At 47.9% G+C, this 121,594-nt stretch overlaps 2 protein-coding genes across 2 annotated transcripts; one reads left to right on the top strand and one right to left on the bottom strand.

The window, feature by feature from the left end:
* The first annotated feature begins 22,230 nt into the window (after positions 1-22,230).
* On the top strand, positions 22,231-51,746 carry FRRS1 (ferric chelate reductase 1). Its single transcript, XM_024570454.3, has 16 exons — positions 22,231-22,334; positions 23,720-23,917; positions 24,817-24,953; positions 26,034-26,128; positions 27,078-27,225; positions 30,277-30,459; positions 34,828-34,926; positions 36,191-36,338; positions 40,732-40,845; positions 42,157-42,269; positions 43,224-43,310; positions 45,209-45,306; positions 45,782-45,840; positions 46,655-46,798; positions 47,838-47,899; positions 47,979-51,746. The coding sequence occupies exons 2-16, from the start codon at positions 23,722-23,724 to the stop codon at positions 48,069-48,071; spliced, it is 1,776 nt and encodes a 591-aa protein (XP_024426222.2). The 5' UTR covers positions 22,231-22,334; positions 23,720-23,721; the 3' UTR covers positions 48,072-51,746.
* Positions 51,747-52,661: 915 nt separating this feature from the next.
* On the bottom strand, positions 52,662-98,850 carry PALMD (palmdelphin). Its single transcript, XM_024569985.3, has 8 exons — positions 98,225-98,850; positions 77,912-77,992; positions 74,728-74,852; positions 59,443-59,557; positions 59,273-59,306; positions 59,039-59,152; positions 57,093-58,190; positions 52,662-53,028 (listed from the first exon to the last, which is right to left on the bottom strand). Exons 1-8 carry the CDS (start codon positions 98,267-98,269, stop codon positions 52,985-52,987), a joined length of 1,656 nt encoding a protein of 551 aa, XP_024425753.2. The 5' UTR covers positions 98,270-98,850; the 3' UTR covers positions 52,662-52,984.
* Between the last annotated feature and the right edge of the window lie 22,744 nt (positions 98,851-121,594).

Genomic DNA, 121,594 nt, shown 5'->3' with positions numbered 1-121,594 from the left:
TGGCTTTTAATAAATGATAGCCTCTAAAAGAAGAGGCGATAGTTGTCTTTGCTGGGTCAGGCATGACGGTCAGACAGACCAGGGCGTGGTGGACACAAAGACAGAATCAAAAGGTCTCCTACTCTGGGAGGAGAGAGCAGAAAGCTGGATCCAGAGAGCAAAGTCCGAGCCCAAGATTTCAGCCTAAATTATGGAAAAGAGAGGAAGGGCAGAACCTAAGAACAGAGTAAGAGTTAGTTGGTGTGCAATAAGTATTTGTTAGTGAGTTTATCGAGATGTACACACATAGAGGAAATTTAGCTGTGGTTGTATTCCTACAAAAAACAGAAAACAAACCTTGGGCTCTTAGAGCTTGCATTCATCTGTAAAATGCAGAGAACCCCTCACTTGATGGTCCATGTGAAATTAGATAAGATGCAGAAAGCAATGAAAGTGGTGCTTAAAAATCCCTAAGCATCGCTAATAACAGATTAGCGGATGAGAAAAGTGTATGGAATGCTTGGGGACCATGACTGGAGGAAAGCTGAGACGTCTTTTTAGTGGTGATCTTTTCTTTGTTCTTAGGATAGATCTTTGAAAAGTTCTTTGGTCCCTGATCTGAAGCTAAATCATTCTACCCTTGCAAACAAATTTAACTTCCTGTTAAAATCTCGGCACCAGTGTTTCACATGGAAGGCTTGAGAGCTGGCAGTCTGGTTGGGCAGAAAGGGCCAGGCAAGCGGGGCTTGGAGCGGACACTCTGTACTTGTCAAGGGCTATCAGGGCTGCTATGACAGTCAGCACAGCAACAGAGTGCACCTCAATCAGGAGGTACGCGTATTTCTCGCTCACCTGTAAGCCTCCAGGTTAGTGATGCAAGGCCGGCAAGGCCGCTCTGTGAGGTCATCAGGAAGCCAGCTCTCCCTAGCTCACAGCTTTCTGTCTCTCATCGTCTGGACCTCATCCAGGGCAAGAGCCTGCCAGAGCTCCAGCTGCCATATCCAAGTTTGGGCAACAGAATGGAGGAAGAAGAAAAGAAGGGCGAACCTCCTCCCTTTCAGAATTCCTGGAAAAACCACCCAACGCTTCCGCTTGTATCTCAGCCAGAACTTAGTCCCGAGGCACGAATAACCTTTATCTAGGCAGCAATAAAGCTAACCCAAACTCAGCCTTTGTTGTTTCGGGAACAGAGAATAGCTTTTAGCAGATAACTAGCAGTCTCTGCCACTGCCTGCACGGTACTTTATTCTTTATTTTAATTGTTCTCAAAGCGAAACATTTCGGCGCAGGAGATGGCAGGCTCTAGGAAGAGTGTGTGCAGGGGAATGGGTCTGATTACTTAGCGTGCTCCACCGCACTGAGAGACGTCCAATTAAATGATGAGGAAACCGAGACCTCAGGGTTACGTAGCTTGTTTAAGGTCACGTAGCAACCACATGCAGGAATGTGGGTTCACATCCATTCTCAGAGATGTTGTTCAGTCAGCTCTAAGTCCGGGACACGGACGTTATCCCACGGCCGGGTAATCAATAAAGTTTCTATAAATGGGCATTCGATGCTGCTAAACTCGTATGTGGCTGTGTCAACAGACTTGGCACTCTTATTTCTAGGGATGTTCTAAGGCTCAGTCACCTCAGAACGGTTCCTTTGGGAACTCTGTCCCTGCCTGGCCCTCCTCCCACCAGTCCGGGCTAGGGCCTCCTCCTCCATGCTCCTTTGTTGTCTGAGGTGTGCTATCATGCATGACATGTGGTACCATGTATGATGACACATGGTGCCACATGGTGTGATAACTCCTGTTTGCTTTTCTCCTTTCCCCATTTGGGTCCTTGAGGCAGGGACCATGCTGTCGGTTCCTGGGGTGCAGAGCTGTAAAATTATACTCTTTTTAGATACACTAAGAAAACTGTTTTATTCATTTTTTAAAATTTAAGTGAACTTTTACTCTTAGAATAGCATTAGAATTAAGAAAGTAGTCGGAGAGAGGGAACAGAGTTCCTACGCCCTGACACCCGGATTCCCCGGCTGCTAACGTCTGACCACAGTGTGATGTGTTTGTTATAGTTGGTTATTGACCACGGTCGGTAGTTCACTCCCTTAGCCTTTACCGAACGTCCTTCTGTTCTAGGCCCCCGGTGGGCTACCCCAGTATATTTAGTTGTCACATCTCCTGAGCCTCTGCGAGGCTGTGACAGCTTCTCAGACTTTCCTTGTGTTTTTTAAAGTTCATTTTTATGGAGATATAATTGACATGTAGCATTGCTAAGTTTCAGGTGTGTAAGTGTTGATTTGGTACATTTATATGTTGCAATATAATTACCGTTGTAGAGCTGGCTAACACCTCTATCACGTCACATGATTACCACTTCTTTTTCATGGTGGAAACAGTTAAGATCTAGTCTCCTAGTGCCTTGGGAGTTTGTAATATAGGACCGTTGGCCATAAGCACTGTGCTGTGCGTTAGATCTCCAGGACTTACCGATCTACCAGTTGGAAGTCTGTACCTTTAAGCAACATCTCCCCAGTTCCCCCTCCCCAAACTCCCTAACAACCCCCTTTCCACTCTCTGTTTTTATGAGTTCAGCTTTTTAATATTCTATGTATAAATGATATCATGCAGTATTTGACTTTCTCTGACTTATGTCACTTAGCACAATGCCCTGAAGATCCACCCGTGATGTTGCAAAAGGCAAGATCTCCTTCCGTCTCATGGCTGACTGATATTCCATCGTATATACATTTTGCTTATCCATTAATCTGTGGACCCCTGGGTTGCTTCTGTGTTTTAGTGACTGTGACTAATGCTGCTGTGACTGTGGGTGTACAAATACCTCTTCCAGACCCTGCTTGCAGTTCCTGCAGGCATATACAAGAAGTAGACTTGCTGGACCATGCGGCGACCCTGTTTTTAGCTTTGGGAGGACTGCCACACTGTTCTCCATACCAGCTGTGCCATTTTTCATTCCCATCAGCGGGGCACAGGGCTCAGGTTTCCCCATGTGCTTGCCAACACTTATGTTCTGGGTTTGTTTTTCTTTTCTTTTTTGAAAGTTATCCATCCTAATGGGTGTGAAGTGGTACCTCACTGTGGTTTTGAGCTGCATTTCTCTAATGATTAGTGATTTTGAATGTCTTCTCCTGTGTTTATCGACCATACGTGTATTTTCTTTGGAGAATTGTCTACTCAAGTCCTGTTCCAATTTTTGAATCAAGTTGTTTGTGTTTTTATTATTCAGTTGTCTATATATGCAGGCTGTCAATCCCTTATTAGACATATGAATATGCAAATATTTTCTTCCATTCTGTAGGTGGCCTTTTCACTGTTAATTGTACCCTTTGATGCACAGGAGCTTTAAATATTCATGAAGTCCAAGTTGTCTATTTTTTCTTGTATTTTCTGTGCCTTTTGTATCATATCCAATAAGTCATTGCTAAATCCAATATCATTGAACATTGTAGTAAGATTTGAAGTCCGGAATTGTGAGTTCTCTAATTTTGTTCTCCTTTTTCAAGATTGTTTTTGGCTATTTGGGGTCCCTTGATATTCCGTATACATTTGAGGATGGATTTTTCTATTTCTGTAAAAACAGTCATGGGGGTTTCGATAGGGATTGCATTAATCTGTAGGTCACTTTGGTTGGTATGGACATTTAACCATCCTAAGTCTTCCCATCCTTGAATATGGAATGTCTTGCCATTTATTTATGTTTTCTTTAATTTATTTTAGCAATGTTTTATTGTTTCTATTGTACAAGTCGTCTATATTTTTAGTTAATTCCTAAGTATTTATTCTTTGTAGTGGTATTGTAAATGGAATTTTTTGTAATTTCCTTTTAAGATTGTTTGTTGTTAGAAATTGTATAGAAATATAATTTATTTTTGTGTGTTGACTTTGTCTCCTGTTGAATTTATTAGTTTTAACAGTTTTTTTGTGTGTGGAATCTTTAGGGTTTTCTACTGTATGATCATATCCTGTGTGAACAGGGATAATTTACTTTCTCCTTTTCAGTTTGGATTCTCTCTCTCTCTCTCGTCTCACTGGGATCTAGTGTTGAGTTGAATAAAAGCAGTGGAAGTGGCCTTGTTCTTGACTTTAGAGGAAAAGCTTTCACCAATCTTTAGTATGATGTTTGCTGTGGGTTTTTTCACATCTGGCTTTTGTTTGTTGAAGTAGTTTCCTTCTATTCCTAGTTTGCTGAGGGATTTTTTTTCATGAGTGTTGAACTTTGTCAAGTGCTTTTTTTCTACACCAATCGAAATGATCCTTTATTTCTCTTGGAGAACGTGCATTTCTTTTTCCCCTTCGAAATTTCACAGGCAAGGCTAAGCATGGTGCTAACAACGCTGCATTTCTTGTCTTTTCAAAAGTAGGTCATGTCTTATCATTAACTATGGTTAGGTTTTTAATTTTCTCAGTTATGAATAGGAGTCGATTTGATAGCTGATTTTGAGGGCATGTTCCCCAGCTCAAAGTGGTGGAAAGCAAACAAATCTCTCAAAACAGAAGAACGTGTAAGCTGTGCTCACAAGAGCGGTCACGGTCTGTCTCTCCTACGAGACGGTGAGCTCCCTTAGGGGAAACGTATCTTCTCCCCTTACTGCCCAGTCCCTAGCACTGGATAGAGACCTTAGCCTGTTGTGTAGCACCCTCTTCATAAACCGCCCTGGGAGATGGTCCAAGGACAACGATATACCCCTTGCCCTTCCTCCCCTCCCGTCTCCCCAAGAGAGGTGACATCAAGCTCGGTGACTTTCTTGTAGTTCCTCTACTGTGGAGTGTAACTATGGGAGTACTCTGAAAATAGTGCAAAAGTGAGCAGCTGCGCCACTTGATTTACTTATTTAAATGTTGGCATTCAGAGAGGGCTGCACTCTTATTCGCCGTGTCTTCGGTTGCTTTCTTGTTTCAAAGCTATATTGACTCGCGCATTATTCAGTTCTCAAAAGGTAAGTTGATAGCCCCTCTGAGAGTAGAGGGCCAAACAGCAACACAGCCAGAATCGAAAATGCAGATGCTTTGACTCGTCCCTCCAAGCAGGTGGCAGTTTACAGAGCATCACGGAGTGCACTGCGAAAACCGAATTAGGCGGCGTGTCATCTGGGGGTGAAACCTGCTGTGTCAATTCTGTTTCACGACCAGCACAGCCTAACTTACTGCGACACTTGACGCATTTCGAGGCCGATCGCGTAAACGCAGAGGAAAGGTCAAGTGTATAACTACAAAGGCCAATCTATTTTAATTGCCTACGGTTTAAAAAAAGCCCCCCTCTCAATTTACAGTGGCTGTGGGATCGTTTTCCTGCTTACACAGGGACACAGGGCTTGTATATTATGAACACCGCACAGTGGATAATACGCAAAACCTGAAGGTTAGGTTAAATTAATCCGCACTCCGGAAAGTTTATCCCGTGGACAGAGGTTACATGTCCTGTCGAGGCAAACCACTGCTTCTTTAGTTACACAGAAAAATACTGATAAGCTTTCATTTAAAAAAAAGTAAAGTTTTACTGGAAAGAATTTCTGTAGAGATTCGAACATGGAAAAGTTACGTTTTAGGAATATACGAGGCCCGTGCTCGCTTTGCTGGCACAAATGCTGAAATTGGACGACACAGAGAAGATCGGCGTGGCCCCAACCAGTGCAAGGGTGGCGTGCGAATTCACGAGGCATCCCATTAAAAAGACACGTGGCTTAAATTTGACAGTCGTGACATTTTTCAAGTAAAATCTGTGAAAATGCATGCCAAATGCAGAGCGGATTTTATATTTAGCTGTAGAACTAATTTCGTAAATGATGCTGGGTTCCTTTAACGTATTCCTGAGGGCCTCACCTCACTTCTCTGTCCTTCCCAAGGCTTATTGCTTCTTTGCTATTGTAAAATACGTTTGAGAAGGTGATGTTCGCTTGGCGTGCTTCCTGAGGGAAAACCTGCGTGAGGAACAGAATCCACAGTGAGGTGCTATCCACAGTGCAGAGACCAAAGGGGTCCGTGCTGAACACACGCGATGAGACTGCATTCCGGGACGACTGGGGCGGGGCGACGGCGGGGTTTGTGAGCAACCGAACCCACAAGACAGCTGCTTTCTGGGGGTGAATGGAGGAGGCCCCTTCGTGGCCGCCCTGACATGCCCTCACTCGGGGAGGAAGGAGGCAAGGACAGTGCAGGGAGGAGGGACTCAGGATGTTGGGACTCCCAGCGGGTCCCTTCCCCCCAGAACTCACAGGGATCCTGGGAGACGTGTGCAGGCCCAGGAACTCCGGAGCGAGCCCGATCCCCAGGGCACGCTCACTGCACCGTCTGCCACACAGCCCCTCTGTGAGGGACAGGTCGTCCACGCGCGTGAGCAGTGTTCCTGGTGAGCCTCTCGAGGCGCTTCGCAGCTCTGCTCCCGCGGCCTGGAGGCGCAGCCCAGACGCCATCGCCAGCCCTCCCCAAGCTGGGCCACTTAGCGTCTTGGCTCCCAGGTGTCCTGTGCCCCATGTTGTTCTAAATGGGTACAAGATGCTATGAGTTTGACCGGAATTGAATCTCTCGGCCACACTAAGAAATGTTCAGTGAATAATGTGATGTGTCTGTATATGAATATCATGAACCAAGTCATACTTTTTATATGTATTTTCCCAATTTTCTTACTGGAAAATGAATATAGGCTGTATGAATAATTCATATGGTCAGATATGCCAAAGGTTGCATCAGCTCGGTGCTGACAAAGTTCTTTGACTCTTAAATTACTTAGTATAACACAGGGTGGGGCAAGCGTAGGTTTACAGTTATTCATATGAAAAATAATAAAATAATAATATAAGAATAAACTGTGTTTCGCACACTCACAGTTGTAAAACCACTTTTGCCCCATCCTGTATTTGTTGGAAACCTACACAGTGCAAGACAACCTAATTGTCTTAACAATATTTTGTAATAATCTCATTGGCAAATTATATAAAAAATGAAAATAATCAAAATTCTGAAAGTGCAGAACTAATTTTCCTGCAAAGCATAAGTGTGACACCACGAGCTCAGTGGGCGTGTCCCCTCGGCTGGTCCCCAGAGGAACGCTCACACCTGGGCAGGTGGCCGCATTTTACTTGGCAGCCCAGGCAGGGACCAACCGTCCCCTAGTCCTTGGTGTTCGAGAGGCCGCACGTGATGCTAGCTCTCACGTCGTTACTCCAGGCTTAGAGAAGTTGCTTATAAAAGTGGCCTATTCATCTGCTAAATTAAACTTGCAATATCAGTGATAATATTTGATACTTGCATAGTACTTTACAGATATTCAAAGTATTGCAATAGTCATGATTCCATTTAAACATCATAATTTTGTGAAGACAAGGTGGTTACTGACTCCAGGTTATAGATAAGAAGAGTGAGGTCCTGAAATGTAACTGGATTTGGTTAACACGGTCCAGCAAGTCAGTGGTAGGGTTAGTCCATCTCTAGGTGTGGCTGGCAGGCATTATGGGTTATACAGAGACGAAGAGAACAGACTAGGCCGTATGCCTAATTTTCTGTAGATCAAAACAGAACAGTTTCAGAGATGGCAAGGGATTGTGTTCAGTCAGCATAAAATAGATAAGGACTTGATCTGATTGGGCGAAAGATGGTAACAGTAGCCTAAACGACAATACTTTTGGTTCAGTGTCAGCATCCTGATTCCCGGGGTCTGGGCTGGACCACAGGGAGTAGGTACAGACAGCCGCTGTTGTTGAAGTCTGTCAGAAAGGCGAGTAGCCATTAATTTCAGCGTTGTGTGTTTTAGGTAGCTTTGGAGCTCACTTACAAATAAAACCACTAAAGGACTACTTGGTAGCTTTCTCTGCCACGTTCAATGTCTTGCTTCTCCCGACGTCGCAGGAACCTGGGCCCGCCTCTCCCAGCAGCAGTGGTATTTTCTGTGTCTCAGCCGTCAGTCTTCTGTTTTCTTACTCTAGAACGCGAAACCAGTGAAGGGAAAAGTCTGTATCAGACATTTGCTCCTCTCCATTCTCTTTGTCTTCTGTTTTTTCCCATCTTTGTAATAAAAGGAAAAAACCCTCATGGAACATGTTGCCATTTTCAAAGTTCAGGTATTTATGTATATGCTATTTTTGCCTATGTATCAGAAGTCATATGTAGAAATAGTCTCTGTAAGTTGCACTTAAACCTTTGTAGCTGATGAGTGCCAACACGTTATGGTTTGTGTCATAAAACTGCTCTTCACTTTGAAACCACATCCTCTAATTCTTCCTTTTCTCTTGAAGCCACACAGGATAATGAAGAAATAAAGTGAGGGAAGGCTGTTGAAATACACTTACAACAAGCTATTCTACAGGTTATTAATTGAACAATATACAGACTTCCATGATACAAGAAGCGAGATTGTCTGAACGTGACCCCAAGAGCTCATTCTTGGTTACCTGAGCCAGAGGGCCACGGGGAGCCAGGGATTCCCCTTCAGTCGCGGGAGAAGCCACACCTGAACTCAGCTTCCCAAGACCGATGGCACTGTTTCACCCTCCTGCAGGAGCTTTGACTCTCGCCGGTCTCTGCTGTCCTCGGGTGCTGGTCGTCTAGCTCTCTCGGGCGCTTCCCCTAAAGGAGCAGCACGCAACCAGACTGCCGGAACCGTCAAGTCGTCTGCTTGTCTCGTCTAACGGGCTTGCTCTTGGGCTTGCCCTGTAGGAAAGGGGAGCCGCTGTGGGCTGGCCCAGGCTCCTGCGCTCTTCTCCATGGGAAAGTGGGCAAGCCAAAGGACTGTGATTGTTCTGGCTGCTCACCCCCTGAGCTTCCTCAATAAAGCCTTTTCTTTTAAACCCTTACGATATGATATCGTCAAATTCACCCTGAGCTCTGGGAGCCTCAGATGGCCACCACCAAGGGATCCATGTTACACCACGCATTTATTGATGACGGAACTTTGTTCTGCATACCCTGCTTTGCACTGTTCATATCTTAGTTTGCATACTTGTAACAGATTGAAGTCACTGGCCATACTCATATTTTGCCTTGGGTACGATCTTTTCCTATATGCGTTTGTTAACTCACACCTCTTCTCCCCACGCATCTGTCTCCCTTATTCACGTCCCTCCTTGCCCAGCTAAGAGTCCACCGTGTGTTGCGGTAGCTCAACTCCCTTCCCCTCCGGTCTCCTCTGTGGCATCTGCTAGGCACTGCAGCGAGCCGTGACAACCAGGCATGTCTGCAGACGTTGCCAAATGGCTGCTGTGCGGCCACGCTGACTCCCGTCGGGAATCATTGCTCTGTCCCCGTGGCTCCTGTTAAGGTTCCCAACGACTTTGGGGACGCTAAATCTCATTCATCTTGCCGGATTGCTCAGTGGCATCTGACACCGTCCACCTCTCCCTTTTGGAAACGTTTTCCTTTTGCTTCCAATGACTTAGCCTTCCCATGATTTTCTTCTTATCTCTCAGATCGTTCCCTGACTCCCTACTTCCCTCCCCTCCGTTCCTGAAGTCCCCTTTGCAGGCCCAATCGACAGGTAAGTGCTGGTATTCCCGTCTGACTCGGCTCTTTCTGGGGAACCTCACCTACATCCAGAGGTGTCATTTCCATCTCTATGCTTCGCTTCCCGCGGCCGGGAGCCAGCTCCAGTCCACTGCACAGGCTGACCCGCGCATCCCGGGACCAAAACGCTGGATACAGCGCAGCACCTTCCCCACAGCTGGTGAGTACGTGTCTCTGCGGAGGGCCTTCGTGTGCACAGGGGCAGCCTGCTTCTGGCTCCACCTTCCCAGGGGGAAACCAGTGTTTAATCCGAAGAGTGCAGATGAAGATGAAGAGGATATTCCTCAAACTGGCCCACAAGGGCCTGAACGATCCACCTTTCACCCCTCTGTTCTCCCAAGGTCACCTGCGTCCTCAGCCCTCTTGTACCCCTGGGCGAGGCAACTAGCAGGTGCAGTCCCGCGTCCTCACCACGCTCCAGCGCAGGGCCTTTTCCCTCCGGCCCTTTGCCCAGAACGCCTCTCCCCGGCCTCTGCCTCCTCCGCGCCTCCTTCAGGACTCAGCCCCAGCACACTGCCGGCTGGGGCCTTCCTGCCTCCGGACCAGCTCCCTGCCCTCTCCCTGCAGTCTTTCCAGGCCCGTGCGGGGTGCGGCTCCTGCATGCAGCCCTGCGCAGCACGGTTTACGGCTCCTTGAACGATCAGCGAGGCAGCAGAGGACAGCTGAGGGTGGAGAGCAGGGGTTTGGGAGCCGAAACTTAGAACCCTGCCTCTTAAATTCCCGATGCCTCAGTTTTCTCATCTCTCGAATGGGGGTCGTAATAGAGCCTACTTTATGGGTTGTTGAGTCTTAATGGTTTAATGTATCTAAAGTGCTTGGAATGGTATCTGGAGCTAGTGAGCACTACATATAAAAATCCCGGCTGTAATTTTTAAAGGTTTTCACCTGCAGCTCCCACGATTCTTGCTCATCAGTTCCCCTCAGTGCCAATTCTCATGACAGGCATAGCAATAACTGTCAGGCTGTGTAAATGTATAAATGTACACATCTATACAAAGTATGTGTAAATGAATGTGCTTGGAAAAGTGCTTTACAAATGCAACGCATGTTCAAAAGGTCGACGTACCGTTTATGTAGATGAAAACAAAGAGATTTTACATTGTGCTGCTAAGATGGTTCTACTCATGGTTCTCACTCGTGCAGCCTGTGCTAGGAGAAGAATGGCGATTTTCGAATTCTAGGGACCTTCAAACAGTATCTTGTGCTGGTTGAATTAATTGTGACAGAAGTAGTGATGTCAGCGTTTTTGACTCAAAATACTAAAAATTTGAAGAAAGTATTCAAATTCCTGCGTTAAATACGTGAGAAGTAGATACAATTTTTCATATCGGATAATGAAAACAAACATCTTACTCTTCGAGAGTGTTGCATGACAATAAACCATTTTAGATGTAAAATATCACAGATCTTGTAGACAAACTTGCAAGGACTGACGTTTTTGGTGGCAAGGGAAGAAACAAATGGAAATCTGACAAGCAAGCTCAGCTCTGCAGGCGTCACAGGCGAGGACTGATCCGACACTGAGGTCTCCGGGGGCTTTGATCGGGGTGAATTATTGGACATTAGGAATTTGAGAGGTAACCCTGCCACAGGAGCAGCGCTAGTGCAAGATATCGGAGGCCTTGAAGAGATTCTGATAAAGGAGTGCACCACAGTTTGTGTTAGTCAGCTCGGGCCGCCATGGCAGAGCGCCACGGCAGAGCACCACAGCCAGGCTGGCTTAAACAGCAGAGTGCGTTCTTCACAGTTCTGGGGTCTGGGAGTCTGAGCTCAAGGCACCGACTGATTTTGTTCTTGGTGAGAGCGCTGTCCTGGTTTGCAGACAGGTGTCCTCTCACTGTGTCATCAAAAAGTGGAGGGAGGGGGAGAGAAAGAGAGAGAGAAAGAGAGAGATTGAGTGAGCTCTGTGGTCTCTTCCTCTTTTTATAAGGGCTCGGACCCTGGAGGGTTAGGGCCCCACCCATATGACCTCATTTAACCTTTATCACCTCATTACTGATTGAAAAGCAGGACCTCTACTAATATGTAGGGGATGTAGAATAAATGTTCTAAAAATCACACATCATATAGTGGTATAAATTTCAGAAAACCGGCTTTATTAAGATGAATCCCCCCTGAGATGTTCATAAGTTTAGTTCAGTTATCAGATGCACAATATATGCTTAATATATTTAAGTTTTGCTACCAAAACTTTTGTTGTCATTACTTATGGACAAGAACAAAGTATTTTGGTGTTATAAATGTAAATGAAAACCAGGAATAGCTAATCCTGACTCATTCCAGCACTAACGTAATATTAACCCATGGATACAGAATCTTTAAAACATATTAAGAAATGTTAGGTTTAACTTAACGTAACATTTTCTGATGTCAGATCAACTTAAAAAATTCGTGAAGGACACGTAGTTTTTAGATCTCTCAGCAGGGTTCCCAGGCGAAAGCAGGTGGAGACAAGCGCTCCGCACAGGGAAGGCTGGGGGAACCACGCGGCTCCGCTAAGGGTGTCCCCATCGATTTCAACGGTCCTGTCGGGAGGTCCCAGCGGACGGCCGGGTCCATTGGTGGGGGCTGCCTGAGGGTGTGGAGGAGCCCCGCGTTGGCCCGCTTACTCACACACGTGGGGGCTTCTTTTCCAACCCTGTGTTTAAAAGACACAATGCAAGCCAGCTCTTGTGGTTTGGGGAGGACCCAGTGCCCTGGAGTGCCGTGGGACGGAGACAGGGACAGGCCTCTGCTGGCAGCTGTCCTGGTCTGCTTCCCCCAAGCCTCCTTTGATGTGTCCCCTTTTCGGGACAAAGTCCTCAGGCAGGGGCACGCCGGCTGTGTGTGAGCGGCCGGTGTGGTCAGAGCTGGAGAGAAGGACAGAGACGGAGCGAGAACAGAGAGCTGTGTAGACAGTTGGTAGGACGTGGCTTTTCCTCTGAGTGCAGTGAAGCACCACTGGGGGCTTCCGGACAAAGTAAGTGACCTGATCTGATTCCCTTAAAACCATGTGATTGTGGCTGCTTGGATGGCAGCAGCCTGGGGGAGGGCAAAGGTGTAAGTGGGGGCCTCGCTGGGGGCCTCTCCAGGGGAGGTGGTCACGCATTTGCCAGTGGTCAGCAGGGTCCAACTTGGGTCAGAGCTCAAAGGCAGAGTCAGTAGGGCTCCCTCCCTAGTGGGTTGGATGAGAGAGAGAGGAAGCAGCAGGACTTCAGATTTTTAAACCAAGAACAGGAAGTATGGAGTCACCATTAAATAAGGTGAGGAAAATCAGAGATGGGGCAGGTCCGGGGCCGCTCGGGAGTTCAGTTTTGGATGTGTTAGGTGTGAAGTATATGTTGGAAATGCACGTGGGGGTGCCGTGGTGTAGTTGGATATTGGAATCTCGGTTCAGTGCGGAAGCCCGGGACCCTGATATGAACTCAGGACCCCAAAAGTGGTATGACAACCCCTGGGACTGGGTGAGAGCCCCATTTGGAGCCTGCAGCAACTATGGGGGAGCCATGCCGGCAAGTGATTTTAAAGTAGTTGGCGTTCTGCTTCACAGCCCAGAGGAAGTTGTGACCACTTCTTGAAAGGAGAAAATGACTCGCCAGCTGTAACCCTTGTCGTTCCTGTAAAACCAAACACAGCTGCTCAGGTTTGCGAAGGCACTTCGCCCACTTGTTAACAAAAGAGAACGTCCTGTGACCCAGAGGAAGAACATAAGGCCGTGACGCATTTTCACGTCTGCAAACCAGACTGCCTCTGTAGGACGTCCCGCTGTTGCCGGGCCCCCCGTCCCTGGGGGTGGGTTATTGAGAGGATGTGATCAGAGGAGCCTTATTACTACTTCTGAGTTTATACCTAAACGCAGGTAATAAAGCTTCTCGGGTGATAACACTTTCCCTGGAGCTTTCTAACCTACAGGGTTTTTTGCTGTCTCATTGGTGTCAGATCCACCCACTCCCACTGGGTCCTGCTAGCTGTGAATCTCTACAGCAGGTGTGTGGATATGCATGCGTGTGTGTGTGTGTGTGTGTGTGTGGACACACGCAGGTTTCGTGCACAGGATGCTAAGCCTTTCTCCTTCATATCTCGTTTGTAGAAATAATATTCCCCCTTGTATCTGATACTTCTTACACATCACCCCCTCCCCCTGGATTTCCCCAGGCGAGTCAACTCTGAGCCAGGCTGGCTTCACCCCAGACCAAGTATGGCATTGTTTGACTGTGACGTAGCTCCGAAACATTTGGCTGCTGGTACTTGGTAGGAGACGTCTTCCTAAGTGTCTGTTTCGGGAGGCCTCCCTCCCTCTCCCTGAAGCCCTTCCTACCGTCCTAGGAATCGCGGGAGTGGGTTGCAAGGTAGGAATTAAAATGAGCTCTTCTGGAGCCTGAGTGGGTCACCCTTGGTATCCTGGCAGCTACTGCCACCATGTGGATGTCAGCAATTACTGAACGCATACATGAGAGGCTGGTTCTAAGCCGAAATGCACAGAATTCTTCAGCCCCCAGCTCTCTCCCGAGTCCTCTGTGGTTCCCTGTGTTTTCGGGCTCAGGGCGAGGTTCCGCCAGGAACTGCTTTTTTCTGTGGTGTTGCTCTGTGTTGAAGTAGGACGAGAGCTGCACTGCCCCCCGGGACTCAGTTTTTGATAAATCGGGGTGAGTCAGAGAGGCTCAAACACGGTCCGCAGTGATCTGTTTCCTAGTAGTCATGCCCGTGTGACCCCTGCACTCTGAGTGTGGGGGGACCTGTGACTAGCTTGTGACCAGTGGAGGATGGCAGAAGTGACGAGACCAGACGCATCTTCTGGGGGCCCTGGGGAGCCTTAGGGAGTGGATGGCATTGGCTGCATTTCACGCGTGAGGAGGCCTGCCCTGCCGAGCCAGCCCAGTGCTACCCAAAGGGTTTCCGGTGCATCTGACTCGCCCTCTCATTCCACTACCGGTGGTCTCAGTGCAGCTCACATTTCCTACTCATTTCAGCAAGACCCAGTTTGGGTTTTCCTGTTGTTGCCTCGCGGGGTCTCACCTTTGGTATTTGCCTTCAGGTTTCATGCACCCGAAGGCTTTTGCTCCTGTCTTCAGCTTCAGGGCACTACGGGGTGGACACGTCTGTGTCCTCAGGTGGGGGTGAAGGGCGGGGCCCCTGTTCCCCTGCATCTACCCATTCCGGGAGTACTTTCCATGCTTAGAGCACTTGGGGCTGCTTCACACGTGTGCGAAACAAGTGGTGTTTCGCCCCACTTTCTATTTTCTCTGTCCAGGATGCGTGCTCCTCCCCATCATCTGCGGGGAGACACCCCTCCGTGTCCCCTCCTCCGTGTCCCCTCCTCCGTGCAGACTCAGGCAGGCAGCTCCCGCAGCACCTGGCGAACCATGCACACTGGTTATTTCACTCGCTTTCTCTCCACCCCACTAAGCCAGGAGCTCCTGAGGGCTGGGTAGTCACTGCTCTATGTTCTTGAAGTTCAAATCCCACATCTTCAAAGGTTTACCCAACAGAGAAAAAGGATTCTTGCAGAAAAGCTTAGGTGAGCTGCCAGTGTTTATTGTAACTGTTACCAGTGATTTTTTAAATTCAATCAATAAATCTATTATTTCTCATTCTGACCATGGAGAATATAGGGCTTTTTTAGTATTAAGACTACTTTACATTTCTATATATGAAAGGCTCTTACTTAACAGGAGGGTACCCACGTCAACTTGTAAATAAATGACATTTTAAAAAGTCACATAGCCCAAGAGCTACTAAAGCAAAATTCTACAGTAAATCATACTATTCTTTCATTGTTAAAATTTAGTAAATAAAAAACAGGTTATTACTGAACAGATGCTATTTTCTTCCTTTCCCTGATTTTTTTTTTAGTTCCTTCTTTTTGTTTTCTTTTATTGATTTAATAACAGTATGGTGGAAATTTAAATGTAGTGGAACCTAATGGAGAGGGGACAGCAGAAGCCACTGGTTGAGATTCCCGAGACTGGACACTCTGCCCTCTCTAGCGACCGATGGAGAGGTTGTTAAGCATGGGGCAGGGCTGAGACAGCCTTGAAACAGCTCACTTTGGTCCGTGATGCCCTCTCTGCGGCACGTAATTGCAAAGCATTAATATCGTCTTGCACGAAATGAAGACACCACGAAAGAAAAGAGTGTCATTAAAGAGGACATGGAACGTCAGCCGTGTTTTCATTGTGGTCAGTAATCGAGCCTTAACGCAGACGGAAATTCAAATGTAGTTGGAGGGGGGCAAGGCAAAACAAGACCTTCCTGGGTACCCATCCCCCCACCACTTACATGAAGGTGAGACTCTCATGTAACCTCTACCTTTCGAGTTCCCAGGAGGAGGACAGAGCATAATGGCACAGTCCCTACTGCGGAGTGCCCGCACTGAGCGGGAACCTTCAACCATCAGTGCTGACGACCTGGAGTGAGGCACTGGTGTGGCCGCCTGGTGTGACAAGGTCTGAGGCCAGATCTGGGTTTAGCATTTCAGGCGATTACGTCATAATTGAGTGTGGGAAAGGCAGCTTACATTACCTGTATTTTCCTCCTCACAGAAGGCATTAAAGGCATCAAAGGTGCCCATGTGATAACATCTCATGAAAACATCACGGTAACCCCATTCACATTCCATCATCCCCTTTACACACAGACAGAAACGGAGATTAAGACGAGGACAGAAAGCACCTTGCCTGAGGTCGCCCAGCTTTTACGGCCTGAGCTGGGCTTTCAGCCTAAGTAGGTCGGACGTCAGAGAACATGGTCTCTCTACTTGTCCAGAGGAACCACCATTAGTTCCCACCGTCAGAAAAGTTCACAGACGCCTGGGGGCTTTGCTAAACCTTGGAGCACGTCTGGTACTTAACAGGTAGAGAGAGGGCAGACGAGGAAAGAGCACGAGCAGGCGGAAGCATCGACGAGTGTTTGTGTTCAGTGGATCCACGTGGCCCAGGTGGGGTGCAGGGGAAGGCTGGGGGCGCGGCCGGGTGATGGAGAGCTTCCGGCCTCAGGGGGAGAATGACTTCCCTCGGTCTGGTTCACACTGGGGAGGCAGGTCAGTCACTGCGGGGGGCAGCGCTGCAGGAAGGCTGAGCTGACGGTGGGCTGCTGTTGGCCCGAACAGGGAGGTCACGAGAGGGGAAGTTAGGAGGCTGCTGCTGTGTCCGGCGAACCCCAGCGTGGACAGTCGTAGCGCGTGCCTTTTACTGGAGACTGTTTACATGTGGGCACGGGAGTAACCATGTTATATATGTTACATATATGTTACACATGTGCGGTCAATCTGCACAACACGTTATGTGGAAAGCGTTGTGTTCTTTTTAAAAAATTATAGTTTATTGGTTATGCTACGGCAGTTGTGCCAATGCATTGCATTCTTCATTTCATGGGGGGACACATGTTTGGAGAGGTCCAGGTTACTGCATTAGAGTTGGGGGGGTCTTTCCGAGCCAGGGCGATCTGACTCCAAAGCACCACGTTCCCTCGCTTAGAATATGCAAGTGGGAAGAAAGCCCGGGTTTGAGTATTGAAAGGGAGGGACCGACTGGGTGAGATATAGAAATAGTTGGTTTTAACATTTTGAAGTGTTGCCCAGAGTGAGAAATACATTTTAGCATACAAACCAGTACAGGTTTGCTCCCAGGTACAACCAGAATAGACTCACGAGCCGGCACTTACTACCCTTGTCATAGGTGATGCTCTCGGCTGCTTTCTTCTCTATTTTATTTCACTAGTTTTTTTTCTGATCGTGACCCACTGAAGATTTTACAATCCACTAATTAATCGGTTGTGGCTGTGAGTCGAAAAACTCTGAGCTGTCAGATATGAAATGGATAAAATGTTGAAAGGTGTAGCTCTGGTGTCCAAGAGAACGAAGGGAGTGGTAAAAATGAAGGAGAAATTGAGAAGGGGTGTGCGTCCGTTTCCTGTGGCTGCTAGAACAAAGCGCTATTAGCTCAGTGGCTAAAACAGCAGTAACTTACTTTCTTACGGTTCTGGAGGCCGAAAGCCCAAAATCGGTATCACCACGCCAAAGTCAAGGGGTTGGCAGAGGCCTCTCCTGCAGCTCCCCCTGGTGGCTGCTGGCATTCATTGGGTCGTGGCCATATCACTCCGACTTCTACCTGGGGGTAGGGTCCCGCTGTCTTCTCTTTTGTGAAGTCTCCCTCTGCCTCCCTCTGTTTAAGAAACTTGTGGTTGTGGTTGGGGCCCACCCGGATAACCCTGGGTCATTTCTCTATCTCAAGATCCCTCAGTTAAAGATGGAAGACCCCCTCCCCCCAGCCCTTTGCCATGAGAGGTAACCTTCATAGGTGCCGGGGATTTGGATGTGGATGTCTTTTGGGGGGAGAGCATTGCTCAGCCTACTGCAAGTGTGACAGAGGAGAAAATACAGCGAATCCGGTTTTTGAATGGTGAGATGTTCAATTACCTTGGAAGCAGTTAGGAACACAGGACTTGCATTTACTAACATGTACAAGGTGAGGGTTGTAACTATGTACAGGTGTTTATGAACATCAAGGAGACAGTTGAAGCCATGAGAGTGGATGTGTTCATTCAAGCACAAAGCAAACTTGTCTTCATAAAACATACGGGGCCGGGTATCGGACAGAGGGCAAGGCGTCCAGGCAAGGTGTCTGGAAAGCACGGAGAACTGTGCGTCTGCAGGCCTGAGTTTATCAGGTAACGAAGCTCCTATCCCGTCTGTCTGTCTCTCTACTGTCTGTCTATCAATCTGTCTTCCACCTTAGATGCTACAATATAGAGAGTAGCTATAGTGCCACCTTTCACAAATATAAGTCAGTGCCTAGCACAGTATTCGCCGTATGGTAGGTGCTTGACAGAATATTCGTAGATTAACTGTGATAATTCTTTTCTTAAAAAGTGACCTCTGATTCTTAAAGCCTAGGGGTTTTCTGGCCCGTTTTGTGTTCTTCTTGCCCGTCAGAAACCTGCACTCAGAATTTGGCCCGAGGCCTTGGAGAATCTGCCGTTCTGGCTGTAGCCTCTCACCGTCCCCCTCGAGGTCACAGAGACAGGGGGACAGCGGTTTGTCCAGGCTGATGCGGTGCTGTTCTTGCTGTGCTCCGCTGCCTTTCACAGCCCCTTTAAGCCAAGCGCCTGCTGAGTTCCTCTGTCAGCTCGAAGACGCAGTGCTAGTCTCTACCAGCAAGGGGCAGCGAGCCAGCTCTTGGCCCTCTTGGAATTTTCTAGAAAGCAAAGCCCTTTATCCCAACCGAACCCAGAATCATTTCTCTAATCACAGCCGGACACAGCGGGTGGAGGCGTTATTTCTGCTTCCTGCCACATCTTTGGAAACGTGTGGTGGCGGTGTTTGATTATCACCACGAACGGGGAGGGGGCCCTGGTATCTAACGCAGCAGTCAGGAGTGGGTGTGCATTCTGCAGTGAGCAGGATGGCGTGTCACAGCGAAGCCACAGCTCACTCGGAAGTTAACAGAAGGCAGTGTCCTGTTCCCGCAAAGGGCCACCCGCTGTGCATTTGCAGGGGAGTGAATGACTTCAAAGAAGCCCCACATGCTTTTATAGCGCACAGAAATGATAGTGAAACTATAAAACACTTTCGAAGAGATTAACTTTATCTCCGTGAGTCAAAACTGGGTCTCAGTCATGATGCCATTGGCCTTTTTGAAGACACGGGTGGCTGTCGCTGGGGGCGTGAATAATGTGTCAACGTCCGCGGGACCCGGCATCATGGGGAAATCACATTGCGTTGAGTAATTTAAGGAACAGGCTGTGTTCCAAGTGCCCGTGAACTGGTGGGGGAGAGAAATGTGGAGCACGTCGCTGCCACTGAACTGATGCTGCGGACGGCGCCGTCAGAGGAGGCGTAGAGCATGGACTTCATGAACACAAGTCTGTGGGCGATTCTGGAACGATTGATTATTTACAGCCCTGGGGGGATGCGGCCTTTAATCGACAAAGAGACCCTTAGAGTTCTTTTTCCCCTTTTAACTACTATTTGTTAAATACGTAACTCTGTGCCAGGTATCGCGTTTTATAGCTATTTTTTCACTTGACCCTCGGAGTCTGGACATTCATTCATTCAGCAGCAAGCAGAAAGTGAGGATTCTCTGAGCAGGAGAATTGCATGCTGTGACTTACACTGTAGGAAGATTAACATGAGAGCTAGTTAGGTTGATGGGCCGCTGGAGGCCCTGAGGGGACGGTGACTATGGCCCAGGGAAGACGAGATGGGGACCCCAGCCGAGGATGGCAGTGGAGCTGGTGGGGGGGTGCATTTGGATGTTCGGGTGACAGGGACACAATCACAGGCCCAGGGAGGACAAGACCGTTGTAGGTGGTGGGTTTGGACTTCCTGAGCTGGAGCAGGGGCTCCTCAGTTTGAGGTACGCTTCTCCTTTAACGTAATCTTTTGTGAAATGCTGAGTGTGGTGGGAAAGGAACGGTTGTGGGTTGGCCCATGAGACCTCCTTCAGACTTGGCAGTGAGGTTCAATAGAGGGGCTGGCAGACCTGGCTTAGAACCCTGTCTGCCCCTCTCCTCTGCCTGCCTTCAGGCAGCGCACTGAGCCACTCGCCCCTCAGCATCCTCAGCTGTAGGACGTCCATAGTAACGCCTTTCGCTTGGACTCATTGTGCGACTCAGCCTGATACACGTGCCTTGGTCAAGGTGCTTCACAGACGGGAATCATTGTTCTTGCTGTATTTTCTTTGCCTTATTCATTTTCAGTCTCTCGTGAGTGTACAGTGGAGTTTTTCCAGTGGCCACATGGGTTCTCTGACATCATAAGAGCAGATTGAATAAGGAAGCAGATATGGAAGTTCAGCTGCCTTACAGTAAGCCGGGCCATAAAGAGATATACAAAAATTTAAACAATGCTACGGCTTCTCACTAAGTTCTTATTTTCGAAAACAATCACAAAAGCCAGTTAAAAATGTTATGTTAATGAGTTTGTTTTTCATTTAAAAATGAGTTTGTGAATGAGAATTCAAATATTTGTTTTAATTTTTAATATAATAGATATTGCTCTATGTTACCACACAAACAAAAGTCTCTTGGGGTTTACACTAGTTTTTGAGAGCTGTAAAGGGGCCCTGAGGTCAACATGTTTGAGAAGAGCCAACTCAGAGGCTGGAGAGAGCCGTATCTGCCCTGTCCAAGGGCAGGGATGGCACCCCCGCACCCCCTTTTTTTAATTCAGAGGAAAAAGAAAATTTCTGAATGGAAATGTTTAGCTTTGCAAGGAAACGCTCCTGATCACTTGCCCCCAGGGTAGCAGGACAAGGTGCAAAAAATTAAGGGCGGAGGCTCTGGGAAAATCTAAAGGCATACCAGGTGCAAGCTAAAATTTCTACCTTGAAAGACACTTTAAAAACCAGGTAAGGCTCCAGGTAACCTTCGTACAGGTAATTATGTCAGTCTGTGTAAATATAAGAGAGAGTTCCCATGGTCCAGGAGGGTCAGCTTCTCAGAGTCCAGCTGCACTGACCGTGCTAATGAGTTTGGTTGCCTTCCTGACAGCTGACATACAGTAGCAGAGGTGAGCTTGGGGAGGGAGGGGTGAGGCGACCTCAGGGAAAGGCTGAGCCTGGGTGGGGGGTGGGGGGAGGGCTTGGGAAGCGCTAACTGCCACAGTTCAGTCCCTAAAGGGCCCTGCTTCGTCCTATGGGCCCTTTAGGATGAAAGGTTATGATCACCTATTCTGAGAGTTACTTGTTTTATGGACCTTTTTTTTAATTTATTTTTTTATGGTGCTTTTGGCTCACAGTGACCACTCCTTGGGGACTCTTCCTGGAAAGGGTCTAATTATAGCTGCAGAAGCTCTGTCACCACCGGAGGCTCTGCAAGGCTCTGCAAGGCTCTGCATTCGGGACTGAGGGTCAGCTGAGTTCCTTTACTCTGTTCGGGGTCCAAATAGCTGTAGGGGGAAATCGGCTCTGCGTCACTATTCTTTGAAGTCTCTCGAAACTCCTGTAGAGGGACTTCTGTTAATTTGGACTAGTTCTTAAGGAGAAAGATTAAAGTGATGGTGTTTTCCCCCTCTCTTATCTCCTCAATAAAATATACTGAAAAAAAGGAAAGAGTGGTTGAGAGTGTTGACTACTGCTGGTTGCCAGGCTGGGACGCAGGTGTGTGTGAGGGTCCGCTTGCCAGGCTGCACGTGTTACTCATCGTCTGAAGCCGAGTGTTTAATATTTTCAGGTACATTGCCCTTTCCTAGGGCTATTTTAGTTTTATTTTTGCAAAAGCGTCTTGTGAAAATCAAGATTTAAAGGTTTAAAAAGAAACAAAAAAAACTTGTAAATTTCAGCATAAAGTTTCCAAAATAAAATAATTCTTTTGCTCTGGGATATTTGCACTTTCAAAGACTTCAGCTCTATGCAATCTGATCCTCTTGTGTCTTTTGCAGTTAATTAAAATAGTTTGCTATTGTATTCACTCTGATGTACTTACAGAGGGTTGCCAGATAAAATACAGGACACCCAGGGAAACTTTGAATCACTTTTTAGTATAAATATGCACCAATTCAAATTTCATCAGGTACCTTGTATTTTCATTTGCTAAGTCTGGACACCCTACCTAATTGCAAATAGGTTCTTTTGTTTGTCTTAGCATTCTATAGCATATTTTCAAATACTTTTGTAGTTAAAGACAAAAGCACAGTTGTCTCGGGAAAACAAATTACCAGTTGGCAAAAATGGGTCCTTTGCGTAAAACAGAACACTCAGTTCTCAGAAATGGAGCCCTAAAACAGTACCCGGTACTGGCCTTGCCAATCAAGTTTGGCTGCTTCGCTTGGGAGAAGTTCCTTCTGGTGGCGGGATAAACTGGCTCCACCCAGCTGCTGAAATGTGATACAAGTTGTAACAAAACCGGAAGTTGGCCGGCTGTCTTGCTTCTCAAGGTAAGTGTTTCTTTACGTTTTGGTGTCAGAGCGCTTTGCAAAGCAAAATGTTTAAAAATTGAATCTAGCTAAGTAACAGTAGGGGGCTGACGGGGTTGGGGGGCAGTTGGGGACACAGGACGGAAGCTTGATTAACAAACTGCTCCGCAGCATGTGCTGAGCTCACCAACGCTCTCTAAGGAGTGCGGTCAGACCTTGTCCCTGTGACTTTGACTGAGTAAGGAGCTTTGATCCCAGCGAGAGGGTGATTCTGAGTAGAGCCGCGCTGGGGATCCCGAAGGGCAGTGACTTTATTGAGGCATAGCTGTGGTGGGGTTTTTTTTGGTTTGTTGTTTTTTCTTTTTAAAATTTTAAACTATGGGAACTCTCTTTTATTTTTACACCAAATGACATAATTACCTGTATGAAGCTTACTTGGAGGCTTACTTGGTCTTTGAAGTGTCTTTCAAGGTAGAACTTTTAGCTTCCACCACCCCCCACCCCTGGTGTGCCTTTAGATTTCCCAGAGCCTCCGCCCTTAATTTTTTGCATGCTGCCCTGGGGGGAAGGGGGATTTTTCCATTTGTAAATGAGTTTATCGGGAGCATTTCTTTGCAAAGCTAAATGATTCCGCTCAGAAATTTTCTTTTTCCTCTGAATTAAAAAAAGAAGGAGGAGGTGGTAACCTGCACTCAGACCGTGCAAGGACAGGAGACTAAAATCTGGCCCCGTGGTTTATGGGCAACAATGAGCCAGACTTTTAAAGGATGGTTTTGTTTAAAGGGATGAGCCCTGACAAGTCGCACCCGCGCTGTTTTCAGCGTGGTCTGCGCGCACTATTGCGAAAGAGCATCAAACTGGGGCACATTCGCTGCCTCCAGGAATTTGCCAAAGGGCAGGTCGCCCATTGTGCAAGAAAACTGGGACACGCCCAGGCCGGGCGGCTCGCTTGGTTGCAGCGCGGTCCCCACACACCAAAGGGTCTCAGCTTCGGTCCACGTTGGGGGCACATAAAGGAGGCCACTGATAGATGTTTCTCTCTCACATTGATATTTTTCTCTCGTTCCCTCAACTCCTTTCTCTCTCCCTAAAATGAATAATAATAATAATAAAAAATCCTCCAGTGAGGATTACAAAAGTAACTTTGAAACGATGGTCTGCGTCTTCTCGCTGTCCATGTAAGGAAGTGGAGGCTTTAAGCAGATTTGCGTGAGGGCTCACTGTGGGTAATGGGCAGAGCAGAGACCCGAACCTGGGTCAGACTTTACCCGCCCTGTGCCTCTTATCACACGTGCGGGAGCACCTGGTAGCTGTTTGCTGGCAGCAGTTGCTGCCCTGTGGCATGAAGGCTTACCTGTTTTATTTTAGGGACACCTGACGATGATGCACTTTTCCTCTTCTTTCAGAGATGGCGGTGCCCGGACTTGCCGTTGGCGCCGCCGTCCTCCTGCTGCACGTCGGCGTTGTGGCTCCTTATCCCGGGGGAAAAGTCACCGAGTCCTGCCAGGATATGGTTCCTCGGCACGGCCACACCCCACACCCCGAGCCTGTGCACAGCATCGCCGTGAGTCAGGCGACGTTCGAGCCGGGGGACCGCCTGGAAGGTACCGACTGGGCTCGCTGTTTCTCTTTTCAGTTTCATTCTTTCCCTGTGAACTGAATTTTCCTCACTGTTGGTGTCACACAGTTCCAGTTGAATCCCGTTGCCTGCTCTGGTAAGACGCCCATCAGCCATGTCACACTTAGCGTTTTTGTGTCGCACCGCCTCCGAGGACCGCATTTCTTCAGTAGTGCATCCGCTCCCGATTCAGGACAGGTTTTAAAATACGTTTTTATTGTATGTAATATGTTTTCGTTAGCAATACTTTTAACTCAATAGGAAAGGAAATAAAGTTTATTTTGTCTGGTTCAAGATATAATAAGCCCTTGTCTTTCTGTTTTCCTCCCTTTGTATTGAACTCTTGTCTTTCTTCACGTAGTGCAATCTCTTATGTCATCCTGATTCCTTTGGCAGAATGCAGGCTGGCTGTTAAAGGCGTATCTATAATAATGTTTTGAAAACTCCATTTTCTGCAACTCTAGAAATGCGAACTATTAACAGGTACTCTCTAACCAAAGGAGGATACGCAAGGTGCACTTGGCGTTACATATATTACACCTCCTAGAGTTTCGCACTGCACGGTAAGGCTGTAAAAGACCTACGGATTGGCAGTGAAGAAACAAATACTTTCATCCAGCACTTTCCCAACTAATCTGGCCTCAGGGGCCGGCCCCGGACCACCACCTGCCTCGTGTCCCCTGCAGACTGGCTGTTAACGTCTCAGGGAGCCGTGTCCTGGGTGGAATCGAGCTCATAACTTTGTGTAGAGCCCGCTCTCTCCTGTTTCCTGTCCTGGGGCAGCTTTGGGTTTGAACACCCGGTTCTAACTGTCGTGCCTCCTCTAAACAGTTTCCTTTTGGGAAGTTCCTAACCGCTCACCCTGCCCTCTTGTCTGTGCCTCAGTTACGCTGTCGGGGCCCGAGTTCAGAGGCTTTCTCTTGGAGGCGAGGAACGCGGAGGATTTGAACGGCCCTCCTATTGGCTCCTTCACCTTGATTGACAGTGAAGCGTCGCAGCTCCTGACGTGTGCAGATAGACAGGTTTGTGTTCAGTCTGAGACTGGTTTCTGTCGGTTTCCACGGGTCCCTTCGCAGCAGGGTGGCGTTTGCCAGGAAAACGGCGACATCACCCACGTACAGCAGACATCTGAGGAGATTCACAGCGGCCCCACTTGCCCCTCCTGCTGCTGCTGCCAATGTATTTGTACACATCAGCATCTTAAGAAAGGTAGGGCAGTGGCTTGAAGAGTGTATAGCTCTTGATATTTTATATAATATTGACCCGTATTATTATTGATTTTTGAAGGGTGTTTAAGTGTTGGTGATAGAGTTCTAGAGAGGGACAGAAATGTAATTTTTGTCATTCATTCATTCGTTTCATAAACGTTTATTATGCCAGAAACTGTCCTGGCTGCAAGGGATAGGGTGATGAACAAGACTTACTCTTGGTTCTTGAAGAGCTCACAGCCCTTCACATAAGCAAAGCATGTGGACATGTGACCTGTGGCTCACGGGGAGAACATGTTACGAGGGCAGACACTTGAGTGGAACAGTGTGATGACTTCATTAGAAGCACCTGCAGGACGGGGAAGCATGGCTGGGGTGCCCCACACATGCCCCAGGGAATGGAAGGCGAGCTTCTTGGAGGAGAGGACCCCCAAAGCTGGGCCACACCGAAGGAGCAGGAACCGGCCAGGTGATTGAACGTGGGCGATAAGATTGTTCACGAGAAAGCAGTTACTGACGTACAATTACTGCGTCTTTGGAGGCAACAACTGTTTCTTTGGGTGAATGTCCTGTGTACTATCTGTATTAGTGGAGGAAATACAAGTTTGTCGCATAAGTGAAATAACAGGGAAGTCTGCATAGCATGAACACGCCCAGCATGCATAACTCTCTTCAGCGCTCGAATTTCTGCTGACTCTAATCTAGTCACAGAGCCAGCTGCTAATCTGGTCTTAACCAGTCGACGTGAGAACGTGGGTCCCAGTTCTAAATAAAATACTCTTTGCCAGAATGTCAAGGTCGTGCAGAAATAAATTCCTGTACCAAACGGCAGTCGTTCCAGCCCTGCTGAGCTATCACGTGACTGATTGATAGTCCTTTTCCATTTCATTTCAGGGATCGGCGGTGAGCCACACAAACCCCCACAAAAAAACAGAAATTAAGGTCCACTGGAACGCTCCACAGAGTGCCCCGAATCACATACAGTTTCTGTGAGTGGAAAGCAGACTTGACAGCTTTGGAACTGGTAGAGCTGGTGCGATGATAATGGTCTGAATTATGTCTTTGTACCTGTCGGACATTCACCTGGACAGGAGAGGTTCAGGATAGCTCTCACCGCCCCTCAGCAATGCACGCAGGTGTCGTGCTCGTTCTGCTTTTCCACCAGTGGAAAGCATCTGGCACAGGCCCCTCCTAGCAGGCTCTTCAGAGACATTTGTTGAGCGAAGGAAGCATCCCCTTGCTGTCACATAAAGGGAGCCATTGATAATCCCTGAGTCTGTAGGCTGCTGGGCTAGAACTTTTGTTGATTTGCTCTCGTCTTGGTGTGAGAATATGAGGAAAAAGAAAACCGTCGTCCTGAAATCCGGGTGACTTTTATGCAGCATTGTACATTGCAGGTTAGATTGTCAGGGTACCTGTCCCTGAACCCTGACAGAGTGCATTCCTGTCCCATGAGGAATGGCCCCTGAGGGGTGCCATGCAGTTACCCTCCCGGCATGGCTCCCTTTCCTCTTTGTGCACAAGGTCCCAGCGCTCAGTGACATGGCTGCGCCCCTGTGGGTCATGTGACCTGCGAAGAAGGGGGTGTCACCCATGCACAGCTGACGGTGGCTTCTGCAGCCTCTGTGGAGCCTCTTGCTCTGGCGGTCTGCTGCCTGTGCCCTCTGAACAGAGCGTGGCGAGATGAATGAGCAGCGGTAGACTTTACACATCGGGGGGACTCTGTGAGGTTCAGTCTTTGGGTCTGGCATCGGGAGCATGCCCTCAAAACAAGACAGAGAGGAGAGGAGGGGGGAGGGGAGGAGTCACCAGGGATTTGTTAAGCACTACTAAGTCGTGTGTCCCTATTTCATTCCCTTTTTCCCCTTTAAAGTTTTGCTTCCACTGTGATGGGCCATGGTCAGGGCTCTCTCTAACCTGCCTGGTACTGCCTTTCAGAGCCACGGTTGTTGAGAAGTATAAAACCTACTGGGTGAAGATTCCTAGTCCTGTGATTTCACAACCAAACGCACTTCCCTTTTCAACACCTGAAGCTACAGCCGCACCTCTGTCCACCTTACCTCCAGCCTCCCATCTAACCAAATCAGTAAGTAACCTTGAGGGTGCAATCTGGAACAGCAGCCTCCCCGGAAATCGTGTTCTGGGCTTGGTGAGGTGTGCACTAGCTGTAGCAGACCCAACTGTACAGCACTGGGTGGCAGCATTTCGGGTTCTCTGTGGGAACTCTGAAGGGAGCTGTCATTGCCACATGGCGACTTACAGGTCAGAGTAAAGGGGTGCAAGACCCTGCATGTTCAAGGCACGGTCATGGCATTGACACCCAGTCTCTGTCAGCAGTGGGCATGTTTTCCTCTGAAAATGAACCTGATGAAGCAGCAGCAGCAAGAACTCCCTCCCTCCCTCCTGCGTGCTCTCTCTCTCTCTCTCTCTCTCTCTCTCTCTCCTTTCTAACACCAAATATCAAACATGGAGAGGGACCTTGAAGCTTAAGCTACACTTAGGCAAGATTTGGAGTACAGTCTTAGTTCAGGAAGGCCCGCGAGTCCCGGGGAATTCTCCGGGCTGGAGCGCAGGAACCCCTGCAGGCTCGTCCTCGGCCACTCCACGTAGGCCCCTGGGTCAGAAGAGTAATGATCGAGGAAACAGCTCCTGCAAAGGGGGGTGAATATTAGAAACAGAAAGGTTTATCGAAGGCAGTTCTGATAAATTAGACTTACTACTTCTGAAGTTCATATGCTGAAAAATGCCTCAAGGCAGGTTTTTACGGCCAAAAGAACAAACTTGGGCCTGAATCCTGACTGACTTACTTTGTGTGTGACTTTGGACAAATTACTTAATTCTCAAGGTCCCAGTTTCTTCGCCTATAAAATGAGAATAATATCTAACTCTTAGCTAGTATTACTATGAGAATTAAACAACATAGTGAAGTAGAAGGCTTCTAACTGCTCTGCACTAAATGATTATTCGGTAAATATTAGTTCCTTTTTTCTTTTCCTTCCCTTATCTTTTTATAACTCTCTGTTCTTTCAGGGAAGACCAAGTAAAACACTTGCACTTCTTTGTAATACCTCTTCTTGCACACTTTACGATGGACGAGAATTAGCGTCGATTATGCTGTCCTTACGTATGACTGTGCACTTAGACCTATCCCTTGCCCTACTTCTTAGTTGATTCACTCTTCACGTCGATTTGCCTTGAAGCTGTGTTAGGGGGAGAAACGGTCAGTTGGGACCTGATCCCCCTCGTGGGACTCTGGTGACGAGACCGTGATTTTTCCACATACTCACATACAAGGCATCCGCTCTCGGAGCTCTTATTGCATCTCTGTGCTGAGTGTCCAGTCCTCAGTGTGGGGGTCACTTGGAGCCAGAGGATGAGGGCGCCTGTGGGGCAGGAAGAGCCCGCAGGTCTGTGCTGCTCAGTCCCTGCTGAAGGTATGGGCGTGATGGAGCCAAGGAGGGGGCAGAGGCCCAAGCCCCAGCTCCCTGCGTCCTAGCGGCTCGTCCTCCGCCCTGCCCCGGTTTCTTAGCGTGTTTCTGGGAAGTAGTGGGAAGTGTGAGCAGGCATTGGTCTCTGTCAGTCGTTGACCCTAGTTCCCGCACAGAGCTCCTGGCCCCTTAAATTGTGGAGTGACGGGAGTGTCGGACGCGGAGTGCCTATGTCCCCCGGAATTTCTGGGGTGATAGGAACATGATTTGTTCTAACAAGGGGACTCTGCGTGTCTCCTAGATGGGGCCGGTCACCAGAAAGACCAAGCGAGAAATAGAAGCTTGGAGCTTTCAGGTGCACCCCCCGTGCCCCAGATAGGTGAGAGGGGCTGAATATCGAGTTCTAATCCATCATGCCAATGTGATAAAACCTCTGTAAAAGTCCGAACAGTGCGGGTTTCAGAGCGCTCCTGGGTCACTGAACTAACCCCTGGAGGTGCCAGCAGGGGGGACCCTGAGCAGGCGTGGCGCTCGGCACCCCTTCCTGTACGCCTTGCCCTCCGCGCCGCTTCCACCCGGCTGGTCCTGGGGTTGTGCCCTTTCATAGCAAACTGTAATCCAGTAAGTCAGCCGTTTGCTTGACGTCTGTGAGCCATCTGAGTAAATTGTCAAACCAGGGAGGGGATTGAGGAACCTCCGATTTGTGGCTGACCAGTCTGAAGCACAGGGGGACAGCCCGGGACTTGTGAGCGGCCTCTGAAGTGGGGCAGACTTGTGGGACGAGCCTGTCACCTGTGCGTCTGACACTAACTTCAGGTCGATACTGTCCGAGTGGAAGCGAATTGCAGGACACCCAGTCGGTGACCACAGGGATCTGCAGAATCGCTTACTGTGGGAAAAGCCCCCGACCCCCGACGTTTGGTGGCCAGAAGTGTCGGTAGAATAGAAGGAGAAATGAATGTTTTCTACACGGTTCCTGTGAAGTCTGGTTACATGAAGGAATGTAACCAGAAGTAACGTTTAGCTGTCTACTGAAGGGTACCATTGCGGCGCGCTCCGGCGAGATGCCTGCTCCTTTGCTCTGCCAGACTGTAGAGCCAACACTTTTGGTTCTCCTTCCCTTACCTGCCAGACCGAGAGGCCCTAAACTACGTCTTTATAGGTGGTTCTTGTTTCTTCCCACTAAGCTGCTCTTCCTGTTGGGAGCAGTCATGTATGTAGGAGTTGTACAGGATGGTCCCTTTTCTCTTACATTATTTTAATGTCGAATTTGAACCGAATTCTAGAAGCAGAACCCAGGATTTAAATGTAAAATTTTGCAAAGGTTTTACAAAATTCCACCTCTGAAAACTAGAGGGTACCCTCTCGACAAGAATGCCAATGGGGACTTAAATATTCCCTAAGAACAAGTTTCTCGGAATTTACCAGAAGCTTTGCTTGGGACCATAATTAAAGTGAAATATTTTGTGTATTAAAGGAACCTTAATACTTGTGCATAATTACAGCCCAACTACTGTGCCTTCCACATTTTAATTAAAATTAATGAAGTTTGAAAGTTCACGACCTCACGCCTGCCCCGGTCATTTCTAATCCGGGCTGTGTCTTTTGTTCTCTTACTTGAACCCTGTTATGAAGATGTCTCGTTAAAACCTGTCATTGGAAACAAACTGCCTGTTTGATAACAAAGATTCCCCCTGTCGTTTTTCTAGTTCAGTGCCTCCGACTGTGGGAGCAAGAAGTTCTGTGTCCGGAGCCCTTCGGCCTGCGACCCGGACAAGGACAGTGCCTGCGTCTTCCTGTCCTTCACACGAGACGGCCAGTCCGTGATGGTTGAGCTGAGCGGTCCCAGCAAAGGCTATTTGTCCTTCGCGTTTTCTCACGACAGATGGATGGTTTGTACCTCTCACCTACACACGTGGCAATGAACTTAGAGTCACTGCAGCCGACGGTGGTTTAGCTCTTTGTTCCAGAGTCAAAGGATTGCACATGAGGGGGAATGGGAAGGGCAGGGCAGGGTCACTGAGGACAGATTCTAGTTGAGGACAGATTCTAAGTCCAACAGCTTCGGCTGTTCCCTGCCTGCAACAGCTGGGCGATTGCCTGCGTCAGAGAACAGGCTGGCCTCAGGAGAGTAGTCATTTGATTTCCAGTGGACTTGCCACTTTCTCCTTCTGTCCATCTCTGTCTGTCTGTCTGTCTGTAATGAAGCAGGCAGTATAGTTAAGAAAAAGTTGCTGTGTAAGAAGTCTCCAGTCGTCCATGACACTTTCCATCCCCTCGTGGTTTTCTCACAGGGTGCCCCGCAGCCACGGGCTGAGCTCTGGTCTTCGTTCTGGTGGTCACGGGTGCGTTTCCCAAGCAGGGACTTCGGCCGGGGTGTCAGGCAAAACTGCCCTCGTCCCGGTCAGCGCCTTTGTGTGAGCTATAGGAGGTGGCACTGTGTGTGGCTGATGCCCCTCTCACTGGGCAGTGGGTGCTGCAGGCTCCCACAGTTTTCTGCCAGCGGCAGCCTTGTGCTGTGAGTGCTGCGGCGTCCCGATTTCCATGGGATAGCCACCAAGAGCATGGGGCCCAGGACCTGTTCAGAGTTGGCACTGAGGGGTGGGGAGGCACTCAGGTGGAGGAAGCCTCTCGCCTGCATGTCAGCAAAGGCGCGGGGTCTGTTCTCGAGGGTTGCCGTCCCGTCGGGTTTTACGCCTACCACCACATTTCTGAAGAGAAAACGGGGGCTCTCTGATTGTGGGGTAGCAGAACTAACGTGTTCCCTCAAGGTGCATGCTGATCGCATTCCTCTCTGTGCACTGCTGATGAGTATTCCAGGAAGCCAGGTGTGACTTCTTTTTGGGGGCCCAGTGCCGTCTCTGCACGTGATGACCTCTATATTTTATTACGTAGTTCTAGGGTGCACTCAACTTCCTTCATTAAACAAGTGATACACTTAAACCCACCAGATATACATCACAGGCTTTTAAAAATATGTAAGAAATTATGACTCTTTCCCTTTCAAAGTCGCTTCCATGGGAACTATCGCACTTGCTCAGGTGATGATGCCGTTGTTCAAACGTGTCCCACATTTCCCCGTGGCACCTGCCAGCAGAACTGCGGCCTGGCAAAAAAGCCACATCTGGTGCACCAGGTGGACGATGAGGCTGGGTTCAAAAAAAATGGGGTGGGAGGTAGCTGTTGCACAAGAAGGAGAGATGGTGAATGGGGTGGAGCTGGCCATGGGGGAAGGTGTGCTGATGAGTCCAACGGGTTTAACAGTGGTGAACACCTGTGCAGTTTCACTGGGGATCGTCTCTGCTGCATAGTCCTCACCTAGGTGCAGGCCCCAGTCACTCACATAAAAAACTCTCCAGCCACTTCCTCGCTAAGCTTGCTGCAGTAGTGTCCTGAGTCTGCCAGCAGGAGGGAGAGACCTAGCGTTGCTTCGTGTGCGGCGATGAGGAGCCTGCGGGTAGACCAGTTAGCTGTGTTCCAAGTTGTAGGCATAAAAGCATTTATCTCTAATTCAGGGTGGATTTGTCTTACTTATGTTTCTGGTGTAGTACTCATCAAAAGTGTTTAGGAAAAAGACTTAATTATACAGGTGCCGTTGATTTACAGAGCCATCCTATTTAATGATTCAAATCATCTGTACACCTGTTAGCCTAAATAAATCATCCTCAAAAATATTTTTACAGTGGTTATTTCTATTTTTGGCTATTTAAAAATTTTAGGATATTTTTGTGACCTGCTGTGTCTTCTCGGGATGTGATGTAAATTTAAATGCTGAAGATATGCCATGAATACTGATTAAATAACCTAAATTATACCTTTTTTTCAAATTGGCTTGTAAATTAACGATAGCAATTGTTTTGATAGCAGACCTCATCATTAAAATTGATGACAAGTATAATTTCTCATATTTTTCCTAGTAATGACTTACTAACGTCTGAATTTTAACTGACTTTCAAAGAATATACATCTTCCTCATCTCAGATATTTTTAAAAACAATATAAAGTATACAAGTATACATACATCATAACTTCTGTTCTCTTCCCTTCTGTGCCCAGTATCATCTTGTTCTAGAAACAGTTTCTCAACATTCAAATTCTAGAATGTTCCCAGGCCTGACCTCTCTGCATTCCAGACTGGGATGTCTGGCTGCTTTGTCTAAATGAGTGTGTTCCTGGGCGCCACAAACCACCTTCTCAAGCACTGAACGTGCTCTCGCCCTCTCTGATGCCCTCTGTGCCCCTAGTTCTCGGTCATCGACAATAATAAAAAAAGCAGCTACCCTCGCTGATGGCTTCTGTTCAGATACTGCCCCAGGCAATTATAGTCTGTCGCATTCACCGCCTCCACCCCCTTCTCTGGCGTCCAGGGAAGCTTGGGCGGCGATGTAGACTTCTCCTGTCTGTGCACCTCTCAGGTGCACCTTCTTCCTTGGACGCACCCCAACTTTTTGTTTTGAGGAGTTTTAAAGTGCATGAAGGTTGAAAGAATACTACAGCAAACCCCAGTAAGCCCTTCATCTGCAGTTGCCACTTTATCCTTCTCTCTCTCTTTCTCTCTCTCTCTCTCTCCATGTCTGTGTGTGTGTGCGTGCATAGATTGATTTATGGTGCATATATAAAGAATTCTTATGGTTCATTGATGATGGACATTCTAGAAAACACACACTGTTGGTTTAAATTAGAGCTCAGCAGGCTTTTTCTGTACAGGCCAGATACCAACTTTGAAATCCGTGAGCCGCGCAGCTTGGGTTGCACCGACCCCACTCTCTGTTGCAGTGCCAAAGCAGCCAGACGGCCCGTAAATTAATAGGCATGTTGCGTTCCAATAAAACTTTATTTACGGACACTGAAATTTGGATTTCATCTATTTTTACCTTTCACGAGACCATATTATTCTTCCTTTAATTAAAAGAAAAACATTTGGGTATGTAACACTATTCTCAGCCCGTGGCCTGTGCAAAAGCAGACTCTGGGTTCAATTTGGTCGGTGTGCCCTCGTTTCTGAAATCCTGGTTTAATTCGTGGCGACGCCAAATTTCTGATCTTGAGTTGGGCTGATTCTGAGTTGAAGATAAGATGCGTAACAGTGAAGAATTGCTTTGCTAAGGTTATGTACTTGAGAGCTCTCGAGAGGGGAACTTTTAAAAATCCAATTAAAACATGTTCGAATCGCGACATTGATTTTAATGGTTGTTCTTGGATCTTGTTTAAGGGGCTTAGTGACTAAAGCACATAAAATACCTTGTTAGATAGTTTATGGAGAACGATTTAGAATAGGTGAAAGAACCAAAACCATGTGCAATAATTTAAAATCTAGGGTATTCATTTCTACCTTAAAGGGATACCATGCCCTTGGAAATGCAGTCTGCCCTTGGGGAGTCAGCTCAAAGAAGAGGTAGCTTTTAGAGCTAAGGGATATTCGAGATGGAAGGGTGCATGGGAATTGACCTGGCAAAGAACTTCCCCTTGAGCGCTGACAATGGGGTCTCTGTCTGTCATACCGGACCTCTGGACTGTGTGCACCTTCTAGGCAATATTTGTCTTCCGTCTTGAAGGTTACCCCCCAAACCCAGTGTAATGCGGTGCACCTACATTCATGGAATTTGTAAGGCATAGATATTTATTTACAGATTCCCAGAACAATGTTCATGATAAGTTAAATTAAAAAAGGTAGCAAAACTCTGTATTTTATTATTTGGAGAGAAAAAATAGGCACAAATATAAATAGATTTGGACAAATGTATATGAAAGCATTAACAGTGTGTTCACTTGGTGGTAGGTTTATGGGGACATGTGTTGTATGCCTATTTTAGCCTGATTTTAATACTGAAATTATTTTGCTTTCGTATGATGACAAAATCATTTTTTTATTTTTTAAGATTTTATTTAGTTATTTGTTTATTTTTAGAGAGAGGGGAAGGAAAGGAGAAAGAGGGAAACATCAAATGTGGTTGCCTCTCAAGCGCCCCCTACCGGGGACCTGGCCAGCAACTCAGGCATGTGGCCTGACTGGGAACTGAACTGGCAACCCTTTGGTTTGCAGGCCTACCCTCGATCCACTGAGCCACATCAGGCAGGACAACAAAATCATTGTGATTCATAAGTTGGACAGCCAATTCTCTAGAATTCAGAGTATCACGTAAGACTGTCAGTAAATAATGTTTTAAAAATATCAGATACCATTTGATTTTATCAAGGACTTAAAAGAAATAAAATGTTGAAACTCCTGTCAACTTTTCCCATCTGCAACTGTTTTCCAGGGGGACGATGACGCTTACCTGTGTGTTCGGGAAGATCAGACTGTGCGTATCCAACCCTCCCACCTGACGGGACGGAGCCACCCTGTCATGGACTCCTGGGTAGGTGTGCCAGTTCAAGCAGCCTCCACCTCGCCTGCCCCCTGCTGGCCATGTGGCTAGCAGTGGCACGTGTCTGTGGGGGCAAGGTAGACTCCAACCCACCATAAGTGGCAGAGCCCGAGCAGCCCATGGCTGCCGGGCCCTCACTTATAATACTCTGGGAAAAATCTTCTCTGCACTTTGTTTTATTTTGTATATAAATATGTGTGTGTATATATATATCTTTATATATAAAATTTATATATTTTTAAGGAGTGCAACATGTTTCGATATACATATACATAACGAAATAACTACTGCAGTCAAGCTAATGAACATATCCATCTTCTCATGAGGTTACCATTTTTTTGTAGTGAGAGCTCCTGGAATCTACTCCCTGACCAAATTTCCAGTGTGCAGTGCAGTATTCTAACCACAGTCAGCGCGCTGTACCTGAGCTCTCTAGGCGCATCCGTCCTACATAACTGCAACTCGGTCCCCTTTTCTGCGCTTCAGGAAGCACAGACCAAGTTTCTCTTGTAGGGAGAGATGACCGCTTGCTTGTGCCACTTACACCTCCGTCACTGCATTGTACAGAAAGTAATTTACGGTTTGCCCGGACACTCAAAGCGCCCACCCCTTTCAGCAGCTCGCAGGCAGGTTTTTGACAAGAGGTTTGTGTTAGGGACAGAAGAATTTCTTGCCCAGTGACAAAGCGGAGCGCATACGGTGGAGCCGGGTCCAGTACCTTGGGCAATTGTCTTACATGGCTGTCGCCGGCACCTGTGCCAAAGGTGGCCCATTTCTGGTAGAGACGTGTCTTTTTCACAAGGGCAGTTGGCCAGCAAACGAGCTCCGAGTGAGCTGTATCTGCTGGCTCACGAGAGGGCACGTTCTCCACGCCGCTGTCCCGTGGGGTTGACTCCCACAGGTGGGCGGGGCCGCTTCCCTGGGCGCACTGTGCGCTTCGGCCGCTAGGGTTTTGTTTGCTAATTGTGTCTTCAGTGTTCGTCATTGTTAGCGGCCAGATGGAGTTTCTCCTCTGCCAGAGTTTCTCACCTGGGCAGGGGGATTGTGGGGTTTTGGCTCAACACAAAAATCATACTTTTGCCAAGTGGGATAAAGACAAACAAACTAGGAGACATCGTTTCTCGTGCCCTTCAAACAGGATGTGGACGGACCCTGCAGATGAAACAGGCGCGCAGGACCTGGGAGAAGGGGAACTGGGGTCTTATTTTTCGCACACCTTTGAAGTGCTGAGAAGACCCCTTCTGTGTGTCTGCAGGATGCTCTGGAGGAAATGGCGTGGAGGTTGGAGGATGGGGTTATGCAGTGCTCTTTCAGAAGAAACATTACCTTTCCCGGGGTTAAGAATAGATTTGATCTAAACACAAGCTACTACATATTTCTAGCTTCTGGTGCCGCCGAGGAGGGTAAGTACTGTATATTGATAGAAACTGTCTTTTCAAGATACTTTTCTCCCCTCCCCCCCATTTTTGGAGAGACTGCCGTAGTTGCTCATTTTTAAGATATACACACTTGTGGGTAAAGATTTATCAAAACTCTTTTCCATTTTTGCCTTCCTTTTGGCTTTGGTTGACCTTTGAACTTTGTTTCCTTAGAAACTAGATAAAAGTAGTGTCGACTATGTGATAAGGCCATGAGCTTATGACAGAAGTAATTTGTGGCGGGTTAACAGCACTCAGACTGTGAGTGAGTGAGTGAGTGAGAAGCCGTATCTCTGGCCGCCTCGAGTGCAGGAACGGTGGGCAGATCCCTTGCAGGGGCTCTTGACGCAGCAACTTGGGGGTCATTGCAAGTGATGTTGGCTCTTGTGGGGTAACCTGTCCCATGGGAATCTTCTCTTCTTGGATCTGAGCTGTCTCCTGGGAGATGGAGACAGTGAGGGATGGGAGGCCTCCAGGACCGCTGGGTTCCCTGCTGCAGGATGTGCCATCGGAGGAGGAGCCTCCTGGTACCCTGTGGGCATGCTGTCCCGGCCCGACATCCTCCCCAGTGGGCCTGATGCCAGCTGCAGCCTCGAGTTGTTTTATGCATTTGAGTGCCTGCTTTATCCTTCAGAAGACCACCCGGGTGGGCATTGCAACACACGCTAATGGGAAAAATTAGATTTTGCTCAAGGTCTTGGCTGATGATGTTTGGGAGAACTGTAGGAAATGCCAAGGTAGTATTTAGTGACTTACCTCTTTTCAGGTAATACTGCTCCCAGACTTGTCTCTTACGGCGTTTCTCAAAGTGTGGGGCTCACACGACCTGCTTCAGAACCCCCTGGAGTGACTGTTCATGTGCAGGTCCCCAAGCTCCACCCTGGACCCACCGAATCTCCATGGGTGGTGCTTGGAGTCTGCGTCCTTAGGCCGGGGTTCCAGGGGCTGTGGTTTGATAACTCACTGCTACAGGGCAGGGCTCTCCCCCAAAGATGTCCACATTATAAGGCAGTCCAGGGGTACAGGGAGGGAACAACTCCAGAACTTTCTATTTAGATATATTTCATCTCATTTTAAAATTCGATTTCAATGTATTTTACAATGTTCATAATGTGTTAAAACAACAGGACATGGATATCTCATTTGTGTACTAGCCATATCTGCCATGTATAGTACATATTATGCCTATATGTGTATATATACTATACATATATAAAAATATATACTACACATATACTGTATAAATGTAAATATACAACTATGGGGCACAGACTCACGTTTTTAAACTGGTGGAGTGCAAAGTGAAAAAGCAAAACCACGCCACGCCTCAGGAGAACACACCTGGACATGACTGTGGCCGGGGACTCGCTTTCCAGCTCCCTAGTTTTGGGGACAGAGCACGGTCACCACCTCAGTCACTGTCTCTTCTGTCATCTGTGTTATGTGTGTGTCTAGGCCGTTTATCAATTGCATTCTGCTTCGAAGCAGGAGGACGCCGCGAGGTTGAAACCATTTTCCAGGGCGGTTGCGTCACCTCTGTGACCCGTGTGCATGGGCAGCATTCCCTCAGTCGGCAGAACCCATTCAGAACGCCTTGGTAACTGCAGCTCTTTCCCCATCGCCGGCACCGTCCTGCAGCCCGGGAAGCAGCCCGGAGAGAGGCCGCGTGCCTGAGCTGAAAGGCAGGCAGGACTTGTCTGGGTGAAGAAGTGGCTCACAACTGGGAAATCTCCCAGTTTAAATAATGAACGAAGTAGAGACCCCGTTATCACATGCCCTGTGCTTCGAACAGTTTAGGAATCCCACAGGTCACCCCGTACTGGAGAGCTTTGTACTAAACACATGCCCCCTCCCGTGGACAGGACGGTCACGTTCTCACAGGGCTGTCCAGCGGAGCTTGGACATGGTCAGGGGTGCTGCCTCGTGAAGGCGCAGCTCGTGGTCAGTCCACAGCCCCGCAGTGAATCGGAGTGGCAAACACTTTTCTTTCCACTTATTCTTCAGTGGCCCTTCTGCTCACATTCAGTAGACTTCCTTATCTTTTTCTGTTGACACTTTTGTGGCTCCTGATAGTGTCTCTTCTTTCCTCTCTTCTCTAGGCACAGATGACATCAAATGTCTCGTTCTCCGCTTCAGCTCTCGTCTTCTCTGTTACAAACAAGCCACGATTCGATAGTATTTGCCAAATGAACAGTCAGGTGTCCTAACTTTTATCCTCACTGCCTCGAAAACTTTTAGTCTCACACTGCCAATCTATCAGTAAACCCAACGATTTCTAGCTTATTTTTTTATCGATCTATTTTTCTGTTACTGCACTGGTTGAATTACCATAGCTTTGTAATAGGTTGGGAATTTTGATAGCCTCCTGGCCTTCTTATTCAGGAATTCTTGCTTTTGTTACATAACTGTTCTTTAGATGAACTTTAGGAACGACTTGTCAAATTCCATTGAAAATCCTGTCTGGGGTGTGGCTGGAATTTTAGATTACTCTGGGAGATTATCAACATCTTTGCTATAAACAGTGAGTCTTCCTGTCCCGGAATGCATCGGAATGCATCGGGGTATTCCACACCCCCAGATCCTCTGGGTTTCTTTGTGTCTTCATGGAGCATTCATGCATTTTTTGGTTACTTGTGTTCCTAGGTATTTTATAGATTTCTAAAACTATGGCGAATGGGATTATTTTGCTTAGGTTTTCTGAACTTGTTGGTGTATAGGGGAGTTACTGATTTGAGAATGGTTATCTTGAATTTCACCACTTAGTTTTCTAGTTGATTATCTTGGATTTTCTTGGCAAACATTGTATCTTGTGCAGAGGGTACCGGTGGGTAACAGCTTTCACATCCTTCCTCATCTCACTGCGTGGTTTACTTCTCCCAGAAAAGTGTAGCGTGGTCGTGGTGACGTCATTTCTAATATTGCTCACGATACTCCTTTTTATCTTGTGGTCAGAGTTGCCAAAAACTCGGTTGATTTTATTGGCTTTTTATAGACTTGATTTTTCTGATTTTTAGACTTAGACTTATTAGTTTGTTAATTTCTATCTTTAGTTTTAATCACTCTTTCTGATTTCCTACGTTACATTTTGTTGGTTTAAATGCGCCTTGAATTAAATGACTACTTCAGTTAGTGCTTTAAGCCTTTTTTCTTTTTCTTTTTCTTTTTTTTTTAAGGAAATGCTTTTAGATGATAAAACTTGTGAATAGGACCTTGTTTGCATTACATGGGTTTTGATATGAAGTGTCTTCATTGTTACTCAATTTTAACGATCTATAGAAATGATCCCGAAAGTACAGTCTTTCAATTTTAAGAAGATTGAGATTTAGTTTTGATTTCCTACATAACCCAAGGGCTCTTTAGAAAAGTAGTTTTATAAATATCTAGGTGGACCATTTTTTCTAGCTTTTTGTTGGTTATTTTTAGTTTTGTTGCATTTTGGATAGATAATATAACTTGTTTTCTGTACAGTCATTTCTTTTTGGAAATTATTACCATGTAATCTGTGATTTAATATGTATTTTTTGTTTGGGACAAAGATTCATATATATAATATCAAATTTCTTAATTTTATTCTTTTTGTCACTTGCCTTATATTTTAAAAATAATGTATGTTCCATAATTTATTTACTTATGCTCCTAATGATATCCATTTAGCTTGTTTAAATTTATTTTGGCTAGCATAAAAATTTTCTGTGAACATTCTTGTACATATGTCCTTGGGCAAAAGGTGAGCATTTCTGTGGGTCAGATTCTCAGAATGAATGAACTCACACACATACATACTCACATATACAAACAATTGGAATAACTCTACACATGCACGGATTTAAATGTATACATAATAAATAATAATATAATAATCTATTCTCCAATTGTTTATATCACTTTTCTTTGGGATTTTGGTTTATTCGTCAAACCCAGTTCAAACTGACCATATGTCAAATAACTTGGCATCAAAATGTTTTTGTTTTTCTCCAAGGCCCAATTTCTGTTAGTTTACTCTAGGAATCTAGGTTATTTTTTTAATGTATTCTCTTTCCAGAATTATACTTGACATTTTTAATGATTTGTGATCATAGTAACAGGAATTGTTTTGACCAAACATCATCTATGGGTCTTTCGCCACCATTCCTATATTCCTAGTCCTCATGTCTGGGTTGGCTAAATTATTGGTATTTCTTTAATTTTGTTTTCAGTAAGGTCATGTGACCATACATCTATATCTGTGTTGCTTTTGGACATGAACGGCATCTCTGTTGCTGTTTCTTTTGTATTAGTTTAAGAAATTTTGTTTCCATGTTGTGACACCGTCTGTCCATGCTTCCTCTGCTGAGGAAGTAGTTCTTCTTCATCTTTCCCCTTCTTTTTATAACTTCAGGTCAAATTTATAGGCACTCTCAGCAACCCCTGATCACATATGAAAAATACGATGTGACGGACCACCCGGAGGACGTAGGAGGGTCCCGGGCCCCGCTCCTTCTGAAGGCTCATGGTGAGTAAGCCCCCTGGCTGGTTGGGTTAGGATTTTGTGGATAAATTGACCGGTGAGTCAGCGCGGCTGGGTTAGGGAGGCTAGGGAGCATAGCTTAGCACACGTTCACAGACCTGCTCTGCGTAACCCTGACCCTTGCAGGGATCGGTGCTCATCAGAACGTTTGCTCATGTCATTAAAGATGGGGACGAGGGGTAATTCCGTGCTTTTAACCCTGGCTGCACAGCGAAATCACCAGTGGAGCTTTTAAGGCATCTGTCGTTTCAAAAAAGCGTCCCCGTTGTTTCTATCTGAATGCCCCTGGGTCATTGGGTTTAACTTTCTCGAGACCTTGATTCTGCCACTTGTTACAGTAAATGCTAATAAAAGAGTTGTTTGTGATTTGATTTTATACCAGTGGCTTGGTTTCAACGATACAGTTTGTTGTTGAAGAACGAGCCCTGTACAAGTGACTGAGGGTATTCGACATGCTGGGTCTGTCTGGCACGTAACTGGTGGGTGACAGGGACCACGCTGGGAGAGTAGTGGCCTGAGAACAAGGCCCTGACCGCTCTGTCTGCTTGTACAGGTGACGCTGATTCCATTTGAAAAGTAGCCCCAGCTATTGTTGAAAAGATGGGGCTTAGAAGCAGGGGAATAACGTAGTGTGTACTATACTATTGCAAAGATTAGTATTTGGGGGGGGGGACGCTCCTTATTTGGTATATTTCATTCATATTCTCCAGTGTCATCTCTTCTCGTAGATTTTTAATGAATATTATCATAGTTAAGCTTGGAAACAACTTTAAACTTTATTATTGTTTGCTCCTGTTCCTAAGTAACTGGATTCAGAAATAATGTTCTCGTTGGGTTTGCTGTTGTTTGTTTGTTTTGGGGGTGCGATGTGAGACGCTTCCCAGGTGCCTGCGGGCTGTGGCAGCGGAATGGTAGGAGCACAGTTACTGCAGCCAGGCCGAGTCCCGAGGTTGTGACCTTGAGCGGCTCCCCCAGCCCCTGTGTGCCTTAGCTTCCCACCCCGCAGCACCGGGGCAGTGACCATTGTAACCACGTCACAGGACTGCTGTAAAGGCGGATTAGATTCCTGCCTAGAAAGCACTGAGAGACGGCACCTTGTGCACGGTAGGAGCGCCAGGCATGTTAGCGGTTCGAGTACCGTGGTGATGGCAATGCCGGGACAGACGGGGCGATTGACGTTATGCTTGTGTTGATCGAACGCCCTTTGCTGGTTGCGTCTTTTCTGAGCGTGCGGCTTGGTCGTTTAGAGCAGCTCCCTTGGTCTGGGGTGTCATCCGTGGGTTTTCCTTCCTACAGGCTCCCTGATGTTGGTGGCCTGGATGGGTACCGTCAGCGTGGGGGTGATCGTCGCCCGGTTCTTCAAGCCTGTGTTGTCGCACCCTCTCTTTGGTGAAGCAGCTTGGTTTCAGGTAGGTGGGGGCCACGCTTCCATGCAGTTTCCGTGTTCCTTGTGCATCGCAATGTGAAGACGCATGAGTTCCACGGGCTCCTTTCTCTTGCGTGTGTGCGGTATGGTTGTTGTAGCTTTGGGGTCCTCACAGTTCCTTCTCCTTGCCCTTTGGTTCCTAACCGAGTGAGCACAGACACCAGCCACTGGACAGAGGTCAGTGGAGAGGCGGCTGTATGAAGGGCTGGGTTGGGCGAGAGGAGGTGCTGGGGCCTGTGCATCGCCTTGTCACACAGGCTTCGGGACTCAATGGTCCTGACTTCCGTGTCCAGCAGCTCCGAGCACGGAGGGTGAAGGAAGGTGGGAGAGTGGTCAGGAGAAAGGGTGGGTGCTCCCTGCCTGCCCGCCTGCCAGTCACCATCCAACCACCCTGACCCACCCGTCAAGGCCATCTGTCCCGCCTGCAGGTGGGCGTGAGAATGACCGCGGGTGTTTCTTTTCACGCTGCCCCTTTGCTCGGGGTGAGGGCCCGACTCTCAGTAGTAACCTGATAAGAGCCAATCAGCAGAACAAACCTGTCCTTTCGAGGGTTACAGAGCATAGACATTTGACGAACAGTGGGAGGTCGGCGAGCATGTGCTGAGCTAGAATGCATGTCTGTCTGCAGAAAAAACACAGCGTACTGAGAGTGTGCGACGGGCTAGCAGGCGAGAAAGTGCGCGGCGGGCAGAGGCCCGGCCCTGCCGCCCGGGGCGGGGGAGCCTGGCAGGCGCTTGTGGAAGCCGGGGGTGGAGCTCAGGGCTGTCTTTGAGGTTCAGTGCGGTACTCAGATTTTTAACCGACCGCACACCCGTCAGAGGTCGATCAGAGGCAGGCCGGCAGGGAGTCTCTCCCGCAGTCTCGTCCCCAGGGCAATGCCAGCTCCGTTCTCTGACACAGGTAACTGCCCTCTCGCCCTGTCACTTCCCCCTCACAGGTGCATCGCACGCTCATGCTCGCCACCTGCGCCCTCACCGGCATTGCTTTCGTGCTGCCCTTCGTGTACCGGGGAGGCTGGAGTCGGGTGAGTTCATCGTAAACTGTGTAAAGCTTTTACATCAGTTCATCTGGAAGTCAAAGCAGCGGCTGTTCGGTTCTCAGGGGATGGGTGGAAGGGTATTTCTGCACGTGTCCTTCTCTCTCTGTGTGTCGTCTGCAGACTCTTTCACCTGGCTGGGCTCCGGGATGGAGTGAGTGCGTCAGGGCGGGTTGATTAGTGACGAAATGTGTTTTTAGGCGGCCTCAAATGTTCCGTGTGCCCTGTGTAGCTGCAGGGAGTTTCCTGACCACGGAGTGGTGGGAATTCCGCGTGCGCTGCTGTAAGGCACACAGACACAGTAGCTGGTCTCCTGTAGCTAGAGCAGTGACTTCCACCGAGCTAAGCTTTGGTGCGTTCCTGCCAGGGATGAGCTGTGCGAAGTGTGATTGTCCAATTTAAAACCTCGAAGGAGGTGGCTGCGGCCATGATCCCATGTCGCAAATGAAGAAGCTGAGGCTGAGTCTCCAGCTTAGACCTCACGCTTGGCTGGAGACTCACACAGTACCCTGTGTCCTGGGGGTGTGAACCTGCCGAAGGCGTCTCAAACCCGGCGTGTCCAGGGTGGGGCTCCTGACCTTTCCTCCCCATCCTGCCTCACCTGCCTCCGTTTCCTGTTATCTGTGGCTGCTCCCTTCCTGGGCTGCAGCCTCAGAATCGTCCTGACCTCTGCTCTCTGTGCACCCCCCGACCCCCGCCCCATGTCAGAGCCGTCCGGAGATCTGTTGGCCCCACGTTTACAACCCCATGCATCTCCCCATCACTGACGCTGCTCTGCAGGCCTCAGCACCGCCCCCTGCTGCCCGGGCTGTTGCAGTGGGCGGCTCTCACTGGTTTCCCCACGCCAGCCCTTGCCCATGGAGCCAAGACGCAGCATGATTTTTAAAAAACGTAAATCAGGTCATGTCACGCCTCTGCTCCAGACTAGTTTCTCTAATGTCTCAGTTTTATTCAAAGTTCCAGGTCCAGTCCATCCAACAACCTCCATGATTGGGCCCCCAGTGACTCCCTAACCCGACCCCCCCGCCCAAACTCATCTTGGGACCATCTTGGGCTCACCTTTCGCCCACGCTGGCCGACTGCCAGGCAGGGGTCTTTGCAGAGACTCACGGCCTCGGTCACCCCTCCCCCACCCTCAGCTGCTTCGACTCTTTGCTCAAGACAGCTTCCCAGAGCGCCCTGCCCTGCTCTATTTTTCCCGTGTGGCACGCTGTACAGTTTACTTATTGTGATTTCCTTTGTCTGCCTCCCACATGAGTCTGTGAAGTCCTGTGCTTGTTCACTGGAGCAGCTTAAGCACCCGGGACAGACTCTGGGACTTAGTAGGTACTCAGTAAATGTTTACCCAATATGTGAACGAGGCTTATCAAGAAATGAGCAATGGGCTGAAGTCAGAGCCTGTGCTTCTGCTACACTCCAAATTTGACGTTTCAGTTCTGGCTTTTGCTTCGCGAGGAGCGCAGGGGTCTAAGCAGACCCCTGGTCTGCTCTTGCACGTCCCAGTCTAGGTGTGGTGTCGGCGGTCATCTGACTCCCGCTGGGAGGGAGGCGGCGTCCTGTGCGTGGGTCCCGCCTTGGTGCACACACCGTGTGGGCTCCGGCACGTCACTTGGTGTCTCTGAACCTCAGCTCCCCGTTGGTAAAAAAGCGGGGCATCCATCACTGCGTGGGACGCGTCCAAGTGAGCCGAGTGGTGACGTTTGTGTAGTGTGTGTGCCTGGCGTAGAGTGGATGCTCGGTGACTGGTGCCGGTCATCGTGGTCGTCACTGTCATCTCCGTCGCCGTCACGTGTCTAAGACAACACTAAGAACACTCGTGTGTGCGCTATTTTGAACTTGGGGGTTTAACTTGAGAGCATTCCTGTGACGCAATGTCCCCTGTGCAGCGCGCAGGTTGTCACCCCTACCTGGGCTGCGCTGTGATGACCGTGGCGGCCCTGCAGCCCCTGCTGGCAGGCTTCCGGCCCCCTCTGCACGACCCCAGGTAGGCACACCTGTGTGCGGAACCGGCCTTCCCGTGGGGTCCTGAGGCGGCAGACCCGTCCCTCTCCCGGGGAAGCCGTGTTGCATTTTACAAAATTCAGTGAAAAGTTCTCTTTACTTGAAAAGCTTTACTTTTTTTTAAAGATTTTATTTATTTTTAGAGAGAGGGGGAGGCGGGGAGAAAGAGAGGGAAAGAAACATCATTGTGTGGTTGCCTCTCATGCGCCCCCAACTGTGGGCCCAGCCTGCAACCCAGGCATGTGCCCTGACTGGGCATCAAACCGGCGACCTTTCAGTTTGCAGGCCGGCTCTCAGTCCACCGCTCCACACCAGCCAGGCAACTTGAAAGGCTTTAAAATGTGTTTCAGAGAGCTAGTTCCTAGGCAGTAAGAGAAGTTGCATGCTTTCTATTCTCTTGGGAAATAATCGTAGTTCCGTCACTCTTAAGAATCCTGACTGCTTCTTTATTTTGGTAGAAGGTACCTGTTTAACTGGACTCACTGGGGGATGGGAACAGCTGCTAGAATAATAGCAGGTAAGTAATCCTGCCGCCACTCATTCGTGTATAATTGCTGGTCGCCCATAGTGCCGGTCGCCCTTTGGTATAAATGATATTTAGATCCTTAGTAACTGGAGTAGTTGGTTGTCGAGGAGAAATCAGCCTTAAACATTGAAATCCAGAAAGTCCTCTCTAGAGGCAACTGTTTAAGTCATCATTTCAGTTTTAAGTTTAAGATTTTCGAATTGACTTGTAAACTCTGCTTTTAAGACTTTTTTTTAAAGCAGAATGAACTGTGTTGGCAGCCAAATATTTAAGCAGGTCGAGTTGAGGGTCCTTTGTGAGCTGGGCTGAGGTGGGCGGGGTGTGGGGGTGTCCCGGCCCTCTGTCTGCAGGACCTTTCCACGGGACGGGGCCTTCCGGGGAGGGTGGTCGCACGGGTCAGGGGTGACTTTGCAGTACACTTTGATGCCTTAGGCAACACACGCCGGAGCTGGCACCTGCCCCCACATACCCATCACTGGGGGGCTCTTTGTGGTGAGGGGGGCACAGATTTCCGTGGGTGCCACCTCATCTCTCCGCCTCCAGTGCAGACTTTTCTGCCAAGTGTGGATGCTGCTTTTGAAAGAATCAGCACAGCATAATTATAATTTCCCATCGTACCCTTTCCAGTCTGATAATAAGACTAGAAAACACAGAGTGAATTAAATATTTGGTCTTCAATATTAACTTAATTCATCTCGTAAACTCTTAATTATGTTTTCCTTGATACAATACACGCAGGTAGACACATAGTCAGCTCTCTTGGTGGCGGCGACATTTAAATGTATATAATTTCTTATACCCGTAGTGGCGGCGATGTTTCTGGGGATGGATCTGCCAGCACTGAGTTTCCCCGGCCCCTGGAAAACCTATGCCATGTTGGGGTTCGTGGCCTGGCACGTTGGGGCTGAGGTCGTCCTGGAGATACATGCTTACCGACTCTCTCGAAAAGGTAACTCGCTCAAAAAGCCAGGGGACACAGAAACGCCTTCCTATAAACCAGTGGAATGTGATTCATCTCTTCGTACTAATGGGTGACTATTCCCTGGTAGCTCACTAAACATTTCTGTTGTGATTACTCAGTCAGTGGTCAAAATTGTGGACATTTTCTGTCTTTCTGTTTTATATTTGTGTGCGTTAGAGATTATGAGTAAAATAAGAGGGAGCGACTTTAGGCTTTGGGGGCACAGCCTTCTCTGCAAGTGCTTTGCTGTGTGTGCCGTTCTGGCTCGGAGCCGGTGTGCAGAGGACCCCAAATGCTGGAGGGAGAGAACCCTGAGGTGGAGAGGGTAGAGATGCCCCAAGTCTGTACAGGGCAGAGCCGCGGACAAGCTTCACCTGGCTGACTGATGTCCTGTGTGCTGGCCCTTAGGTTGCCTTGTGTTCAGTACATTGGGTACAGCGAGCTCATTAGTGAGCCAGACTGGGAGTCCTGGCTTTGCCCGAGCTGTCTGGTTGGCCTGAGTCCCAGGCAGGGCACTATACCTGGAGCCATTCGGGGTGGAGAAGTTACAGAGAATGCGTGATCTTTTTAACTCGCTTGCATCCTGGACCAAGTGTCCTTTCAGCAACTCCCCCTGTCCCCAGCCCCTGCCACCAAGTGATAAGTAAAGGTGGCCTCCTAAAAACAAAACCTCTCTGTTGTCTGGTGTATATGCTGTGGATTTAGGAGCCTGGGTGGCTTTAAGGAGCTGACTGGTCTTGCTGTTTTCGGTCCTTGATAGGAATACAAGGGCTTTGGATGATTCCTGAGTTGTACCTAAAACTCGTGCTGTTAGGAGTTTGACGTGGTGCTTATTGGCTAGAAAGAGAGGGTGTGTTTTAAGTGCTTGTCCCCATTTGTGAGAGCCTAACATATTCAGAAATTTGCAATGTTTGGTAGCTCGAAATGGGAGAATGTAATTAGAAAACACTGCCCGTCAGGCCGTTGTCTTGGTACGTTCGCCTGTGCACCCACTGGCCTTACAAACTTATGTTCTTGTCCTTGACAGTTGAAATATTGGATGATACCAGGATTCAGATTATTGAGCCATTTACCTTGGCCGACGCGGAAGTAAGTCCTTCTTTTCACTTACTGACAAAAGCCTCAGGGATGGTAGTTTCTTTCCGTCATATGCCAACTTTTCTTTCAGGGCCGTGCTTTTAAAAAGGCGGTGTTAGCAGTTTACATCTGCGGGAACGTCACTTTCCTCATCATGTTCTTAGCCGCCATCTACCGCCTCTGAGCGAGCAGAGGCCTCACCGCCCCTGCCGCTGCTGCCAACCAGGTAACCACCGTCCTCCAGCCGAAGGGACCGGCCGTGCTGACCGCCCGGGGTGGACTCGTGAACTCTGACTTGGAAGAGCAGTGTGCGTCTTGTGTGGCGTGCTGAAGTCTGGTTTTAGAAGTCAGCACTCAGCAGGCCCCTCTGGACTGTGAAGGGAGGTCGATCCAGCCTTTGCGTGCCATTCTGGGTCTTGAAGGGAAGACCCGGGAGAGGTGACCCTCAGATGTGTCCATGACAAGGTTTTAAGAGCGTGAGCATCTCAGCCAGTGAGCAGGACCCATCTGCAAACAAAGGGCGGCGCCCGGGCGGGAGGAGAGGAGAGTGTGGAAGCCGCTGTGGGGCTTTAAACACAACATCTGTTTCTACTAGTTTATCTCAAGGGTCTGTTTTCAGTCCAGTTTTTGGGACACTTCCCGTGCTCTCTGCGTTTTCTCTCCTCTCTGGTAAGGGTGGACATGCGGCTGACCCGCTTGTAGGCTTTGTTAACATTTAAATATCTTACGGATATTATAATTTCTTTCTTAGTTATGAAATGTAAGTGTGCGTCTTCTGCTACAGAGCTGAGGTGACATTTTATACGTCCATTAAGATTTGAGTCCGATGCCTTTGAAGATTGTAGACTTGCATTTCGAAATTAATAAAGCTCACCCTTGTGAACACATCTAAATTACTCTGTTTCCTTGTGGTAATAAGATACGGGCAGTTCTGTTCTGCTAGAAGCTCCCGATATGCTAATGAATTAGAATAATCCGTGTTTCCTTCCTGTTGCAAAAATTGATTTATTTTGCAGCTGGGTCTTACACCTGCTATTAGGGCTTCTAGCCAGTGGGTGGCGCCAAAACACCAAAGTTCTGCTTTGTTCTCTTCTCTGCCCCCAGGTTCATTGTCAATACCCACGTGAGGTCATGGGGATAGTGTGTTCCTTAAACTACACCTACTCAGTCTTTATTTGAAAACAAAACAAAACGTGCCTTTTCTGGGGGAGTCGGGGTTATGGGTTGGAAACTGAAGTTAAAGACCACTGTTATTTTGTCATTTGATTTGTTTGTTTTCTAACGGTGACTATTTATAACAATAGTGTGATACTTCTCTCTGCATTCCTAACAAATGAATGCAACTATCTTGGGCAAAGGAAACAAGCAGAAGTGGACATTCTTAGAATAAAAAAAAAGTGTAAGGAGTCCTATTTTATTTTTTAAATTTTATCTCTTCAGGTGTTCTGATTATGCTATAGTTTCCAGTTGGCCCAAGGACCAAAGTTCTGTCGGGTGTCCATAACAGCTTCAGCCATGTATGCCGTATCTCTTACTGGGTAAAACGACATGCAAGTTTATTTTTCTTCCTTATCTTGGTGTTTCCCAAGCAGCTTTGGGCTGAGATGTGAATTTTCTGTGTTCATGTTCTGTTGATTTAAGTCCAGGCTACTTAGAGTCTAAACTTCTGAATGTATGTTAAAAACACATTTTTTAGCATAGAAAACTAAACGTATTTTAAGATATTTTCTTCCAGCTTTCAGTTATAAGGGCCTTGAAGTCTAATACATTTCTTCCAATCAATTATACTCTGTATGTGACAAGGAAGGAGTTTTGGAGGAGCAGACAGACCTGGATCTGTCTGTTTTTACACGTGAACTGGCTGGATTTCCAGGGCTGAGCCTGAGATATTCTGCCTTTTTCTTTTTCACTCATTCATCTGGTGGCACTGTTTTGCTATATCATCAACTGATAGAGAGTTGTCCAAAGAAATTCTTGCTATTTGATCTTAATGGACCAAACCTTTTCAACAATACCAAGTTAAGATTCTTCTGCTTCTGGGTGGTTGATATCCCCAAATGCCTATTCTTCACTTATCTCAATTTTTCTTTCTGTTTTTGTAATGAACAATTGGGTAGTTCTTTTAAAACAAATTTCTTTTGATAGGAGTGATTGTTAAATGCCTTTATATTAGGCATTCAAAATCGTATGTGTCTTAAAGATGGGTTTCCCTATAAAATAAAAGTATGTTTTTTGGGAAAAGAGCGAAATGAATTCTAGAAAATTGTGGTGGGGAGGCATTCACAGAGGAGGCGTTTTGGTTTTTATTTTTCTGGCCTGTGGCTCCATGTGAAGGCACAGGTAGCTTGTAGGACAAGTCACTGACAAGGTGAACTGTTCACTTTCACGCTCCCGTGGTGTTCGTCAGGATTTGGGCTGTGACGTGTGTTCAGTGGGACTCATCGCTGCACACCCGGCCCTGTCCAGGGTGCAGTGGGATAAGACAGGCGCAGCCAATCTCTCCTAGGCACCTCTCGGTCCGTGTGGCTCTTGGTTGAACGCCTATTTATCTGTCCAGCCCCCTGGAGCAGAAGAAAGCACAGAGGCCCTTGGTTAAGTGATCCCTGTGGACAGGACTGAAAGAGAGGCTTCTGGGCTCTGCTCACGTCTGGTCCGGACGCACACTGTCCACCACACCCCCCGCCTGCCCCTCCCCAGCCTGACTCTGCCTCCTTGCCCAGCCCCACCAGGGCATCTCTGGGCCAGGTCCCTGGTGGTCTCCCACCTGCAGTGCCCTGTGGGCTCCTCTCTGTCTGGCCAAAGCTGGGTTGCCCAACTCAAGATGAGCCTCATCCTTGGATCCTTGGTGGGCTCTGTGTCCCACACGCTCCCTCCCGGTTCTGACCGTCCTGCAGGTTTGCAAGTCACTCATCTGTGTGGCCCGTCTTGCAGGGTGGCCGTGAGGCCTCGGGATGCGAGCCAGCACCAGGTGCTGTGTGGCGGTGGTCCACGATGTCGCTGTTCAATCAGAGCGCTAAACTCCAGCAGTTTTTACATGTAGAACACGTATTTTTTACTTTATAAAAAAGTTGGATGTTCATTTGGAAAACATGATGTTAAGTGAAAAAGCCAGATGCGAAAGGACAACTGTTGGATGGCTTTATTTACTGGGGTCACCTCGACTCGTCCAGCTCACAGGGATAGAAAGTAGAATGGGGGTTCCCAGGGGCAGGGGGAGGAGGGCCGGCTCTGGAGACAATGGTGGCGATGCTCCCCCTCAATGGAGTGTACTTCGGGCGCTGAACTGTACACCGAAAAGTGGTTAAAACGGTGAATGTTGTGTTGTGTATTTTGCCACCACTGAAAAATACAGGACAGATTTGATGTCAGCAGTGACACTATTATTCACAATAACCGAACAACAGAACCAGATCCCGTGTCCGCCAGCAGGGGAATGGCTAAGCTGACCGCGGTATGCATGTGTGCCGGGGGTGTCATTCAGCCACAACGAGGAGCGAAGAATTGGGGCGGCTGTGATGTGGGCGAACCCTCGGAACGTCACGCCACTCCACGTGAAAGAAGTCAGACACGCAGGGTCACACGATATGACTCCATGTACTTGGAATGTCGGGACAAGTGAATGCATGGAGACGAGCGGGGTGCTGGCTGCCAGGGGCTCGGGGTGGGGGGCGGAGGGAATGGGGGTCACTGCGTGGTGGGTGTACCTCGTTATTTCGGGGTGATGAGAATGTTTTGGAGATAGAGGTGGTGGTGGTGCAATATTGTGAATGTAAGAGATGACACTGAATTGCTCACTTTAAATTGTTATTTTTTTTTGTGATGTGAATTTCACCTCAGTAAATAAATATTGGTCTCATGACTGCTCTTGGATTACATCTGGGTGGAAGGATCTGGCGGTGGGGGTGGGGATGGGGGTGGGGGTGGTGTCGGCTGGCCCTAACCTTCTTATCAGGTTTTTATTTTTGTTACCACAGAAGCGAATGTAATTTTGTATTATGCCTGGTCATGGACCTCCAGCTTAGGGGGGAAAGAGTTCTCCGAGTTTGTAGAGCATGTCTTTAGAAGTATATGTTCTTCGTGTGCTATCTCATTCACACGTAAAAGAAATTGTATTCTGTGTTTCCTGCAAGGATCTAAACACATTTTTTGATTCCCCACCAGACACAAATATATGGTCATCAAACTCCTGTGATAAGAATTTCCTGAATCCGATAATGGCTAAGATCTTGTCCAATGGATTGTCCTCCAGAAAACCAATGTCCACTTCAGATGCAGCTGCCCGGCACCCCCTGTGAGTGACGGGAGTGGGGTGGCCCTGGAGCGCGGGCCACACTCAGGAGGAACAGTGTGGAGCCCCCACTCCACACTTCCCTCGGACGGGAAGCGTTCTGGCCGACAGCCTCAGCTCATAATCAGTCACAGAACCAGGGACCACGTGGAGCTGAATGGAAGAAAGGGGGATGGGGCAAGAAGAATAAACACGCCAGGTATCATCTGTGAAGTCATGGACACTCTCAAAATACTCCAAATCCAGCCCCAAATACGAGGACAATTGTTGCACACACCTTTCGGGTGGACGCAGAGTTGAGGTCGCCACCAAATGCATTGAGCTGGCTCTTGGAGGGACCATGTGCCTGTCTCAAAGCCTCGTTGGTCTGGGCGGGCGTGCTTACGGGTCAGCACTGAAGATGGGTATTTCTGTGATGAGGGACAGCGGCTTCCTGGGACCTTCACTTGGGTCAGCGCAATTGCAGTATCAGTGAATACACTATAGTCAGGCTATTTTAAATAACTTTATTCTTAAATTTAACAAGCTCTTATTAGAAATGCTTTGGTATCAATACAATAAAAATACGCTGTTTCCCCCCCCCCATTGAATCATGTCAAGTAACTGGAAAAGTTAAGTGTGCTCCCCAACTTTTCTTGCAATTTTTTTCACAAATAGAAACTACTGCTTATTCACATGGCTTGGTATGGGTATAAATTTTTTGGATCTCCAAAAAGAAAAAAAAAAAAGAAAAGAAACAAAATATCCAGCAGAGAAAGTTGCAAACATTTCTTAGCTTCTTCTCCAGATCTACGTAGATGGCGCACCTCTCAGATAACTTTTTTCCCCAGCTTTGCCATTCTCATCCTTAAAGCTGCAAATTGAAGAAAAAAATAGTTATAAAAAAGCCTTCATGTTCACTCTAAGTGGCCATTTCATAGAAGGCAGGAAAGTTTGGAACATACCTCGGGCGAGTTTCTCCAGCAACGCAAGCATCGTTTCAGTAGCACAAAAAGATAGTAGAAATAATGAGCTATGATTAACTTAGGGCAGAGGCAGGTTCAGAACTAGAAGGAACCCATTTCTCTAACGATTAGAGAAATCAGCGCAAACAGGCAGAAGCTGAGTAAATTTAGTGTTAGTGCACAATTTCCCTACGAGCCGTAGAGAAATTCCGTTCTGGCCCACAGCTGTGTCTGGTGCCCGTTTCTGAGCTACAGACTCGGGTTCATGGTTACGTTATCTTTTAACTCCTCAAACTGGGGGCTCCGCCCTGGGATAGAGAATGACAGAAACAAAAAGGTATATAATGAAACAGTGTGAGCCAGTAATTAAAGTCGGAGTACTTATAAAATGTCTTTGTCAAGATGATAGAAGTGTTTTCAAATAGGAAATATATATTTTTGAGCATATTCTACCACTAAGGATATACTGGCTGGAGAAACCGACTTTAAAAAATGTCGACTTGGAATTCACGACACTCTCCTCACGTTCTGGCATCGATAGTTAGGGCTTCCCAGTACTCAGTCATGGTCCCAGAAGCTGAGGAGCTTGCAAGGCGCCGATCACGACATTCCTGCTTAACCGACTGCAAAGCTTTGCTTCATGAGGATGAAAAAGGGAAGGCATGTTCTCTCATTTCTCAGCCACATGCTTGCTATTCATTGTCTACTAACAGATGAAATGACCGCATCTGCAGGACGCTCTTGTTCAGGAATAGGACAAGGAATGGGGGTCCAGTACTGGAAGGGGATTATGATCATTTTTCTTGTTGCTCTGCTGACATTGGATGTTTTCATCCAATCAAAGAAAAGAGTCATATTCCCTCGGGACTTGAAGGGGCATGGTCACTTCTCGTGGACAGGGTCAAGAATATCCCTTGAATTTAGGGTCAGACCAAGAGTGTGTTCTCTGCTGTTGGGGGGTGCTGGGCGTGGACGGCTGAGAACCCCGTCCTTCCACGAAGGGAGGCGAACTGAGGCAGAATCTTGGATTGCTTGCACCCTCTATAGCAAAACAGAACGAGGCGAGTTCCATTTTAAAGGACCTTCTTAAAGGGTTCTACCTGGCAATGTGAGCATTGCTTTAGTAGCACAGAAAGACGGTAGAAATAATAAGCTACAGTTAACCTGGGGCAGAAACAGGTTGAGAACTAGAAGGAACCCATTTTTTTAAAGATGCGAAAAATGAGTAGCACGAACGCAGAGTAAGTGACATTCAATTACGTTCTTAAAGGGCATCCTTCTTGGACGTGTGCATCCTTGGGAGTGGGGCAACCCAGTCCCCATTCTCACTGTCCCCTTTCTTTGGGGGGAAAGTGAATTCTAGCTCCCCAGAGCGTGCCGTTTCCTTTCCCTGAGCCTGCAGAAATCTATGGTGTGAGTGTCAGGTACAGGCCTGGGGCCAGAGCAATGGGAAGGCTCTGAGGGGCTGTAGCTGCAAACCTGGGCTGTGGGCTCTCCATTTCACTTCTCCTTCTTGCTCTTCTCTGCTCTCTACCCGCCCTCCCCACAGTAATCAGACTCCTGGTCCTGCCGCTGGAACGTGCAGGAGGAAAGCGTGCCCCCTTCCCCTCAGAATGTCCTGGCTCCTAGGGCTGCCAAGGTTGGCAATATTGACACCTGGGAGCCTGTGAACCACCCCGGAGCTGAGGGTCCCTGCCTCTTCCTCCTGACATGCCCGTGGCGCCTCCAAGAGGGGAGAACAGAGCTGAAGAGGTACCAGAATAAGTGGGTGAGGGTGTCGGAGGAGGCCAGCTGTCTAGTTGGGGGGCAGATAGTCGAGAAGTCCCAGGAAAAGCTTGCCGGGGCCTCTCACTGTGGGGAGTGCCTGGCATTGAACTGCACCCCGGATCATGGCTCTTTATGTTTCCATTAACAGGTAGACACAGCTCTGCCTAAATGTTCTCGTCACGTTGTACCCTGTTCAAAGTTGTGACTGAAAAATACTGTCCATAGGTTCTCGAGCCTCCACCTTTTCCACCTTTCTTCCCCTTTCACGCTCTCTGCCAGGGTAAGAACTGCTGTTCGCTGAGGCTTCCATGACAACATTTACGCTCAGAGAAAACCAGTTCCGAACTATCACACCTTCCAGGAGTATTTATATTTAGCAGGGGACCTATTCCATAAATAAAGGAATTGACTGAAGTGGTGGATTTTTAAGTACTAACAACAGCCTTTTGGGGGGCTTGAGGGAGGAAGCTTACTCTACTTGGTGCTTGTGAAATCGAGGTGCACAGGTGGCTGTATGTTCCCCGGCTACGGATATCCCCCCGAGGACATGCGCCTATAGGATGTACTGTCTTAACAGCCCGTTGCAAACACATCAGCTCTGCAATCCACAGAGAACAGCAATGCAAAACAACTTCGGGAGGACAGGGAAGGAATTTGGAGCTTTGTGTTTGTGAGATGCTTTGTGTGATAGCGCAGAACCTTGCATTGTTACTTTGTCTGGAAGACGTCTTCCTGTTTTCATTATTTCCATTCGGTGGCATAATGAGTGTTTTCTGGAAACGTTACTCACTTCCTGTCTTTTTCTATGAGGTCAGTGTGTTGACCTGGTGGGAGTGAGCAGACCAGGGTGTTCAGGAGCAGCTGCCACCCAGGCTCACCATCGGGAGGTTTCAGGGTGGGGTAGTCATTGCTCTCCACCTCACACAGGGGGTCCCCTAAATCTTCTGAATTTAAGGTGTGAAGTTTTCTCAGCAAACAAAGCTCATTCTCAAAGCAGAAGGGGGATGTTGAGTCTTAGCAGGTTCCTTGTAGGGGACACGCCATTCAACCGGCTGTTGGAAGATGGTGTAAGTGTCCACTCACTGGGAGGCTAGAAATTCTTCCGATAATGAAGTTCACAATCGGCAAGCCTCACTTAACTACATAAAAGATGGGAATGGACCCATTTTATTGTAATTTCAGCAAACAGAGACCAGGCTTCTTGGGTGCAGAGGAGGCCACCTGCCTGAGCCGTACAGGAGCAGCGCACTTCTGGAGAGCTGTCAGTTCTGCTCGCTAGACTAGCTGGGCTGCAAGTTCCTGCTTTTTAGTGAGAATTCCTCTGTTAGAGACACTTAAAATAACTGCCCCTTTCATATATCCGGTGCCTGTATGTCTGGGTAATTTGACTGTGTCTTAAACATACACCTATTATAGCTGATATGTCAGATTCTTATTTAGTCTTTATAAATAATAAGTAGAATACACTATTCTAGTGCTAACAAGGAATCCAAAATGGAAGAACGATCACTTTTGTGGAAAAAAGTGTTATTTTCCATTCAATGCTAAGAGAGCTAGATAGCTATAAAACTTTATAGAGAATGAGAAATGCGAATATATAGAAAATAGAAAATAGAAATTTGCTGAGTTAGGGAAGACTATGCAAAATAAAATGTTATAGATAATGCACGATAGGTAAATTTACATTCTATTTTAAAATATAGAAAAATAAAGGAAATAATAAAACTCTGGAAGTAGAGAAAAACAAGATATAGCCAAGTAATAAAATATTACGCCAAAAATAAAATTTGTGTCTTGTTCTTCCTTGCAAAAGTAAGGCAATTTGTTAGCATACATAGGAAGGTTAAGTCACAGAGAGGCCGACGTCCAGTTCTGGAGGGAAAAGATATGACACTTATGATCCAACTTCCTAGTGATCCACATACATTCAGACACAGCAAGTCACCATGGTAGAAGACGAATGTCATGCTACTAATGTCAGTCAATGCAATATCCAAATAAGGCAACAATTAAATAATTTTTCCTTATCGTTTGAATTGACCGAATCACTCACAGTGGCAATAAAACCAGCGTTAACAATAAATCTCAGCGTGTATTAGTCTACGGGGTGGTCAGAGAAGCTGAAAGCAGGAGGGTTGGTTGACAACCCAAAGGCAAGACTGTCACATGACTAGACAGCAGCGGCAAGCCTTGTCATTTTTCTTACCTGTCAGGGACGGATCCTCTGTTCCATCCCCAGCACCCTGAACAGCCTGCGGAGAGCGGGGGGCAGGGCTGCCCATGCTTTCTTCTTGCTCTCGCAGGGAAATGGAGTTTTTGTGGGGAGCTGGACGGTGTGTATTTTCACAGGGGTTGACTTCTGCTCTCTTTCTAGGAAGAGGCCTTGGTTTGGTGGGCTGGTTGCCCTGGCTGTGGGGGGCGGTGGGGTGGGGGGGTGGTTTCTCCTCCTCTCCCTCCTCCTCCTCCTCCTCATCAATCACAACCAGCTCAGCATGGATGATCCCGTCGTACCCCGTGAGAAGCCTCTTTTCTTCTTCATCGTCTTCTGCCTGCTGGTACCCCATGAAAATCATCGTCACGGGCTCTGCCCCGTCCATGCCCGGAGGCAGGGAATGGACGATATTGTATCTGACGTCTTCCTCATAGCCCTGGCAAACTGGCGAGGGGCCCTGGCGTTCTGACTCCCCAGCGAGTGCCTCTCTGGGACTCAGCCTCGCCTTCGGAGAGGGCGTGCCCTTGTCCTGCATCCCGTCCGACTCTCCCCAAGGAGTCGCCAGCCTCTTCTGGACAGTGTGGGGCATCTCCTGGCCTCGCTGAGCCATGGATCGGGGGTGAGGGATTGGCCGAGTGGGACTGACGTGATTCCAGCCGTTGCCTCCATCCTCGGAGAGCCCGTTGTCCACGTGGTGTAGGGACGCGCCCCTCTCATTTCCCAGTCCATTCGCTTTAGTCTTTATCCTGTCTTGGAAGTTTGGTCCAGGGCTTGCCTTCTCTCGCTGTGGAGTCGTAGGCCTGCAAAACGGGTTGGCGTAGACGGGCTCGTGATACTCGGTCGGGGATCTGGAGTTCCTCTCCGAGGCCTGTCTCAGGAGCTCTTCCACCTCGATGGGGGCCAGGCCGTCGGTGCCATTGACGGCGGCGGCCTGGTGATCGGAGCTCACTGCATACACCGACTTCTGCCCGTCGTCATAGACTTTGACCCCTGTGCCCCGGAAGTCATCTGACGGGAGGGGTATTGACGACAGGACTGTGCTTTCTCCGGTCTTCAGGTCCTTTTTGACTTTGATTTCCATGGCGTACAAAGCTGTCGAGAGACAAATTTGATCTTTGATTTCAGTTAACTTTTACTCTTGTAAACTAGCCTGTTTTCACAGGGTTTATTTTTTAAGATATTTTTTAAAGAGAGAACGGAAGGGAGGGAGAAAGAGAGAGAGAAACATCAATGTGTGGTTGCCTCTAGAGGGCCCCCTACTAGGGACCTGGCCAGCAACCCAGGCATGTGGCCTGACTGGGAATCCAACCCGTGACCCTTTGGTTGTCAGGCTGGTGCTTATCCACTGAGCCACACCAGCCAGGGTTATTTTTTTTTACATTAAGTTCCCCTTTGATGGTTTTTGTGGGAGATGTCTAGTTTTTAATTTCTGATTCTATTCGTGAATTACATAGTGGCCAATACTGTAATGAAGTGGGTTTTTAGGTCAGGATATATGAAATCAGTGGGAAATGGGGAGGATCAGAGAAGAGAAGTGGATGGTTCCACCTCAGACCCAAAGATATGTTCTTTGTCATGAATAAATCCAGTGAGACAGATTTCCACTCTTTTGCATGACTGAGTGGGAGGAATCAGATCCGCTCTTTGGTGAGGGAGGTGTGTGCCTTACTGCCAGTAAAGGCCTAGCACGGACACACGTTTTATTAAGTAGCTCCCTTGCTACGCAGGTCGATCGGCAGCCTGGTGAAACCACAGAGCAGAGTTCCTCTAAGTTTTCACCGCACGGAGGTTATCCCCACCTCTGCTGGCGGCTCACACACCTCCGGGAAGTTTGCAGACTGGACCTCTGCGTACCCAGGAAGTGCAGGACGTCAGAGCAAGTTGGACATGGTAAAGCCTGAATTTGAGAACCTGCCTTTGGAGACCGATTCCTCATATACCTTTTCTGTCTTGTTCATCGTCTTCTGTTCCCTCGTTTCTCTCCTTCCTCAATCTGGAAGGTACGTAGGATTTTGGAAGGTCAGGGATGTTAGCATAGATGTCTTCAATTGACTCTGTAAAATTAATATTAATTCAGAATACATGTAGGACATCTTTATAACAATGGAAAAATTCCAGTGGACTTATCAAAAAATATCTTCATTAGACACAGACTAGAATGCTCAAAAACATACCTCTGGTCGTTTCTTCCTTTTCCACCTTCACAGACTGTAAGAAAAAAGAATTCTTTATGTTAATTCAGTTGCAAGAATAAATTCTACATGTGGTTCTGCTTTGCAGAATCCTACTATGTGTGGACTCACTTCGAGAGGACATCACAATTTTGAGATTGGTTCATGCTCACCCTTATTATGTCCTCTGTCGTCCTCTCAATCGATTTTAGTTTCTTTAAAATTGCCTCTTCATTGGTTGAGATTTGCAGTTCAGCCTTTTCAAGATCTTGGATCTCTCGCTCAAGTCTGGCAACAGAAAGATACACTTTATTGCTTAAGGCAATGCAAATGCAGAGTTCTCAAATACGTCTTCCCTTTGTCTAAACTTTCCTTGGAATATTGCATGTAAGTATTTCTATCCCTTCTAGGAATACAGCATCACACCAAACGTCACTCTGAGTACATATGGGGTACCTAGCGCCTGACTTTGATTTAACAATTTTCAATTTAAGTTAAAAAAATGGGTTTTGGATAAAAGGAATTATTGGGTAAAGTATTTGACCCTTGCCCCATTTTCTTCCTTGCAATTACTGCTGTTCCTTCCAAACGAAACAGAGAAGTTTCTTTTCTAAAGACACTTACGTTTAAAGTTAAGCCACAGGCACGGTGCACCTGCAGTTCACTGAGGTTCCTGACCCAAGTCTCCACGTAAATCATTTGGGAAAATCATGATGATAATTTTTCTGGCCGATCAACACTTTAAAACATCATAGTTATTAAACTTGATTTAATAATCATAGCTATTTAACACTTAATGCCCCTTTATGCCCTCACACCGAGAATGACACTTGGTTTTAACTTCACAGTTTCCTAAGCACTGTGCCACCTGATAGTGAGTGGGGAGGAGAGATGAACAGTGGACAAAATCTAGGACTGTGGCCTCAGCTGCTGCTGTTTGTAAAAAATAAATGCTGGGGGGAAATGGGCACATATGACCTGACAGAGTGTAAGGGAACCTACAGGGACACAGAGGCAGAGACATCTGGAATGGGACCGTTGCAAACGGTCCTGAGTGAGTCTCCTGACCAGTTTACAGCTGCATGTCGGATTCAAGTTCACTGCCGGGTGTGGCATCACGACAGGCATCCCGCGTAAAAACCTACAGACGACGGCACCTGTGCACGTAGCCAGGCTGGCCCCTGGCAGCTGTGACACGCTCGTGGTTTCTCAGCCAAATGCTCTTAAGCTCTCAAGTCAGCTGCCTTGCGAGGACGGCTGATGAGCAGCGGCAGCTGGGCCCGGACACGACAGCTGTGGTTGTGAGAGTCGGCGAAGGTGTTTGTTGGTTTTCTTGGCTTCCTTCTTCAAGATGGTCATGGACCTGGCAGCTCGAAGGCCCCGGGGGATGATCACACCACTAACAACCCTGGATTTGCACTCTTGACTACTCTCCCACCCATTGCTTCGGTTTCAAAGTTCTGACTGTGGCCACTTCTGGTCATTGGCAGGTGCCCGTTTACAGCGGAGGAGGTTTTCCTCCTGCAAATAACAAGCAGTACCTCTGGTTTCTTAGGAGTTACCGAGGTGTGACTGCCATTCTATTAAAATCCCTTGTATCCATGGTAACACATCAACAGAGCTGTGGGAACATGTGTTGGCAGCATACAGTGGAAAGTTCTACGCCCAAAGTGATAAATCCGGATTATTCTGTTACTGCTACTGACTATTCCTGAGAGCCGATTCCCGGAACCTCCCTGCCTCTCGGTTGTGTAGAGTGAGAATATAGTACCTGCCTTGCTTTATTCAGAAAGTAGGTGAAGCCAAGAAGAGATGATGTATGTGAAAGCACATGGAATGTGGCTGACGTCAGATGTAAGTGTTATGATGGTGTCATGTTGAAGGTCTTCTGCAATGCCCTGTGTCTCTCTCCATGCATGTTGGAGACCTTGTCCTGCGAGCCTTTGGGTGGAAAGCAAGGAAGTTCAAGGTGTTGCTGCAGGTGGGTCCTGTGCCTCAGGCTCCAGCTGTAGCACCAGATGAACCTGGGTTTGAGTCCTGGTTCACCTGTCCCTTTCCTAGAGGACCCCAGACATGTCACCAGAGCTTGCTAAGCCTCATTGTCTTCATTCACTCATTCGTTCGTTCATTCACAGATGTGCAGCATCACCTCTGTACAAGGTGTCATGTGTCCATGTGTGGGGGAGACGACAGACAGCGAGGCGTTTCCGTCCTGGCAGGGGACAAGATAATGCGGCCTTCCCTGGGAAGGGCCACATGCCGAGTGTTGTCGGCTTTGCAGGCCGCGTTTGGTTTCTGTTGCATATTTTCTTTTTTTCTTTTTCCTTTTACAATCCTTTACTAACATAAAAACCAGTTTTAGCTTATGGCTGTACAAAAACAGGCCAGGGCGAGGTTTGATCCCGGGCTAGAGTTTGCCAGCTCCTGCAGATGTGTGTGTGGGTATATAAAAAAACACATATTCAACAAACAAACATGTATACACACACACATGCATTTAATCACGAAGACAAATACTTCCATGGGGAAAGTAGAATAAGGGCTATGAAAGAAGAATGAGGGGGGAAGAGAGTGGCTGGGGAGGGGCACGAGCTTGCACAGTGTGGTCACGAGAGTCTCTCTGATAAAGTGTCACTTCTGCAGAGACCTGAAGGGAATGAGGGGGTCTCAGCAGGTTTTGGGGGGTAGCTTCAGAGACAAGGAAGATGAATACAAAGATCGGAGGCAGGCAGAGCGAAGTGACATCAGAGCCTGGTGGCAGCCAGATGGTCACAGGCCTCGGGCACCGTAAGGTTTTGGGGAGCAGAGGAGGGACATGCTGTGACTTGCAATGTAAGCAGTGACAGACATGGGCTGCTGTCGTGAAAGTAGACGGGAGGCGCAAGCCTGGAGCTCATCCAGAAGAAGATGGCTTAATCCAGGGCGGTTGCCAGTAGCAGGGTGAGAAGGGATTGGATTCTGGAATTATATCAAAGGAAGAGTGGCTAGCATTTGTTGATAGGTTTTACATGTGAGGTGCAAGACAAAGCGATGTCAAAGGTGATTCCAATGACTGTGACCTGAATGATTGGACAACTGTAACCACAATCGGCTGAACAGAAATCACAATTTACAATAGCCAAGCACTGGAAGCAACCTAAGTGCCCATCAGCAAATGAATGGATCAAAAAACTATGGTACATTGACACAATGGAATTCTACGCAGCAGAGAGAAAGAAGGAGCTTATACCCTTTGTGACAGCATGGATGGAACCGGAGAGCATTATGCTAAGTGAAATAAGCTGGGTGGTGAGGGACAAATACGATATGATCTCACCTTTAACTGGAACATAATCAACAAAAGAAAGAAGCAAACAAAATATAACCACAGACACTGAAGTTAAGAACAATCTAACAATAGCCAGAGGGGAGTGGGGAGGGGATAGTGGGGAGAGGGGTTTCAGGAACTACTATAAAGGACACATGGACAAAACCAAGGGGGAGGGGGAGGCAGGGGAGGGAGGTGGGTTTGGCTGGGGTGTGGTGGAGGGGTGAGGAGAAAATGCAGACAACTGTAAGTGAACAACAATAAAAATAAATAAATAAATAAATAAAAATAAAAGAAATCTGGGAGAGAAGAGAGGAAGTCGGTGGCGGATGTGTTAAATTTGAATCAGTCAAGTAGTGGCTTTGGGACGACATCTAGGTCTAGAAGTCAGAGCTCAGAGAGGTCTGGGTTGGAAGATCTGAATTTGGGAGTTGGTATCTTTCTCCACAGACATGGGCAAGATTTCCTAGAAAGCCAGGGGCTCCAAGGACTGAATTCTGGGCCAGCTAAACATTTAGAAGTCTGGGCATTGCTCATCACTTCCCAGGCTGAACAAGGAGTAGAAGAAATAGTGGGCCCTCAGCTAACGCCAGTTGCCTCCTGTCTCTGCCCCTTCCTGTTCCCGGGGCACCGAAATGGGGCTCTGGGTTGGCCTGGCCGATGGCCTGCCTCTCGGAAACCTCAGGAGATGCACTGGGATTTGTTCTTTCTCTCCATAGAGAAGCCCGTGAGTAATGGAATGTCATGCCTATGCATGCGTACATACTCATATATGTGGGTATATTTAAAAATTTAATTTTAGATCTATGTACACGGAAACTTTTGGGGGAGGTCGCTGGAGGATAATTCTCTAACCTTCACCTTTTCAGCTCTCTGCCGATGGGTTAGAATTTCATAGTTGCTGCTGCTCCATCTTTAGAAGGTGTTACCTTTCGGAGTGGGCATTGAGTTCCTGGAAGTGCTGACTCAGTTTGGCGAGAACCAGGTGGTAAAGAGAAGTGTCCTCCCCGCCGCCTCCGGGCTATTTGGTGGGGCCCGATGGCTGAGTGCGTCCCTCTCACACTGTCTGAGAGGTGCGGGGCAGGTGTCCTGTGCCGATTTAGATAAGCAGAGTACACGAAGAAGGGTTTGTAATGCTCTCCATTATTGAAATCTTTCTCCTTGCCTGTTTGCTGGGGAAAGAGAGGGTTATTTTCCAGAGTTCCCCAGGTGAAAGCAGGGAGCTTTCATTTCGAGCACTGGTCTGGTAATGACCTCCCTTCGTCAGCACGAGATAATGTCCCCTATCCAATTCCCACACGCAATTTTTTTTGCCTTAGAGAAAGGACAGAACATAAATGCTGGATGCGCCAAGAAGGGGTTATTTCAGTCGGTCATTTTTCTGCTGCTAAGGGTCCATTTATCTCTCTCAATTTTTGGTGGAGTTAACAAAGAGTAAAACCAGTGGATGGAGTTGGCCATTAGGGGCCAGAGTGGACCTCAGGAGGAAGAAAATAATCAACAGTCTATATCCTATTTCACAGCACCCCTCGTTAGCAATTATAACAACATGCAACTTGTATGGAGCGTTCATACTGTACTAGGTGCTGGCCTAATGAGCCTTCACGACAAGCCCTGTGAGTCCTGCGAACAGTTCTGATTGCCAGATGAGTGGGCTGGACAGAGGGGCAGCCTGGGGGCCTCGTACCTGCAGCCAGATGGAGCTGGAAATCAAGTCTCTGCCTTCGGAGCTTGGGCTCCTAACTCCTTCCTAATTAGCCACTGTGGGAACGAAACTTGAAGAGATGGATCCTTATGAAAACAGACACAGCATTCTTTTTGCTTAGCAGTAGAAAAGGATTTCTTACTTTTTATGATAATAAAGAAAGTGAGGATTGAAGTGCTCTCCGGGCTCTGCCCATGTGTAAAGGTGTGGACTCAGTACATGCGAAAGGGGCATTTCTGTCCTGACCTTCGTTAGGGGGATTTTGTTGGACTAGCAGTGTCCCCGCTCAGTTGGACCATTCAGTCTGACCAGGACTGAAGCCCTGGCTTCGCCCGTCTCTTCTCTGGCAGCTTGAGTCTGGCTTTTGATCAGGATTCTCAGAACAGTCTTCGTCCAAGAGCCGGGGATTTCCTAAGTGAGAGCTGCTTTATGGGGAGACCTTCTTTGCTCAGACACAGGACCGGCGTTCAAAGGAAGAAGCTTTAGGAATTAAGTAGAAAGCTGGCCGATGCAGTTTGATTATAATAGCGCGGTTCGGATGTGCTGTGTTTGCCGTGCACTTTATGACCGGCTTCAGGATGTACTTTGAAAGGACAGGAATTATTGCCTCTCGGGAGCCCCAGCTCTCTTATTAAGACCCAGGGCTCCACCCAAAGAGGGCCCGGTGGCACTTCTCTGGGACGGCGTGCGTCAGCAGGGGTGAGACCCTGGCTGTGCTCTGAGACCAGCTGACAGAACACAAAGAGGACACCCCAGCCCTCACACACACCCCGAGCCTGACACAGGGGGACCCAGGGTCTCTGGGACTCACAGGCCCTCAGCATGTGTTTGCCTCCAGCAGGTGCTGAATGCCTCCTGGAGTGGTGGTCGTGGTGACCCTTGACCCTTCCTTTGGGCTGGAGAGCTCTTTTCCTTTCTCCCCCGCTGAATCTTGGGAGCTCAGGAAGTGGCGGGTGGTTTACCTCTATTTTGTGATTTTTTGTGTGCAAAGGTCCACTTTTTTCCTCCAGCTCTACCCACGGTAACAGAAAGGAAGCCGTAAACAAAGTAACATGCGTGGCTTAATTATTGAACCCCTCCAAGCTCTGGTTTTCTCATTTGGGGACTAATAATAGGATTCACAGAGGGTGTTCTTGAGGAGGTGAATGAGGTCATGTCTATAAACCTCTCCTCAGTAATGACTAGCTGCCCCTGCCCTTCCTAGTCTGCTGCGGAGGAGGGGAAAACCAACCCCGGGCCATTTGGGGATCCGCTCTTCAGTTTTAATATCAATGAATTTAGACCAAGCAGGTTGCTGCTAATAGAGCCTCAGGGACAGCCTGTCCTGGCATATCCTGTTCTAGACCGAAAACCAAAACTGCGCTCCAGCCTTATCGGAATTTTTATAACATTTATGGAGATGGTGTTTATTTAATAAATGTTATCCATGTAATAAATGAAAGAATGTGCAAGTCTGTTTGACAGCCTGCTAATACTCAGCCCCTCATCCCATTTCTCCTGTCCGTTTCAGTAGGAATTCCTTGGATTTTGTGTCTCTCCCGCTCACAGACTACATTTCCTAGTACTCCCGCCCCCCCCCCGCCCCCCTCATTTAAATGGTGCCATCCGTTAAATCCTGGCCAACGGGATATTAGCAGAAGTGACCTCTGCGATTTTCAGGTCATATCCCTAAAATAGAGCTGTCTGTCCTCCGTTTATCTCCCCTTCCTGCGCTGGAATGCCGAGGTGGGGAGCTGCCTGTTACCAACAGCCAAGGGCATCGCTTCGGAACAAGCAGAGAGCAGAACAGAAAACAACAGAACAGACAGCAAAACCCCGTCTCTCAACCACCTCATGTGATGCTGCCACTTGAGTGCCCTTGAATGACCCCCTGACAGCACTGTTATGCCTGTGACAGAGGTGAATCTTTCTCGTCTCGTTTGAAGCTCTGTGGTTCTGGAGTTTTTTAAAGCGTCAAAACCAGCGTGCTAATGACTGTGCAGCCTTCCGGGGCTGAGTCTGAGTGCGACCGATTTTATGAACGTTCTCATCATTTTTTCCGCATTGGTTGGCAGAATTAATTACTCACTGGTTTCTTGCCTGTTGCGTAGTTAGCCAGGAAAAAATGGAAAAATAAATCAGTCTTTGCTCCTGGTGGTTAAAGAATTTACATGTTTCTAAATGATCTGTCAAATCCAACGTGGCTGTGTTGATATTAGCTAGTTAATATTGAATGGCTAAAGTCTCCCGCGAAAAAAAGCTGTGGTTAAAAGATCACAGAGCTGCTCCTTTAAATGATGGCTCTGGAGTCCCAGTGGGCGCTGTTCAGCACACATAGCTGATGTCTTTACTCGGGTTGTCCTGGCAGAAGCGTGTTGGTCCCATGTTACGGGTGGGTAGGTTATTACGAATGAGTCTGAGGCAAACATTTTATCTTTGAGGACAATTTGGCTAAAGGTAATAGCACACTATGTTTTTTCAATAAAATTGAGAGTGTGTCGTCTAGTAGCATGTAGGCTGTTTGGTTTGCCTTTTTTTTTTTTTCCCAACAGAGTCCCCTCAATTTCATCAAATATTTAACAGATGTTTATGAAGCACTTACTTCCTGTCAGGCACATGTGATTCACCGACTGAAATAAAAGTATATCAAAGAGGACAAAGGATGCTTCTCTGCACGGAGGAAGGGCAAGAACTGCCTCACCACCAGCCATGGCCACAAGGCGTGTGCATAATAATGAGGAAGCTCGAACCCACCAGTGCAGATGGTCACATGCCACCCTGAGCATGCGTGAGAAGCTAAGGGCCCTGGGCGCACAGCAAACAGGGGCCTTGCCCCGAGGGGGCAGACCTAGTGTGTCTCATCCTGACCGTGTACGGGCAGAGCTGCAATACGCACCGAGGCTTCACGGAGGCTTCCAGGCAGTGAGAAGCAGTGCGCTAACGGGATGGCGTGGAGACGGGCCTGCGTCTGCTCCGACCACCGCGGGCAGAGCAGATCTTTTGGAAAGCGGAAGAATTCGGGGTTACATGGGCGGAGCTTTTGCACGGCTGGGTCTCGTCACAGCTCAGTAGTGGAAAACATTAGTAATTATCTTGGGGGTGATGACGCTGTCATGATTAACTGTCGTGTAGGCAGGTGATGTCAGAAGAGTGATTTAGAAGAAAAGTAAACCTTCTTAATCAGAATAATATTTGGTAAGTGAAGGGTTTCATGGGCCGTGAATCCAAACTGGTTTGCAGGGCATTGGGGACTTTCCTGCGCAAGTCCCAAAGGTAATTTTCAAATGAACGCAAACAAACGCGCACCCTGAAGGCTGGCCTGGCGAATTGGTTCGTTCCGGGCTCCTCGGGTGCTTTGGCAGGACGGAGGCTGGGTGTGCCGTTTTTAATTAGGGCCTGTGGAGGACCACGGAGTGCATGCCCGACACTTAATAAGAGCTAAATGATTGTAACAGCAGTTCCAGTCGTCCTCTATGCGGGTGACTTGAGTTGCCCCATGTGGCCTTCAAACACTGTCCTAGCCAGGACATGTCAAACTACAGATGTTCTTATCCTTGCATTTGGGAAGCTCTATTATTTTTTAAAAATAAGTTGTGGGGGGAAATATGTTTCGTGAATAGACTACTTGTAATCATATAATGAAACAACAAACTGTATTCAATGATGTATGTAGCCGTCGACTCTATTAGACATAATTACTGGCTTTGTGCCTCTCAACCCTTCCCATCTCTCTCGAACAGGATTACAGGGCGCCACTGTGTTTTCGGCTTTCCAGCCACTTCATTTTGGCTTTGCTTCCGGTGTTAATTGTTCACATTTGATACCAAGAACAGGCCTCTGTTATTTGAAGACCAAGGAACAGGGACGGAACCAAGGAGGACCCCTCAGCCTTGGGTGGTCTCAATGAACGGAGTGACTTTTGCCTCACAGTAGACCAGATGCATTTCGAGGGTGGTGGGGGCATCTCTGAGTGGGTGACGTCAGCCGTGAGCCCTCCTGGGGGGGTGAGGAAGCCTGTGTCCTACAGCAGCGCAGACCCTTCTCTGGTACAATGAGTCTCTGCCCTTGGCCTTTCTTTCTCTGTGACGGGGCCTGGAGGATGGGTCACTGACACCACCCCCTGCCCCCCAACTTCCTGCATCACTCAGTTCCTCCCTCGTTCCTTGTTCATGTCACGACACCCTAGATCTACGTCATCCCTGCCAGGGGTCTTACGTTTGTGTTTCAAGCTGCCACCACTGTTTTGAACGAGATAATTAAGGTACAACACTTTGAAAACTTAAAGGATCTAAAGAGAGGTAGAAACAAATAAAACTTGTTTCGAGAAGCTTATGATGCTCACATCTCCCCTGGAAGACCAAAGACTTAACGTGGGGCAGGTCCTCAACAGATGTTCATCAAAACGAATCGGGAATGACCACGGCGAGGCGTGGGGGGAGGGCTGCAGCCAGGGAGAGTGACGTGTGACTCACGGCTCGGACTTTCGTGTCTTCCGGGGCAAAATGAGGCTCATTAGGCTTCCTCAGAGAATTATTATTTTCAGGAGAATGCTTAGCACATACTAGGTGCTCCATAAGGGGTAGTTGTTGTTATTGAATTGAAGGGGGGTGGGGGCAGGACTCTCAGAAGTTATTCTCATCTACCTATTAGCCTATCGCTGTGTGGGAGAGCGCTTATTCTGGGTAACCATTTACAGCTATTCCGACTAACAGGTAAATGAGATGGGCAGGTAAGGGAGAGAGACTGCGGGGCGGTAGGGGTGAGGAAATAACAGGTGAGGTGGGGAAGGGGGAAGGGCAAGAGAGTCCAGTGGTGGGGAGATGCTGGAATGTGCCGTCAACAGCTGCCTTGAGACCAGGGCCCCACTGCCGCGTGACTTTGCCCTTGACTCACGATAGTTGAGGGTTTATTCTTTTTTATGTTAAAAAGAATTTCAAGACTTTTCTTTTTAGTTCATTAATGTTCAAGTCATTGGCTAGGCGTCATCTGGTCCTCTTAAATTGGTGGTGTTTTCAAGTCTGTCCATCCGCGCATCCATCCGTCTGGCCATTCGTCATCTATGTTTTCATTCATTCGTCTATTAGGTTGTGTAGTCGCATTCCTACTATGTGCTAGGCACTGATCATTAGGCATTTTCAGGGTGGTGGTGCATAGATTTCTTCCTCTTTTTTTCTGGAAATTTGGTTTACTTAGCTCCTTCTGTTGAATTGAAAAAGCTCCTACATGAAAAATAATCAGACTATCTGGGAAATTAAAAACAACAACAGATGAATTATTGCAAAGCTGGTAAACCAATGAGTTAAATATGGAGAGTGAAAAACATGCTTGGAATGATTTTGACTCATATAATTGCCTTGGATTAATTTCTTCAGTGTTTCCAGGCAACAGCAACTTTAAGAGGAAGAAACACATGGAGTTATTTTTCTCCCTTTTTGCCTTTTCTCCCCCTGTTCGCCTCCCTCTCATCCTGTCCCAGAACAGCAGCCTGTCTGTGTCCTGCAGTGTGGTGTTGGACATGGCCGTTGGGTCATCTGGGAGGCGGAGACACTGAGAAGGGGTATTTTCCACGCAGCGTGCCTCTCTCTGTTCGAGGAGACATGTTTCCTTAAGGAACAGCTGTCCTGCTGTACAGGTGATGGGAGCATCAGGTAGGAGTTCAACGAGGGTAGAAACAAGAGGGATGTAAAGTTCGATAAGCCACAGCCAGCAGCCCAGTCTGTTTGCCTTTCTGTCCCGACGCCAGTGTTTTGGGCTCCTTGGTGAAATGGAAGCCTGCCTGCCGTCTTCTGAGCTGCTGCATAGATGAGCGGTGTATATGCCGTGGAGCAGACTGTGTTTTCCAGTGTCCACATTCCCCACCCCTGCTCGTGGAGGAATTGCCCTGAGGTTAGTGGGGTGGCTGGGCTGCTCTCACGCCCGTCCCCTCCTTATGACGTACATGTGCGTGGAAATCAGTGCATCGTGTGCACCTTCCCACTAGCACCATATGCGGAAGGTGGTTGCTGTTTGGATTGAAATGAAAGTTCATCCAAGGAGGGCAGAGGGTCGGAGGGGTACTCTGGAGTATGTTAAAACTCCTAGGGAACATTCAATCCTAAATTGATAACCCTTCTCAAAGACAATGCAGTGGCTTTGCATCGTTCTCCTTGGCAAAGAACCTCTTTGCATTTTCTGCTTCTCACATTTCCATTAAGCACTCTGCGTGCTCCATCGAAGCCAGAGGTCTTTGGACACGGGGGAAAGGAGCAAGGGTCCGGAGGGGAGCCTGAGGCAGGGCAGTTTGGAGACTGCAGGGCCGCTGGAGGGGAGAGAGGGGCCTGGGTGTGGCTGGCACAGCTCCTTTGGACATGTCCAGCTGTGCACGTAGGCGTTTGGACCGAAATCGGTGCTGAACGTGCGCCTGGGTCTGCAGTCAGTGGTCACAGTAGCGCAGGGCTCATTTGGGGGGCAAACTGAAACTGTGTTCATGTGAAGTGATTCAGCAGGAGATGTCTTCCTCCCGGGAACATTTCCTCCCAAGGTATTAATTGGGGGGCCAGGCAACCCACTAATATTGTTCCAAAGCTAAGAACATGACTCAGAGACAAAAAGCACAAAAACCCACTTATTTTCAGAAACGCTGCCTTCTTTGGAAGAAAAGGCGAGAGGATAAATAAGCAGACAGGCTTCACCTAGAGGTCGCGTGTGAGTCGGGGAGCTGCCAGAGTCTGTGCAAAGTGATGCGTGCGAGAGTGACACCAGAGCATGGGTTGGAAGTCACACGTGCGGGGTTCAACTTCTGTAAAAGTTTTCTGCAGTAGCTGAGCCACAGTTTATTTTTATGATGAAGCCTTTTAATTAGATTTTAAATCCTGGCTCTTCATTTTTTCAGTTGTATGACTCGGGGCAAATTAGCCTCTATGAATGTCAGTTTTTCACCTTTAAATGTTATCTACCTCCTGAGGGACTTGTGAGCGTTCTGTGAACTGATATATATGGAGTGCTTAACACAGGGCCTGGCCTGTAACACATGCCTGGTAAAAATTAACTCCTGTTATTAGCCTGTGAGTCTTCAAGCCACAAGAAAACCTGGCACCTCACTAAGACTTTATTCCAGGTGTTCAGGGGTCCTTAACTCATCACGGCTCCTCTTACACCGAATGGTGGCGATCCTTCCCCAATTCTTTCCAAATTCTCGTTGGGTGGTAACATCAGCTTACTCAAAGAAAGAGGTTTTCTGTACTAGCCTAAAGAAATGAGAAATCTTGGCCACGAGATGGAAATGTGTCCACAGAGCTGCAGGGGGCCTTTTTGATGCCCAAGAGGGAACGGCATCCGACGTGTGTTTTTGGACACCTGCCCTGTGTCAGGCCCTCTGGAGGCTGCTCCACTCACAGCAGTCCTGTGACGTGGCCATCATTGTCCCACTGTTACCGATAAGGGAACCGGGGCCTGAGGGGAGGAGAGAACATGCCTGGGCTTATGTCCTCTGGTGGCAGGGCCGGGATCCGAGTGTCAAAGGCTGGACTCCGAGTCCAACTCACAAAACTGTGAATGTCGAAGGAAGGGAAACTTCCTGGGCCAAATCTGGCCGCACTACAATCTGTGTGAACAGCCACGTTGCTATTTTGATGCTCCTATTAAAATCTTACCCTCCAGCAGAGAGGCCTGGCGCAGGGCAAATGTCACCCCGGGGTGGGCACCTAAGTCAGGTGATAGATAAAGACACTGCGGGTTCTGGATCCTTCCTGTGCGCAGGGAAGGGGCTGGCTACCAAGGAAACGCAATGCTGCGTTCAGTTAGCGACACAAGCTTCTTCAGCACTGTGGGGAGTTGTTTCGGAGAAAGACTTTATTTAAAAACGTGCACCGGATTATTGAGCAGCTTTAGAAATATCTGAGACGAGAAGGTTGGAAGGTTCGGTCGCCCGGTAAAGCCGCTTAGGCAACGGGATTTCCGTACTGCTGGGCAGTGATGGAGCCTGCTTCCTACGGACAAGGCACAGATGTTTTCTGTCTTCGCTTGTTGCTTTGGAACATTCTGTCCCTTGCACATTTTTTAGCAAGATACGCGTGCCTTTATGGGGCACAAGGATGCAAATTCTTTACAAACTCTTTGCAAGTGCATCTCGTAAGGACCGTTCCTTAAAGCGGTTTCCCAGGAGGTGGGAGGTGCCTTACTTTACCCAGTGTGTTCACTCCTACAGCTCTCTTTCACCTGGGCGGTGGGAGGGCCCGGGACCTGATGGGCTCGGGGGCCCAGGGTTCCCCTTCACTGGCTCTGTGACCTTAATGGCTTCCCTCAGCCTCTCTGAGCCCGTTCCCTCAGCCTCTCTGAGCCCGTTCCCTCATCTGTGGAGTGGAGATGTGCATGCTGTCTTTCTAGTGAGTGTGAAGTGACTAACCGAAGGGAGAGGCCATCTGAAAAGACCCCTGGCGGTTACTGTTCTTTACACTGGGGATCGCCACCATTTGGTGTTCCAGGAGCTGTGATGAGTTAAGGACCCCTGAACATCTGGAGTAAAGTCGTAGCGAGGTGACAAGATTTGGGGGAGGAACAGATGTGTCATTGATAATTCAGCAAAGAGGGGCAAGGAGCGTCCTAAGTCCTGGAGAAAGGACTGGGAGACATGGCTGCGCTTGTTCAGGGCACGAGGCTGTGTGCGCAGTTGGGGTGTAGGCCGCGTAGCGGGGGTTACCAGAGTTTTCTGACCTGCCACTTCTTGATGGGCGAGTGCTTTAATCTCTCTGCAAAAGGTGAAGGTGAGGACGCCTGCCTCCGAGGGTAGGGAGGTTAAATGAGACGACAGATAAAAAAGGCGCCTGGAGGGTGGCTAGAAAATATATTTTCTCCTCCTCTTCTTCCTCCTCCTTCTCCTCTTTTTTCCTGTCATATAGAAGCTGTAACTAGACAAGCCACTATCATTACTACCAGAAGCTTCCATGCTCCTCTGAGCATTCTGTCAAGTTCTGAAAGCAGTGTGTGGATTCTAACCCATTCCCTGGGACTACTTGGAGTGCAGCTCAGGCTTGGCAATGGGTCTGAGTACCATTAGCGTTGGGGGCAGAGAAACGTTTCCGTCTGTGGAAAGGGTCCCAGGAGGGGCTCTGAGGGGGGCGAGGAGTCACCTGCGCCGAGCAGAGCATTTACAGGGGTGAAACTCTGGACTCCTCCAGGGGTAAGGGTCCACGGCGGGGAGCAAGCAAAGCCGTCACCAGCGGAGCCAGACTTGGGTAAGGAGCTCCTGCTGGGGGTCGTCTGATGAAGCAAGTTTTCTAAATTGTCAAGTTGACTTACTGCACTAATTCTTAAAATATTTGTTATCTACCATGCAGACACACTTCCTATATTTGAGCCAACAACTGAGAGGGTTGTAGACTAAAAATTTCAATGACAAAATATAAGTTCTCAAGAATCGCGAGTTTACAAAACATCTCAGTAAGAAGGAATGGCCAGTGACTTTAGCTATTAAATACACAAGCGTATGAAATGAATATCAGTTGGGAAAGAGGGGGCTCTTTGCCATGTTGTCGGTTTTAGCCCCATGGGGTCTGTGGGTACCGTGGGCGAGTCTGGACAAGGTGTGGTCACCACGCAGCTACTGGGTGCTTTTGCCCTCCAGGTCTCTCCTGCAGCCCTCACTAGAGAGAACAGACGTGCAGCGAGCCAAGCGTTGAGAGTGACCCACGTTTCAAAGACGTGGAGGCTTCAAATTGTTGGTATTGTGCCACCAGAAACCCCGTCTCTCCTCCACGGGCAGGCTAGAGAGTGATTCTGACCTTTCCCCGTCTCCTTCTCCCGTGCTGTCTCTGTCGTGTGATAAACTGATAACCCCGTCTGACTGCTGAGCTTCCAGTTGTGCTCCTGTCCATCACCTCATTTTAGACCCGGGCAGCTTAAAAACTCGGGGAGAGCGGGAGTTGCCACCTCTGCACTGTGAGGTCGACGCCCGGGACCGTACGATCGGGGAAGTGCAGGAGAGAAAATGCGAGTGAGGTATCCCTACGTGACTTCTCTCCAAAATGCCACGGGTGTGACTGGGCCGGGAGAGGTGCCATGTGCACACGCCTGTCAACTGTCACCTGTCCTAAGGGGAGAGTGGGGGATGGGGCAGAGGAGGACTGCTTTGTGACGACCTGTCATAGGCCAGGAAGGTGCTTCTAGCTCCGCATCTATGATTTCAGTCTTCTCAATAACTCTGAAAGTCGGGCATGGTTGCTGCCATTCTGTAGATGAGGAAACAGGCCCAGAGAACTATGGCCAATTCCCCAATACGTACTTTCAGAATAACTCTTGAATTGCTAGACGTTGGTGACATTTACGGTGAAATCTCTATTGCATCCTTCTGGTGTGTTTCCCTGGTTTTTATTAGAAATCCAAATCGGGTTGTGTCCTAGCAATGAGAACATCTCCTACACACTCAACATGGGGACAAAGTGAAATCAAGGTCATCGCAGCGCATCGCAGTGCATCGCGACGAGGCCGTACCTGAGGATGCTCTGTTCCAGAAGCCGGATCTGGTGCTGGTCTTGCTGGTTTTGCCTCTTCATCTCTTCCTGCTCTTTCCCGCTGCTGACTCCGTCCAGAAGCCATTTCTCCCTCAAGGCCTTTTTCTGGGATCAGGAAACATAAGGGAATTGGTTAACAATCCCAGTATTTCTGACGGCTTTCAAGTCCATGTATCTCAGTGGACACAGCGAAGAGAAATTATTTTCTCTCACCGACTTCCCTGAATACATCTGGCATTTTCCTTCTTTGTGCCCTTCTTGACTTTCTTCCCAAGCCAGTTTCAATGGCTCTAAATCCTGTTTCTCCTTCAAGTTCTAGTTCAGGCCCCTCCTTCTCTATACAGACCTGGGCCCTCCCCCTGCACCCTGCCCCCTGCCCCCAGCCTGGTCCTCACCCCCACAGGGCTCCCTTCAGAGTCACGCAGCACTGTGTGCTCACAGGCACACGCTGCGTGTTCACTGCATGTGCACGGAGTCACTCAGGGACTCTCTCACTGGGGCTTTACGGATATTCGTTTGGTTGACGGGTTATGTCTTGTGACCTCAAAGTGAAAACTCCCTGAAGCCATTTTGATATCCATCCCAGTGACAGTATACAGCCACTGCTCCCAAAAAAGTCTTTTGAGGGCATAATTGGAATGGTGGGCAAAACAAGAGATCGCTATTGTATCTCAACCTAATTCAACATTAGTCTCAGGCCGTGTGGTCAACATTTATTGTTTTGCTTACTCAGTACTACTGCTTTGTTCTTCTCTTTTCAATCCTTACCCAAGGATATGTTTTTATTGATTTTAGGGAGAAAGGGAGGGGGGGAGAGAGAGAGAGAGAGATTGATGTGAGAGAGAAACAGCAATCAGTTGCTTCCTATATGTGCCCCAGCTGGGGACTGGACCCGCAACCCAGATATGTCCCCTGACTGGGAATCGAACCTGCAGACTTTTGGTGCATAGGACGATGCTCCAACCAACTAAGCCACCTGGCCAGGGTGGCCCTGTTTTCTTCTGAGAACTTCCCTGGTTCTTGACCCCTAAGTCCAGCTCTCTACTGTCCCAATAATACAATGCACAAAATTCACTGATCTATAAATATTGGTGAGTTGAGTTTTTGTCAACTTAAACAAAAGAGAAAAGACTTATGTTCCATCATATGGAAAGAAAACCCCCTTGGATGTGCTTGAAAGAATTGGATTCCTGGACCTGAGCCTAAGAAGACTTAGAGCAAATGAAGACTTGTGAGTTTCGGGGGTGGGGGGTGGTGCTTAGCTAGCCTCCTGTGCATGTCTCAAGTAGGAACAGTTGGATATTGTGTTCAAAGAGTGTGCGTTTCTCTTTTGTTCCGGAAGGAGAGTGCCCTGGCTACTTAATGCACTGTTGTAAATCATCTGTCCAATGATCGTCCATTGAGGGTTCACTGTGTCTCCAACGGTGAGAAGAATGGAAACTTTATTTTCTGGGACTTCTTTCTCTTGCACCATAAAGGGGATCAAGTAAGAGGAATTTTTGCTTCCTTTCAAAAGATGCTAGAATTAATATTACTGGCATATAAATGTCTCTAAATTAAAAAAACAAACTAACAGTAAGTAAGGTTGATTGTGCTAGACAATCACCAAAAGATGGTTATTTTAAGGAAGTGGTTTTCAAATTATTTAAAGTGTGACCCGGATTACAAATAAATGCTCTGTGACATTGTAATCTGCAGAACAGAGGGAGCCGGGACGGCTCTGGTGGAGGCGGGGAGGGGCCTGGAATCCAACAAACGCCCTGGACACAGCTCAGAAACAGCCAGACGGAGGAGCAGCCCCGTCGCAGGTTGTCCTATTGGCGCTGGGCTTTCCGGCCTGGTTCAAGCGGGTGCACGCAGACGAGATGGTGCACGTGGACAACCGCTTTGCAGCCAGAGGTTCTGTATCCCGGTGCCCTGTTCACTCAGGAAGTGGTGTTACCAAAGGTCAGGCGTTATCTCCTGAGGTCAAAGGTGCCAAGGAAATCTTAGAATGTCAGCATTTTAAGAATTTACCTTTATTTTAATTTATTTCTGACGGACTGGGGTGATAGCTAATGCACAGTAAGGAGGACGGGTGATGCCTCTGGAAGGGAGCTAGAGCCCCGGCACACCACCTGGCTGTGGACTTTTGACTTGGGTTGAGTTGCACAGGAATAACTTGGTGAAATTTGTTTGTGTTTCGCTGATTTTCCCGGGAGTGCGCACTGCATTTCTCCGCCACGTCTACGAGTTGCGTGCATCAGTGGGATGCCGTGAAGACAGTGGGCCTCCCGTCCTTTGAAAGGATGTGTCCGACGCTGGACATGCCAGTTTGCAAAGGAGCAAAGGCTCAAACAGAACCAGAAAACCGAGGCCCACTGGAATCTTAGGGTTCTGTTCAGAGGTGGTTCCGGGGTCCACCAGAAAGATGGGCTTAGCTGGATTCAGCCAATTTCACCCCAGTTGGTGGACCCTACAAGTGCATGGCATGATCTCATTGAGGGTTCACTACATCCATGGACAGCAGCCCTGCCACGTGAATGATTTCCTGCCGTGGCCCATTCACACGGAGCCTGTTAGTCACGTGGTTGCATCCATTGACAGAGCCACGTAAGAAACTGTGGAAATTCAATGTGCTTTCACTACAGTATGACCACACCCGTGGGAGATGTGAAGACTGATTTTAGAATGGAGCTTTATTTTTGGTTATGATCTCATGCCTGTCAAAACAGAATAAAACAACATCCCCAAACATGGGATCCATAGTGTGGAGCTTTTAAATACCAGCCCCCTGGGCCAGGCCAGACAGAGTCTGTCCTGTGTCCTCTGGGGAAAGGATGGCCTTTCATTGATTTTAAAAGGGACTTCCTAGCTGGATCCACCCCCTGGCATGTTAAGCAAGACAGTTCTGGGCCAAATTGTCAAGGCTGAATTCTCAAGTTCATCCAAGAAAATGAGGAAATCCAGTAATGAAGGATAACAAGTTATAATACCATGTTTTCAGTTCTCTACATGTTCTCCCGAAGGTATTCATGTCCTGTGCGAATACCATGGGCTTGTCGGCCTCCCCTGTGGGTATTGGGGTGTTAGTAGAACTATGTTTAAATCTCCTGTTGGAACTTGAGTGCCATTAGGATATCTGAGTGCAAAATCAGTGACATGAAATGAAAGACATCAGTTACCTTCAAATGCTGGTGCTTCAGTTTTTCTTCCTCTATTTTCAGCCGCTTCTGTGAGATTTCTTCCTGTATTTTTCTTTTATCCTGAAACGAAAAAGTTCCAGCATAATCATTTTTCCCCCCAATTTGCTTAAAAATGTTTCCTTGGCATTGTTGTCCTTAGCGAACGGCTGGCCAGAGATAGGTTCTTGGCGTCGGGAGGAAGCTGCTTTGGAAACTCCTATTTCAAAGCAAAGGAGAGCAGAGTGAGCCATTCAAAGCATTTTGCTGATGGAGAATGATATGGTGCTTTTTCAAAGAGAACTTAAAAATACCTTAATGCCTTTCCTTTCTTTCTCCACTTTTCTGTCTCCCCCATTAGCCTAGCAAGATCGAGCTACAGAGTAGAGATTGGTAGCTGGAGAACAGGCTCAGGGACGCAGGTCACAGCCCGGGGAGCCTGGCTGATGGGTTTGGGGTGACAGGTTCACAATGACTGGGGCCAGGCGGGTGCCTGAGGCAGCAGCGAGGCGGGGCCACTTTGGGAGGTGTGTGATTGGCCGCTACGCTGTGTGCCTGAAGCTAGTGCAGAACGGTATTCAGTGTGAACTGTCATTGAAAAAAATTAAAACAGTAGATATTCGTGAAAGGAAAAAAACTGAGCCACAGAGCAGCGCAATAGCAAGAGTGAACTGAAGGAGGGAGTTTTGAATGAGGCGTGAGGAAGCCTTGTGAGGGGAGAGACTCCTCCTGGCACGGGGGTGAAGTGTTGTCAAAAGGTCTGTTTACGCGGGAAAACAGGACGGGTCTGGAAGCTGGAACAGACTCTTACCTCCTTGGGAAACTTGCTGTGGGAAGGTTGAGAAACGGGGGGTTGGATAATGCTTGTCAACACTAAGAGGGTTTTCCCTGCGGTTAAAAAATATCCCCACCCCTATAATATCTGTAACTACTCTTAAAAAGGTTTTGCTTCAGGCTTTTTTCTGTTTTGTTTTGTTTTTTAAAGAAAAAGAAAATGAAAGAAAAAAAAATATCACAGAGAGATACAGTACCCTTCACCAAGTTTAAATTGCATTACCGCCCCAAACCCAGAAAGCACTGCTGTTAGTGCGCATGGGTTGTACCTTTTAGAAAAAATAGCAGGTATGCGGAACAGCCTGGGTTCAATTTCTGCCTTCACCATTTACCAGCTTTGTGTCCTTGGACAAAATTCTTCAGCTCCCTGTGCCTTAATCACCTCATCTACAAATGTGGGTAGTAAAGCTGTCTGTCTGCCTCATGGGAGAGGAGCGTTAAGTGAGCTAATGCATGCGAAAGTTCCTAGAACAGTGCGTATGCAGCGTGTTCTAGAAGTGTTTGTTTAATAATATTAACTAAACAAACACATAACCTGTTAATCACACAGAAAGCAACACGCTAATTCTCACAATGCTTCCATTGGTCTGAAATGTTGTAGAGGTTCCCTCTCTGGAATTGCTTGAGGCAGTTTACAAGCTCTGCAAAAAGGCCCCTGCTTCCTTTAAAAAAAAAAAAAAAAAACAAACCAGATAGGATGTTATCCTCCCTCTTATTTATAAGAGTTGGTGTTCAGTCTGCTTTCAAAATTAAGAACTCCCAAAGTATAGAAGTTTGGTGCCAATGAAGACATCTAAAAGAATTTGAAGCAGGCTCAGAGGGTAATTTAGAAGGAAGGGTTCCAAAAATATCTGGCAGCCTTATTGAAACGAGCGCACACAGGGCTTCCTCCCGTGGCCGCTTTGAAGATGAAAGCTCGTCTTTGATGTGCGGGTTCAGGTACGCTTGTCGGAGGGAAAAACACGTTGCTCTCCAACCCCACGTTGTGTTTGTCTTTGTTGGAAGAAGGATATAGACCTTGAGCAGTGTTCTTTTTTCACATTCCATAAGCAGTTCTTTTGGGGGAAAAAAAAAAAAGCTCGGCAACAAGCACGGGCCGGTTCTTTAAAAACTCTCAAAACTCCTGAGTCAGTTTTCCACTCAAACTAGAGGCTGTTATTGAGCAAATATTAGTAATATTTTAAATTGACTGTGACAAACATTTTGGTGAATTTTTACAGGTACTCTTTCAGTGAATAGTTGTAATTACAAAGAGGCATTGTAATAATTTTTATGTCACAGAAGAGGAAAAGCAAGTTTAGGGAGTGAAATAACCGATTCAAGCTCTCACAACAAATAAATGGCAGAACCGGGATTTTTTTTTCCTGTATGGAAATTTTATTCTAAGTTAGGAGTTTAGACTTACTGTTTGTTTCTCCTTTAAAAACTAAGTTTAAGTGGCGATTACTACATCAACACACAAAATCCGTTTTATAAACTAACTAAACTATAATAACTGTTTTTACTTGTTTATATTGGGTTTTTATTGATTAATTTTTTCTCCAAGAACAAAAGCTTCCAAATTCTTTTTTTTTTTTGCAGGCAAGATAAGGAAATCAAACGCCCCCCAAAAATTGGGACTCCCTTCCCCAAAGAAGTAAACAATAGGCCATTCTCTCTCAAGAATATTTAGGGAAAAAGAAGGCTAAATAAAATATTAGAAACAGAATCCAGAGAACATCCGAAGAAATATCTACCTTGTTCAAGTGTAGGGTTTTTCGGTGTTGCAAGGATGGCTCAGTATTGGGAATGACACAGTTATGAGGAGCGTGCTTCGTCTTGGCAAAGCTAAAGGGACAACTCGTATTTTCATTTCTATAGGTTCCTAAAAGACATTTGCCAAAATTCACCATTTGCTTAAAATCTGCTTTTAAATGAAACAGAAATGAAAGGAGAATTCCCTAACTTGATAAAGTATATTAATCTCGGCTCAAAAGCAAATAGTATGCCTGGTGTGGAAAGGGTGTCTACTGACTCCACTATTATTAGCATTTTAAATATTAAACTGAATTAAATTCCAGTAGTAGACAATAAAATTGGATGAAAAAGATAAAGAAAATTAGAGAAACAATGAGTGGAATGCCATATTAATTTATAGAGCTGAATATAAAAATCACAATTAGAAGATAAAAGTGAAGACAGAGCCCTATTTATAGTGGAAACTACAAGACTAAAATACCTTGGAGTGAACTTAACATAAAATATCAACAAGAAAACTGTAAAAGGTTCCTAAGGGACACAACAAACTTGAATGAATACAATTCGTATCATGTTATTGAAAAGGATGACATCATAAAGACATCTTTAATGTCAATTCCCCTTGTCGTCCTCCATAATTGTCTTTTCTCCATGAATTTTATGTGGTCCCAATAAGTACGCCCGTGGTTCTGTCATGGTGGGCTGTCCTGTGGGAGGGTGTTTAGCAGCACCCCTGGCTGCTACCTACTGGGTGCCAGCAGTGCCCCAGGTGGTGACAATAAAAAATATCTCGTCATTCTTTATGTCCACTGCAAACTCAGTCTTGGCTGAGCACCGCCGATACAGGCCAATCTCCAATACCCGCTCACTAATGAACTCCACCGCATCTTGGTGCCTGAGACGCAGAAACAGGCATCTTCGATGGCTGTGAGAACGGGTTTTAACGAACCAGCATGCTGGTTTACCAGTAAAAGGGTATGAGTGACTCCTCTTTCAGGCATGCAGTTTACCAGCAGAAGACTGGCTTTTCAGAGGGTCACTAGCCTCAAACCAGAACGACGCCCACTGGGTGCTGTTACAGATAGGACGTGGGAAATTCTGCAGACGTTGGAGTAAAGCACGTTGTAGGCCATCCAAACCCAGTGCTGTTAGACCATTCGACCTGATGCTGTTACCACCGAAGAAATATGTTGGAGATCTATGAAGTCAATCTATCACGAAAAATGTCTTAAGAAGAAAATTAGACCAGAGGGACTTTTCCGTTTTCAAAGTCATATACTATGTGGGGAGTCATTCCTTAAATAAGGAATTAGTAAAAAGAAAAAGAAAAAAAGAAAAAATCATCAGTGAGTGGAGTGTTAGGGATCTCGTGTCGCAGCGCCCACGAGCTGGCCACGCTCCTGTGTCCCAAGACAGTGAGCCTGTCCCTGACCTCAGAAACCTCCTGCTTTTCCTTCCTGAAGGTCCATGTAGTGTCCCACCATTCAGCTGCCCCCTCTTGGATCTGGCAGGACTCCGTTGCCCGTGATTGGGTTGGACTGACCGTAGGCTTTTACTCTCTGTCCACCTCCCACCCCAGCACTTGGGCGGCCCGACAGCTGCCTTCTGCGTGAGCTTTGGAGGGAGGTTTTCACAAGAAGACATTGATTCACACCACCGTGAAGCAGCCTTCAAACCTAAGCACTAGAATCAGGTCTCCAGACCTTGGGATGCTTTGTTTTTGAACTTGGATGTTTTCAACTATGGTGGAAAATGTGCCTCACTCCACACCAACATTACCAGCAGATATCAAAGTAGAGAAACGACATTCGTGTTCAGAGAGAACACGACCTACCCACCGTGTTCCGGGTAGAACGGGGTAGAGAGAACGGGTGAAGGCTGAACATTACGTGACAGTCCACGTTAAATCAACGTTGTCGGCGCTAAACCATAAAACCCTGAATGAATCTCAGCGCTTCCTTACGAGCAAAATCACAAACAGGGACATCAGTAACCATTCTAGAAGAACGAGACAAGAATGCCCTTTAATAGTAGAAGTAAATCTATTGTTTTTCCTTAAAAGAGCATTCAAGTGTATTATATTCATATTTATAATGAAAGAACATGACCTTCGGTCAATTTTTTACTTCTCAGAACCTGGTAGAAATGATTATATTTGCTCCCTTTAAATGTCAAGTATGTAAGTCGAGGCCCCTTAGGCCCGATGCCAGAGCAGAGCACCTGCAGCCTGCAGTGGGAAGCTGGGGCTGCCCAGCCTCAGAGAGTTCCCGTGCATGCCTGCCTGACGATGCTGGCCTGGCTGGTGCTGGGCCCCCGCTCACAGAGGGTCCCCATGTGCCAGTCCTGCCCTCTCTGTCCTTGCCCTCTGATGCTCACCACCAGCCTAGCCCTACTCCCTGCGAATCTTCAAACATCTGGGAACCAAATTGCCCTTCGACGACCCAACCCTGGAGCACCGTGACCATGGGCAGCTACCTGAGCAGACACCTGCGCAGGTACCGAAGCACAGCCCACGTCACACTGCGGCCCTCTGCCCCAGTGCACGGGCTCTCACGGTCCAGGCCCACCCTTCGCCCACGGGGCAGGGAGTGGTGCTGAGTCCCCTGAGCCCACCCAAGTGCTGTGTCCAGACCCAACCTTGCCCACCGTGCAGCCGGCCCGGACTGTGTCAGAGTCTGGAGGGAGGCGCCTGCAAACCTCCTCTCTTCTGCCCCCAGTCTGACCCCCACAGGCTGGATTTCCCTGGCTATGTGAAGAGTACCATGGAGCGGGGGCTTTGGAATGTCCACCGCCTCGGGCACATCTGGAGCCCGGTGACCATCTGAGTTGCCTCTCCTGAGCCAGAGGGAGCTCCTGCACAAGCGCCCTGCCCCCCGCGCCCAGGAGGCCCTGCTGAAGGCTCTCAGCCAATGCAAGAAAGGAAAAACGAAGTTCCCCGGACCACTCTGGTTCTGGACCCTGCACAGCCGGAGACGGAGGGCGGGCCCAGAGCACAGGCGCCTTTAGGGAGAAAGAAAGGGGGTGATATTCACCCTTGTGCCCAGGCCTGCACCTCTGCCCCTGGGGCAGTGTTGTCCAGGGGAGGAGATGGCTGCCACTCTCTCTGCCACCCACCTTGATGCAAGGACACCCCCAGCCCAGGTCACACAGCCTCAGCCTCAGCTGGAGAACTGGGAGCCTGAGGTCACCCCTGTGTCCTATTAGTCAAGGCCCTGCTGCCACCACCTCCTGAGACTCCAACCTGCAGTCCTTTTGCCCTGGCAAGCCCTGCTGTTCCAGGCATGAGTCACAGACACGTTAGGCCACCTCCCATTGCCCTCAGAGGCCGCTCTCCTTAGCGGGCAGCACCCACGTGCAGAACCACGGCTACGATCAAATGTTTGCTGGCCCCCCCCCCCCCCCCCCCCCGCCTTCTCCCAGGAACACACTTATCAGGGAGGCGTGTCTCTCCCGTTTGCCTAGTTTGTATACTTAAAAGTTTGTATTTATTTTAAATAATAATTATAGGCATCATTATCATCACCTAATCATAGTCTTTCTTTAAAGGTACATACAATAGGATTTCTTCCACACCTCAGTTGCTCCACCTGGCACTGGTAACATTTGGGGCCAGGTCATTCTTTGTTGCTTGTGGGGTGCTGTCCTCTGTGTGGCAGGGTTTTAGCAGACGCTCTGGTCTCTAACCTCTCCATGCCAGGGGCATGCCCACATTGTGAAAATAATATCACTGCCCAATATTCCAGGAGGTGGGGGTGGCGGGCTGGGCGGAGGGGTGTGTGTGTGTGTGTGTGTGTGTGTGTGTGTGTGTGTGAGTGAGTGAAAATCACACTGGTGGAGAACCACTGAAGGACAGTGACCCCTGCTGGCAGTAATAGTCAAGCTTATCTCCCAAAATGATGGGAGCAATTAAGTTAAATTAATTGATTATAGCTATAGTTGAATGTATTGGGATGACATTGGTTAGTAACATAGGTTTCAGGTGTGCCATTGTGTAACACATTATCTGTAGTGTGTGCTCACCACCCCAATCAAGGCTCCTCCCATCACCATTTATCCCCCCTTTACCCTCTGCTACCTCCCCCACCCCCTTTCCCTCTGGTCATCACCACACTGTTGTCTGTGTGTGTGTTTTTTTCTTAATCCCTTCACGTTTTTCACCCAGTCCCACAGCCCCCCTCCCTGCTGACAACTGTCAGTTTTTTCTATGAGTCTGTTTCTATTTTGTTGGTTAGTTTACATTGTTCAATAGATTCCACATATAAGTGAGGTCACATGGTATTTGTCCCTCACCGCCTGGCTTATTTCCCTCAGCACAATGCTCTCCAGGTCCATCCATGCTGTTGCAAAAGGTAAGATTCCCTTCTTTTTTATGGCCAAGTAATATTTCATTGTATAAATGTGCCACAGCTCTTTTATCCACTCATCGACTGATGGGCACTTTAGCTGCTTCCAAATCTTGGCATTTGTAAATAACGCTGAAATGAACATAGGGGTGCATGTATTCTTTCGAATTAGTGGGTTTTGGATTCCTTTGGATATATTCCCAGAAGTGGAATTTTTGGGTCATAATGCAGTTCCATTTTTCATTTTTTGAGGCAACTCTATTGTGCTTTCCACAGCGGCTGCACCAGCCTGCATTCCCACTCCCCCCAGTACATGAGGGTCCCCTTTTCTCCGCACCTCACCAGCACTTGTTGTTTGTGGATTTATTGATGACAGCCATTCCGACAGGTGTGAGGTGATATCTCACTGTGGTTTTAATTTGCGTCTCTCTGACAATTAGTGATATCAGACCATACTACAAGTTCACGGTGAGCAAAACAGCCTGGTACTGGCATAGGAACAGGCATATAGATCAATGGAACAGAACAGAGAGCCCAGCAATAAACCCATGGCTTTATGGTCAACTAATATTTGACAAAGGAGGCAAGAACTTACCCTGGGGTAAAGGCAGTCTCTTCAATAAATGGTGTTGGGCAAATTGGACAGATACATGCAAAAAAAAAAAAAAAAAAGAAAAGAAAAGAAAAAAAAGAAACCAGACTACCTTCTACACAAGAATAAACTCCAAAAGGATAAAAGACTTAAGTGTAAGGCTCGAAATCATAAAAATCCTGGAAGAAAACATAGGCAGTAAAATCTCAAACATTTCTAGTAGCAATATTTTTTTCTGACAGATCTCCTTGGGCAAGGGAAGCAAAAGAAAAAAATAAACAAGTGGAACTATATCAAACTAGAAGGTTTTTGCACAGCAAAGGAAACCATCAACAAAATGAGAAGACAACTCACTGATTAGGAGAACATAGAAACAGCCCAAACTATCCAATTAAAAAATGGACAAAGGGCCTGAATAGGCACTTCTCCAAAGAGGACATACAGATGGCCAGATGTTATGTGGGTGCCTCTTCCTGGTTCTGGTGCTCTTGGCCGGGGATCCCAGCATGAGGTTGAGACCCCACGCTTCTCAGGGGGAACCCCAGCAGCTGAGATATCCCTCGTGAACCTCGGCCACCGCCCATGGGGGCGGGGCCAGCCCTCTTCACGTCTCTGCCCCTACCGGTCTCGATGTGGCTGCTTCTGTAAATCCTCCGCTCTAAGACTTCTGTTCAGCTAGTCTTCAGGTTGTTCCTCAGGTTGATTGTTCTATATTTTAGTTGTAATTCCACTGGTCCTGGGAGGAGGTGAGTGTCTGCAGACCCAGGACTTGAAACCAGGCCACGTGAATGCAGCTTCTCCCCTCTTAGCCGATTCATGACACTATTTTCTGGAGTAGGACGTTAGTCCGGTTCCTCCCGACCTCCCCTGTCTTCTCCAGCAGCCAGCAGCAGGAGGGGCCTCCGGGTAGCAGGGAGCACACTTCAGCTCCCTGCTTGTTGGCGCGGAGCGGTGGACAGCCCCCAGAGAAGGACACGTTGGCCTGTGTGACAGTGAGCGCCTCCCCGCCCCGTCCACAGCCTGCCCAGGCTGGCTTCATCTCGGGGTGCGCAACAAGGCGAGGAACGTTGTGGCCGGAGGCAGGGCGTCTCCAGTGTCTGGACCACGTCAGGCTCACGGAAGGGTTGCTAAGGAACACCAGTGTTTGTCCTTCCGTGGTGATGTGATGCCCTGCTGGGATCGTCCATGGTGAGAAAGGCGATTTTATAATGTTACCGGTGTGATTCGACTTTAAGGAAGGAGCAATTTTTCCTCATAAGATACTCATCAACAGCAAGTTATCCTTCTGCCAAATTTCACAGGAATGTCAGCATTATTGAACACTAATGGGGCAAAATGAACCATAAGTCAACCTTCAGCTGTGTGTCTGGCTCCACGGCTGCTGTGCCCAAAGTCATCATCGCCAGCTAGTGCCTCCCCAAATCCTAATGAAACAAACAGTTGCGGAATATGCCGTCGGCTCCCCCAAAGTTTCCCAGCAGCCTGCGCATCTCTTAGACACCTGCATTAAGCTGGCACATCAGATGTTTAGTGATGTTAACCTTCCAAAAACTTTATATTTCTGTTTACTTCTAACGTGTTCACCAACGGAGCCTTTCTGTTCAGAGAGCAGTTGCCTGGATTGTTCACTGTCCCCTGAGACTATGTCAGCAGTGGACACCACCAAACTCCCGCCCCGTGAAAGGCCACCTCTTACTTATTCTGCAAATTAATTTGTTTACAACTAACTATAAGGCCACCGTGACCATCCATGATCCAATGATGTTAACTCAGTCACACACTTGATTAAAGTAAGCACAGTACTTAGAAATGTGAGCATTCAGAGATGTTATTGGTGTTGATGTAGCTGATATTTTAAAATGCCTGAATCCATCAAGAAGGCAGGATTGACCCTGAGTTATTTAAGTATTAGTTTACCCAAGATTTAGGTCCTTATATACAAACTCTATGTTCAAAGCGACCATGAGGAGTTCTACAATGTTACAAATTATTTAGAAGCAGCTACTTTCGCCAAGGAAGAAAACATTATCGCAAAGAAAGAAAATCATTTGTACAAGTAACAACACCCTAAGAAGTCAAGTGGTAACTGTCCTTACGAAGGCGCAAGCGGGGCGCTGGGAGACCCGAGGGGTTGCTTCCGGCTGCTGCGGTTGGGGGAGTCTTTGAGGCAGCCCTCGAGGGCAGGGTGTTAGGTGGTTGCCGCTGAGCTGGGGATGGGGAGGAAAGGGAATTCAAGACCTGGGCTCGATGTGAGCAAAGGCCTGGAAGCAGAAAAGTGGGACGTGAGCTGGAACAGCAAGCCTGGAATCCAAGTTGCCGTGTAGGGAGCAGTGGGAGGTGAAATCAGAGTAGCAGGAGCAGGCCAGACCCTCGAGAGAGAATGAAGGTAAGACAAGGGGATTGAGTTTACTGATGTATCGACACAGAGAGGGAAGGAAAGGTTCAGAGCGAGAGGAATGATCGAGTTAAGACCGCATTTTAGGAAGTTTGAGGTCCCTCACTGTGTAGGAGGTATTGAAGGAGGTGGACTCGAGGGGCTAATCAGTTAGGCTACAGCTCACCCATGAGGCCAGGGCTGCTCAAACAAGAGGCAGCAGAGGGTGTGGATGGCAGAGGAACCCGGGAGGTAAACTGGCAGGACCCGTAACTGATGACACGGGAGAGGAAGAAGTGTAAGGGGCACCCGAGAGCGGAATCCCTGATGGAAACAGGAAGTTCGGGAGGGGCCGGCAGGGTCCCACCAAGTTGGAGGTGTCTTGGGAATGCACAGGTCGGGTGATGTGGTAGGCAGCTGGGGTGCTGGATGGACAGACACCAGACACGGGAGTTTGGGAAGGGATAGCTGAGGCAGGAGATGGTCGGAGCATGACAGGGGACAATTTTAGGAAAAGAGAAGGAGAGTGAAAGCCAGACCCTTCATGAAGCACCTACATTTAAGGGTCCAGGGGGAAGGGGGCCCACATGGAACCTTGTGTGGGGGTCAATGAGATACTGTTTATAATGGCACTTGGTGAATTGGCCCAATTCAGTTAGATGGTATCAGACTCATTCTGCTAGAAGCTGATACCTTATAACTTTATAGCTGTCCTTCCTGACATTTTTATTGTTCAAGGTCTCAAAAGAACAAGAGTAGATGCTGCTTATTTGAATTTAAGTACCACCCACAGTGCAGCTTCCTGTTGTGCAAAGAATGGTAACCTTGAACGATAGCGACGTACTAATACAATATTCCTGGGAGAGTCCCGGGCCTCGCTGGAGGTTCACTAAGTTTCAGTGAAGGTAGATTTTAAAAGTTATTGAAAAAAGCCTTTAAAAGAACTTGTTGAGAAAGGGGCAGGCATTTCAAGGGGGAAGATACAGATCCTGCAGCGGGGGCCATTTACGAACGGAAACGTGGACGCGCGGTCATAAGTCATCTCAGAGAAGAAGAAGAAGAGAGAAGAGCTATGAACGAGACCAAACCACATAGCTGACCATCCCTGGGAGGGCCCCAGTGAGCTCCTCGAACCAGGAATGCGGGTGAGCAGGTGGCGCCTGTGTGTAATGAGGTAAACACGGCAGGCGTCCAGGGAGCCGGGAAGATGCAAAGCATGTGGCCAACAGCGAGGCCCTAAAGGTGCGTGTGTACTGAAACATGCATGTGAGGTTTTGTTGAGGACAGAAAGGTAAAGGCATCCACTAGACCACTGCTGAGACGCACACGGCAATGTTAACACAGCAGATGACTTGAATCCGTCCACTCCGACTTTCTTCCTTACTTGTGATTCAGGAGGGTAATCTTGGAGCTGGAGCGGGCTGGGAAAATATGTGGACCGGGAGCTCAAAGCCCAGGAGGAAACAAAATACCCCAAAGGGAGCTAGAGGCTCAGGTGGGACTCTGGCAACTGACAGACACGACAGAAAAACATTGTCGACTGGCCTGGAAGCTTGGGTGCAGTCAAGAGGCAGCAGAAGACAGAGAGGGGCAAAGTCTTTGAGGAAGGAAAAAGGCGAATTATGAATATTTAAAGAAGTTACTGGTTAATCCCTGGCAGAGTTGTAGATGAATTATGAAACTGTGGTATTTAGACAAGGAATGGCTAAGGGATCGCACTAAGAACAAAACATTTTAAACTGACTTTCTTTCTTTTGCTTAATTTTTCAAGCTCTGCAGATGAAGATTATGGTGGAGGGAAACACAGCTAACATTCATTGAGACTTGTGTGTGTCAGCAGACTTCTGAAAGCGCCTAACCGTGTCAACTTACTCAACCTTCCCCAAATCTCTGTGAGGTAGGGCCATGTTCACCCTCATTATTTAAGTGAAGAAACCGTTTTTAGTACCTTTTATCGTCTGAGATACAGTAGTTAATTATCCCCCCATTTCCTTCCAGTTCCCTAAATGTTAGAGTCACTCTTTAATCCAGCTGAATTTGCTTTGATTTATGGTGAATGCTCAGGGTCGGATCTCATTTTCTTCCCCCAATTTTTAACTAATCTGAACTTTTACTGAAGAATTCTTTCCTAATGATTTACTTTTTTTATTTATATACTAATTTTATCACTGAGTAACTTTTATAATTTCCTCATTTTTATGTACATCATGGTTTGGTTCCAGGTTACCTGTATAGTTTAATGATTGATTCTGGTAGTAATACCACCTAGTTTAGATTTGAACCAATGAGGTAAATTAACATTTTATTGGGTGAGTTTTCCTTTTTTGTTCTAATCTCAAATGTCTTGATTAGTAGCAGTAGTTTATTTTTCCATTTGAACTTTGGGATAATTTTGTTGAATTCCAACAGAAGCTAAATTAAGAATTCAACCAGTTTCTTATCCCTCCTCATTCCCCAACAAACCAAAGAACCAACTAACCAACCAACCATACAGACACATAAAAAAATCATACACCTTAAAGAATTTAAAAAGTTACTCCTAATAGTAATTATCGTTATCCAGAGACCATCGGAGATAGATAGTTATACCGAATATGATTTATATCGGTGTGACACACGATAGTGCACATAAAATTGGAACTTTTTACATGTCTAGTGGTCTGAGCTATTTCTTTTGATGCGCCGTAAACACCGTGTACACCATGTCATTAAACAGTCTTCTACATTATGTGTAATGGGTGCCTATTACTCCACCACTCACATACGCACTACATTTATTCGCCTCACCCCTGTTTTCAGACCTTCAGTTTGCTTCCCCTTTGGAATCCGTTCTTGTGTGCCTCTCCTTTTTCTTTAGTATGAGTTTCTTGCTCGTGAAATTCCAGGTCAAAGGATAAAACAGTTTTCGAGGGTTTTTTTTTTTTTTTACACCAGTTGCCAAATGGTCCAGTTTTAGCAATTTCATGCTGTTAGCAGCCGCGAATGAGAAAGCTTCCTTAAATATTTTGGTTGGAACTGCATTAAACTTAAAATAAATTTGGAAACATGATGGGTTGTTTTGTATTCAAAGTTTAACTCGAGGAATGATGCGTCTCTCCAAACGTGTATTGCTGTTTCATTATATAAATCCTGCGTGTTTGACTAGTAGGGTTGGGTTCCTTTTAGGTTTTACCCATTTTTTAATTTTGTAGCTTTAGGAGAGTGGGATAGTTTCCCAGTACATTTTATGGCTCATTATTGATTTTCAGGAAGCTATTGAGTTTTGTACATACATTGCATATCCGACCCGTTCACTATACTTTCAGGTTAATTCATATCTTTAGAGACACTTAAGAATGTATTCGCTTTCCTGGGTCTTACGGTTGATCAGTGTTGGGATTGGTGTTGAACCTAATCGTCTATAACTCCAACCGTGGTGCTTTTTCTACCACACCCCAGTGCTTCCCAAATGGGTCAGTAGAAATGCATTTGCCCAAACACGGGATGTGACAGCCCCAGGGGCTCTGTGCTGGCCAGACTGTTTTGTTCAACTCCCAGGGCCAAATTTTCAGAGCGACACTGACATTTTGGCAAGTGTCTAGAATGAGCCTGTGATCTGAGAAATGATAAAAATCAGAAAGTGAAGCCATGTGCCTTCTGTGACTACGTCATGATGATTGGGTGGCAGTTAAAGGAAACCAGGTTCTGGCACATTATGTCAAAACCCAACACGGAGAGGTGTTCTCAAGATGCAATCAGGTGTTTGGGGCGTGCTGACCCATCTGGTACTGGATGTGCGAAGGGAGAAGCTGGGTGAGCCTCTCTTGAGCAAGGTGTAACTTCCTCCTGCTCCCTTATTTCTGCACGTAGCTTTGAAATATCCTTATTCTTAAGTTAGCCAAGCAGATTGAATGTGGTTATCGCTACTACTTATGGAGTGAGTTAAAAAGGCACGCATTTTCTACACCTCATTTTATTCAGTGATTTTAGTCTTTCCCAACCGTACAAAAGATCTCTAAGTAGAGCTTGTGCTCCACGCTTTCGTGCCTTCGTCTCTCATTTCTTGTTTGTTTTAATGAGTAGTGGCAAAACCAAGCCAAACAAGGATAAACAACAAACACAGAACAAAACCCCGAATAATCAAGGGGGGATGGCAACTTGGCTACATCTTCAGTAGGGGGGAAATCTGTTGGCAGGCCCGACAATCATTAGCTCTTAGTCTACGAAATCTTGGCTGGAGGGAAGCGGCTGTGTGACGGGGGTGGGATGGGGAGAAGGCCGAGCTATGGGGTGCTCTGGGGCGGGGCTTTGATTCTGTCCCCACCTGCTAAAGCACTAAGAAAGCCCCTAAAATGGTATTGAATTCTCTCCTCTCCCACTGCTCCCCCTGGCTGATGGGGGTGGTGGTGGGGAGGCTGCTGGGGTGGGGGGAGGGCTGGTTTGGGTTAGATTAAGTGATCCAGACTCTCGTAGGTTCTTCTCCTTGCTCCGCTTTTGGCTCTATTCCGACTGGAAGTCTGAAGACAAGCTCTGGATGCGGGCGAGGCTTGTGGTTAGGCTGCTTATTAGAATTTATTGAGATGTTGTGGCCGAGAATCTGACGTTCAGAAGAACGGCTTCAAGTCCTTAACTGCTTGGCCTTAGGTTTTCCGCCTATAAAATGGGAATGGTAGCATCTACTTTTGAAAATACCCAGAGGACCGGTTAGCCAAATGAGACAATATGAAAGTTTCTATTTTCTAAAGCCTAAATGCTACGTAAAAATAGAAGCTGTAATTTTTATTTTTAATCTCAGGATTCTTTTGCTCACAGGGTGTCGTTAATAGTCTAGATTGGTTAGCACAACTGATTTTGAATGGACTGATTTTTAACGTGTCCCGTCACCTTAGGTCACTCGCTGACATGGTCACACGTTGAGAACTTGGTGATCGGCCCAGGACCCGGTTCCGATTTGCATTCAGAGCTTCCGAGGCTGACCTGGTTCTGTCTTACGCGGCTCCGTGGAATGTGCTCAGTTGCTGGGGGTTCACGTACAGACCATAAGTGCGGAGCTGGCCCAAGCTGCCCGTGTCATGTCTGAGGGGAGTGCCCTCCCCCTGGTGCCTGGTGAGCTGCTGTAGGCAGCACATCTTCCCGAGGCAACCCCTTGGCCACTTAGATAAATGAAAATATTCCTATTAATATTTAAATATTTTATTTTTTATATTTTAAAAATATTTAATTTATTTATTTCTAGAAAGAGGGGAAAGGAAGGAGAAAGAGGGAGAGAAACATCAATGTGTGGTTGCCTCTCACACGCCCCCTACTGGGGACCTGGCTCGCAACCCAGGCATGTGCCCTGACTGGGAATCGAACCAGTGACCCTTTGGTTTGCAGGCCTGCACTCAATCCACTGAAATACAGCAGCCAGGGCTAAATATTTTATTTTATTAAATTATTCTTACTAGAATTAAGCTATTCTTAGTTTATTGTAAAACCGGCTATGTCCTCTGAACCTGGAGACAGGGCGTGTGAGCACAGAATGAGGCTCCACGCGGTCGAATGCTCGCTAGACTCCGGCGCTCACACTGACGTGTTTCCACCCGAGTTTTCTACAGGGATGGCTCTTCCTCTGACCATCAGTTGAGTTCAGAAAGTTCACGGGGACCCTCGTCAGTACAGGGCTCTGCGGAGCAGCGTTATCATTCTGCAGCACACTGGAAAAATCTTGCCCGGTTATCCAAAAGCCGTTTCCTTAATAAGCTATCACCATTATTCTGCCTCCTCACGTGGTCGGCTTCGTGGGTGGGCTATTATACTTGGCAACGTGTGGCGGAGCACTTTGGTTCGAAGAAACCTTTCCTCCTCTGGGGGAAACATGCCATCCCAGGGCAGCACTGTGGAAAACTGTGCGGAGGCTTCATTGTTCAAATATTCTGGCCCAGGCCTTGTCTATTCAGGAGACTCCTCCAGCTCCTCATACCATCTGTGTGTGGGAGTCGTTAGGTGTTTGTGACAGACTGGGAGTCCCTCCTGTACCTTTGTCTTAACCACGAGGTCTGCTGGACCCGAGGTGCACGATGCTATTGCTTTAAGAAGTCCTTGTAACACCCAACGATGCAATGATCCTAACACATGCTAACGTCTACCTCTATTCAAGAACCAGGTGGGCTCGCTCCTGGTTTTGCTCTCGCGTTTGTACAGGCAGAATAAATAGGGGAAGACGTAGATGGCCGGCCTGGGAAATGCAAGGAGGGCCAGCTCCCTGGGCCTGGGACCCGAGATGGCCTATAAGGCTCCATGCTCAGAAGGCCCCAGCATTTAGTTTAAAGCTCTGCTGTGCCCATCCTGAAATTCTGAAAGCACCTTGAACAAGGCTGCCCACGTTTTATGAGTCCTGGGCCCCATGAGTGAAGCTGCGGGTCCTGCTTTGAGGTCATCCACTGTCTTAGGACCTGCTAGAAGATCCCAGATGCAGACGAACTGGAAACGAGGTGAGAGCTGAGTGACCAATGACAAGGCACCGCGAGCTAAAGAAATACCTCGAACCTGCCTGTGTTGATGTTATTGTTTTAACGTTGGCCTTTGTGCTGGGTAGTTTCTGTTTTACGGAAAACCGTTCTGCCTCCTAAGCTCCTGTGTTTACCAGTCTAGAACAAATTCTTTATTCTTTGGGAGAGGAAAGGAGTGGGGAGTGGATCCGGGAAATGTGAGCTCCTTCTTACTTTGCGTCACGTGTGGCTTTGGCCGGCAAAGCTGGCTCCGTTGCTCACATTCCAGCGTCAGGCCTTTCTGTGGCTGCTTTCCAATGGCGTCGGTCCTGGGCAGGTGCTCGCTCTTGTGATTACTGTGATTATTACAATTCTCTGAATCTTGACAGGGCTCTCCTCCTTCACATCCATGCTTGGATGTCACCCTTTCTCTGAGGTGAGTCCTGGACACTCTACTGCAGACAGCACCCCCCTCGCACCCCACCCTGATGCTCACGATTCCCCTTATTCCACTTCTTCTCATTTAACTGTGTAAGGCTCGGACATAGCAGCTGCTCAATACCCATTAATTCAACACAGGAATGAGAGAATGACTGCTAACCGGTTAACTGCACATCCTACCAGTTAAAGGTAAGCCTCCGTGGGAATTAAAATGCTGGCTAGATTCTTACCCCTTTCCTCCCCAGCTGGTCTGTTCACAATTCTTCTGATGTCAGCCCCTCAAACATACCAGTTTTGAGAGGCGAGCCAGTTTAAGATCCAGGGGTTTCCCAGTTCGAATCTTCCCATATTATTGAGTAACAGTGTTTTCCAACACAGTAGGAATGGAGATAAGGCAGTGTGTTCCTTGCGAGGGAGGAAGTCTAGAGCGTACGGGATATGACTAATCCTTACGGCACCTTTTATATCTTAGGGGAATTCACCTGGGCCTTTCCCCTGTTCTTTGGTGGGGGCCGTGTGTGCTTGCGGACAGGAATCCTCGGCTAACTCAGCCATCCCTTCAACACGCTCCTCCCGAGAATACAGGAGGCACCGACATCACCAGTTCTAGTACTATAAAAGCCAATTTCAAGTTACCAGTCTCCCTCTTTAGTTTTCCTTTTGTATAAAAATCAGCTATTTGTTCAAATGTGTGCAGACGTGGAAAGAGCCTCAAGAGACTTTCTAGTCAAAGTCCCGTCTCAGCAGTTCAGAACAGTTGTAGTTGGGAACCCGACTCCTAGGCTAAGAGATCATTTGGCCATTAATTTAGTAGGAGAAGCGCTGGTCACAGATAAAGTCGTGAAGGAGGAACACGCGAATGAGCGTGCAAAAGAGGACCCGTATTCGTACACCCAAGCTGAAACACTTCCTTCTGAGCCATCGTTCCCGTGGGCTTTCCCGACTTTGTCCCTGTTCTGTTTGAGAAGACTTCGGACTAATCTACAATTCAATTTATGATGCCAGTAATCTGGTGTTTGGTGTGAGAGTCTCAGTGGCACATTCCATCTACTTACTCTGTTTAATCCTTTTTTTTTTTTTTTTTAAGAAGACTGCTCCTCGGTTCTGTCAAGTTCCAGGCCCATATGTTTGCATTTCCAATCCCTCGCAGTGGAAATAATGACTTTTTTGGAGACTCCAAACCAGGTGGAATAAATTCAGTGGTGGAGATTATTTTGTTTCACAGCCAGGAATTGGAAGAACACATTTGAATATAAAAATCAAATAGATGCTAGAGCGTAAAAAGTTTTCGTGTTTTCCATAACAAACTGACGTCTGGGAGTGCTATGTTTGGAAGCACCGATCAATTATCTTATGATTTTGTTCTTGAAGGATGTTCACAAAAATTGTTTTCGTGTAGGGAAATAGGAAGAAAAGACTTAAAATGAGGAGAGTGTCCCTGGGTCAGAGATCCTGAAGATTTTAAGTCCTTCTGAGAGGGAAATGACCCTTGCAGACTGGACACCGTGTGTATGCATGTCCCCAGGGTGGGGGGGACAGCTGAGACGCTTCCTGGGTAAGGCAGGGAGGTGCAGAGCTGGCATTCCCAGGGCGTCCAGGAGGGAGGCGGTGCATGTGTTGTTTCCATGGACACAGCACCGCTCCAGTTTTCCTCTAGGCGGTGACAAATGTGACTGGACTAGCCTGGTGACTGGACTAAGCTAGTGGAAATTTGTTCCTATACACTTTTCCCAGTTTTTTGCCTATGACCTTTCTTTATACAAACATAGGACTTCCAAGACAGAATTACTTTATGGTCTTCGGAGATTTGCTTAATTCTTCTTCGTGGGATAGGTTGAGGCTAGTGGAATAGCCCCCAAAGTGGTATGTTAAAACATCATCCCCAAAAGCACATGCCAGAATTCTCTGGCCTTCTTGGAAGGCCCAGGGAGTCTTGTTCTAGTTCCATCTGCATTCGGCACCCTCAGTGATGCTGCCCCATCGCCCTGAAAACTGGTAGGTAGTCCCGCCTTTAGAACCCTGTGTGCTGAGTCAGTAACCGGTGTGCTGGGGGGGAGCGAGGGCTTCGGGAAGGGGGCCTCCAGTTTAAAAAAAAAACGGGGAACAAGGAGCTACTTGTGCATTTCATAGGATATGCCATTAGTTATCGAGGAGACAGAAGCTCAGAAGAAGCGGATCCTGTGCCCACACAACTCACACGGCCTAATACAGTAACCTTTACACAACAGCTGTCAAGCTAAAGGCCAAGGCCAAAACCAACAGAGCAGGGCCGAGTTCCTGTCCCTCAAAGCAGGACAGCTGAACCCGTGGCAAGTTTAACAACCAAAAAGAACAAACCAAAACAAGTGACGCTCCAAACCAACGTTCTCCGAACAAGGAAATGGTACCAATTAGGAGCTGGACATTTCAGAAGCACTGTCTTCCGGAAAGGTGCCAACTTTAGTCTTCTGGTTCCTTACCACTGGCTGAGAAAATACTTCAATTTACTGAGTCCTTTCTGGGTGCAACTGAGACATTGTATCCATTTAATAAAAATCCCAAATTGGGATTAGCATGACTGACTACTTATGCCATGAGAGTTTGAAGAACAAAGGAAAAATATCTCCCCACCGACCCTGATTTCGCACCACTTTAAAAAAAAGTACTGATTGCTTTCTGGCAGCTAATTTCAGGGACAGAAAATGCTGAGAAATTGGGATGTTGACTTCCAAAGTTTCTCCTCTTAAAAAAATGACCTCAGAAGTTGTAGCTCATGATAAACGATTGTGCCACAGATTTTTTGGTTCCTGCCAAGCAGAGGATTTAATAAAATTACGTTTAAAAAGCTGGGTCATTTAAGGAAAGTAATTCATTTCTTGCCTTGACTCTTTCCCAGAACAAATATAAAAAATGCATTATTTTCCTTCCCGGTATTAGTGAAATAGTTTCCAAATCCAGCGGACTGCACGCTCTGCCTTCCTCCACCAGGGTCTTACTCAGCTGGTGAGTCTTCTGGAAAACGATACCTAAGAGCCCATTTGATAGGTGCTTGTGCTCCCTTTTCTCTCCTTACACGCTTAGCTCCGGCACAACATGCATTTTCATTTTGTTAGGCTTTCTGGAACCTACCACCGCACTACCAATAAAAAGTTTCAAGTTGGTTTTTTTCCCTTTCTTTTCTCTCCCCTTTCTAAAAGATTTTAACTTTTGGGTGTATTATCTTTAAAAAGTTCCCAAGTTACCAGGGATCTGTCTTTTGAGCTAAGGTCTATGACACATAAATTTAAGGAAAAACTGAGTTTCTAAGGTACACAGAAAGTCAACCAAACTGCCTTAAAAGCTCCTGATGGCTGTTGAAAACGCAGGCAACAGCTTGTGCAGAAATCAAGATCATTTACTCTGAGCTGGTTTGGAAGCCCCGGGGGGGCGAGAGAGGGTCTCCAAGGCGAGGGGAGCGGCAGGGACGCGTCCGCGAAGCGTGACAGCCCCGTGCGCCCACCCTCGGGCCAGCGCGGCCGTCCGCCCGGCAGGCAGCGAGTCCGGAGTCCCAGCTGTGCGCGCACTTACCGTGATGGCCTGGAGTCTCTCTTTGAGCAGATCGGCCTCTTCCATTCTGGCAGGCGGGGGCAGGCAGCCGGGGAGGGAAGTCCCGAGCGAGCGACCATAAATCAGGGGCCTTGGTAGGGAGAGGCGCCGGGGCGACGCAGAGGCAGGAGCAGTGCGCTCCGGCAGCCCCGCCGCCCGAGAGAAGCCGCCGCCGCCGGCCGGGCCGCCGCGCCTGCGAGCAGATGCGCGGAGCCGGGCGGACTGACACAGGCGCCGAGCGCGCGCGGGGCGGCCACGCCGGGCTGCTGGCACCAGCTGACTGACAAGTTTGAACGGCAGCGCACCAGCCCTTTTCCCCCCCGGGAGCCGCCAGCTCTTTGTTGTGATGTGCACGGTGAGCGCGGCACAGTGCTCATTAACTGTTCCTTGCCCAGTCCATTGTTTTCCAGGGGGGGCTCAGGGAACCCAGCGCCGGGGGCTTCTGCAGCCTCTGTCGTGGGGTTTGCGTGTGTTTGCACACACTTCACTTGCTTCTCCTCCTCCAGGCTCCGCAGGGACACAGCCTCACCTGGCCTCGGCAGAGGCCCTTGCTTGTCCCCCTTCCTCTGATGGGCTGCCGTTAACAGTAACACACCCCTGAGTTTCTTTAGAACTTTCTGCAGTGGGCAGTGCCCACGAGCTGCCCCCCAGGCCCCCCACCCCGCTGCCTCCCGCCGCAGGAGCTTATTTCAGGCTTTGGCATCTCTGCGTCATGGAGAGACCAAAGGCGCTAAGGTGGCTCAGTGGGGGTCTTGGCCCCCGCTCAGTGTTCTGTGCGGCGCCGACGTCAAGAACCACCCTGTGTGAGTTCTTGGGCCTCTGGGGAATGCAGTACTTTCTTGGACCCTGTTCAGAAATGACACTGGGCTTTCAGGAAGGTGACCATTTTGACCTCACAGGTTACGCAAGGGAAAGGGTGAGCCTTTGACCGTGTGTTGAGACATTCTGTAGCGCATGCAGCCGGACACTGTGGCTACTCCTCTGCCCTTGAGAAAAAAGAAGTCGCCCCGGCTGGTGTGGCTCAGTGGACTGAGCGTGGGCCTGCCAACCAAAGGGTCGCCTAATCGATTCCCAGTCAGGGCACAGGCCTGGGTTGTGTCCATCCCAGATCAGGGGTGTGTGAGAGGCAACTACACATTGATGTTTCTCTCCTTTTCTCCTTCCTTCCCCTCTCTCTAAAAATGAATAAAGTCTTTAAAAAAAAGTCAAGCCCAGTGAAACTCTTAGAGCAAAGCAGAGACTGGGAGCTTTACAACGGACTCTGTCGGATTTCCCTGCATCTCTTTGATTCAGGTTTGAAGTGGCAGGTCCTCATCCTCATCCACTTCGCGTTGTCGGGGGTTTGGGTGCCTTCACATCAACAGTCAGCTGGAGAGGTTAGAGGGACAAACCTAACACTGGACACGCAGTTTAATCTCCTTGCATGGCTGATACCACTCATACAAATAGCTACTATTTGCTGAGTACTCTCTATAGGTGAAGGCTTTACATGCTGTTTATCTTACAAGGTCCTGGGAGATAGATGCTATGAGCCCTACTTTAAAAGCGAGGAAACCGAGGCTCAGAGAGGTAATTTCACATCGCTAGTTAGTAGCAAGGCCAGGCAGGGTTGGAACCGGACCGTCTAAGGTTACAGTAGCCATTCCGCAGGCCTGCCCCAGGAAACAGGGCAAGGTGAACAGGCTGAAGGGTTAGATCGGAGTTTGTGAGAGATGGGGGAGGGCCCGGCCTCCTCCTCCCTGTCATTCCCAGAACAATGATAGCCAGGTTCAGAACCCTCGGGCGGAACTTGTGGGAGTCTCCTCTGGATACACTCGATGGCTCTCATGAGAAAAGATTTCTGCATATTGTCATCTGAAGTCCCCCAACCATAGCACCAAAGGGGAACCCACCAGTTTCGAGTCTGAAATCACACCTGAGAGCAGTTTGTCCTTGCTCCAGCATCCTCAGGAGAATTTGGGGGGACCGGAGAATAGGAGAACTGGCTCGGTGTGGGGCACGTGTGATTACTATTGCATGGATATTTCAGCTTAAAAAAAATCGAACCTTCAAAACTTTTTGATTTTGTTTATCTGCTGATTCTGGCTGCAATTAAAGACAGGAGAGCAGTACTGATAAACAGCTCGGTACGAATTGTATAGTGGCTGCCCAGAACAGTTGGGCCTTCATCCAATTACTAGCCTGGATCTTTTCCTACAATTTGCCTCTCAAATCTCATTTCTGCTATGGGAAAACCCAAGGGTTTTCTAGTCAAGGGGAGGATTAAACAAAATAAGAGTGTCAGGGAATTTCAGAGGGAGCAGAGTTGGGACAACTGATTGGTATCATCATGTGTTTATTCATTTATTTATTGATAGTTGCTATTGTACGAAAGCGTTTGTTATTCATGTATTCTGCATATATTTAATGAGCACAAATGATGTGTCAGACGCTGCGCTAGGTGTTTGGGGTTCATGGACAAGTCACACTGCTGCTCTGCCGGAACTTCTATTTTCGTAGACAAGGAAAGATACATATCATAAGCAAGCAAAATATAGGAAGTGAGAAGATGGTTATGTTAGTCTGAGTCCTCTAGGAAACGAATGCCCAGGTGAGTTAAATGTGTTCGATTTTATTAGCAGAATGACCCTATGGGAGGAAATGGGGAGCCAGGAGAAAAGGCTGGAGCTGGGAAGTTGGGGAGAGGGATCAGACCCTGGTGCCAGCCTGACCTGAGCGAGGGAGCCACAGCTGGGTAAAATCAGCGTTATCAGCAGCACTGTCTCAGGAAGACTGCCAGCGCTACAGGGAGACTTAGAGTCCCAGTCAGTCACCAGCGAGGCCCTGTGTGTCCCAGGAAGGAGCCTGCCTTAGCGTTCTGGCCGTGCTCAGCCGTTGGCTCAGAGCTGCCTCCAAGGGGCTGGCTCTTGACACAAGTATTGGGGTGAATTTCAGTCAGCAGCTGGGACAGGTGGTGAATTGTGCTCCGGTGGCTGGGTGTCTGAGAGGCGCATTCTCACGACTGCCATAGTGATGACCGCTCTGGAGAGAAAATAGAGCGAGGGAGGAGAATAAAGATGACGAATGGGGGGCAAGTTGCCATTTAGAGTTGGGCCATCGGGCAGCCTCAGTGGGAAGGGAGCATGGGAGGGAACAAGGCCCCGAGGGAGGCGGGAGCTGGCTGTGAGGGTCACATGAGCACATCAGGAAGAGCCTGTGCGCAGACCCTGAGGGGGACTGTATCTGGCATATTTTAGGAACAAGGGCAGGGAGGAATGAAGAGAACGGTAACAGGTGACGGGGTTGGAACTGTAACAGGTCTCAGTCCATGCAGGGTCTGGGAGGGCACTGGGAGGACTCCGGCCTTCGCTCTGTGGGAGGTTAGAGGCCCTGAGTGGTTCTGAGTGCAGACGTGACATGACCTTGCATGTTTTGTAAGGACGGTGGCAGGGGGACCGAGTCGGATGCTGCTGAAGTAACCCAGTTGAGAAACGATGGCAGCGTGAGCCACGGTGGGAACAATGAGGGCGGCGGGAATTGGTTGAACCGTGGATATATTTTAAAGTAGAATCAACAGGATTTCCTGAGATTGCATTTGGGGTTTGAGAGAAAGAGGGTTCGTGATGACTCCAAGACTCTTGGACTGAGCCAATGGAACTTGCCACCTGTTGCTACAGGGAAGCAGGTGAAATAAGGTTTTTTTTGTTTTTTTGAGGATGAGGTTATATACCAAGAACTCAGTTTTGGACAAGTCAATCAGTTACCACATGGAGATGCTGAGTGGACAACTGGATATATGACTTTGGAGTTGAGGGAAGAAGACTTATCTGGATTTGTAAAATTTATTATCTCTCTGGTGGTGAGCAGGATCACAAAATATAGAGTATTATAACCCATAGGTCAGAGCAGGTTAATCGAGTGAACTGATGTTCATGAAATACTCATGTGCAAATTCAGTCTTTATAAAATAGGTATACGGTAGGGCTCTATCTACTCTGGAAGATCTTGTCAAACCAAGTTCACTAAGTGTTTTGTTGTTTGCCAGCCGATGTAAATGAGCATGGCAAGAGTTAGAAGTTACAATCAATGATCTGACCTTCTATTAGGAGTTAAGAGATACGTGAGCTTCTGAGACAGTGCCTTTTCTTAGAACGCACATGCTGTCTGCTTGGAGAGGTAAGACGCGTGCTCGAAACAATTAGAGGACAAAAGAATAGTAAGCCAACTTTCATTGTAGTTGATAAGACAGAGCGCTAACTTCTGCTTTGGTTGGGACCAGGAGAGTGGCGGATGTGAGTCACAGTGACGTGGGGCACAGGCAGCAAGTGCAAAGTGGGTTGAAGGAGAGAGAGGTCAGGGAGAGAAAGCAGAACTTGAAAAGCAGAAGAGTCATTCGTAAGTGCAAATGGAGTCAGAGGGCCAGAAAGGAGAGTGTCCTGCTTGGGGCAGAGAAGGGAAATTAGAGAGATTGATGGAGATATCCCTCCATACATAGAATTTGATGTGCAGGGAAGTGGACCAGGGCAGTGGGAGATGAAAGATCTAATCCATATTTCAGGAGAAGAAAACTGTCAATTCTTCTTGAACGGGAAGGATTGGGTAGGATGGTCTTGTGGGAAGGTAGGGAGCATGAAATGGGAGTGCCCTTGGAAAGAGTCTAAAAAATGGACAACGCTGTGTGAAAGGAAAGGTCCCCAGGCTTCTTCTTAACCTCCACGAGGGCTGGCCCAGGGGTCTAGAGTAGACGAGGAAGTAGAACAAGTGATTGGAGTTGTACGTAAGGTGCTACTATAAATATTTCAAAACACAAGGGAAATGGCAATGGCAATGATTGATAAGGGAGGAGTCCAAAAAAACCGTTCAGTCATAGGTTGTAACAGAGAGAAGGATGAGAATGTGATACGTTCCAAATTAAGTACAAAACGGAAGCTTAGGTGAGAGATTTGGGATCAAAAACCACAGAGAAATAAAATTTAAATCAAATAGTGGCAGAAAAATGGAAGGAAACCAAATGCAGGAAGTGAATAGTTCTAGGATGTATATGTGAAAAGACTTTTCTAGGGTCTTTTTGAAAGCAGATCCTGTTAAAAAAAAAGTGGGTGCTAACTCCCTTTCCGACTCTTCTTCCTCTCCCTGTTTTTGTCCTTCTTTCCCTGGAGTGCATCCCCGCATAGCGAAAGGTTTTGTGAATACTCTAAGTGCTCGGAACGGCACTGGTACCTAGTGGACATTTGGTAAATATGTTGAATGATGATCATTATCGTCTTCTATGGGCCTTTCCAGTGTGTGTCAGGTGCTTTGTAGACTTACTTCACGGGTTTGGAATCAACGCTCAAAAAGGTGAAATAACCCACCAAGCGGCTTCATATCCAGGAAGCTGTGAAACCGCCCCGGACTTCAACCTTGGACTTTCTGGTCCCAAAGCCTCCCTCTCAGTCTGCTGCGTCATCCGACCTCTATTTTTTCCTACTTGGAATGAGACACCGTAGCATGAGGTTTAGCTACATATATCATTATAAGCCTAGAATAATACCTTATGTACAGCAAACGAATTTGATCATTTTGATGATTTCTGGCACAGATTTTTAAGGACAGGACAGAGCCTATAGCTATTTTCCCCCTTAGGAATTTGTTTGAAGATTAGGCTGTAACTTTTCTATAAATGAAGTACCCCAGAGGCACACCATTAGCCTCCACCCCCACCCCCCAGAAAAGGATTCTTCTAGTAGCCAGAAGCATGCGTGTGGTTAATCATGCTGCCTTCTCTTTGAGCATCGCAGAGTATTTTCAGGCTGAGTTTCTTAGAATTCCAACAACTGCTGCATTTAGTGCAAAAGAGTATTTAACTAAACCATTGGGACCTTTCAGAGATAAAGGAGACAGCTGTTTTCTGAATACAGCCTTAGTTATCCAACAGCCTATAGAAATAGCCACAGATAAAAAGAAAAACAAAAACAACCTATGAACAGACCAAACATACATGGCCAAATACTCCCCACAAGATGAAAGTGTTCCGTAATTTCTCTCTCTTCTCAGGTGCCCATAGCAAGAAGCTAATATTGAACATATTTGGGATCTTCTATTTGAACTTCCTCCACCTCAATGGACAAACGGCTGTGAAAATGACCAGCATCATAAAGAGTATTAGCATTGCTGTAAATCAGGGAAAAGTAGGAGGCTAAACTGTCTATGTTTATCATTCCATCAAGATCAAGGACAACAGGTGCTTCAGCACAGTGAATTCTCCTTCACCAATTGTGACTCACAGGTGTAAACCCTGCGGCGTTGGTACCCTTGCCCAGCGCGCAGCCGCAGAGGGGACCGAAAGCACCACCTCGGTTGCACGTTACATGGACTTGTTTTGAGTTGGAGCGATTGTGAGGGCCGGCCGCCTTACTCACTTCCTTTCCTTTGTTAGCTGTGGAAGGAAGCCTCCCTGTATTGTATTCGGTGTGGGGTGTTTTCAGAAACACTGTTCCACTGCGATGCCTTCCCCAGACGCTTTCATTTTCAGCCAGTCGATTCAATGGCATATTTAAACTATTTGGGCCAAAGAGTGTGCCTGAACTCAAAAGCCTCTTGAATGGTGTCCACACAGCCCGTGGCAGCCCATGCGAGCTGGGTGTTTGAGTTGTTCCGCTCGCTTCTGTGTGTACTCAGCTGCTTTTTGAACTTGAAAATGTTGAGCTTGCTTTGCTTTGTGTTTTGAAAAATTATTTCTTCTTTTCCTCCCCAAGTCAGTGATTTTAGCTGAAAGAGTAACTGATTGCGAGTCTTAACATTTGAGTGGTTGGAAGTTTTTGCCCTAGGTTTGCAGGAAGAGATACTGAGCGGGCCCCTTTTTGTGACTGACATGTTTGCATTCCCTTGGACTTTCTCCTTCAGTTTGAGTCTCACTTTCTGGTTGGCCTAGCGGACTACATGCCCTTCCGTCAGTACTGGGATTGTAAATGCAAGTGGAGCGGTTGCCATTGGTCGTGGAGGAGCTGAGCTCCCCATAAAGAAGGAACCGCTTGCATGTCCTCCTGGATTCCCAAATTTCAACATGGGGATTCCTAGTTCTCATGTCTAGATCTCAAAGACCTGTATTCCTTCAAAAGCTTCCAGGAACAGTTTGGCCACCACAGGAACTCAGTTTGGGGACTGGATATGGAATTGTGAAAGGGTGTCACTACTAAATGACAGTTTGAATCACGTGTCCACATGTCTGTCCCCACATCACACATTGCACAGACATCTGCTGTGTCACCAGCAACGTGCTCTGGGCTGAAGACAGAGGCGAACAAGACAACAAGCTCTTGTTAGTGGAGATGACAGGAGGTAGACAGAAGACAAGTAAACACGGAAAGTGCCAAGTCCCCAAAGCCAGGCTCAGGGTAGGGGAGGGCCTCAGTTCCCCTGAGTCATCCTGGCAGACAGGACCGATGACCGGAGCTGGGTATCTGAGTGTCGTTGATCTGGGTGACTAGGGGTTAATTCACCCAGAGAATGGATTGGGGTGGGAGGTAGGAAAGCAAAGAAAAATTGTGTAGTCATAGCCGCTGGTTTCCTAAATCATTACAGACAAACTGACTAATCTTCCCAGGTACAGATTGCTTAGCAGGGGATGGGATGACATCCTCGCCAAATTGCCCACGTGCAGGCTCATGATCCCCAGTGTGCTCTGTAAGATGTGTGGTATTCAGGCACTACACGTATGCATATATATCTACACATGTGTTATAAATGCAATTGTCTATATATATTTATTAATGACCCTTAGCTGATTCACGCCCATTGAAATCTTATTTCTCCACTGTTAGAAAGTTGATAAATATAGGTGGTTATGGAATCAGAGAGGCATGGGCTTCTGTTCCAACATTTCCACGTAGCGGATGGATAAACTTTGAAAAATCACTTAATAGCTCAGAGAAACTCAGAATAACAACAGTTGCCATAAAATGTTCTGATCAAGGTTAAGTGACCAGGTAAAGGTGGTCATGGAGCATAATAGTTCCTTAATACATGGCCACTATTGTTATCATTAACTATCTTATTGTAGAAGCCAAGTTCTTAGAAAGGGCTCTCAAATCTCGCAGGCACGTTACTGGTTCTTTCAGAACTTTCACGTTTGCTGAATGTATCTTTGCACATGTATAACCCGATACTGTTGTTGACTGGCTCAGAGTCTCATCCTTGTCTGTGGACCAAGAAGCTGTCAGATGTGTTCATTTCCTGCATGGGGAACCTGAGGCATGGGCGAACTGGCGTGAACAGAGAGAGCCATTTCATTCAACGGGAGCGATCTGTCCAGCAGTCCTTCCATTAGGCTGACTATGGAAGTCTTGGGAGGCTTGATCTGCCCCTCTATCACGACAGAAATATACGATCAGCTTATCAATCAGACTGGCTTCTCGCCAGCTATCACCCTGCAAGCGAGGGTGTGAGCCAGTTACGTTTATGTGGATTTATGTGGTGCAGCCAGGAACTGGCCACCCGTCGTCGGCGTGTCTGCCCTTCAGTCTGTTCCTCTGTGAAGAGCAAAGGCCATGAAGTTCTGCTTGCTGACAGATCAGATTTCAGGCCACTGTAATTCTAGCCTGAAGATTTTTGGAAGTATGTGTTTTGGAAGATGCCCACTGAAAGTTTACTCCTAAAATATTTAACGGGTCTCTCTTTGGAGAGATGTTTGCTTGGTGAGTGAGGGCAGCAATGACTGCTTGCCTCACAGAGGGCTTTATAAAGGAACCCAAAAAGAAAAAAAGAAAAAGTGGAAAAGAAGACAACCCCCCCCAACATTTTATTTAGAAGTTTTACTTTATTTCAGCACAGTATGAAAAACCTTTGTTGTTTTACCATTAGCTCCGCTCCTTCCCTCTCCCTTCTCCCCTCTCGCCTTTCCTCTTCTTTTTTGGTGAGATCCTAACTGTAGGGTTAGATTGCTTAATGTGTGCCCAGGGCAAAGACCAAAAGAACTGCATTCCGCAGTCATGCAACGGTGTGGGTGGGGTGAGAATTTAAGGGAACAGTAAGTTCCAAGAAATACAGTTGCCACAAACAGATCTGTAGGAACTCCCTCCGAGCTGGAGGTTAATTAGAGTCCTTATTTCCTGTGAGATCTGGATTCTAGTACAAAGAGGGGCAGACAGCTGCCACTTCATACCCATATCCGTCGTCCATCACTCATTTTTTCCAAAAATCTCCATGACAAAGTATTCCTTCTGTGCATATCCAATTTTAGTCTTGTAATATGAAAATGTTTTCAGGAGAGAAATTAATAAAAACAATTTTAATGAAAGTTTCTCGCTAAGGGAAACGCCACAGAGCAACCGACTCCGTTGCTCGTGGACCTTGGGATTCTTCAAGATGAAACCCTATGCCATTATGGTCCCACAATAGCAGCCGGCCCTGTGAAGGCGGCCCCTAAATAGGGGAACAATGGTAATTCAGCTGGGAAAGGAAGGTCAAGCCAGATGACTATCTCTGGCTAATTCTGTCCCAGGCTTTATTAACTGACTATGGTTGGCCCACTTGACATTGGATTTTTATCAAGCTATATTCTTATTCCTTCCTTTATTTACATGCTTCTTTTGGAAATGGATATGAATGAAATAAAACTCGGGTCCTTTTCCTGTGTGGGGCAGATCCATTTTCCTTGCTTTGAATTTACCAAATGTGTGTGCGTAAGAAAGCAAGAGACGGCGTTTCGGAATGGCCGAGGGGAGTTGGTATTCTGTCTCCTGAAGCTGCGGAGAGGGGTCAGCTCAGTTCCAGCAGAGCTGCCGAAGCACTTACAGTCTGCCTGGAGCTCGGTGTGGCTGGGGACCCTTGTCCCCTTTCCCATACAAAGGCCCACGCACGGGGTGCAAATCTCACCGCGGGTGAAATGGAGCGGGCCTTACAGGCCACTACAAATGGTAGCCCCCCAATGCCATGTTGTTGACAAGGAGGAGGAGCAGCGACTCCCTAACCTAGGGCTCAAGATAAAGAAGGGCTTGTCCACAGATAAGAATGTAATGATTCAGTTCTGTGCATTTGTTTACGGATGATCATTTTTTCCCCTTACGTCCTGACATTCCACCAAAGCAAAACTGCACGACCTTCCCCTCAGGAGCCAACGCAGAGCTTGGCTTCCCTTACAAGCTTCACTATGCTAAAGAGCAAACTGTTCTAGCTCATTGAATAGATATTACATGGCAGCCCGTGACCCCTCCCCCCCATTTGGGAGAAATATTCGACTCCTACAGAGAAGTCCTAAATGTCAGCTGATTCACGGTCAATTTTTGTCTGTTTTTCAGTGTGTACTGCAGCCCAAACCACGGCTTTCACTCTTCCCTCCCTCCCTTCTTTCTTTCCAATATGGTATTTCTCTACTTGGACTAAGACTCTGAAATAAACAAAGAAGAGCTTTTAGCTGCTAAGCTGAGCTTTTAAATTTCTCAACCCATTTGTTCCAAAGGTGCGGAGTTCACACAACATTCGGGTTTCGCCTTACAGGAGCAGGGTGGTGGGGGGGCGGGGTAGAGGGAGCCTGCTTTGTGCGCCTTTGGGAATGCTGTGAGATCAGGGCATGTGCCTGTGGGCAACAGCTGCGGCTCAGAAACTGCTAGAAACACCTCGAGCAGTCAAGAAGCTCATCTGAATATAGGAGATTGTTGAAAAGCCATGTACCTTAGCTTAGGAGACCAATGAGTTGTTATTTGGGGGGGGGGGTGCTTTGGTGTGTATGGACCGGGTCTCTGACTGCAACCTGCAGAAGCCTGACCTCAGATCCCGAGTGAGAGCTGTAAATACCGGCAGAATGCACTGCCCTCGGGGCCTGATGAGAGACTCTGAAGTCTGGGGAGGCTTGGACCCAGCTCCCTGAGTATAGAAGATGAGTAGGTGCCCAGAAGAGAGGAGTCCCTCAGGGCGGGCAGGGGGACTGAATCAGCAGCTGCTACAGCAGAGTTTCCCGGAGGAAGAGCCGGGAATTCCAACACAGGAATAGGAGGGTGTGGGGGCCCCTCGGGTCAACAGGAGTGGGACGGACTTGACCCGGAGGAGTGGACGGCCCTTGGGGCTGGGGGCTCAAGGGTCAAAGCTAATTGCAACTGCTGCCATCTCGTGGATGGTGTCCCTGGATCTCTAGGACTGAGGTGGCCTGGGGAAGGTCTTTCAATGCACAATGGCTACTCCAATGTCAGTGTAAATTCAACACCACAGAAAAAAGATTTTTCTAAAGTCACTTTGATAAGGTATTGGAATAGTAGTTGAGAACCCTTGTTGCGAACAGCAATATTATTGCAGTTCTCATTCCAGTCTCTGTTGATAGCTCTCGGCTCTTTCTGCCAAACTGAGTTAGTAGTGCTGATACATTTGGAGCCTGCAGCCAACGTCCCCACTCACGCAGCCCGCATCATGGACCCTGCACCATGGCCGCTTTCATTTCCGCTCTCTCATCCGAATGTGCACACAGCTCTTGGGTGTCACCGGCATCCTCAGTACCTAAAGGAAGCCCACCTTGTCCCTCCCCTTTTCCCTTCCTCCCTGGAACCACAGAGTTGTTATTCTTGGGGGGAACCTACCTAAATGAGTCTAGGCAATCTACCACCCCCCAAAGCGTTTATAGGTCGATCTGCGCGGTCTGTTTAGTGGCAAAACCACTGCCCACGTCTGAATGGAAGGTGAGCTTACTTAAGCATTCATGCTTTACTTCCTGAGAGGCCGAGTCATGGAAGAAAAGAAGGGCTCCTTTCTCTAAGGCACTAGCCTGAAATCAGTAGGCCCACTGTGGGAACGGCACTCTGTCTCCCTGGTGCGTCGGCTGGTGCGGCGTGGGGCCCATGTGGTTGGTTGGAAAGGATGAATCACGTGAGTGACAAAGTCTTGGTTTCAAACATGTGGCTGGGAATCCAATGATAACTAAAAGTCTCTCGAGACTGACACATGTCTTCCCAGGGGGAACCTCTTCGGTGCTGTGCACCGTGAAGAAGTGGTTGTTGTGCCCATAGAGGCCGTGCATCCGAGCGGTATTTGTCGCTCACTGACCACGAACCAACCCCTCCGTACGCGGGGTTGGCCAGAGGGTTCTGAGCGGCAGAACCCTCTCCCTGCTCCATTGAGTCTTAGATTTCAGTGGGGAAAAACAAACATGAGCAAAGCAAACACACGAGCCCGGTTGTCGATGGTGGTAAGGGCTGCAGGGAAACAAAGCAAGTCTTTCAGCAGAGGTGCTGGTGGGGGGGGCCGTGGTGCCGGCGGGTGTTCAGCTAATTTACCGGAGCCATCAAGGAAGGCCTCTCTCAGGAGATAGTGTTTGAATTGTTCCAAGCTGAGAACACAGGGATCTTTCTGAATTGAAGTTCTCCTTCCGTAGTTCTGGGCCTATGAAATTTACAACACTGTATTGGTTTTTATTTGCTCTTTCTAAATGGACCAAACCTTTTTGCTACTGCCACAGAAATATTTACTGAGCAGGCACACTGAGCAGGAGTGAGTTTGCTTGCTTCCTTTTAAGAATCACAGTGAATATTTCACAACTGGGGAAAACTGCCCCCAGGTAATGGGGGACACTGTTAAAAACAAAATAGCCTCGGTACTTTAAGAGCCAGGCTTGAGCTATGAGCATGGTTATTTGAGAGAGAGTAGGGTTTTTTTTTCCCCTAATGGAAAGTGACTCTGCTTTCAGTAATTCTATACATTTAAACCTGCGCGACATTGGTGGCATGGGGTGGAATGGCTCTTTGATGGCTGACCCAAGAAGTTGTCCCAGTCTTTTAGGAATTTAGCAATGTGCAAAGAGGAGGAATTCAGGTAACCCCCAACTGTGGGAGGGCTGCAAGCCTCCTCAGAGACTGTGTCGAGTCCAATGTCCACAGCCCACCCAGACTCACTCAAAGCTGCTTTGAAAAAAAGCAGCTTTATTGAGATACGATTCACCCATTACAGTGACTTGTTACTCATGTAGCAGTGTGCACCTCTGCCACCCTCCGTTTTGGAACATTTTTCTTACTCCAGAAAGACACCCACCCCCTTAGCTCTCACTCCCGACCTCCTGCGGCCTCAGCCCCAGGCGAGCATCAGTCCACTTCCCGTCCCTGTGGATTTGCCTGTTATGGGCTTTGCAGGGGGAAGGATTCGTACAACTTATGGCCTTTTGTTTCTGAGTCCTTTTACGTGACGTAACGTTTTCAAAGTTCAGCCACGTTGCAGCACATATTGTAACTTCATAGGTTTTTATTGCCTAATAATGTTCCATTGTATGGATAGACCACATTTTGTTTACCTAGTCATCAGTTGGTGGACATCTGGGTTGTGTCCACGTTTCAGATTTTTTGAACATCACTCAAAGTTTCTTATTCCATCTTTTCATTTTCCCACTTAGAGCGTCCGTCCCCTCCGTCACTGCACAGGTCCAAGTTCAGAGATACGAGGGGCCTGGCAGGGTTCAACGGTCCCACTCATACAGAGGTGCAGATGACGGATCACGAAGCGCATTTTCAAAGAACGTTAGAACCCAACTTTGCCTCGGGGAGGTCGGTGCGGACAGTACTTTCTGAGAAATGAAGAAGTATTCCTGATGCTCTTTTTCTCACCCTGGTTGCCACCTGGCACCGTTTTCTCCACGCCCACAAAATTCCCAAAGAAGCAGTTCAGCAGCCACTTCTGAAACGGTGCCGATCCCTTTCACAGTTTTGGGTTTAATCCTTTCTTGTCTTCTTCTCTGTAGTCTTTACCGTTGGGTAAGTGAAAAGAGTATTATCCCAAGTGTAGTCATAATGGTAACATCCCGTGATCTTTTCCCACCCCGAGGCCAACTCTTCCAACCTCCTAGCTCACTCCTTCCAGAACCGTGATCCCACGGTGTGATCCCACCTCGATCTCCGACCCACGGGTCCTCCCACCTTCTCACTGTCTGTGACCCTCTTGCTGTCCTCTCTTTCCTCTTGACCCAGCTGAAATTCCACGGACGGTTGGTACAGCCGGTACAGCCGCTCCCCTGCATATACTCTCGGTTCCCTTTCCGCTTTGGCCTCACTGTTTGTCCCTGACAAAGCCACCACATCTATCTCTGTGTTTACTGCACAGCTACCCCCGAGAGTTGGAACAGGACTGGAGAAAAACAGACACCTCTGCTCCCCGGATAATTTGTACGGATCTGCCCCGCTGTGAAGGAAGGAGCGCCCGCTTCCAGTGGGCCTCCCAGGCTTGTGCCTCTTCCTTACCGCTGCCTGGAAATTGTTCCCCTCTCTTATTGACTGTCCCTCTTTCTCGTTAGTTTTTTCCCATCTCTCCTCAAACCTCAAATACTTTCTCTATTCTCCTCAATCACAACCAGAAGAGAATTCTGCAGATTCTAATGGCCTTCTTGCGATCCCCACCAGAAGAGCCAACCCATAGCTCAAATGTAATAGATCCCAAATGGGACGTCTGACCTTGGCCCCTGCAAGTACTTCCTCTCCATTGGTCTCCCGCAGAGGTGGTGGCCACACCGCTCTTTTAATTGCTTAGAGCCAAATTCCTAGAGGAGCCCCGATCTCCTCTCTCTCCCGCTCCACATCCAAGCAGTCGGAAAACCTCGGTTGTCCGACCTGTAACCTGTACACGTGATCTGACCAATGGGCATCATGTCCACTCTCAGCACCCTCCCACCATCCCACGGTTTATTATTGTCTCTAACCCCCTAACGGGTCTCCCTGCTCCCTGCTTTGCTCCTTGCCTTTTGTCTCAACAAGATGGACTGTTGTGAAGTCTAAGTCAGATCCTGTCCCTCCTCTGCTGGAAACCCTCGGTGGGAAAGCTGAAACAGTAACAATGGGCACAAAACCCTGCATGGACTGCGGGTTAATCTCCGACCCTGCCTGTCTCTGACTGTCTCCCTCCTGATCTGTGAGCCAGTGCCCGCCCCCCCAGCCCCCCGCCCCCGTCCCCGGGGCCTGGCACCGGCCTCCGCATCCAAGTCCCTATTCCTTAGCTACCCACGTGACCAGCCCCTTCACTTGCTGAAAGATTTCTCGAACATCATCTTCTCCAAGAGGTACACCCAGGCCGCCCTGCTTAAAACTGTGTAGTATCTCCTCCCTGCTCTTTGTACTCTGTTCTGGTTTTGCGTAGTGCTTCTCACCTTTTAACACGCGATGGGATCTCTCTATTTTTTTTCCCGTCTGCTTTTTACTTTTTTGTTTTCTGTCTCTCTCCACTAGAACATAAGCTCCGTGAAGTCTGGGATTTTTGTCTGTGTTCTTCACGAGCACTTAGCGCTGGCCCAGAGAGGGTGCTTAATAACTATTTGATCCATTCATTAATCTGAAATTGAAAAATGCAGTCAGTATTGCCTATTAAATTTATTGATTGAGCTGCTTTACTATGTGAAATATTAATTTTCTTGAAAGTTTGCTACTGGAATCATATATTCAATCTGATGCATGTTTTTAAAAACATATATAAGTGTATATATTTATATTTATCACCCCCATTTCCATCCTTATTATAAACTTCCACTGGAATGGTTATGTTAAGGATTTGCTATAGAAAAATCTTTGTTTTAGCCTACATTCTATTTAAAAGCAGCATTCTTTTGATAGCTAAACCCTAAAATCATGCATTTATTTTAAAAAGAGACATTGGAAGCAGCGTGATGGGCTCCACGTCCTGGAATTTGGCGTGGAGGACTCCCTGGAATTCTCCAACTGCTGGAGCCCTCACTGAGCACTAAGAATAGCACAGACCTTGAACTTCAATGGAGGCAACTGTGACGGGAATTTTTAGAAGGCGTGTGAGACTGTGGCGTTATCAGAGAGCCTGGGAAGAGGCATTCTTCTGTCGTCGAATAGTACATCTTTTCAATTGTACGTTTAATTGCTCCAAATTCAAATGGAAAAGCGTGTAGGACCGTAACTGTTGATTTTGTCCATCCTCCCCGTTCACGTTTTACTTAACGTTTAATGTGAGAGAGCGCAGGGCACAGGTCTGTGTTTGGCAGATGTGCTTACTGCCACATTTTATGGGAGTCATTTTGAGGCTCCCCAGAAAGGCGTGTGGCAGTTTTGTTTGGCATCAGATTATACTGTTTGAATTTGTTTTAGACCCGGGATCCTCGTTTTTTTTTTCCATTTGTGGGCTTCCAGGGTAGGTTCAAATGAAGTCTGGTATTCTTTGGGACGGGCAGTGGCCTGGGTTCCTGCTCTCTGCCTCACCAGCGTCCCTGTTCCCTCTTTAGTGTCTTCGCTGGGACAACAAGAGACCTGCCCTCCCCGGGAAGGGCCTCATGCCCTCGCGCCACCCAGCTTCTCCCCCTTCAGTGGAAACCTGCCTCTCACTGGCTGATTGCTAGGGGAGAAAGGTTCGTCTACATTTTTTTTTCTTGTAAAATAAGGAACTTATCTCAGAGCCCTTCCTGCACTAAAATCTTGGGATTCTGTCTCTTTTCTGGGCAAAAATGAAAACCACTGATTATAAACTTCCCTAAGAAAAGGATGCCATTTTCATCCTGCCTGTGGAGGCACCCTTTCTGTTTGGTTGGTCTCCCCATCCCCCACTCCCCCGCCTTCCTTTGTGGCAGTCACAGAAATATAATATGGACCTAAAATAGTATTCTGCTTATAGCACCTTTCCTAGGGGACAGGTCTGTCTCAAACCCAGTTTCTGGGAGTTCGGATTTCAAGTCCCCAGCGGGGACCAATGGGCAGCATGTGGCCGCACGTCGCCATCCCTCCCAGTCTTGGTGGTGGCCCCCGCATCTCAGCGCTCGGCCGCGTGCTTCCCGCTTCTGGGCTCCGCCTGGACCCCCGAGCCCCAGTGGGGTCATTTGTTAAGAAGGCAGCACTACGCGCACAGTTTGATCCCCGCAGTCCTTGCAGGCAGCTTTACGCAACAGCAGGCCACGGGTTCGAAAGAAGTAGGTGGATGTTACTCTCCATCCCGCAGCGCACACGCCCCTGCTGAGATTAATTGTTGGCGAGTTCTGCCTAAGATCCTTGACTGTAAAGCTCTCTGGGGAATGCAAAAGATCACAGCCGTTACCCCGATGAAAAGCCGAGCTAATTTTGCCTGGATCTGACCCTGTGGTTCCAGGGAGTCTAGCCATTCCAGCCCCGTCCCTTGGATGACACACCGCTGTGACGACATCCAGAGTGTGGCCAGCTGCTCCTCAGGCACTGACCCCCCAGGACTTCCTTTCCAGCGCACAGATATTTCCCTGGCATTTCAAACGCCTTCTGAAACATGGGGCCTTCCATTCCATGCCAGTCAGCCCCGCTTCGCCACTGGCCGGTTGCTGCAGCCAGAATGTGGGAGGACGGCAAATGTCAGACAGTGAATCTGCAGTGAGCCTGGAGGGGCCACCAGGGGAGAGGGAGGGACAGGTGCTGTCACCCAGAACACAGGCAGGACCACTGTCTCTCAGGGAACACAGGCCAGCGACCTGCAGGGGGAACTTGATGAGGTTCTGGGTTTTTCCAGAGCTTTCCTCTTGGTTTCTGGGTGACTGGCAGACACCCACGGTGGGGACTGATGATAGTATTGCTTTCTTCGTTGCCAAGGCAACCGTATTACTGAAACTCCGTGAGATATTATCAAGCAAACAGTCATGACGTGTCGCTAAGGAGCCTCCATGAAGGAAAATAAATTCTAAATGAAAAAGAAGTGATGATTTAGATCAAGGTTTCTGAACACTAAATACTGCTCTTTTTGTGAGGCCAAACACATTTGGGAGTGGAAGATTCTGGAATGCTACCTTTTGGTTCACCTGCGCTTTTGCACATGGATAGGGGAGGGTTGCTGCAATGAAGTGACGCTGGCTGCATCTACTTAAGTAATAGCTGGGCAAGGGTCTGGCATTTCCGGAGAAGGAGGGGAGGAGATGAAAGTTCCTAATGAAATCCTCCGCACCTGCACGGGGTAAAGCCTCAGGGAGCGCCCTGGCTGAGATCCCGGCTGGGAATGTTTTAAAAGAGTGGGCCGGTTTCAAAGGCAGGGAGCACAGTTCCGCACGGTAGCCGGGCGAGTGTCCCATCAGGATTCTTTGAGGAAACTTGCCCTATCTTCGCCCCTTTCTTCTCTTTTATAATTTTCGGTTAAATGGTACCATTTTGTTAAAGGGCAGCCTGGCATCTCCTATCGACATTTCCACTGCGTGAGCCACTTGAACTTGAAATCCGCCGCACGGATGTGCTGCACACACACGTCACAAAGACGTGCCACACAGGTTGGACTGCAACGTTGGTGCATTAATGAAGTCCTGGAAATGCCCTTAATGTCCTTCGGCAGAGCGCTGGTGAAACACACGACCACGTGGCCAGTCGGTGGGGCGTTACACAGCCCCTAACAGAAGCTATGTGTTGAGACTGTCACGGGGGGTGGATGCAATTCTGTGCCCGCTCTCTTATTAATGCACGATGTAGAATAATATATACTCAGTGATTCTTTTTTGTAGTGATTCCTATGCACGGTTGATTTTCCAGACGTTAGACTCAAAAGCGCACGAAGACTGTATAAGCAGTCCTCTAGAGTGAGTAACAAATGGGACGCCCATCGACCTCAGCCTAGCTGACTTAGGTGTGACATCCACACCCGTGTGGCTCACTGTAACTCCATCTTTACCTTCCGGTGCCCGGGCAGTTCTCCCCGCCCTGAGGGTCAGCGCCCCACCCTGCCTCTGCCGCACCATCGGCACACCTTCTCCAGGCGGGGTGGCCAGGGGCGCTGCACGGTGCAGGTGGGCACTGTGGCCCCGGGCAGCGAGGAAGGAGCTGGGATGGGTCGGGAGTTCCACTGCCAGCAGGTGGTGAAGTGTCACCACGCTGGTGGACCTGTGGGGGTGGGGGGACCGCCCTGTCCTGGTTCTCAGTGTCCCAGGGGCCTGGCCCGTTGTGACACTCTGGGAGTTTCATTGGTGTGCCCGAATGTGCACAACCTGAGTGAAGTTTGGGAGGTGGGTTAGGAAAAGGCATTTCTATGCCAAAGGCAGCGCAGAAGGCACAGCTACTGTATTCATCGTCCTTTATCCTTCAGCAATTGAGCGCGCCCCTCGTTCTAGGGCACTAAAATTTTTTTACAACCATTTATCTTTCTCTTCGCCACGAAACTAGCCTTGCCCTGACTTGCTCGCTTTATTCTACAGGCCTATTTATAACACGTGTGGCTTAGTGTGCACTGGAAATCCTGAGTCATCCGCTCTCACTTTTAATAACGGCCTCGCCCGAGTGTTCGCCCTCGATAGGGCTCAGCTGGCTGTGGAAAGGGACAGTGACCAGGTTTCGGTTCTAAGAGCTAGACGTCACTTTGAAAATGATAGCATGCTGAGGCCCTATCTCTATCAAGTTTTCCACCCTTTGACTTGCATTCTTGAATAGAAACTAATAGTGACAATAATATAAAGTGAGAACTTGCTATGCACCAGGTAGTGTAAGTTCTTTACATGGACGGACCCACTTAATTTTCAGAACAACCTGCTGGGGGAGGTCCTGTCAGCATCAGCACAGGGGAGGGCTGATGATGGGGGATCTGGGTTCGGGGCTTGCGCCCAGACTTAGAGGAGGGAGATCAGATCCAGCTGCCGTGGCATGAGGTTGTGTTCTGGGGACAATGGCTAAGTATGTGAGAGGTAAGCTTGACATGCAACTGTGGCTGTGACGGTGGCCTGGTCCGTATGGAGGGGTCGCCTTAGCGGTAGACCAAGTATCAAACTCAAGTTCCTCCCGCTGGCCTCCTGGGCACCTCACCTCTAGCTGTTCTTTTGGGGCCCTGCCTGGGCCTTCTGTTGGATCCAAATAGTCTCATTTCTGTTTCCTATATAGGCTGTGCTTCCTGACTCGAAGCTTGTAGCCCCCTCTCCCACTGTGCACACCGTGCTTGTCCCCCACTCACACCCCCACACCTTTCCTGAAGCTTTTCTTCAGCGCAAACACATCTCTTCTCGATTCCTGTTGCACTTGCCCCCTACATTGTTCCTTTGTTTCCGTGAGACTAAAGTGCCAGTTATCATTAATGACCTCCGCTGTATATTTCTAGCTTTGCTCCCAACGAACCTTTCCACTCTGAGAGGGTGGGACTACAGGACACATTTCCTGTTGTGGTGTCCTCAGGGCACCTTGGATCGCAAGAGGGAGAGCTGTGCGCTGCCTCCGAGACCTGCGCTGTACTCCTGGCTCTAAGGTTGCCTAACTGTGGCCTTAGACAACGGCGCAAGCCTCAATTTCTTCTCCCGTAAAGTGGACTTAATGAGCTGTGTCACTGGGCCACTCGGAAACATCAGCGTGGTAAGGTACGTAAAAGCAAGCGCGGAAGCACCAGACACTTGTGAATTAGTAAGAGTATTTGCTCATCGCATCTTTCCCAAATGAATGACTATTTGTTACCACAGTCAGACTTTCCTGCCACTTCTGTACCTTTATGAGGGATGACAGAATGTCCCAGAATACAGAGACTTCATTGTTAACTTCTCTGTTAGAACAATCACCTTCTAAGCATCATCTGAATTCCTCACAGCAGCTATTTCCGACTTTCTAGTCTCATCAGACCCTTACTGCCTCACGCTTCTCCTGTTACCTGTGAGAAGTGAAGGACTATGGGCCGGCCTGGTGGTTCTCAGACCTTAGCGTGGCTGCGACTCAGCTGAGGCCTCATTGAGGTAGAGATGGTGGGCCCTAAGCCCTGTGTTTCTGATTCGGTAGGTCCAGGGAGAGCCTGAGAATATGCTTCTAATGAGCTCCCGTGTGATGCGAGGCTGTGAAGGGCCTTAGTGCTGAGCTGGGGATGGGGGTTGGAATCGAATGGGGGTGGGCAGAGCAGGCACTGCGGTAATGATGGGTGTTGGGAAGAGACACTGCGTTTTCGATGTTTGATGTGTCCCTTGAGCCTGGTGGTATGTGCCCTGTGACAACTAGGGCTAGCTTACGGATTTCTAGGAAGACCTCAAGACTGTTCCACGTGTATTGTGGAATGGGCAAAAACATACAAACAAACACACCAAACTGGAATGGATGCACATGCAGGCCCTTAACGAGACCGTGGAGATGGGGAAGGAGAAGTTCAGACCTTGCCAACTCGGCGTAGCCCTCTGGGAATTACTTTGCTGAGAGCCCGTCATGTCTGCGGCAGCTGGGAGCATCCCCTGGCCTTGACCCTGCTGGTGGTGTTTCGACATGTGATGTCCTGTAGGTGCCGCAGATCTGTGGAGGAAACCTTCGTGCTCCAAAAAATATCGTTTTTGTGACCTTTACCGAAAGGTGGGCAAGAATCTGCGGAGATAGGAAGAGTGTTTTAATTGTAGCCAAGATCCTTATCCATATTTGCGTCTCTTACTTCTCTGACCTGTTGAGCAGATTCTGATGCAAGTGAGCAAGTGGCAGGTTTTAGTAAAGGACACAGGCGAGTGTGAGAAGCCTTAGAGGGACTTCGCTTCCTAAGGGAGAACACTAGACCTAGGAGTCAGGGCCCAAGTTCTCACATGCTGCGAGGTTTGAGCAAGTCACACAAATTACCCGGGGTCAGTGTTTTGGACTGTAAAATAAAATGGGTGGACGAGATAATTCTGGAGATACTAAATGTAAAGTTTGATGACGATTTTAATGGGAACATGGGTTCGTTAAGTAAAATCACCCAGTGTGGCTTCTGATCGGAATCTTGCAGGACTAATGTTCTAACTGATTTTAGAGAACCGAAGTTTTTGAGGAAGGTTGAGAGGGCTGGCTCTAAGGCTATAACACACCTTGGCATAGTGGTCTCTTGTTTAATGTAATTTTCTCCCGAGGGCCAATGTCAAACATCAGACGCACACAAAGAAAGCCACTGAGTCAGAGTTTCCATGCGTCTGTGGCTGTGATGGTGCAATTTGATTAAGCATCTGGATCATTTACCTAAGATCTTCATCACCTGAAACTCAGTGATAAATTGCCCCAGTCAAATGTGCCGTTGAGTGTCACCTGTGAAGGCACCCTTCTGGAATTCAGTTACATCATTGGGTGATGGTAACAGCATGAAACAATTCCTGACTTGATTCCTTTAATATGGAGACACAAAGGTTCAGATTTTTTTCCAATGGAGTAAACCACATTATTTTGTGTTTCTAGGAATGATGATTAGTGAAAAAATAGATAATTTTTTCCCAAGGAGAAGTAAAGATTTATAAGCAAAACTTAGATGAAAACACCCTCTTCTTACTTCTATTATTTTAAACAGCGAGCTGAAGGAGAAGCCCAGAACAATCAGCCAAGAGGCAGAGGTGTAGGTTTGTAGGGCTTGCTGAGGTCTCTGGGGAAAGCTCTTGAAAAATTGTGAATGAAGGCTGTTTCTGATGCCCTTCCCCCATCTCTTTTTCTTCATTTCCAAGCAATGTTACATAGGTCTTCCAAGTATAAGGAACATATATGCCGGAATCTATTCTCAGTCCCTTTGTATTTTTCAGCTAGAATGCAATGCACGTGCCGAACTTATGATGGCAACACGACCAAAGAGCCTTAAGGGCCCCGAAGTGGTAACAGTCCAAGGGGAGGAGACTTAAGAAATCTTGAAAGTCTTAATCACCCAAGGATGTGCCCTCTCACAGAGGGGTTCATTCTGCTGTGACATGGAACACACACCATGTTCTAGTTTGTTTTCTAACCTTTTCTGACAAAGTATATCGTCTATAGGGACTTCGCTCGTGGACGCACTAGAAAATCTTTCCTGCCACGGGTGCCTGTTTTCTGCTTGTTTCGATCAGTAGCTAAAATATTCTAATAAGGCCACACTAATAGTTCTGTGGGCATTGTCATGCCGGTCAAGTATTTCACACACATTTCTATTGGTTTCAACGTTAAGTGTCTTATTTGTCTTGAAATGCTATGTTTTTTTATAACTATTTTTCAGCAAATACACTGACAGATGTTGAGGATATGAAGCCTTAAAAATAGAAACTTGTAAGCAGAAATCAGTAAAAAAAAAAAAAAGTCAACTTGGTAAAGTATTTATGAGTCACCCACTATGTATATGGCATTAACTTCGATTCCGTGGCTGTGGGAAGCTTCGCCTAGCCAGCACTAGAAAGAAGGATAGAGGAAGAGAAAAAAATATTCTCAATCTGAGACACACTCCAAGCCCATTTGGTCCCAGTTGATTTTTTTCATAGGATGGGCTATGCGCCTGGGCCTCAGGACCACTGGCAAATACCCACAGGGAAGAGGGGTGAAGTGAGGACATTTTGACCCCAGATACCGAACTGCATGACCCTCTTCTTTATAAAATCCTTTTTTACTTTGAAGGTGAGTCTGCCTCCGGGAATTTATGCTCACAGGCAGTTGGGAGTTCTCGAGAACATAATCTCCTTAACTCAAACATCTTGCCTTTGCATGAGACACTAGGGAGTAAGAAACGCCAAGCTAATTGAAACCCGCCTTAGTAAGTGGTCTGTGAAATCCAGGGAGCTCCGTGCTG

This window comes from Desmodus rotundus, chromosome 12, assembly GCF_022682495.2.
Source record: "Desmodus rotundus isolate HL8 chromosome 12, HLdesRot8A.1, whole genome shotgun sequence".
NCBI lineage: Eukaryota > Metazoa > Chordata > Mammalia > Chiroptera > Phyllostomidae > Desmodus > Desmodus rotundus.
Note: the sequence above shows the minus strand (reverse complement) of the source record. Positions and strands in the feature narration are given on the sequence as shown.

Coding starts and splice junctions, on each gene's coding strand:
- FRRS1 (XM_024570454.3), top strand. CDS start 23,722: ATGGCGGTGCCCGGACTTGCCGTTGGCGCCGCCGTCCTCCTGCTGCAC. Junction 40,846..42,156: donor GCTCCTTCTGAAGGCTCATG/GTGAGTAAGCCC, acceptor TCCTTCCTACAG/GCTCCCTGATGTTGGTGGCC. Junction 45,307..45,781: donor CCCCCTCTGCACGACCCCAG/GTAGGCACACCT, acceptor TTATTTTGGTAG/AAGGTACCTGTTTAACTGGA.
- PALMD (XM_024569985.3), bottom strand. CDS start 98,269: ATGGAAGAGGCCGATCTGCTCAAAGAGAGACTCCAGGCCATCACG. Junction 74,853..77,911: donor TGAAGCACCAGCATTTGAAG/GTAACTGATGTC, acceptor TCCTGATCCCAG/AAAAAGGCCTTGAGGGAGAA. Junction 59,153..59,272: donor AAAGGAAGAAACGACCAGAG/GTATGTTTTTGA, acceptor TTAATTTTACAG/AGTCAATTGAAGACATCTAT.